At 54.1% G+C, this 114,968-nt stretch overlaps 4 protein-coding genes, 1 long non-coding RNA gene and 1 pseudogene across 10 annotated transcripts; 2 read left to right on the top strand and 4 right to left on the bottom strand.

The window, feature by feature from the left end:
* Window positions 1–31,113: 31,113 nt before the first annotated feature.
* Window positions 31,114–37,796, bottom strand: LOC134756420 (uncharacterized; annotated as a pseudogene).
* Window positions 37,797–41,922: 4,126 nt separating this feature from the next.
* LOC129534585 (spectrin beta chain, non-erythrocytic 5-like) lies at window positions 41,923–69,870 on the top strand. The gene is given in 51 exon segments (XM_063706816.1): window positions 41,923–42,272; window positions 43,253–43,493; window positions 43,661–43,800; window positions 43,961–44,060; window positions 44,324–44,494; window positions 44,986–45,150; window positions 45,552–45,766; window positions 46,130–46,316; window positions 46,562–46,762; window positions 46,999–47,115; window positions 48,149–48,306; window positions 48,691–48,826; window positions 49,088–49,233; window positions 50,048–50,162; window positions 50,255–50,365; window positions 50,588–50,797; window positions 52,038–52,241; window positions 52,421–52,570; window positions 52,999–53,103; window positions 53,515–53,682; window positions 54,146–54,295; window positions 54,410–54,601; window positions 54,736–54,831; window positions 56,635–56,750; window positions 56,841–56,955; window positions 57,757–57,870; window positions 58,010–58,131; window positions 58,378–58,540; window positions 58,747–58,935; window positions 59,179–59,256; window positions 59,917–60,089; window positions 61,702–61,792; window positions 61,934–62,080; window positions 62,957–63,094; window positions 63,173–63,429; window positions 63,628–63,814; window positions 64,069–64,281; window positions 64,929–65,125; window positions 65,246–65,450; window positions 65,698–65,892; window positions 66,471–66,626; window positions 66,889–67,094; window positions 67,229–67,400; window positions 67,663–67,839; window positions 67,925–68,026; window positions 68,334–68,468; window positions 68,806–68,877; window positions 69,286–69,346; window positions 69,349–69,371; window positions 69,504–69,595; window positions 69,717–69,870. Coding segments are annotated over 51 exon segments (7,878 nt in total).
* Window positions 69,871–70,670: 800 nt separating this feature from the next.
* LOC134758721 (uncharacterized) lies at window positions 70,671–72,494 on the top strand. Its single transcript, XR_010134213.1, has 2 exons — window positions 70,671–70,782; window positions 72,012–72,494. It is a non-coding gene; the product is annotated as an uncharacterized lncRNA (long non-coding RNA).
* A 2-nt stretch (window positions 72,495–72,496) lies between these two features.
* LOC129534588 (cytosolic phospholipase A2 beta-like) lies at window positions 72,497–83,406 on the bottom strand. 4 transcript variants are annotated; one of them, XM_063707329.1, is made up of 20 exons: window positions 81,705–83,406; window positions 80,397–80,469; window positions 79,957–80,093; window positions 79,712–79,867; window positions 79,522–79,562; window positions 79,344–79,386; window positions 79,046–79,100; window positions 78,668–78,798; window positions 78,341–78,424; window positions 78,026–78,063; window positions 76,808–76,943; window positions 76,012–76,148; window positions 75,555–75,777; window positions 75,305–75,422; window positions 74,851–74,988; window positions 74,579–74,683; window positions 74,258–74,437; window positions 73,804–73,970; window positions 73,117–73,303; window positions 72,497–72,991 (listed from the first exon to the last, which is right to left on the bottom strand). In XM_063707329.1, exons 1-20 carry the CDS (start codon window positions 81,711–81,713, stop codon window positions 72,780–72,782), a joined length of 2,370 nt encoding a protein of 789 aa, XP_063563399.1. In that variant the 5' UTR covers window positions 81,714–83,406; the 3' UTR covers window positions 72,497–72,779. The 4 variants fall into 4 exon arrangements, with proteins under 4 accessions (XP_063563399.1, XP_063563400.1, XP_063563403.1 ...); XM_063707330.1 differs by having other exon boundaries at window positions 79,712–79,843; XM_063707333.1 differs by lacking the exon at window positions 73,117–73,303.
* Window positions 83,407–83,412: 6 nt separating this feature from the next.
* On the bottom strand, window positions 83,413–91,293 carry LOC134758712 (bifunctional peptidase and (3S)-lysyl hydroxylase JMJD7-like). Of its 3 annotated transcripts, none has more exons than XM_063707358.1 (8): window positions 91,143–91,293; window positions 85,739–85,892; window positions 85,409–85,662; window positions 84,989–85,045; window positions 84,390–84,485; window positions 84,082–84,158; window positions 83,692–83,851; window positions 83,413–83,564 (listed from the first exon to the last, which is right to left on the bottom strand). In XM_063707358.1, the coding sequence occupies exons 1-8, from the start codon at window positions 91,204–91,206 to the stop codon at window positions 83,476–83,478; spliced, it is 951 nt and encodes a 316-aa protein (XP_063563428.1). In that variant the 5' UTR covers window positions 91,207–91,293; the 3' UTR covers window positions 83,413–83,475. The 3 variants fall into 3 exon arrangements, with proteins under 3 accessions (XP_063563428.1, XP_063563432.1, XP_063563430.1); XM_063707362.1 differs by having other exon boundaries at window positions 85,409–85,654; window positions 91,143–91,224; XM_063707360.1 differs by lacking the exon at window positions 91,143–91,293 and adding an exon at window positions 87,674–88,656.
* A 185-nt stretch (window positions 91,294–91,478) lies between these two features.
* Window positions 91,479–107,402, bottom strand: LOC134758715 (mitogen-activated protein kinase-binding protein 1-like). Its single transcript, XM_063707366.1, has 26 exons — window positions 107,214–107,402; window positions 106,688–106,825; window positions 106,240–106,422; window positions 105,559–105,719; window positions 104,601–104,790; window positions 103,935–104,081; window positions 103,540–103,715; window positions 102,689–102,780; window positions 102,304–102,429; window positions 101,881–101,951; window positions 101,604–101,725; window positions 101,255–101,330; window positions 101,034–101,145; window positions 100,757–100,820; window positions 100,389–100,523; window positions 99,967–100,100; window positions 99,699–99,754; window positions 98,282–98,518; window positions 97,600–97,766; window positions 97,236–97,381; window positions 96,924–97,121; window positions 96,669–96,753; window positions 96,125–96,408; window positions 95,286–95,900; window positions 94,778–94,863; window positions 91,479–94,138 (listed from the first exon to the last, which is right to left on the bottom strand). The coding sequence occupies exons 1-26, from the start codon at window positions 107,373–107,375 to the stop codon at window positions 93,911–93,913; spliced, it is 4,191 nt and encodes a 1,396-aa protein (XP_063563436.1). The 5' UTR covers window positions 107,376–107,402; the 3' UTR covers window positions 91,479–93,910.
* Between the last annotated feature and the right edge of the window lie 7,566 nt (window positions 107,403–114,968).

Here is a 114,968-nt window from a genome sequence, read left to right as displayed (position 1 = left end):
CCCAAAGTGCTGGGATTACAGGCATAAGCCACCGTGCCCAGCCTCCACTGCTTTCTCCTGGCAACCTGTTCTTGCTCCTTTTCCCCACCCAAGAGGAACTATCTCTGTAGCCCCATGAGGGTGAAAGGGTTCCCTGGAAGCCTGTCCTCCCAGCCAGGCCCCTAAATACCAGCTCTATCTCTGGCCATACCCACAAAGGGCAGCAGGGACACAGGCCATCCCGCAGCCCTTGTGCATACCCCAGGAAGGGGTGTAGGAGGGAAGAAGAAATGTGATTTGGGCAAAGCAGGCCTTGGGTGCACAGCCCGTTCACAGGCTTGGGGCCACACGTGTATCAAGCATGTGTGCCTTAAGATGTAAGGCCTCTCACGTGTGCACCCACGTGTGTACTTGGCAAGAGCTGGCCCCCCACACCCTCCATGTGTTGGATAAGGAAGGAAGTGGGAGGCGAGGCAGGGGCCACACAGCAGAGAGGCTCAGTAAGATGGGGTGGGAGATAGAGATAGCCTGAGAAGGCCTGAGAAAGCCTTACAGTGCCACAGAGGTGCCAAGCCCCACCCTGAGAATCTCTGGCCCCAAGAAACCTGAGAAGAGCCCCCCGACTGCCAGAAGCAGAATCAGGGACTCTGCCTGTCTCACGGAGAAGGTGGGGGCAACCTCTCCCGCCAGGCAGCAAGGCTGCTGGATGGAATCAGGTCCTGCCTTTCCAGAGGCAGCTCCGGAGACGGAAGCTGGGTAGTAGGAATCGGGGGCAAGAAGCCAAAGGCCAATAGCCAGGCAGCTTCTCTTTAGGCCTCCTGGCTGTCAGCAGGCCCTGGCCCGTTGCCCCCTTCTGCCTCAACTCTTCATTAGCACTGGAAATAGCAGACAAGAGCAAGCCTGGAGACTGCGAATAGGAAAGGCAGGGAGGAGAGAAAGAGGAGACAGCTACTTCCCCCAGACCTAATTTTCCCTAGTGCGACCCCACTGCAGCCCCCATATCTGAACGCCACTACTGGCTGGAAACTTGAAGGGAGATAGGTGCAAGTTGCTAGTGAGGGCTAAGCATCTTGGGCTCAATAAACCACTTCGATATGCAAATTTGGGGACACTGGGACCTCCGATGTGACTAGATATGCCCAGAACTGCCAGGCTGACCAACAGCTGTGGAATTCCTGAGTCACATCATTTTCTCCTCTAACCCCTCAACTCTTCCTGTTTTTTTTTTTTTCTCCTTCTTTCTCCATTTCCTACTCTTTCCTTGTTCCTGTTTCCTTTCTCTGTTTTTTTGAGACAAGGTCTCACTATGTTGCCCAAGCTGGTCTTGAACTCCTGGGCTCAAGTAATCCTCCTGCCTCATCCTCCCAAGTAGCTGGGATTACAGGCTCATGCCACCCTGGCTCAGCCCTTCCTTCATTTTTTTTTTTTTTTTTTTTTGAGGCAGGGTCTCGCTCTGTCACCCAGGCTGGACTGCAGTGGCACCATGGCACCATCACAGCTCCCTGCAGCCTCGACCTCCTGGGCTCAAGCAATCCTCCCACCTCAGCCTCCCAAGTAGCTGGGATTACAGGCACATGCCACCATACCCAGTTAATTTTTGTATTTTTTGTAGAGATGGGGTTTTGCCATGTTGCCCAGGCTGGTCTTCAACTCCTTTCTCTTTTTATACCACCTTCTAGTCTCCTGCTTCCCCTTCTAGAATGTCACAGTCAGGAGGGTTTTAAAAAGTATGACAGGCTGGGCACAGTGGCTCATGCCTATAATCCCAGCACTTCGGGAGGCTGAGACAGGCAGATCACCTGAGGTCAGGAGTTCGAGATCAGGCTGGCCAACATGGTAAAACCCCATCTCTACTAAAAATACAAAAATAAACCAGGTGTGGTTGTGGGTACCTGTAATCCCAGCTACTTGGGAGGCTGAGGCAGGAGAATTGCTTGAACCCAGGAGGTGAAGGTTGCAATGAGTTGAGATCATGCCATTGCACTCCAGCCTGGGCGACAAGAACTAGACTCTGTCTCAAAAAAAAAAAAGTATGACAAAAGCAAGATGGCTCTGGAAACTCTGCACCCCATCGCTCTTGAGCAGGCAAATGAAAATTATAACAGAGCCGGGAGCGGTGGCTCACGCCTGTAATCCCAGCACTTTGGGAGGCTGAGGCTGGCAGATCATGAGGTCAGGAGATCGAGACCATCCTGGCCAACATGGTGAAACCCCATCTCTACTAAAAATACAAAAATTAGCCAGGCGTGGTGGCGGGCACCTGGAGTCCCAGCTACTGGGGAGGCTGAGGCAGGAGAATGGCATGAACCCAGGAGGCGGAGCTTGCAGCGAGCCAAAATCACACCATGGCACTCCAGCCTGGGTGACAGAGTGAGACTAGGTCTACAAAAGAAAAAAAAAAGAAAGAAAGAAAGAAAGAAAATTATAAGAGTTCAAAGTGCACAGATTTAGATTTTTTTTTCTTTTTTTTTTGAGATGGAGTCTCACTCTGTCACCCAGGCTGGAGTGCAGTGGCGTGATCTCAGCTCACTGCAACCTCCACCTCCCGGGTTCAAGCAATTCTTCTGTCTCAGCCTCCCCAGTAGCTGGAATTACAGGCAACCATCACCAAGCCTGGCTAATTTTTTTATATTTTTAGTAGAGATGTGATTTCACTATATTGGTCAGGCTGGTCTCAAACTCCTGACCTCAGGTGATCCACCCACCTTGGCCTCCCAAAGTGTTGGGATTACAGGCGTGAGCCACTGTGCCCAGCCAGATTTAGATATTTAGGTTTTAATACTTCATGCAGTATATGAAAAGTAATAGCCCCAGGCCTGCCACTATCATGAATTCAGAGCCCAGAAAGTTCTCAGTGGTTAAACAACATTTTCTGAACCTTCCTGCAATCTGTGCTGACCTGAGACCCTCTACAGACTCCTCTCTCCAGCAAAGGCTCTAGTCTGAATGGGGACAGGTTCCCTAGCTTTCTGATTAGTTACACAGGAACCATGGTAAAGGGCTTCAGCTGAGAGTTGATCTAATTGAATTGACTCGATGCATAATCCAGCCAACCATATTCCAAATCCAGAAAAACTGGGATCTATTTGCAAGTTTACGAGTGTTCCCTTAATTCTCATCCCAAAGCAGCATTTCAGCCTTTAAAGGGTAGTGCATCAGACTGCTTAAAACACTTTCCAAGTCACTGCATACAAACTCAGTCTTCCTGGGACACAATATCCTCTGTTTCCTCCTTCTCCTATGTTCCGCTCCATGGTGGAAGAAGGGTGAATGATGCGTGTGTGTGTGTAGGAACACTACGTAGATAGAAGGATGACTGGCTAGAGGCAATGAGGCAATCTCTCCCTCCTCTAACATCCCCTTGCCCCCAGTATAGCCTAAGAAATTCTCAGGTGTGCCATGGAAGAGCTAAGCAAGAAAAGGAAACACACAGAGGTCGTCCCTTAAGCAACTATTTTTATTTCTAATTATTGATATTTGGAAGCCATCCAACAAGAGAAAGAGAACATGCAACCACGGTCGCAGCTACACATGCAGGGACGATAACGCAGATGCTGAAGTGAGAGCAGCATGGCCGGGGCTCCTTGTGTGCTTGACTTGAGGCCCTCCTGACCTGTTCTCAAAAGCACCAAGGAGCCCTCTCAGCCTTCTTGGTGAACTCTGAGCAAGCTCCTAGGTCAGCTGGGGAGCGGAGTGCGGGGCACAGTTTGTATCAATCTTTCTCTCCACATCCCCTGACCCTGCCCAGCAGGGTGAGCCCTTGCTCAGTGCTGGCTGGGATCCACCACATGCCAAGGGCTGGGTTGGCCCAATCAGTTGAGTCCTGCGACTCAGCACCTGAGGGTGCAGGGCGGCTGCTCACTCTCACGGAAGGACATAAGGCCTCAGCCTGGGGGAGTCACGCTGTGGAGTACTGGTGCCAGGTGCTGGGCCCACTGCCCAGGAAGGGCCAAGCCTTCAACATCCCCCTTCCCTACACAGGTCCAGGCCTGCTGCTACCACAAAGAGCCCAGGATTCCCATAGGATCCACCTCCTACCACTCTCCATCCCCCGGATGGGATGAGCTATGCATGGGGCAGCACAGACACAGGGAGCAGGACACACAAGGTCAACCAGGGACCCTGGGCTTTTGAAATGTTTTCTTTCAGACCAGGTGAAATCTGAGAATGACTCACAGAAGCATGCCAAAGGGGCTTCTGGCCTTGCTCAAATGTCGCCCTCCAGCCCTATTTATCATTACAACCCTACCTCCGTCACTGCTACTGCTTCTACTGTTTCCAAAGCACACATCAATTTGTAATCATGCTTATAACTTACACTGGGGGTGGGGATCCGTCTTCACACACCAGACTGCCAGTTCTGTGAGGATGGTATTTTTGCTATTTTACTTACTGTTAATTTCCCAGGGCCTAGATGATAGGCCCTCAGTAATTATTTGTAAACAAGTGAATATATCTTCAAGTCGCTAGGGGCAAGATCTCAAAGCCCTGGCTGCCAAGGAACCTCCTGGGTAGCAGAGTGTGAATGAGGGCCCTGGGGAGAGGTCCATGGTTCTCCTGTACCTCAGGCATTTAGGACTCCTTGATGCTCAAGGGCAGCGTAGAGGTGGAAAGAGCAGAACACTGAGGTCACAGGCCTGTCTGCTAACACACTGCATGATCCTGGGCACCAAGTCCCAACCTTTTCTTCTCTCAGGCCCACATGGTCTCTCTACTGTCCCTGGCGAATACCCTACAGCGAGTAAGAAGGTAGCTCTGTGTTCCTTCAGCTCAGGTGTCACGAGAACACAGTTCAGGAGGAGAATTCTGTCACACCCAGTGCAATGCTTCAAAGCTGAGGATCTCAGCATCAATTTTAACATGGGCTGAGTAAATGGAGGGCCTCCTCAGGAGAGCAGGGGTTCCCTCTTCTCCTCCCCACTTAAATCAACCAAGAGGTCTCTTCTTAGCTGCCAGATACACCCCGTCACCTCACTGGGACACTTCCCATCCCAGCGGGAGAGGAGCAGCTGTGCGCAGGGCACTCACCCAGGCCATTCTGGCATGGGAGGCAGGAGAAACCCATTCTCAGGACTGGGCACAGGGGCACAGGGGCTGTGCTGGGCTTGAAGGCCCATCAACCTTCCACCAGCCGGCTGAGGAAAAGGCCCAACTCAATTAAGGGTGTTCAACTCAATTAAGTCTCTCAAAGGGGCTGTCTGGCATCCTCTAGTAGGGGGGCTTCCCGTGGGGAAACAACGGCCAAGGGATGTAGGAGCCACTAGGACAGGCTCCATGCTCAGCCTGGAGCTCCTACCCACCTCTGCCTGACACACTGCCCACCCTCCTTTCCTGTGCTGTTCCATTTCCTTTCAGAAAACTTTGTTTTGGTTTGATATTCGCCTCTGGGCCTCAGAGAATTTTCTGAGTTTTGTTTCTCTCCTTGTTTCTAGGATACCTGAGCTGGCTCCCAAAGCAACAGACACAGGAGGAACAAGAGCATGGGGGCTGGGGGCAGTGTAAGGATGATCAGATAAGAAAAGCAGGGAGACAAGGAGGGAGGTGAAGAACCTGCTTGTGCTCACACAGAATCTGGTGGCCCCCAACATCACAGCAGCACATCAGGGAGTTCTAGAACACAGCAAAACTCAAACACCCAGAAAAGAAGCCATTTGCACAGACAACTTCAAGTTCTAAGAAACCAGAAGGTCAGGGAACAGATTAGGGGCACTGCCCAGGGATGGCCTAAGCCAAGCAGACACACTTAGGAAACCTACTAGAGGTTCCATCAGAAAAGCCTGTACACCATCTGGAAGGATCATGACTCCCAGGCACATGCACTGAGCTGAGACCTGCTCATAAACATGCATAAGCACATGCCCTTAAAGGCCAGGCCTGGAGTCCAGGGGTGTGTGAGGAAGAAAGCGGGCAGGACTCCACACTCCCCGGGGCAGGGACACAGGGCTCAGCATGCACCAAGCAGCACCCCAAGGCCTCTTCTGCCTGTGCTACCCCAGCCCCACCTCCAACAAGAGGGAACCTGGCTTTCCCAGGCAGAGGCAAGAACAAGTGGAATTCCCCTGAGGCAGGCTGCACAAACTTATCCAGTAGAGAGGTCTTTCCATCAACTTGCTTCTCTAGGGGAAAATGGAGCCTAGCCCAGCCTTCGCCAGGCAGAGCCCGTGTGGCTCCCACAGCACCCTTACTGCAGCCATTAAACACCAGAGGACCACCTGGGAGAGACACTGACCCCAAACCCAGGGGCAGAAGTCTCCCTTGCACAGACTGAGCTGCCCATAAACGGGGCTCTTCTCATTCAAAGGGCAGGTAGGCAGCTTAGAGGAAAAGCAATTTGTTAACAATAAGCAGAAAGTGGCCGGGCACAGTGGCTCACACCTGTAATCCCAGCACTTTGGCAGGCCAATGTGGGCAGATCACCTAAGGTCGGGAGTTTGAGACCAGCCTGACCAACATGGAGAAACCCCATCTCTACTAAAAATACAAAATTAGCTGGGCATGATGGCGCATGCCTGTGATCCCAGCTACTCTGGAGGCTGAGGCAGGAGAATTGCTTGAACCCAGGAGGCGGAGGTTGCGGTGAGCTGAGATCGTGCCATTGCACTCCAGCCTGGGCAAGAAGAATGAAAGTCTGTCTCAAAAAAAAACAGTGTGGTCTTCCCCCACTCTGTGCCATTTTAACAATCAGAGCTCTACAGTCATACTACTTGGGTTAGAACCCCATTACACACACTAGCTATGTTACCTCAAGCAAACTCTTTAACCCTTTTGGTTTTTTTAAGAGGCAGGGTTTCACTGTGTCACCCAAGCTGGAGTGCAATGGCACGATCATAGTTCACTGCAGCCTTCACCTCCTGGGCTCAAGCAATCCTCCTGCCTCGACCTCCCCAGTTGCTAGGACTACAGGCACATGCCACCATACCCAGCTAATTTTTTTTATTTTTACTTTTTGGTAGAGACAGGGTTCTCACTATGTCGCCCAGGCTGGTTTCAAATTCTTGGTCTCAAGCAATCCTCCCACCTTGGCTTCCCAAAGCCACTGCACCCTGCCTGCTTAACCTCTTTTTTTTTTTTTTTTTTTTTGAGATGGAGTCTTGCTCAGCCGCTCAGGCTGGAGTGCAGTGGCGCGATCTCGGCTCACTGCAAACACCGTCTCCCAGGTTCAAGCGATTCTCCCATCTCAGCCTCCCGAGTAACTGGGACTACCAGCACCCGCCATCACGCCAGGCTAATTTTTGTATTTTGGTAGAGACAAGATTTCACCATGTTGGCCAGGCTGGTCTTGAACTCCTGACCTCAGGTGATCCGCCCACCTTGCCCTCCCAAAGTGCTAGGATTATAGGCGTGAGCCACTGCACTCGGCCTGCTTGACCTCTTTGAATCTCAATTTCCTCCTCTAAAATATGAGGGTGATAATAGTTGCTCAGAGTATTAAATAATTCATATAAAGTGCTTGAAAAGTACCTGGCATAGAATAAGTACAGTCATACGTCACATCATAACATTTTGGTCAACAGTGAAGGGCATGTATGACAGTAGTCCCGTAAGATTATAATGGAGCTAAAATACTCCTGTCACTTAGTGACATCTTGATGATCCTGACCCTATGTAGTTCTATGCGCTAGGCTAATGTGTGTGTTTGTGTCTTTGTTTTTAACAAAAAAGTTTAAAAAGTTAAAAACAACATTTAAAGCTTATAGAAGATAAAAAGAAAATACTTTTGGGTCAGGCACGGTAGCTCACGCCTGTAATGCCAGCACTTTGGGAGGCCAAGGCGGGCGGATCACTTGAGGTCATTAGTTCAAGACCAGCCTGGCCAACATGGCGAAACCCCATCTCTACTAAAAATACAAAAATTAGCCAGGCGTGGTGGCAGGAGCCTGTAATCCCAGCTACTCAGGAGGCTGAGGCAGGAGAATCACTCGAACCTAGGAGGCAGAGGTTGCAGTGAGCTAAGATCGTGCCACTGCATTCCAGCCTGGGTGACAGAGGGAGACTCCATCTCGGAAAAAAGATAAAAGAAAAGTATTTTTGTATAGCTGTACTGTGTTTGTGTTTTAAGCTAAGTGTTACTACAAGAGTCAAGAAGTTAAAAAAAAAAGTTTATAAAATGTAAGAAAGTTACAGTAAGTTAGGTTAATCTATTATTGAATGTATGTTTTTAAAATAAATTTAGTATGGCCAAGTGTACAGTGTTTGTAAAGTGTACAGTAATGTTCTTGGCACTCACACTCACTCACCACTCACTCACTGACTCACCCAGAACAACTTCCAGTCCTGGAAACTCCATTCATGGTAAGTGCCTTATACAGGTGTGCCTTTTTAAAATATATTTTATATGATATTTTAACCGTACTTTTTCTATGTTTAAATATACAAATACCATTGTCTTAAGATTACGTAGAGTATTCAGTACAGTAACCTGCTGTACAGGTTTGTAGCCCAGGCGCAACCGGCTACACCATGTAGCCTAGGTATGTAGTAGGCTATACCATCTAGGGTTTGTGTAAGTATACTCTGTAATGTTCACTCAACAACGAAATTGCCAAATGACACATTTCTCAGAACATATCCCCATCATTAAGTGACACATGACTGTACTTGATTGATAAAGGTAGCTTTTTTTGGTGGTGCCTTGTTTTTTTTTAAGACAGAGTCTCTCTTTGTTGCCCAGGCTGGAGTGCAGTGGCGAAATCTGCGCTCACTGCAACCTCCACCTCCTGGGTTCAAGTGATTCTCATGCTTCAGCCTCCCAAGCAGCTGGGACTACCAGCACCCGCCATCACGCCCAGCAAATTTTTTTGTGTTTTTAGTAGAGACAGGGTTTCAACATGTTAGCCAGGCTGGTCTCCAACTCCTGACCTCAAGTGATCCGCCCACCTTGGCCTCCCAAGGTACTGGGATTATAGGCGTGAGCCACCGGGCCCAGCCTGATAAAGGAAGCTTTTTTGATGAGGTGATAAAACTAAGCAAATCACATATCTAGTATAAAAACTATAAAAGTTGCTATGAAAATTACATTGGGGAATGAACTAGGCATTAACAAGTTAATGGTAGAGTAAGAAAGGTACAGCAGTAGCGCTACTCATTTTCACATTCCTGTGCCTATCAGCATGGAACAGAGTGAGCCAGAAGCAGGAGGGGTTCCAAGCTTTCTCCAGAAGCCTGAAGAAACTATGGTTGGAGGTTTCCCACTTGTAGGAGCAGAGGAGTGAAAAGGCAGCAAGAGAAAGCATAGTAGCCCCACTCCCCTACTTCTCTTCTATGGCACTGATCTCTCTCAAAGTGACTAGAACAGATGAATATTCATAATAGCTAAGAAGTAGAAACAACCCAAATGTCCATCAACTGAAGAATAGATAAAATGTGCTACATCCATCCAGTGGAATATTATTCAGCCACAAAAAGGAATAAGGTAGCGATACATGCTGTGACATAGATTAACCCTGAAAACATTATGCTGGCCAGGCGTGGTGGCTCACGCCTGTAATCCCAGCACTTTGGGAAGCTGAAGCGGGAGGATTGCTTGAGCCCAGGAGTTCGAAACTAGCCTAGGCAATAGAGTTAGACCCTGTCTCTACAAAAAATGGAAAAATGAGCTGGGCATGGTGGCACACACCCATAGCTTCAGCTACTCAGGAGGCTAAGGCAAGAGGCTGAGGCTGCAGTCAGCCATGATCATACCACTGCACTCCAGGATGAGCAACAAAAAGAAGCCAGTTACAAAAGGCCAAATACAGTGTTATCTGATTCCGTTTTTATGAAATATCCAGAATAGGCAAATTAATGGAGACAGTGGTTGCCTAGGGATGAAGGTCTGGTAAGGTGGGGAATGAAAAGTGACTGATAGGAATGGGGCCAGGCACAGTGGCTCACACCTGTAATCCCAGCACTTTGGGTGGCTGAGGCAGGTGGATGGCTTGAGCTCAGGAGTTCAAGACCAGCCTGGGCAGTGTGGTGAAACCCCATCTCCACAAAAAATTCACCAGGCATGGGGCAGTGCGCCTGTAGTCCCAGCTACTCGGGAGACTGAGGTGGGAGGATTGCTTGAGTGTTGGAGGCGGAGGTGCAGTGAGCCGACATCGAGCCACTGCACTCCAGCCTAGGCGACAGAGCCAGAACCTGTCTCAAAAAAAAAAAAAAAAAAAAAAAAAAGGGAACAAGGTCATGAAAATGTCCTAAATTTGATTGTGGTGATGGGTGCACAACTCTGTGAATATACTAAAAAACGACTGAATTGGGTATTTTAAATAGTGAATTATATGGTATGTGAACTACATCTCAATAAAGCTGTTTTTTAAATGACTGGAAGGTAGTTACTGAAGATGGTGCTGGGAACTGTGTGTAACATAAAGTGTAAATCTGTGTGTGGGAGGTGGGGTAGATAACCGAAAAGCAGGACAGGATGGCAACAACGACAGCACCCGACAAAGAACCTTTACCTGGTCCTGCGTCTCTTTACAAAAATGGCAAGAAAACATTAACCTGTATCTATCTTCCAGAAGATACCAGAAAATCCCTGCCCATCCCAACTGCTCTAGCGTGGCTGTAAATTCCCATGCATCAAGATCTCTTCCAAGGTGCTTACTTACCCTGCTGGGTAAGCAACTAAACCTGATCAGGGGTCACAGGCAAGTCCTCTGCCTCCAGACACTGTAATTCCCAGCACCTTCTCCAAGGTCACCTGTTAGAGGAAGACAGAAGTGACATGTTACAGACAGAGTGTGTTTGGGAGGAAGGTGCTGAAGGTACCTGGGACCGTCCTGAGGCAGTGGCTACTTTCCAGACACCCATGTCTTCAGGAGAATGAAGCTATGACTTCTGCAGCTACCTCTATTCTGCCCACCGGGCTTCTTGATCACACGGGAAAAACCCAGCGTGCATCACCTATTTTCGGCAGGGCTCAGTCTGCTGGTACCACAGGAAAGAACACCAACTCGTTAAAGCATAACTCATGGCCACAGAGGAACAAGCATTCCCCAAAACCAGGAAGGTACCATGTATAAGCTAGAGCCTGGGATCCCCAGACTAGACTCTTGGGTCTGTGAGACTTGGGTGAGGCCACTGATCTTTGTGCTTTGGCAGGCATGAAGGAAAGGCTACTCTGACCTACCAAGAGCCAAAAGAATGTTAGGTATCAATTAGGTGACTCAGAATATCCCTGACCTTTGCATTCTATCATGTTCTTCCCCTCTGTCGGAGGGCTCCACCTCCCAAATGTCTGCCAGTTCATACAGACTACAATCCAAGGAGGCAGAAACAGGGCTTAATGCTGTGTTCTACAAAGCACCGATGCTCAGGGTACTCTAATTATTATTATTAAGCTGCAACTCCCACAGAGATGAAAGATAAAATGCTCAGCGATTCAGAGAGGACACGGCCACGGGAGACACTCATCACTCTCATCATTAGTAGTGTTACCCCACACTGTCTGCAGGCCTCAGGACCCACACGAACTAACCTCAAATTAATTCATTGGTCTTTCTGCTAGACAATGCCAAGTGAGATTGAGACTGCCCTCTAACCTCTTGCTGTCACTCCATGTCATCCTCTGCTCTGGGTCTTTCACTTGCTGCTCCAGGTCTTTACCTGCTCCAGGACTGTGCACTCCCTGCACTGGCTCTGCTCAAGAATGTCCCTCATCTCCCCTGGCTCAGAGAGTGGGGCTTCAGAATGCAGGGCGGACATGTGAACAGGCTAGACAGCACTCTGCTATGAAAACATCAACCTGAGGAGAGTCTCAGAGGCCCTAAGACGGCAATGTAAACCAGAAACACTTAGGGTGGATGCTTGTGGCAGGGCGGTCTATTCTTAGTCCAGGCCAGTTTCTAGAGAGGGGAGGCTCAGAATCAATTAGGACAGTTTTGGAGTTTCTCCTTCTCTCTTATTGCTCCAACCGCAGAATTAAAAGTATTCCTAGAGGGGCCGGGTGCAATGGCTCACGCCTGTAATCCCAGCACTTTGGGAGGCTGAGGTGGGCAGATCACTTGAGGTCAGAAGTTTGAGACCAGCCTGGCCAACATAGTGAAACCCCATCTCTACTAAAAATACAAAAATTAGCCAGGCATGGTGGTTGGTGCCTGTAATCCAGCTAATCAGGAGGCTGAGGCACGAGATTCATTTGAACCTGGGAGGTGGAGGTTGCAGTGAGCCGAGATCACGCCATTGCACTCCAGCCTGGGTGACACAGTGAGACGCCATCTCAAAAAGTACTCCTAGAGAACCTGTTTAGATTTTTTTTTTTTTTTTTGAGACAGAGTCTCACTCTGTCACCCAGCCTGGAGTGCAGTGGCACCATCTCGGCTCACTGCAAGCTCCACCTCCCGGGTTCACGCCATTCTCCTGCCTCAGCCTCCTGAGTAGCTGGGACTACAGGCACCCGCCACCACACCCGGCTAATTTTTTTGTATTTTTAGTAGAGACAGGGTTTCACCGTGTTAGCCAGGATGGTCTCGATCTCCTGACCTCGTGATCCGCCCGCCTTGGCCTCCCAAAGTGCTGGGATTACAGGCGTGAGCCACCTTGCCTGGCTCAGTAATTCTATGTTTAATCTTGCAGAAAACCTCCATACTATTTTCTATAGCAACTGTGTCATTTTACGTGCCCACCAACAGTGCATAAAGGTTCCAATTTCTCCACATCTTTGCCAACACTTGATGTTTTCTGTTTTTGTTTTCTTTATAGTGGCCATCCTAAGGAGTGTGAGATGGTATCTCATTGGTCTCGATGTGCATTTCCCTATGATTAGGATGTTGAGCATCTTTCCATGTGCCTATTGGCCATTTGTATGTCTTCTTTTGAGAATCATCTATTCAAGTCCTTTGCCCATTTTTTAGTCAAGTTATTTGGTTGTGCTTGTTGTTGAAGAGTTGTAAGAGTTTTTAGATATATTCTTGATATTAATCTTTATCAAAATGTATGTGTTACAAGTATTCTCTCCCATTCTTCATGTTGTAAGTTGTCTTCTCTGTTGATTGTCTCCTTTGCTGTGCAGAAGTTTTAAAGTCTGATCTAGTCCCATTTGTCTATTTTTGCCTTTGTTGCCTGTGTTTTTGGTGTCATATTCAAGAAACCATTGCAAAATCCAATGTCAAATTTTCTACATTTTCTTCTGAAATTTTATAGATTCAGGTCTTAAGTTTAGGTATCTAATCCATTTTGAGTTAATTTTTGTTTATGGTGTAAACTTAGAGTCCAACTTCATTCTTTTGCATGTGCATCTCCATTTTTCCCAACAGCATTTATTGAAGAGTGCATTCTTTCTCTAGTGTATGGATTTGACAGTCTTGTTGGAGATCATTTGGCCGTGTACATGAGAGTTTATTTATGGGCTCTCTATTCTGTTTCATTGTTCTATATGTTTGTCTTTATGCCTGTACCATACTGTTTTGATAACTGTAGCTTTTGGAATTGTTTTCTCTCTCTTTTTTTTTTTTTTTTTTTTTGAGTTGGAGTCTTGCTCTGTTGCCCATGGCGGAGTGCAGTGCTGTGATCTCGGCTCACTGCAACCTCTGCCTCCTGGGGACAAGCTATTCTCCTGCCTCAGCCTCCCAAGTAGCTGGGATTACAGGCATGAGCCACTACACCCAGCTAATTTTTGTATTTTTTTTTTTTTTTTTTTTTTAGTACAGATGGGGTTTTGTCATCTTGGCCAGGCTAGTCTCGAACTCCTGACCTCAAGTGATCTGCCCTTCTCAGTCTCCCAAAATGCTGGGATTACAAGCATGAGCCACCGTCCCCAGCCTGAGATTGTTTCCTTAAGTTTCTTTTGGGATTGTTCATTACTACTGTATAGAATGCAACTGATTTTTGCAAGTTGATTTTGTATCCTGCAACTTGGCTGAGTTTCTTTATTATCTCTAACAGTTTCTTTGTGGATCGTTTAGGATTTCTTCTGTATAAGATCATATCATCTGTGAACAGAGATAATTTTACTTCTTCCTTTCCATTGTGTCTTTAACTTCTTTTTTTTTTTTTTGAGATGGAGTTTCACTCTTGTTGCTCAGGCTGGAGTGCAGTGACGTAATTTCAGCTTACTGCACCCTCTGCCTCCTGGGTTCAAGGGATTCTTCTGCCTCAGCCTTCCAAGTAGCTAGGATTACAGGCACCTGCTACCACGCCCGGCTAATTTTTTGTATTTTTGGTAGGGATACGGTTTCACCATGTTGGCCAGGCTGGTCTTGAACTTCTGACCTCAGGTGATCCACCCGCCTCGGCCTCCCAAAGTGTTGGGATTACAGGTGTGAGCCACTATGCCTGGCCTTTTATTTTTTTGCCAAATTGCTTTGGCTAGAACTTCTACTACTGCATTGGATAGAAATAGCAAAAGTGGACATCCTTCTCTTGTTCCTGGTCTTCGGGGGAAAGCTATCTGTCTTTTACCATTGATTATATGATGCTAGCTGTGGGGTTTTTATATATGGCCTTTAACTAGAGAAAGTTTCCTTCTATTTCTGGGTTGTTGAGTGTTTTTTTTTTTTTTTTTTAAATCATGAAAGGGTGTTTGACTTTGTCAAATGATTTTTCTAATCATTTTTTAATCAATTGAAATAGTCATGTTTTTTCCCCCTTCATTCTGTTGATATGGTATATTCTATTGATTGTTTTTTGTATGTTGACCCATTATTGCATTCTAGGAATAAATCCTACTTGGTCAGATATATAATCTTTCTACTATGCTACTCAATTCATTGTGCTTCTATTTTTTGAGGGTTTTTGTGTCAATATTCATAAGGGATATTGGTCTATGGTTTTCTTGTACTTTGGTGTTGGTATCAGGGTAATGCTGGTCTCAATGAATGAGTTAGGAAGCGCTCCCTCCTCTTCAATTTTTTGGATGAGTTTGAAAGGGATTGGTATTAGTTTTTGTTTTTTTCTCACAGAGTCTTGCTTTGTTGCCCAGGCTGGAGTGCAATGACATGATCATAGCTCACTAAAGCCTTGACCTCCCGGGCTCAAGTGATCCTCCCACCTCAGCCTCCCAAGTAGTTGGAACTATATGTGTGCATCACCATGCCCAATTAATTATTTGTTCTTTGTTTGTTTGTCTGTAGAGACAGGGTCTCACTAGGTTTCCCAGACTAGTCTCAAACGCCTGGGCTCAGGTGATCTTCCTGCCTTGGTCCCCCAAAGTGCTGGGATTACAGGCATGAGCTGCCACACCCAGTTCTTTTTTGTAAATGTTTGGTAGAATTCTCCAGTGAGGTCACCAGGCCTTGATTTTATTACTAATTAGATCTCCTTACTGGTTATAGGTCTGTTCCAATTTTTCTGTTTCTTTATGGGTCAGTTTTAACACATTTTGTGTTTTAGAAATATCCATTTTAGTTAGGCTATTCAATTTGTTAGTATACAATTGTTCATGGCATTTAGTCATTTCTTTTATTTCTGTAAAATCAGTAGTAACGTCCCCACTTTCATTTCTGATGTTATTAACTTGAGTCTTGTGTCTCTCTTTCTTGGCTGTTCTAGTGAAAGATTTGTCATTTTTTGCTGGCCTTTTCAAAGAAATAACTTTTGGTTTTATTGATTTTTTTCTATTGTGTTTTTATTTTCTTTTTCATTTATCTTTGATCTGATTTTTATTATTTCCATTCTCTTGGATGGAAGCTTTGGGTTTAGTTTGCTCTTTTTTTCCCCGAATTTTTAAGGTGTACAAATATTGATTTGAAATATTTGTTCTATTTTAATGTAGGTGTTTACAGCTATGCATTTCTCTATTACCACTGTTTCCATGGTATCCCAGAAGTTTTGGTATGTTTCGTTTTTATTTTCATGTGTCTCAAGGTTATTTTCTAATTTCCTTTGTGGTTTCTTCTTTGACCCTTGGTTGTTTAAGGGTGTTTTGTTTAATTTACACATATTTCTAAAATGTTCAGTTTTCCTTCTGGTATTGATTTCTAGCTTCATTCCATTCTGATCAGAAAAATACTTCAGATTATTTCAATCTCTTAAAATTTATTAAGAATTGTTTTGTGGCTTAGCATGTGATTTATCCTGGAGAATGTTCTATGTGCCGTTGAAAATAATGTGCATTCTATAGTTGTTTGGTGGTATGCTCTATATGTTTCTTAGGTTTGATTGGTTTATAGTATTTTCTAAATCCTCTGTTTTCTGAATGTTCTTCTGTCTGTTTTTTCTATCCATTATTAAGGTGGGATATTGAAGTTTGCAACTACTGTTGTAGAACCGTTCGTCCCTTCAATTCCGTCAATGTTTACTTTATAAATTTTTGGTGTCTGTTAGGTGTTTATATGTTTATGGCCATATTGTCTTGCTGTATGAAGACTTTCCTCTCTATATATTGTTCTTCCTTGTCTCTTGTAAAGTATATTTTTCTGACAATAATATAGCCATCCCAGCTCTTTTTCATTACTATTTACATAGAAAGTCTTTTTCTATTATTTTATATTAAACCTCTTTGCATCCTTCTATGTAAAGTGAGCCACTTGTAGACAGCATATAGATGGACGTTGACTTTTAAAATTCAATATGCCAATCTGCTTTCTTAGACATTTTAGTTAATTTACCTTTAATGTGATTACTGATAAAAGGATTTACTTCTGCCATTTATTTGTTTTCTATATGTGTTACATAATTTTTTGCTCCCCAATTACTACCTTTTTTATATTTAGTTGATTTTTTGTAATGTACAATTTTGATTCCCTTCTTTCCTTTTCTGCGTATTTTAAAGTTATTTTCTTAGTGGTTACCCCAAGGTAACCACTTTCAACCTGGTTTGAATAATACCAACTTAGTTTCAATTCTGTCTTCTATACACTACTCTGCTTCTATACATCTCTGTGCCTCCCCATTTATATTATTATTTGTCACAGATTACATCTTTATACATTATATGCCAATTAAGTTAGATACATAGATATTATTTTATGTGTATGCCTATTATATCATATAGAAAAATAAAGATGTTACAAACCATACCAAAAGTACATTAGTGGTGGCCTACATATTTACCTATGTAATTACCTTTACCAGTGTTCTTTATTTTTTCTTATGGCTTTGATTTTGTCTAATGTCCTTTCCTTTCAGCCTGAAGAACTCCCTTTAGCATTTTTTGTAGGAACAATCTTCTGATAATAAACTCCCTCAGTTTCTGTTTTTCTAGAAATGTCTTAATTTATCTTTTATTCTCAAATGAGAATAAAGAGAAATTTTTGTTAGATATAGAATTCTTAGTTGACAGGGCTTTCTTTTTTCTTTCAAGATTTAAATATGTTATCCTATTGCCTTCTGGCATCATTTATTTTTCTGATGAGAAATCAGATGTTAATCTTACTGAGAATCCCTTGTGCATGAGATGTTTTCATATTGTTGCCTTCAAATTTTTCTTTTTGTCTTTTTCCTTCAACAATTTGGTTATAATTTGTCTTGGTGTGGGTGTCTTTAAGTTTATCCTGCTTGAAGTTCATTGAGCTTTTTGGACAAGTATATTCATGTCTTTCCTCAGATTTGGGAAGTTTTCAGCCGTTATTTCTTCAACTATTCTTTCTACCTCTTTCTGTCTTCTGTGAATCTCTGTGTATATTGGTCCACTTGATGGTGTCTCATACAGCTCTTAGACTCTGTTTACTTTTATTTGTTCTTTTTTCTTTCTATTCCTGAGACGTAATAATTTCAGTTGTCTTACCTTCAGGTTTGCAGACTCTCCTGCCTGCTGAAATTTGCTATTGAGCCCCTCTAGTGAAATTTTCATTTTATGAAAAATTTTATGCCACCTTTTATGCCAAAAATTTGGTTTGGTCTCATTTTATAATTCCTATCTCTTACGGAGAGTCTTATTTTGTCATACATGGTTTTCCTGATTTTCATTGTCTTTAGCTGTTTGGGCATATTTAAGATCATTGTTTTAGTCTTTATCCAATCGTCCAATGCCTGGGCTCCTTAGGGACAGTTTTGATCTATTTTGTTCCTTTGAATAGGCCATACTTTCATGTTTCTTTTTACGCTGTGTAATTATTTTGAAAACTAGACATTTAAATATTATAATGTGGTAACTTTGGAAATCAGATTATCCCTTTTCCCAGTGTTTGCTGGATTTTTGATTGTTGAAGGCTGTAGCAGATAATTTCTATAATGACTTTCCCAAACTATTTTTTGCAAAGACTGTATTCCTTGCCATATTCAATCGCTGACATTTTGTCCATAGCCTGTGTTCAGCTTGTGTTTTTTTATTTTATATTTTTATTTTTTGAGACAGGATCTCACTCTATCACCCAGGCTGGAGTGTAGTGGCATGATCATGGTTCACTGCAGCCTCCACCTCTTAGGCTCAAGCGATCCTCCCACCTCAGTCTCCTGAGTAGTTGGGACTACAGGTGTGCGCTGCCATGCTGGACTAATTTTTAAATTTTTTTTAGACTAGGTGTCACTATGTTGCCCAGACTGGTTTCAAACTCCTGGGCCCAAGCAATCCTCCCACCTTGGCCTCTTAAAGTGCTGAGATTACAAGGGTGAACCACTGCGCTCGATCTCAGCTTGTGTTTTGACAGAGATTCCCTTCAATATCAGGAACTAAAAACAAACAAACAAATAGCAGAAACCAAATAACCACTCCCAGACTTTGCAGATTGACTCTGTGGCAGGCACTCCTTCAACACTTACCCAAGCCTGCACTTAGCTTAGGGATCAGCCCAAAGTGGAAGCTTAGGATCTCCTCAGGTGTTTTCTGAGGATGCATGTTGCCCTGGACATGCATGTGGCCTTCTAAATCCCCTTGTACACATGGGTGCTTTTGAATGCCCTGATTTCCCAAATAAACCCTCACCAGCTTTTACTACTGGGTCTTAGGTGTTTTATTGTAGGTCTCAACTATAATCTTCTGCCCTAGGCATCTGCAGGATGTGAGTTCACCTTGCTACATATATATATATATATATATATATATATATATATATATATATATATATATAGCAAGCAATTGCTATATTGCTTATTTCTGAGTAGAAGAATATGAGGCATTTCCCTAATCATTATGTGTAATTACAATTATATATATATATGTTTATATATTACATACATATATATATATAATTGTAATTACACATAATGATTAGGGAAATGTCTCATATTCTATATATATAGACAGAAAGAGAGAAAATATATGAGGGAGAGAAGGAATCTTTCCATCTCCTTTGAGTTCCACGGTGTTGAGAGTAGGACAACCGCAATTGCTTCATCATGCCTGCTTGCAATTATAGGGCTTTTGAACCATTTGTTCCCTCCTTAGATATCCTCATTGTTTTCAGATTCTTGCTTAGAAGTCACTCCTCCGTGGACCTCCTCTGACATATTAAACATTGCAGTCCATTATAAGCTGCAAGAGGACAGGGATTTTTGCCTGTTTTATTCCCTACTGTATCACCAGGGGCTACAGCAATATCTGACAAACAGTGGGCATGTAATGAATATTTGTTAAGTGAAGTAATAAGTTCGATCAAATCACATCACCTGTTTAAAGCACTTCATTGGCTTCACATTGCACTTAGAATAAAGAGAAATTCTTTTTATACAATATAAGTTCCTGCAGAATGCAGACACTTTCTACTTCTCCAGCCTCTTCAACTCCTCTCCTACTAGCTTCTGTATTTAAGCCACATTAGACCTTTCTTCAGTTTTTTATATGGACTTTGTTGCATCACACCTCAGAGATTCTGTACATGTTCTTCCTCCTGCCTAGAAAGGATCGTCCCTCCACTTTCGCCAACTAATCCCTGCTCAACTTTTCGTCTCAGCAGGAGGCCCATTCTCTTTGGCAATCCTCTGGCCTCCAGCCCATTTATTATATGCTCACATGTCAACATGTACTTCATACAGCATGTAACACAATTGCACTTTTATATTTTAACAAATTATATTTCCCATATTGAACTGTAAGTCTCCTGAAAGGAGGAATTTTGTTCTTGCTCATCATCAACTTTTTCAACATCCAGTGCACCATTTAGAACTTAGATGTAGTCAATACAGGTTTGTGGAATGAAAGAGGAAAAGAAAGAATTAATATTCCTTTAAATTAGGATGGCAAGGATCGTATATAGAAAATTGGCTAAGTTGTGGTCCATTCATGTTTGCTCCCAATTAAGGAGCACAGCTATGAAAAGGAAGGCTTCAAATTAATAACCAATAGATTTTTTAAAAAAGAAAACTGGCCAGGTACTGTGGCTTATGTCTGTAATATCAGCATGTTGGGAGGCCAAGGCAGGATTACTTGAGCCCAGAAATTCCAGACCAGCCTGAGAATTTGGCAAAACTCTCTCTCTACAAAAAATACAAAAATTAGCCAAGTTTGGTGGCATGTGCCTGTAGTACCAGCTACTTGGGAGGCTGAGGTGGAAGAATAGCTTGAGTCTGGGAGGTCAAGGCTGCAATGAGCTGTGATCGCACCACTGCACTCAAGCCTGGGTGGTAGAGTAAGACCCTGTCTCAAAAAAAAAAAAAAAAAAAAAAAGAAAGAAAAATCACTAAGCAAAATAAGACATGTGAAGGATCATGTCAAAGGTAAGAAAAATTAGGGGAACATTAAAAGCTTTCTTCCCAAGCCACTAAATCAACTTGACTAACAAAATTACCACTTGATTTAGCATTAGAAAATTACATTACATATCAAACATAAACCCATTAATCAAATACTAAAGAAATTTCTGAGTTAAATGGTATAATGTTAGCTTATGCCAGAGCTGACCTTGAAAGATTGTTCAAATATGGCTCAGTGTGATTGAAAGTTCTGTGTGAATATGTTTTTGGAAAGATCCAACAGCAACACCTTAGTGTATGTTTTTGAAATAAAATGTATCTGAGTAGCAGCAAAGTTATTCTCAAATTTCCATTTTATAGCTGGAGATGTTATACCGTGACATATATGATAGGACCCAATATGGATTAATCCCTTTTAGAAGTCAATCAGGAAGAGGGGAGCAGTTAAAACAGTTGCTTGGTTTACAAACATTAGAACAATTTTCTTATTCACACCATCTGATTATTGTATTTTATTTTTTCCCCAATGTTTAGACTACACAATGAGTTAAGAATGATAAAAATAAGCTCACCAATATACTATGTACATATTTACCAAAATCTGTGCATGCTTATACATATAAACACAGCTGATAATTTATTAGTTAGGCTCATTTGTAATTTTTGTCACTATAGACCAGTTTTTTATTTAAATTGAAGATTAGTATACGTTTTAAATGATTAGTCAAAATAAAAAATCTAAAATGTGCTCTAAATACCTCTTAGGTCAGAAAAAAAAGTCAAAAGCTAGAATATAGAGAAATTAAGAAATGCCCTAAATTTCTAATCTGACAAAAATTCATACAAGATTTAAATATTTTAATGGAAAATAGAACAGAACTAATCATTGAAGAAATTATAGAAAGGAAAGAAAATAAACAGATTATATGGAGGATTTTTAGAAGATAAGTAAATAAATTAATATACTACAAAAAACAAGGGAAATATAATTGATAAATAAATACAGGTAAGAGTTCTTTTGAAATAATGATAAAATAGAAAATCTCTGTCAAAACTAAAAGGAAAGATGCATAAATATATAAATAAATGAGAAAAAGATGTTGCATACATATATGACTTTTTCAGAATCAAAAAATTTAAATTTCTGTAATAAAATTTAAATGTTTATAAATTTAAAAAACTAGAAGAAAGAATGTTGACTGTTCACAATACAAATAAATGACAAATATTTGAGGTGATGGATATGCTAATTATCCTTATTTGATCATTGGACATTGTATACATGTATCAAAATATCACTCTGTATCCCATGAATATGTACAATTATTTGTCTTAAAAACAAACAAAAAAAAGATAATGGGAGAATGTTGGAAACTCAGAGAGAAGAGCAACTCTCACAGATAGGGATCCAGATAGCATTAGCAGCTGATTTCTTGGCAGAAACCTTGAAGTCCTATTGTAATTTTGGTTTGTAACTCTGCTTTTTATTTTCTACATAATTTAAAAGGCAAATGCATAAAATGTAATTGTAAATCTGTTAGCTGGTATACAATGAATAAAGACATAATTTGTTACATCAATAACATAAAAAGAGTAGAGCTATATATATAGCAGTAGAATTTTGGTATGTGATTGAACTTAAGTTGAAATAAATTCAAATTAAAATGTTATAACTCTAGGATGTTATATGTAATTCTCATAGTAACCAAAAATGAAATATACATAGAATATAAACAAAAGGAAATGAGACTAGAAACAAAATGTGTCACTACAAAAAAATCAACTAAAGATAAAAAAGAAATAATTGAGAAAATGGCAAAAATCAGTAACTCTGACGTATTAAAACCTTCCATGCTACATAAATCTGAAAACTCTATTTCACATAAAACTGGAGCTGAAAGAGACAAATATTTACCTATAAAGTTAAAAGTTATACTGGGAACAAACACTAATTTTTTTAGAAAAAATTGTAAAAACAGTAAAAATATGCCTTATACTACCCTAATTTCATGTTTTACAGCTCTGGGAAAATAGAAAATAAAATGTTCTGTTAGCATGAATCCCTCTGTGCCCCCCAAAAACCCTATGGATTGCATCATTATTACCTAAAAAGTCTATTCTCAAATGCAGCAGAGTGATATTTTTTACAAGGTAGATATTAATTTTAGATATGGAATAATATTGGTGATTTCAATTTTATAACACTGGGTTAAGATGAAAGAATGAGAAGATAAAGGTCCCTCAGCAATATAACTCACAAACATGTTCAGAAGCAGTAAGAAGTTACATTAATTATCTTTTGAAAATCAATAATCTACATCTTTAATGTATGCATATAGCATAGCTAATGTACTATCGCTGGGTCCATTTATTCAATGAATAATTGCCGCTATGTGTCAGACATTTTTCTAGGCCTAGGAATGGATACATAAGTGAACAAAGCAAAGATTCTGGTTCTTGTAGCGTTTCCATTAAAAGACCATTTAGTAAAACTTTTCTTCCCCCAAATTATAAAATCTGTAAGATGATTTAACAACATGTGTAAAAGTCATTGTGGGCCAGGCACGGTGGCTCATACCAGGTGTGGTGACTCATAGCACTCTGTCACCCAGGCTGGAGTGCAGTGGTACAATCTCTGCTCACTGCAACCTCTGCCTCCTGGGTACAAGCGATTCTCATGCCTCAGCTTTCTGAGTAGCAAGGACTACAGGTGCACACCATCACGCCTGGCTAATTTTTGTACTGTTAGTACAGACGGAGTTTCACCATGTTGGCCAGGCTGGTCTCGAACTCCTGACCTCAAATGATCCACCCACCTCGGCCTCCCAAAGTGCTGGAATTACAGATGTGAGCCACAATGCCCGGCCTTATTTTCTACAACTTTGGTAACTTTAGCATATACCCCAAATCTGTAAGACATAATATTATAATTCAAATGCAACTCATGGCTTCTCATTGTACTCTTTCTCTAGCTTTTGAATTATTTGTTCTAATACCAGTTTTAATTCTGACACAAAAGCATGGGAGTTCTAATCAAAATCCAACCTTTTATCATAAAAACTATGAAGAAATTATGAGTAGAATTTAAAAAGGAAAATAGGCCTATTAATTAGATTTGTCTTTGTAGCATTTAACTCTATAATAAATAACATAATATTTTATGCCTATGAGTCCCCAACAAAGCGTCCAGCTTCTATTTAGATATAAAATGTAAAAGTCACTACTGGATCCACAAGCAAGACTATGGTAAAGAAATTTCTCCACCTAACCAGCTTCTTTTACATGATGTTACATGTTTCTTTTGTTTTTTCATTTTGGCAAATATTGATTGTCATCCTCGTGTTTGTCTATGTCCTAAGTGCTGGGATACAGAATCTGAAAAGATGGACACAGGACCTGCCTTCAAGTTCACCCTTTTTTTTTTTTTTTTTTTTTTTTGAGCTAGAGTTTTGCTCTTGTCCCCCAGGCTGGAGTGTAATGGTGAGATCTCGGCTCACTGCAACCTCTACCTCCAGGGTTCAAGTGATTCTCCTGCCTCAGCCTCCCAAGTAGCTGGGATTACAGGTCCCAGCCACCACACTTAGCTAATTTTTGTATTTTTAGTAGAGAGAGCGTTTCATCATGTTGGTCAGGCTGGTCTCAAACTCCTAACCTCAGGTAGTCGACCCACCTCAGCCTCCCACAGTGCTGAGATTACAGGCATGAGCCACCACGCCCTGCTAGGAGTTCACACTTTAGTTGGGGAAAATATACAATAAGCAAGCCAATTTTTAAAATGAGAACTGCAATTAGAGTTAAATGCTACAAAGACAATCTCACAGGAAGATGGGATGTAGAATGATAAGGCTCTCAGAATAGTAAGAGAAACTGTTGCTTCTTACAATGTTTGTCTTTCTTTGTATCAGTGCTCAGCTGAGTCTGCAGTGCTTCAGAGGCAGCTTTCATTTTATAAAAATCTATGATTTCTCCTTCTAGTTGTTTTTTCTCTTCCTCAAGCTTCCTTATCTCCTCCCGTTGAATCATTTTAAGATGCTCGAACTTGTCCTGCAGCTGTGAAACCAATGAGCCGTTGTGACACCAAAGCAGTGTGGCTGAACACCCAAAAGAATATGCTTTTTTCTGATTATCAAACAAACCCAAATCATCACAGTAGAGCACGATCTTAATAACAATCTCAAAAACTCAGGAGTAAACACTCAGATATGGAATTTTTCTTTTCTTTCTTTTTTCCTTTTATAAGATGGAGTCTCACTCTGTTGCCCAGGCTGGAGTGCACTGGTGCGATCTCAGCTCACTGCAACCTCCATCTCCCAGTTCAAGTGATTCTCCTGCCTCAGCCTCTTGAGTAGCTGGGACTACAGGCATGCACCACCACTACAGGCATATGCCACCACACCTGGCTAATTTTTGTATTTTTAGTAGAGATGGGGTTTCACCATGTTGGCCAGGCTGGTCTCGAACTCCTGACCTCAGGTGATCCTCCCGCTTTGGCCTCTCAAAGACTTTTTTTTTTTTTTAATATAGAGACAAGTTCTCAGTATGTTGCCCAGGCTGGTCTCAAACTCCTGAGCTCAGTGATCCTCCCACCTCAGCTTCCCAAAGTGCTGGGACTGACTGGATGCAGTGGCTCATGCTTGTAAACTCAGCACTTTGGGAGGCCAAGGTGGGAGGATCACTTGAGCCCAGGAGTTCAAGACCAGACTGGGTGATATAACACAACAGTAAACTTCAACAGGAGAGAGAATCTGTAAACTTGAATATAGATCTTCTGAAATTATCCAGTCAGAGGACAAAGAAAAAAAGAATAACAAAGAGAAAAGAAGGCTGGGCGTGGTGGCTCAAGCCTGTAATCCCAACACTTTGGGAGGCCGAGGCAGGCAGATTAAGAGGTCAGGAGTTCAAGACCAGCCTGGCCAACATGACAAAACCCCATCTCTACTAAAAATACAAAAATTAGCTGGGTGTGGTGGCACACACCTGTAGTCCCAGCTACTTGGGAGGCTGAGGCAGGAGAATCGCTTGAACCCAGGAGGCGGAGGTTGGAGTGCAATGTGAGCCGAGACCACAGATTGCACTCCAGCCTGGGTGACAGAGCACGACTCTGTGTCCAAAAAAAAAAAAAAAAGAAAAAGAAAAAGAAAAAAAAAGAGACAGAGAAAAGAAAGCCAACAAGACACCATTAGGCAAACCATTGTCAGGTTATGGGAGTTTGAGAAGGAAAGTAGAGAAAGGAAAAGAAAGCTTATTTAAAGAATGGCTGAAAACTGCCTAAATCATGGGAAAGATTTAGACATCTAAATCCATGAAGCTTAAAGATTCCTAAAGAGGTTGAAACCAAATAGATACTCACCAAGTCACAATATAATCAAATAGTCAAAAGTTAAAGAAACTTTGCAGGTCAGGACAGAATCGAATAATACATTCAAAATGCTGAAAGAAAAAAACTGCCAGCAACTAATACTATGTCTGACAAAGCTGTCCTTCAGAAAGAAAGAAGAAATAACGTGTTTCCTCGACAAACAAAGCTGAGGGCATTCAGGACCACTAGGTCTACCTTAAAAAAATGCTTAATGGAGTTTTTCAAGTAAAAATGAATGAAGTTGGGAGTGGTGGCTCATGCCTGTAATCCCATTTTGGGAGGCCGAGGTGGGTGGATCACCTGAGGACGGGAGGTCAAGACCAGCCTGGCCAACATGGCAAAACCCCACCTCCAGTAAAAATACAAAAAATTAGCCAGGTATGAAGGCCACTGAGATCGTGCCACTGCACTCCAGCCTGGGTGACAAGAGTCAAACTACATTTCAAAAACAAAAAACAAAGCAAACAAAAAAAACAAAACTTGAGGCCTGGCCTTCTGCTCCTCTCCAACCCCCCCTTCTCTGGGCCCAAGCCACCTTGGCTGAGGAGGGGGTGAGGAGGTGTGAGCCCCTGCCAGGAACCCCCTGCCCGGAGCAAGTACTCGGCCCCCAGGCCTGCGTTCAGTGAGGCCTCCCGTGGCATCAGCATGTTCGTGTGGAGGAATGTGGAAGGTCACTCTGTGGCCGTGTTCCCCTGGTACTCCATCCCCTTCCTGACCCCTCCCTGCAGCCACACGAGGCCCAGCAACCTGCCAGTCACTCAGTGGCCTCCAACCAGAGAAAACAACCTGCCAAGTTGGCAGCTGTTGCTCATGAGCGTCCCTCAGGTGGGACGGGGAGTGTTGACCCTGGGCGGCCCCCTGGAGCCACCTGCCCTGAAAGCCCAGGGCCCGCAACCCCACACACTTTGGGGGTGGTGGAACCTGGTAAAAGCTCACCTCCCACCATGGAGGAGGAGCCCTGGGCCCCGCAGGGGAGTCCCTGCTGGACAGTGAGACAGAGAATGACCATGATGATGCTTTCCTCTCCATCATGTCTCCTGACACCCAGTTGCCTCTACCACTCAGATGATGTCAGGCCCAGTCCCTCAGTGCCCTGCGCAAGGAACAGGACTCATCTTCTGAGAAGGATGGATGCAGCCCCAACAAATGGGACAAGGACCACATCTGGTGGCCCATGAGTGGCGGTCATGATCTTCAGCAAGCGGCACCAGGCCCTGGCAGGGCGCACCAGGGTCACCCCAACCAGGATAACCAGACCATCAGCCAGATGCTGAGCGAGCGGTGGTACACCCTGGGACCCAATGAGACAGAAATACCATGACCTGGCCTTCCAGGTGAAGGTGGCCCACTTGCAACAAGGACCGAAAGAAGTCCAGCTCAGAGGCCAAGCCCACAAGCCAGGGGCTAGCAGCAGTGTAACAAGGGCTCGTGGGAGCGGAGCATATCAGAGACTGGCACTGCCATTGCCCCTGGGGCGTCCTCTGAACTCCTGTCAGTTGTAGCCCAAACACTCCAGAGCTCGGATACCAAGGAGCAGCTTCTGTGGGGCAGAACGGCTGCACACAGTCAGGGAACCTGGCTCAGCCTGGCCCAAGCCTTCTCCCACAGGGGGGTACACAGCCTGGATGGCAGGGAAATAGACTGTCAGGCACTACAGGAACTGACACAGGTGGTGTCTGGCACTGCATCATACTCTGGCCCAAAGCCTTCTACTCAGTATGGAGCTCCAGGCCACTTTGCAGCCCCTGGTGAGGGAGGTGACCAGTGGGCAGCCCTGCTGCTGCCCACCTGAGCTGCTCATTCCCAGCACATTGCCAGTGAGGACATAGCTAGTGATGAGGAGCACACGGTCATCCATGAGGAGGAGGGGGTGATGATGTCATTGCTGATGATGGCTTTAGCACCACTGACACTGATCTCAAGTTCAAGGAGTGGGTGACCGACTGAGAGTGGGGACAACTCTGGGGAGGAGCCAGAGGGCAACAAGGGCTTGGGTGGGAAGGTATTTGCACCTGTCATTCCTTCCTCCTTTACTCCTGCCGCCCCTTGCTGGATCCTGAGCCCCCAGGGTCCCCCGATCCACCTGCAGCTTTTGGCAAAGTCTATGGTCCCACCCTGTCCTCCTCCTACACATACTCGGATGCTTCCTCCTCAACCTTGGCACCCACCTCCTTCTTACTGGGCCCAGGAGCCTTCAAAGCCCAGGAGTCTGGTCAAGGCAGCAGAGCGGGCCTCCTACGGCCCCTACCCCTGGGGATGGGGGCCGAGGGACGCCTTCCAAGGCAATCTGTTTCCTCCCAATGGATACTGCCACCTTCTGGTGCAAGAGACCTGAAAGTGTGGGTGACCTGGAGCTACCAGGCTCCTCAGTCATCAGGGTCCCTCCCAACACTAAGGCTTTCCTAGGCAGGAGCTGGGCTGAGCCACCCGGGGGGCAGAGCCTGAAGAGAAACTGACTGGGCTTTCGGGGTCGGGGCAGAGGGAACCCCAAGGACATGGGTCCCACACTGGAGGACCCCACCACGCCCAGATGCAAGATGAGAAGACGCTCCAGCTGCAGCCCAAAGCCCAACACCCCCAAGTGTGCCATGTGTGATGGGGACAGCTTCCCCTTTGCCTGTACAGGTGGAGAAGCCGAGGACAGGCTCAGGGAACCGGAGACCTAGGAGGCACTGTCCTCTTCACTGCACGCGCCCTGGACCAGTGCCGGCCCTGATCATGCAGCTCTTCCAGGCCCACTGCTTCTTCCTGTCCACTAGGCCACAGCCGCCCTCCAGGCCCACTATGCACACATCTTCCCCTCCAAGGTTTGTTCTGCACCTGCCCTGACTCCCAGCCCTGTGGGGGTCCTGACCGGACCTCACCTGGCTCAGACTCTTGACGCTGCCCTGGCTGCCCCACCACTGCCTCTGCCCGAGAGTCATGTGAGGCTGAGAGTAGGGGCAGGGGCAGCAGTGGTGCCAGTTGGGGGGCGGTCCAGTGGGAGGAGCCTCAGCCTCACGGGCTGCTCCGGGGGAATGCTGACTGCATGATCTTCTGGGCACCTCACGGATCTTCAACTGCAGGTGAAACGGATGCTGGTGGTGGGTGCAGGGCCGCTGGGAGCCGCTGCATGGTTCCCAGAGGCTGGACTGGGGCAGGTGCCAACTGAAGCTGCTGGGGCAGCATGGGCAGGATGTTCTGCACACAAACCTTGGAGAAGAAGATGTGTGCATAGCGGGTCCACTGCTGCTGCCCCTGCCCTGACTCCCAGCCCTGCCTGACCCCACCTCACCCTGCTCAGGCTCTGGCGCAACCCTGGCTGCCCTGCCACTGCCTCTGCCCCAGAGTTGGGGCCTTGACAGCCTGGTTGGAAGGGGACACCCCAGCCCTGCCTCAACACCTGGGGGTCTCCATAACTACCACAGGCAGGTGGGCGACCCCAAAGATCATCCCAGGACTCACAGTACCCCCTGAGAACATGGACAGTATGTGGGGGTAGCAATGGAGGGCAGGATGGTTATCTTCTCCCAGGTAAAGCCATTTAATCCTTTCAGTTTGGGACAGAATAAGGCCTGCCTCTTTTTTTTTTTTTTGAGACCGAGTCTTGCTCTGTCGCCCAGGCTGGAGTGCAGTGGCGCGATCTTGGCTCACTGCAACCTCTTCCCGCCGGGTTCACGCCATTCTCCTGCCTCAGCCTTCCGGGTAGCTAAGATTACAGGTGCACGCTACCACGTCCGGCTAATTTTTGTGTTTTTAGTACAGGCAGGGCTTCATCATCTTGGCCAGGCTGATTTCGATCTCCTGACATCGTGATCCGCCTGCCTCCCCCTCCCAAAGTGCTGGGATTACAGGCGTGAGCCACCACGCCTGGCCAAGGCCTGCTCCTCTTATCTATACCCCCTACCCCTGCAGCTGTGCCGGGGGAAAGCTGGGCAGTTTCCCTCCTCCGAACCCCTGTACGTACCATGAATTGTGGGACCTTCAGTGCTTTTCACTTTTGGGAAAATAGCTCCTGCTGGGGCTACAAGATGGAGTGTGAAGAGGGCCTTGGGCCACAGGGAGGCGCCTGTGGACTAGGGGGAGTTCATGCACCCCTTCTTTCCCCAGAGGGGCTGGACTCAGGTGAGTATGGGGGTGGCGGCTCCTGCACTTCGACACAGGCAGCGGGAGGGTTTTCTCCCCATTCCCTCTGCACTCCCAACTTGAGCTATACTTTTTAAGAAAGTGATTCACCCTGCCTTTGCCCCCTTCCCCAGAACAGAACACGTTGATCACGGGCGATATTTTTCATTGTGCCAAAAAGTTGCCATGACCGTCATTAAACCTGTTTAACACCAAATAATAAGGAAAATAAAATAAAAAATTCGGGCATGGTGCAGAAACTCACTCCAAATAAATTACCTACCAAAATACTTATATAATGGTGGAAATATTCCAAAATTCCATATTTTGGGATTTATACACGAAAGATAAACAAATTAGAGGCCAAGAGGCTGCCGGAAGGGAAAAACGGGGCCTGGGAAGGCCGTTGCGAGGAATGAGCTGGGCCTAAAGAGGCCACTGGCAGGCAGGAGCTGGACCTGCCAAAGTGGCCGAAAGGCAGGAGCTTTGGACTGGGGAGGCCGCAGTGAGGCGAGAGCTAGCTGGGCGTGGAGAGTCCGCTGTGAGGCCGAGGCCGAGGCCGGGCTCGTGCAGGCCTTCGAGAGGCAGGAGGCTGGGCCTGCAAAGGCCCACTGGAGGTCAAGTTCTGGGCCTGAAGACGCCGCCAAAAGTCAAAAGCGGGGCCTGGGAAGGCCGCCGAGAGCCATGAGCTGGGCTGGGCTGAAAGAGGCCACTGGGAGGCAGGAGGAGGTGGGCCTGGAGAGGCTGACTCGAGGAAGTTTTGCACCTGGAGAGGCCGCCGAGAGGATGGAGCTGGGCCCGGGGAGGCCGACTTGCTGCTCTTCCAGGCCCAATTCCAGGCCGACTTCAGGACGATTTGGGCCTGCAGAGGCCGCCGGGAGGCCCAAGCTGGGCCTAGAGGAGCCCACCGACCGGAGGCCGTTTAGGGCCTGCAGATGCCATCGGAGGGCAGGACCTGAGCCTGGAGAGGCCACCGTGAGGCCTGAGCTAGGCCTGGGGAGCTTGGCTTCGGGAAGTTGTGGGCCTACCAGGGCCGCTGGGAGCTGGGCAGGAGCTGAGTCCAAAGACGTTGTTGGGAGGCCAGAGTTGGGCCTGGAGACGCAGCCGGGAGGAAGAGCTGGGCCCGGAGAGGACGCCGGGAGGCTGCAAGTGGGTCTGGAGAGGCCGACTTGAGGAGGCCCGGCCTCTGCCTCCCGCATGGCGGCCTCTGCAGGCACAGGTGTTCCTCCTGGCTGCATCTCCCAGCCCAGATCCAGCCTCCCAGCAAACAAGCTCTTTTGGCTCAGCTCCCGCCGGCGTTTGTAGACCCCGAAGTTTCTGCAACCAAGGGCTCAGGCCCACATCCCGCCTCCAGTAGCCTGAACAGTCCCAGCTCCGGCTGGAGAAGAACGTCTGCAGGCCCCACTGTTGCCTCCCAGGGGTGTCTCCAGGCCCAGCTCTCGCCCCACCGCGACCGCCCAGGCCCAAGTCCCTGCCTGCCTCCCAACAGGCCGCGTGCGACCCTGCTCCTCCCTCATGGTGGCCTGTTGAGGCAGGGGCTCACACTGACCTCTCTCAGCGTGGGAGGGGCCGGTGTGAGGCAAGGGCTCACACTGACCTCTCTCAGCGTGGGAGGGGCCGGTGTGAGGCAAGGGGCTCACGCTGACCTCTCTCAGCGTGGGAGGGGCCGGTGTGAGGCAAGGGCTCACACTGACCTCTCTCAGCGTGGGAGGGGCCGGTGTGAGGCAAGGGGCTCACGCTGACCTCTCTCAGCGTGGGAGGGGCCGGTGTGAGGCAAGGGCTCACACTGACCTCTCTCAGCGTGGGAGGGGCTGGTGTGAGGCAAGGGGCTCCCGCTGACCTCTCTCAGCATGGGAGGGGCCGGTGTGAGGCAAGGGGCTCAGGTTGACCTCTGTCAGCGTGGGAGGGGCCGGTGTGAGGCAAGGGGCTCACGCTGACCTCTCTCAGCGTGGGAGGGGCCGGTGTGAGGCAAGGGCTCACAATGACCTCTCTCAGCGTGGGAGGGGCCGGTGTGAGGCAAGGGGCTCACGCTGACCTCTCTCAGTGTGGGAGGGGCCGGTGTGAGGCAAGGGCTCACACTGACCTCTCTCAGCGTGGGAGGGGCTGGTGTGAGGCAAGGGGCTCCCGCTGACCTCTCTCAGCGTGGGAGGGGACGGTGTGAGGCAAGGGGCTCAGGTTGACCTCTGTCAGCGTGGGAGGGGCCGGTGTGAGGCAAGGGCTCACACTGACGTCTCTCAGCGTGGGAGGGGCTGGTGTGAGGCAAGGGCTCACACTGACCTCTCTCAGCGTGGGAGGGGCCGGTGTGAGGCAAGGGGCTCCCGCTGACCTCTGTCAGCCTGGGAGGGGCCGGTGTGAGGCAAGGGGCTCCCACTGACCTCTGTCAGCCTGGGAGGGGCCGGTGTGAGGCTAGGGGCTCAGGCTGACCTCTGTCAGCCTGGGAGGGGCCGGTGTGAGGCTAGGGGCTCAGGCTGACCTCTGTCAGCCTGGGAGGGGCCGGTGTGAGGCTAGGGGCTCAGGCTGACCTCTGTCAGCCTGGGAGGGGCCGGAGTGGGGCAAGGGGCTCAGGCTGACCTCTGTCAGTGTGGGAGGGGCCGGTGTGGGGCAAGGGGCTCAGGCTGACCTCTGTCAGCCTGGGAGGGGCCGGTGTGAGGCAAGGGGCTCAGGCTGACCTCTGTCAGCGTGGGAGGGGCCGGTGTGGGGCAAGGGGCTCAGGCTGACCTCTGTCAGCCTGGGAGGGGCCGGTGTGAGGCAAGGGGCTCAGGCTGACCTCTCTCAGCGTGGGAGGGGCCGGTGTGAGGCAAGGGCTCACGCTGACCTCTCTCAGCGTGGGAGGGGCCGGTGTGAGGCAAGGGCTCACGCTGACCTCTCTCAGCGTGGGAGGGGCCGGTGTGAGGCAAGGGCTCACGCTGACCTCTCTCAGCGTGGGAGGGGCCGGTGTGAGGCAAGGGCTCACGCTGACCTCTCTCAGCGTGGGAGGGGCCGGTGTGAGGCAAGGGACTCACACTGACCTCTCTCAGCGTGGGAGGGGCCGGTGTGAGGCAAGGGCTCACGCTGACCTCTCTCAGCGTGGGAGGGGCCGGTGTGAGGCAAGGGCTCACGCTGACCTCTCTCAGCGTGGGAGGGGCCGGTGTGAGGCAGGGGCTCATGCCTCTGGGCAGGGTGCCAGAGGCATGAGTTGGGCATCAACAGGCCACCGTGAGGGAGGAGCTGGGCCGCACGCGGGCTGCTGGGAGGAAGGCAGGGACTTGGCCCCGGGAGGCCACCGTGGGGGCAAGAGGTGGGCCTGGAGAGGCCCCTGGGAGGCAAGAGCGGGGCCTGCAGAGGCTGTTCTCCAACCAGTGCCGGGCCCGTACAGGCCACCAGGCGGCTGGAATGAGGCCCAAAGAACTTGGCTGGAGAAAGTTCGGGGCCTACAAAGGCGGTTGGGAGCTGGGCAGGAGTTGAGCCAAAAGAGCTTGCTTACTTGCTGGGAGGCAGGGCCGGGAGATGCCGACTTCAGGACAACTTGGGCCTGCAGAGGTCGCCGGGAGGCCCAAGCTTGGCGTGGAGGAGCCCACCGACCGGAGACCATTTGGGGCCTGCAGATGCCATCGGAGGGCACGAGTTCATCCTGGAGAGGCCACCGTGAGGCCTGACCTGGGCCTGGGGAGCTTGGCTTGAGGAAGCTGTTGGCCGACCAAGGCCGCCAGGAGATGGGTAGCCAATGAGTCCAAAGAGGTCGTTGAGAGGCAGGAGTCGGGCCTGGAGATGCAGCCAGGAAGAGGAGCTCGGCCTGGAGAGGACGCCCGGAGGGTGCAAGTGGGTCTGGAGAGGCCGACTTGAGGATGTTCTCTGCCCGGAGAGGCCGCCGCAAGGGAAAAACTGGGCCTGGAAAGGCTGTTGTGAGGAATGAGCCCCACGGGCCTGAAGAGGCCACTGGCAGGCAGGAGCTGGGCCTGCCGAAGTGGCCGAGAGGCAGGAGCTTTGGACTCGGGAGGCCGCAGTGAGGCGAGAGCTAGCTGGGCGTGGAGAGTCCGTTGTGAGGCAGAGGCTGGGCCTGTGCAGGTCTTCGGGAGGCAGGAGGCCGGGCCTTGTCGAGGCCTGCAGAGGCCACCGAAAGTCAAAAGCGGGGCCTGGGAAGGCCGCCGGGAGGCATGAGCTGGGCTGGGCCGAAAGAGGCCACTGGGAGGCAGGAGGAGCTGTGCCTGTGGAGGCTGTTGTGAGGCAGTAGGCTCATCTGCGGAGACTGCCGTGAGGTAGGGTATGGGCCTAAATAGGCCATTGGGAGTCATGAGCTTGGTCTGTAGAGGCTGACTGGAGAGAGTTCTGGGCCTGGAGAGGCTGCCGGGAGGTAGGAGCTGGGCCAAAAGATTTAAGCACATTTCCATTTATTAGGCACTTCACTTCCATTATTACACTGTAATATATAATAAAATAATTATAGAACTCACCATAATGTAGAATCAGTGGGCGTGTTAAGCTTGTTTTCCTGCAACTGGATGGTCCCACCTGAGCGTGATGGGAGAAAGTGACAGATCAATAGGTATTAGATTCTCATAAGGACAGCGCAACCTAGATCCCTCACATGCATGGTTCACAACCGGGTGCGTTCTCCTATGAGAATCTAATGCTGCTGCTGATCTGAGAAGGTGGAGCTCAGGCGGGAATGTGAGCAAAGGGGAGTGGCTGTAAATACAGACGAAGCTTCCCTCGCTCCCTCACTCAACACCACTCACCTCCTGCTGTGTGGCTCCTTATGGCTCCATGGCTCAGGGGTTGGGGACCCCTGCTCAAGTGCATCCAAAGCGACCCTTCCCACACCAGTCTTCATAGTGGTCAAGGGCAGCAACCACTTAGCTCCCAAGGCATGTGCCTCAGCTGGCATTTCGTCACAATCAACAGTAAGTGGTAGCTTGAGTCATTGTGAGGTCACTTCCTGGAAATCACCAGCATCCCATTTCCCACTGGCAAAGAGCTCAGCACTGCCCCCTGGGAAACCAAACCTATGCCCAAATCCCATCTGTGTGGGTTTATCTCCTGGGAACCTTCCTAACATATTAGTCAGAGTCCAATCAGGAAGCATAAACCACTCAAAAGTTTAAAGTGGTAAAATTTAATACAGAGAATTATTCATTATAACAGGTGAACAGCATAATGAGAGATTGGCTAGCACAAAGTAAAGAGAACTCTAGAGAATACAGGACTAGCCCAGGCCAGGCATGGTGGCTCATGCCTGAAATTCCAGCAATTTGAGAAGCTAATGCAGGAGGATTGCTTAAGGCCAGGAGCTAGAGACCGGTCTGGACAACACAGTGAGACCCTGTCTCTATCCAAAAAAAGAAAAAGGTTAGCTGGGAGTGGTGGTGCACACTTGTAGGCCCAGCTACTCGGAATGCTGAAGTTTGAGCCTGGGAGGTCAAGGCTGCAGCGAGGCATGATTATGCCACTACAGTCCAGCCTGGTGACAGAGCAAGACCCTGTCTCAAAGAACAAAACAACAACAACCATTTACAGACAGAAAAGAGATAGAGCTAATAAGCTAAGGAAAGATGTTGAAATGTGACAAGTAAAGTAATATGAGGTCTTTTATCTATTTAAAATAATCAAACAAAAAATGACTTACTAAATTATAATACCCTGTGCTGGCAAAGGTGCAGTGAAATGGGCACTTTCTTATACTATGAGGGGTGTTTAAATTGTGTATAAGCCTTCCCGGGTAAAGCTTGTCAATTTTTTAAAATAATGGAGATAGGGTCTCACCATACTGCCATACTGCCTCCTCCAACTCTTGGCCTCAAGCAATCCTCCTCTCTTAGCCTCCCAAAGTGCTAAGATTATAGCTGGGAGGCACCCAAAACCCTGTCAATTTACATCAAGGGTAATGAGAATGTCCATTCACCATGACTCACAGTAATCTTACTTCTGGGGAGACAATTCAATCTAAACAAAAGGTCATCTGTACACACACAGTAAAAATCTGGGAGTAACTGAAGACAGAGTTGGTAAGTGAAATAAGAAACAGTTCTAAGAAATTAAACTATGATATCAATAGGCACCTGGTATAAAAGGTCAGTTGATGTTAGCTGCTACTTTTTTGTTGTTTTGAGACAGGGTCTCACTCTGTCACCCAGGCTGGAGTGCAGAGACCTGATCATGACTCACTGCAGTCTCAGCCTCCCTGGGCTCAAGTGATCCTCCCACCTCAGCCTCCCAAGTAGCTGGGACTACAGGAACATGCCACCACACTAGGCTAATTCATGTATTTTTCTGTAGGGATGGTGACTCCCCCTTTGTTTCCAAGGCCTATCGCAAACTCTTGGCCTCAAGCCATCCTCCTGCCTCAGCCTCCCAAAGTGTTGCGATTACCAGTGTGAGCCACCACACCTGGCCAGCTGCTACTTTTAGCAATATTATTATTATTATTCCACTCAATTAAAAATTATTATTTTCAAGGCTATGCAACAGTATGTATCCTACAGTGTAATTGTAAAAACATATGCAGTCGCCGTCCCTCAGTATACAGAATTAGTTCCAGCCCCCCATCTCTGCACATACCAAAATCCATGCTTACTCACGTTTCGCTGTCACCCCTCTGGAATCCACGTATACGAAAATTCCAAATATTAGTTGGGCATAGTGGCAAGCACCTGTAGTCTCAGCCACGTGGGAGGTTGAGATGGGAGGATCGCTTCAGCCTGGAAGGTTGAGGCTGCAGTCAGCTGTGATAGCACTACTACCCTCCAGCCTTGGACAACAGAGGGAGACCCTGTCTCAGAAAAAAAAAAACAAAATAAAACAGGTTAGAAATTGTAATGAGGTCTGTTGGGCAAAATTCCATATAAGCAAAGTATAAATTAATAAAGCAAATCGTGATAAATTAGTACGACTGACTTTCTGGAGTTTCTGACAATAAAAGTAAGGAAAATGCAAAACACAAAGACAGAGAGTAAAAAGAGAAATTAGGAAAGCATTCTACATGTTTAATAGGAAGACGCTGGCCATGTTCGTGCAGCGGCAGTATGTCGTGACATGACATACCTTGGAGAGAAGTTAACAGATGAGGAAGTTGATAAAAATCATCAGAGAAGCAAAATACTGGTAGCGACACTCAAGTAAACCACGAAATTTCCATAACTTATGTCAGCAAAGTGGGAATATTGTACAGTGTGTGTTGAAGTTCCTATACAACATTGTTTATCTGCCTTTGGTTTGTTTGTAAGGAATGTATATACTAAAAGTTCTTCTTGCTGTCAAAAGAATATGTGTGAATAAGTCATTTTAACTTATTCTTCTGTTTTTCTTTTATCTTCCTGCCATCATCCCACAGCCTTACTTTAGAAATTTTTTCTTTAGAAAATTGAACAAGTGCTCCTTGTGGTGACACATACCTCTAGGATGGGAGGCAGGGGTGGAAGGGTCACTTGAGGCCATTAGTTTGACACCAGCCTGGCCAACAAAGTGAGACCCCCATGTCTACAAAACAATTCAAAAATTAGCCAAGTATCATCATGTATACCTACAGTCCCAGCTACCTGAACTTACGGAGAAAGTTCAGGGCCTGGAGAGAAGGCTGGGAGGCAGGAGCTGGGTCTAAAGACGCCATTGTAACGATGGAGCTGTGCCTGTGGAGGCTGTTGTGAGGCAGTAGGCTCATCTGCGGAGACTGCCGTGAGGTAGGGTATGGGCCTAAATAGGCCATTGTGAGTCATGAGCTTGGTCTGTAGAGGCTGACTGGAGAGAGTTCTGGGCCTGGAGAGGCTGCCGGGAGGTAGGAGCTGGGCCAAAAGATTTAAGCACATTTACATTTATTAGGCACTTCACTTCCATTATTACACTGTAATATATAATAAAATAATTATAGAACTCACCATAATGTAGAATCAGTGGGTGTGTTAAGCTTGTTTTCCTGCAACTGGATGGTCCCACCTGAGCGTGATGGGAGAAAGCGACAGATCAATAGGTATTAGATTCTCATAAGGACAGCGCAACCTAGATCCCTCACATGCACGGTTCACAACAGGGTGCGTTCTCCTATGACAATCTAATGCTGCTGCTGATCTGAGAAGGTGGAGCTCAGGCGGGAATGTGAGCAAAGGGGAGTGGCTGTAAATACAGACGAAGCTTCCCTCACTCCCTCACTCAACACCACTCACCTCCTGCTGTGTGGCTCCTTATGGCTCCATGGCTCAGGGGTTGGGGACCCCTGCTCAAGTGCATCCAAAGCGACCCTTCCCACACCAGTCTTCATAGTGGTCAAGGGCAGCAACCACTTAGCTCCCAAGGCATGTGCCTCAGCTGGCATTTCGTCACAATCAACAGTAAGTGGTAGCTTGAGTCATTGTGAGGTCACTTCCTGGAAATCACCAGCATCCCATTTCCCACTGGCAAAGAGCTCAGCACTGCCCCCTGGGAAACCAAACCTATGCCCAAATCCCATCTGTGTGGGTTTATCTCCTGGGACCCTTCCTAACATATTAGTCAGAGTCCAATCAGGAAGCATAAACCACTCAAAAGTTTAAAGTGGTAAAATTTAATACAGAGAATTATTCATTATAACAGGTGAACAGCATAATGAGAGATTGGCTAGCACAAAGTAAAGAGAACTCTAGAGAATACAGGACTAGCCCAGGCCAGGCATGGTGGCTCATGCCTGAAATTCCAGCAATTTGAGAAGCTAATGCAGGAGGATTGCTTAAGGCCAGGAGCTAGAGACCGGTCTGGACAACACAGTGAGACCCTGTCTCTATCCAAAAAAAGAAAAAGGTTAGCTGGGAGTGGTGGTGCACACTTGTAGGCCCAGCTACTCGGAATGCTGAAGTTTGAGCCTGGGAGGTCAAGGCTGCAGCGAGGCATGATTATGCCACTACAGTCCAGCCTGGTGACAGAGCAAGACCCTGTCTCAAAGAACAAAACAACAACAACCATTTACAGACAGAAAAGAGATAGAGCTAATAAGCTAAGGAAAGATGTTGAAATGTGACAAGTAAAGTAATATGAGGTCTTTTATCTATTTAAAATAATCAAACAAAAAATGACTTACTAAATTATAATACCCTGTGCTGGCAAAGGTGCAGTGAAATGGGCACTTTCTTATACTATGAGGGGTGTTTAAATTGTGTATAAGCCTTCCCGGGTAAAGCTTGTCAATTTTTTAAAATAATGGAGATAGGGTCTCACCATACTGCCATACTGCCTCCTCCAACTCTTGGCCTCAAGCAATCCTCCTCTCTTAGCCTCCCAAAGTGCTAAGATTATAGCTGGGAGGCACCCAAAACCCTGTCAATTTACATCAAGGGTAATGAGAATGTCCATTCACCATGACTCACAGTAATCTTACTTCTGGGGAGACAATTCAATCTAAACAAAAGGTCATCTGTACACACACAGTAAAAATCTGGGAGTAACTGAAGACAGAGTTGGTAAGTGAAATAAGAAACAGTTCTAAGAAATTAAACTATGATATCAATAGGCACCTGGTATAAAAGGTCAGTTGATGTTAGCTGCTACTTTTTTGTTGTTTTGAGACAGGGTCTCACTCTGTCACCCAGGCTGGAGTGCAGAGACCTGATCATGACTCACTGCAGTCTCAGCCTCCCTGGGCTCAAGTGATCCTCCCACCTCAGCCTCCCAAGTAGCTGGGACTACAGGAACATGCCACCACACTAGGCTAATTCATGTATTTTTCTGTAGGGATGGCACAGGTCCTTACCCTGTGCCAGCAGCTCGTGTGCAGTGATCCCAGGGGACAAGGCAGTGACTGACATGTTCCCTGTCATCAAGGAGCTTTTATCATGGCTGAGAAGATGTCAGACAACTCATTAGATGCAGGTGTGATGGGATCACATGAGAAGGTAGCCCAGGTCAGGCTGGAGGTCAGGGAAGGCACCTTGGAGGGAAGGACTTTTAAGCTGAGGCTTGAATGAGAAACAGAAAGCAGGTAAACCCAGGGGTGCTGGCCAGGACCTGTGCAAAGGTAGGAAGGGGACCCAGCGGAGGAAGCGACGGCCCGGGTGGCTGCAGCACAGACGCTGGGGAGGCCATGGCCAGAGGAGAGACTAGAGAGGCAGGTGGGGGTGGAGCAGGCAGAGGGAGCGGCGTGGATTTCACCTTAGAGCAGGGCTGGCACTGAGAGGTTTCAGCAGGGCAAGGCCAGACAGGAGCACACTGCCAGTGCCCTTTACCCTACCCTAAGCCCTTGCCATCTCCCTCCAGGTGATGCCAAGAGGGCTCTGAGAGAGGATGTGGGGCCCAGCAGTGAGGCAGGGACCCCCTCTGGCCCTGACCCTGGGCTCTGCTGGTGGGCTGGGATGGGGAGGAGCACCCCTTTGACCCGCTCTGAGAGCCCTGTCGGGGGTCCTGACCCTCACCCCAGCCTTGGGCCACCTCTCCCCAGCTCCGCAGGGCCCGGTTAGAGGAGGCCATGGCCCTGTTCGGTTTCTGCAGTTCCTGTGGGGAGCTCCAGTTGTGGCTGGAGAAGCAGACAGCGCTGTTCCAAAGGGTGCAGCCCCAGGCTGACACCCTGGAGGTCATGCAGCTCAAATATGAGGTACAGCCCTGGGAGCTTGGCACTTCCTCCTTGCCTTGCCCCTGCCTCCCTGTGGTCCGCTGCTGTGACTCAGTTTTCCAATTTAACTACTGTCCTGTCTGGGGGAGGGGAGCAGAGAGCTGGCCTGAATTTCGAGGGCCTCCTGGCCCTTAAGGACTCGGATGGCTGTCTTTCCAGGGGCAGGCAGCGTGGGCATCCCTGTAGCAGAGAGCACCACTCAGGTCCGTCATAGGCTAGAGGGGAGTGTGGGAAGAGAAAAAGTCCCCCAAGAGGGCTGGGTCCTCCTTTTCCCTAGAACTTCCTCACTGCCCTGGCTGTGGGAAAGGGCCTCTGGGCTGAGGTCAGCAGCTCTGCTGAGCAACTGAGGCAGAGATATCCTGGGAACTCCACACAAATCCAACGACAGCATGAGGAACTGAGCCAGAGGTGAGAATGAGGCAGGAGTGCAGGTGGTGAGGCAGGCAGACACAGTGCCCAGCCCGGGCCTGACTCACTGGCCTCCCGCCATGCCAGGTGGAGAGGCTGGACATGTCCGAGGCACAGGGAAAGGGCAACGGACAGCCAGTCTGGCAGCTTCTGTCATGTGAGGCTCTGGCCAAGGCTCCAGGATGGATGGGGAGGTGTCCCTGTTGTGGAGACAACCTTGTACCCTCTGCCCAGGTGGGGGCAGCTGAAGGCCCTGAAGAGGGAGAAGGCCGTGCAGCTGGCACACAGTGTGGAAGTGTGCAGTTTTCTGCAGGAGTGTGGACCCACACAGGTCCAGCTGCGAGACATGCTCCTCCAGCTGGAGGCCCCGCAGCCAGGGAGCTCAGAGGACACCCGCCACGCCCTGCAGCTGGCCCAGAAGAAGACCCTGGTGCTGGAGAGGAGGGTCCACTTCCTCCAAAGTGTGGTCGTAAAGTACGGCCAGTGCAGTGGCGGCATTGGGAGACAGTGAGGACCATGGGAAGGCGTGGGCAGGGCAATGGAATGAGGAAGGGACAGAAATTGGGATGGGGAGAGGACAGGTAGGAGGGCTGTGGCAAAGATGGGGGGATGATCAGGAGAAAATGCTCCTGGGGACAGGAAGAGCCCTATGTTTTTTTATTTCTTTTTGAGACGGAGTCTTGCTCTGTCGCCCAGGCTGAGTGCAGTGGCGTGATCTCTGCTCACTGGAAGCCCAGCCTCCCGGGTTCACGCCATTCTCCTGCCTCAGCCTCCCGAGTAGCTGGGACTACAGGCGCCCGCCACCACGCCTGGCTAATTTTTGTAGTTTTAGTAGAGACGGGGTTTCACCATGTTAGCCAGGATGGTCTTGATCTCCTGACCTCGTGATCTGCCTGCCTCGGCCTCCCAAAGTGCTGGGATTACAGGCTTGAGCCACTGCACCTGGCGAGCCCTATGTTCTTGCTGCCCCCAGGTCAAGGGTGGGGTGGGCATTGAGAGTCACCACCACTCTCCCTGGGGGATGCAGGTTTGGAGAGAGGACATGTGCCTGGGGCACCAGGCCCAGGACAGGGCACTGACTGTGCAGCGCGCCCTGTCTCCCAGGGTCGAGGAGTCAGGCTACGCAGAGAGCCAGCCTCTGCAAGGACAGGTGGAGACGCTGCAGGGGCTGCTGAAGCAAGTACAGGAACAAGTGGCCCAACAGGCCCGGCGCCAGGCTGAGACTCAGGCCCGGCAGAGCTTCCTGCAAGAGAGCCGGCAACTGCTACTGTGGACAGAGAGTGTCCAGGCTCAGCTGGGCAGCAAGGAGGTGTCGGTGGATGTGGCCTCGGCTCAGCGGCTGCTGAGGGAGCACCAAGACCTGCTGGAGGAGATCCACCTGTGGCAGGAGAGGTCAGGACAGGAGGGCAGAAGGGGTGCACTTTGGGCTGGGCCCAGGGCTCTGGGCTCTGGGTTCAGGCCCAGAAAGAGCATGCGGGAAGTAGTGTGAATTCCCCAGGGAGGGGCCCAGACTGGTTGGTGTCTGGCATGCTGCTTGAGGCAAGTTTACACAGAGGAGGATAGAATCTAGGACTGGGTCAGGCAGCCTGTACACTTCGAGGAGAGACCCAGGACACTGAGCTGCCTGGGAGGCTCTCTCCAGCCCAGGCCCGGCTGGCCCCCTCCAGGTGGGCCCGATGCATTGCTTTCAGGGCATCTAGCCTCCCCTGCCATCCTGGTAACATGGACCCCAGTGGCCCCTAAGTGAATCGCTCAGGACCCACCCACGGGTCTGAGATCCCCACCTCCTTAGTAAGGTGGTGCCTCTCCTCCTGCAGGGATGATGTTATGGGCTGGCAGGCAGGCAAGGCCACCAGGGACAGTCCACAGGCTGTGCCCCTCCTGAGGGCACTTGACAGGTGGTCAAGTGGGCACTGAAATGCATCTGGTCCTCAGCTTGCCAGACTCCAGTACCTGGTTCTGCAGCGGCTCAGAGGAAGTGGAGCCTTGCTCTAATTCACACAAGGGTGTTACCTGTTCCCAAGCCACCTGCTGAAAGGGGCACCTTTTCTAATTGTTCAAAGCCTCCATGGGGGCTTGCAGTGGCCCTGCGGCCAGGTGCTTTTGTGGCTTGCGTGATTTTTCTCTCTCACGCTGTGCTGCCTCCGCATGTCCTCTAGGCTGGGCATCGGCCGTTGGCAGTCCACACTTAAGGACAGCCGGCTGGAGCCGATGGGGGCTTGGGAACCCCTGCATCCTAAGCACTCTACTGGGCCTATCACATTCAGTGTCTCATTCATGATCCAAGATGCGTGAACCCTGGAGGTGAGAGGAGAAGGAGGCTGACGAGGGAGCCTGCTGGGGTTTGACTCTCTGCCTGTCATCCTGGTCAGGCTGCAGCAGCTGGACGCTCAGAGCCAGCCCATGGCAGCCTTGGACTGCCCAGACTCCCAAGAGGTGGCCAACACTCTGAGGCTCCTGGGGCAGCAGGGCCAGGAGCTGAAGGTTGTGTGGGAGCAGAGGCAGCAGTGGCTGCAAGAGGGGCTGGAGCTGCAGAAGTTTGGCCGAGAAGTGGATGGTTTCACTGCCACCCGTGCCAACCACCAGGCCTGACTGCACCTGGACAACCTTGGGGTATGGAGCAGGAATGTGGAGCTAGGCTGTCACTCCCCATCACTGGAGGGAGCTCATCCCCTTGAGTCCAGAAGCCAGGCTGGGCAGGAGGCCCCTGGGGCAGTGGCGGGTGAGATGGTCCTGACCCCCATTCTCCCAGGCATGACCTCAGGTCTCTGCACTCCCAGGAGCATGTGAGGGAGGCCCTGAGCCTGCTGCAGCAGCACTGGGAGTTTGGGCGGCTCCTGAGCACCCTGGGGCCTCGGGCAGAGGCTGTGCGGGCACACGGCGAGAAGCTGGTTCAGAGCCAGCACCCAGCTGCACACACGTGAGCCTGGCCTCAGTCTGCAGCACCTGCAGATGACCCTTTCTCAGCCTGCACAGACGGCCGCCCTGGGGCTGGGAGAGTAGGGGGTGGCGGAGAGTGCACCTCGTGCTGGGGTGGGAGTCCTCTCCCATACCCTCCTCCAACTCCCCCGGCCCTCCAGGGTCAGAGAGCAGCTGCAGAGTGTCCAGGCACAGTGGACCAGGCTCCAGGGGAGGAGTGAGCAGAGGAGGAGGCAGCTGCTGGCTTCCCTCCAGCTCCAGGTGAGGGGCTGGGCCCAGGTTGCATGAGGCCTCCCTGAAAAGAAAGCCTGAGACCGTACAGAGCTCTGTGCAGCCTACAGAGCACTTTCCTCACGCGCTATGTCATTCATCCTCTCAACACCTTCTGTGAGGCAGGCAACACAGCTCAGGTTTTTCCTGAGGAGGAAAACGGGGGCTGTGGCCACACCACCCTCAGATGCGGGGCTAGGCACCAGCCCCCACCCGCCGTGCTCTGAGACCCACTCTCGCCTGGTTCTTGGCAGGAGTGGAAGCAGGATGTGGCAGAGCTGATGCAGTGGACGGAAGAGAAGGGGCTGATGGCTGCGCATGAGCCCTCCGGAGCGCGCAGAAACATCCTGCAGACACTCAAGCGGCACGAAGCAGCTGAGAGTGAGCTACTCGCCACCCGCAGACACGTGGAGGCTCTGCAGCAGGTGGGGGACACGGGACAGAGGGTGCAGAGCCTCCTTGTCTTCAAATTCCCAACCCTACTGCACCACCTGTTTTCATGGAAGAGTCTTTGAAGGAAAAATCAGCCTCAGCGTGAACCTAGAACCTCCCCCCGCAAGCCTCCTTGATGCTGCTGGCATCCCCTTGGCACCCAAACCAGCCCCAAAGCTGCCGCCATCCATCCCTTCCCCCACAACTCTCCGTGGCAAGTCCCAGAGCCGGCCACCTCTACCAGAACACGGCTCTCCCCAGCCACCAACCTAATGCCGGCTCACCCCACTCTATTTGCAGGGGTCAGAGGAAAGCCCCCCTACCTGCAGTTTTGGGGCCACGTGAACTGCTTTCTTCCAGGCAGCCCGTGGAGTGCAGCTGTGGTCACCCCCTCACCTCCACTGCCACCCAGGTCCAGCCTGCTGCGGCCACTGGTGGTACCAGCAGCTCAGCCAAACTCCCTGGGCCTTTGTCTCCACTCCAGGTTGGGAGAGAGCTGTTGAGTAGGAGGCCCTGCGGCCGGGAGGACATACAGACCAGGCTTCAAGGCCTTAGAAGCAAGTGGGAAGCTTTGAACCGCAAGATGACTGAGCGTGGGGACGAGCTCCAGCAGGCTGGACAGCAGGAGCAACTCCTGAGGCAGCTGCAGGTCCACTGGGAAGAGGGACAGGGCACAAGAGGGAGACGGAGGCCGGGCTGGGCTGGACAGAACGGGGAGGGAGAAGTCTAGGTGTTCTGCTGACCCTGGCTCTGCAGCCTTTGGAGGCTTCTGGCCTAGGACAAGCTGAGCGTGGCTTTCTGCTCAGTCGGCCAATGCAGGATTCTCTCCTGTGTGCCCAGCGGGTGGTCAGCACCACTTGAGTCCCCCAGGGAAGAAGAAGCGTGAGGGAACAGGGGAAGATTGGGCACTTCTGGCCGAGGGTTGGCAGTGGTGGGGACAGAGCTCCCTGGTGAATCTGGTCCTAAAAGTCCAACAGTCCCAGAGCCCGGGAAGGCCACTTGCTGTGCTGTACACAGAGAACCTAATGCAGCTCCATGCGTCCCTCCCAGGATGCAAAGGAGCAGCTGGAGCAGCTCGAAGGGGCCCTACAGAGCTCGGAGACAGGGCAGGACCTGCGCTCCAGCCACAGGCTGCAGAAACGGCACCAACAGCTGGAGAGTGAGAGCCGGACCCTGGCTGCCAAGATGGCTGCCCTCGCCTCCAAGGCCCATGGCGTGGCCGCCTCCCCGGCCATCCTGGAAGAGACCCAGAAGCACCTCCGGAGGTGGGGCCTGTCCTCCCACCCACCTGTGTGTCACTCCTCCATGTGAATTTAAGGTCCCACAAGATGGCACCCACAGGACCGGGGTGTCCAGATCTCCTCCCTTATGAGTAGAGTCATTCTGGGTTGGGAGGGTCGGAGACCCCATTATGCATCCTTAGCAGGACCCCCACAGTGCGGTCAGGCGAGTCATCTAGGCCATGAGGTGGGGCCCTGGCGCCCTTCCACTGCCTCCCTTTGTCAGATGGGGCTTTGCTCTATTCCCTGGTCTTGTTCTTCACGGGCCCTGGCTTGGCCAAGGAAAGAACCAGGAGCCTTGTGCTCACTCTGTTCCCAACCTCTCCCATCTCTTCCTCCTCCTCCTAGGCTGGAGCTTCTGCAGGGGCATCTGGCCATCCGGGACCTGCAGCTGCAGGCCTCAGTGGAGCTGCACCAGTTCTGCCACCTGAGCAACATGGAGCTCTCTTGGGTAGCCGAGTACATGCCCCATGGCAGCCCCACCAGCTATACCGAGTGCTTGAATGGTGCCCAGAGCCTTCACCGCAAGCACAAGGTAATAGCCCTCTCTTCCTACAGGATTACCGACATCCGCTTCCCAGACCATAGAAACCCTCTGCCCCTACTCAGGTGTCCTGGCCTCTAAGCCCTCACCCGTGGGTATCCCAATTTCCAAATCTCTGCTCCAGCTATTTTGACCCTGGGGGTCTTGCCATGATTGGGGCCTGGAGCCACATCCATGGCTCTGCTCCGGATGCCCCTGGGTTAAGGGCAGCAGCCTCTCAAGCCACTCTGTGGCAGGAGCTCCAGGTGGAGGTAAAAGCTCACCAGGGGCAGGTGCAACGGGTGCTGAGTTCTGGGTGGAGCCTGGCAGCCTCAGGGCACCCCCAAGCCCAACACATCGTGGAGCAGTGCCAGGAGCTGGAAGGCCACTGGGCAGAGCTGGAGAGGGCATGTGAGGCGCGGGCACAGTGTCTGCAGCAGGCTGTCGCTTTCCAGCAGGTAGGATGCAGAGAGGTGGGGTTGGGGGAAGAGGCAGAAGTCAGGGCTCCTTGAGGGGCCACCTGTGGGACTCTCAGGGAGGCGGATCAGTGGTGGGGGCTCTGGGCTGGGAGCTGATGGGTGCCCCTATGGGCACAGAAGCCCCTTTGATGCTGGAGAGCAGGGGCAGATGTCTCCAGGGCTGACGGAGGGTCCTGTCTGAGATCCTCCAGGTGAGTTGGCCCCACTCTTGGCAGTACTTTCTGGATGTGTCAGAGCTGGAGGGCTGGGTGGAGGAGAAGTGGCCGCTGGTGAGCAGTCGGGACTATGGCAGAGACGAGGCAGCCACCCTCAGGCTCATTAACAAGCACCAGGTACCACGTCCTGAGCCTCCCCTGCAGTGTGGTCTGGGTGATGATGGACCACGGGGAGAGGGCTGTCACCCTCCCTCTCTCAGAGGCACGGAGCCCTGCTCTTGCTTCCTGGAGACACAGACGGCCCCATCCCCACTGCCCACCCAGATCCCACAGTGCCCCTTCTTCCAAGGCAACCTGGGCACTGTGATGTACACGCTTTCTCCCTTCATCTTCTTACGAGTCTTGCCTCTCCCTGTGGCCTTGGGGTTTCTCTGCCTCCTCTTGCTTCCTCTCTACCCCACCCCTGGCACTTTTCTCCTCTGTCAAGGTCACCTGCCCAGCCCGCTCCACATCTCCCACAGGTGTCTTCCTCCCAGGCTTTACCTGTCATCCTTTGAGTTAACCAAATGCCCTTCATGAAGCCGACCTCCTCCCACAAACATCCCCTGGCTGAAGGGAGGGAGGTCTCGAAGTCCCCTTCCTCACTCCTGAATTCGGACTCCCAGAACCACACAAGCTTCAAAGCCTGGAGCCCACGGCAGTCCCGGTTCCGGCTGTCACTGAATTGTCCTCCTGTCTGGGCATGTTTCCTGCACAGCCCCAGTTGCAGTGTGTTCTGCGACAGGACCTTCAGAGAGGGTCTTTCTAAAGGCCTGTAGCCTTGGCCTCACGGAGCACCCATCTCCCGGCTACACCGGACAGCTTGTTTAACTCTGCCTCTCTCTTACACATGGATGTTGGGGTCCAGTCTAATGCCTCCTGTGCCCTCCCTTCCTTGGCCCAGATTAGCCAGCATTCACCTTTCCCTGCTAAATAATGAGCCCTCAGTGGGCACAGACCAGGTGTTCACTTTATGGAACAATAAGTACTTACTCCATCAGTAATGGGTAGATGGATGCTGGGTGGGTGGATGGATGAGTTGAGGTAGATGGGATGGGCGTGTGAGTGGTGGGTGAATGGATGAGGATTGGTGACTGGATGGGTGGGGGACGGACAGGTGGGTGGATGAGTCACCCAGGCTGAGCCTGGCATGGGTCCTCATGCATCATAGGCTCTACGGGAGGAACTAGCCATTTACTGGAGCTCCATGGAGGAGCTTGACCAGACGGCCCAAACCCTCACTGGCCCCGAAGTCCCTGAGCAGCCGCGTGTGGTGCGAGAGAGGCTCCGGGAGCAGCTGCGAGCACTGCAGGAGTTGGCGGCCACACGGTGAGGACACCATAACCCCTCTCATCAGTGGGTACAGGAGGCCTAGCCACAGCTGACTGTTCCCATGCCATGGCCCAAAGTCAATCAGAACCCATGACCCCAGGCTGTAGAGATGCACTGGGAGAACGGTGTGTGTTGCTCACCTCTTTCCATAAATTCTTCAGTGAGGCCCCACAACTCCCTGCAGTCCATCTCCCCACGTCCACACCCTCCTCTGCCCCTACACCTGCACTGCTGTGTCTACTACTCCCTGAATCGTGAGCCGCAGGCTTGGACAGAGACCATGAGTAACCCCAGTTTTCAGATTGGCCCCTCTGGCTGGCCCGACTGGCCCCCAGGGGGGTGGGCAACTCACTTCTGGGGAACCACGGGCTGTCACCACAGGCACCGGGAACTGGAGGGGACCCTGAGGCTGCACGAGTTCCTGAGGGAGGCCAAGGACCTGCAGGGCTGGCTGGCAAGCCAGAAGCAGGCAGCCAAAGGAGGGGAGAGCCTGGGGGAGGACCCCGAGCACGCCCTGGTGAGAAGAGGGCCAGGGTCAAGGAGGGTGCCCTGGGGCAGAGCCTATGGGGTGGGGAAGCTGGCTCTGGCGGGGCGGAGGAAGAAGGTGGCAGCAGAGCGGTCAGCCCTGGCTGAGGTGGGGCCTCCTGAGTGGAGTGGGCAGACGCCGTGGCTGTCCAAGCCCACATCACCCAGTTGGGCACTGAGGTGCCTCGATTCCCAGGCTGCTTGACGCCTAACCGGCCGGGGGCTACCCTGTCACCCACTCCCCTCTTCTCAGCACCTCTGCACCAAGTTTGCAAAGTTTCAGCACCAAGTGGAGATGGGCAGCCAGTGGATGGCTGCCTGCCGGCCGCTGGCGGAGAGCCTGCTAGAGCGTGGGCACAGTGCTGGCCCCATGGTCCGTCAGAGGCAGCAGGATCTGCAGTGAGTGCCCAGAGGGCCAGGCCAGCATGGGGTTTGGGGGAAGGAGCTGGGCAGGCAGGGCCCAGAGTGGTAAGAGAGGATGGCATGCTGTGAGGGCCACGCTGGCCCTGGCTGCCCACAGGGCTCTGCAGGGGGCCTAGCTCCAGAGAAGCTGAGCCCGCCACAGGCTCTGGTCTGTGAAGGGAGGTGAGGCTGGGTGTGCAGGTCAGAGTCCTGCTCCCAGGATTGAGAGCAGGAGCTGTGGGAAGATGGTGGGGCCAGACATCAGGGCCTTCCCCTGAGCTACCCCAGCTCCTGTGCTCACTCGGGACAGCCCATGCCTCGTGTGGTTCCTAGCTGTCCACTTGGCTGATTTGGATCCACTCCCAGCCTGTGAGCTTTGAGGCAAGGTCATGACTTGCTCATAACCCCTAGCCCAGAGCCTGGCCTGGCAGAAGCCTTAGGAGCTCAGCCAGTTGCAGAGTTAGCGAGGAACGGAGAGATGTGGCCTCTGCCCACAAAGCGTCTGTGATCATAACCTGGGTGACGCACTATGAGTCAAAGCACAGGATGTAAGGAGTATCACAGCACAGATACCATGCAGTGCCGAGCATTACAGCAGCAAAGCACTGAATTCATGGTAAAGCTAGAAGACAGGCTCCCAGGAAGAAGGTGCGTAGGCAGGGCCACAGGCGGGAGAGGTTTTAAGGAGGAGGAGCTTTGGGCAAGTCCCGATACAACTCAGAGAGGAGCGGGCTGACCAGACCTAGCGGGAGGGAGGAATGAGACGGCCCGGCAGCTGATCCCCGGCTGGTCTTCCACACGCCGTGGGCAGGGCCGCCTGGTCGGAGCTGTGGGAGCGGACCCAGGCCCGAGGCCACGTGCTCCGAGACGCCGAGACCTCCCTCAGAGTTCACAGAGATCTCTTGGAAGTCCTCACCCAGGTCCAGGTGTGAGCCGGAGGGGTGGCTAGAAGTGGATACACTCCAGGCTCAGTGCCCACCCTCCATCCCTCATCTCCTCGGCATTCTCCCTTCCTCAGGAGAAAGCCACGAGCCTCCCCAACAATGTGGCACGGGACCTGCGTGGGCTGGAGGCCCAGCTGAGAAGCCACCAGGGGCTGGAGCGAGAACTCGTGGGCACCGAGCGGCAGGTGAGCCCAGCTGGCTGCCTCTCCGACCCAGGCCCCTGCAGCCCCCTCAGGCTGGCCCGCCTGTTCCTCTAGATTTTCCAGTCTCCCTCAGAGCCTCCCATGGGCCTACTGTGCATGGCAGGACGTGGCCCAAGGGGGCCAGAGTTCCCAGGCAAGGGATACATCTGCGAGATAATCAGGAGGACATGACCCTTGCCTCCCTGTTCCCTGCCCCTCCCGCAGCTGCAGGAACTGCTGGAGACTGCAGGCAGGGTGCAGAAGCTGTGTCCGGGGCCTCAGGCCCATGCGGTGCAGCAGAGGCAGCAAGCTGTGACGCAGGCATGGGCAGTGCTGCAGCGCCGCATGGAGCAGCGCCGCATGGAGCAGCGCCGCATGGAGCAGCGCAGGGCCCAGCTGGAGCGGGCATGCCTCCTGGCCCGCTTCCACACAGCGGTGAGGGCTCCTGCCCCTTGGGTGGCGTGTGTGTGCATGTGTGTGTGCTGCACCATGCATGGGCATGCACGCATGAGGCCCTCCAGCTCCGGAGGGAGAACAAGCATGGACTCGGGTGGGAGAGCACGAGCACACGGGATGTCAGTCTGGCTGGTCAGGGGCTGAGCACATGGGTGTAGCAGTGACACCTTAGGGTCTGGGTCAGTGCCAGCAAGGTGAGTGGCAGGGCAGTCATGCAGGGTCCCAGCCAGGGCTGGGAGTAAGAACTGCCCAGGAAAGCTCATAACTGGAGACCCAGATGTTAGACAGTGACCTCTGGATCAGTCAGTATCTATTTAATGTCTGTCTTCAGCTCCCTGCTGAAGCCACGGGTGGAGAGAGGAGGGCAATATAGAAGCTATGGAAAGTGGAACTGCTGCCCTCGTGGAGCCCTGCTTCCTGGGGAGATGAGCCCGAAACCCAGAGAATCAGACTGGGACAGTAGGTCCTGGCCACGGGGTGTCCCCGGCATCCCACTGTCCTGGGACCTGGCAGACCAGGAGGCCCAAACTGACACTGCAAAAAGGCTTGAGTTTAGGGACCTAACTCTGCTGATTTGCTAGCAGTGTGAGCTTGAGCAAGGCACTTAACCCTGGGTTTGTCATGCACTTAGAGTTTACAAGACTCTTTGTGCCATTTACCCTTCCTTCCTCCATGCAATGAGATATTTGGACAAGGGCCTGAAGTCCCTCCAGCACCAATCTTGTATAGTTGTACACAAATCAGCAGAAGACTGTAAGGGTTAAATTAGTAATTCAGAGAACAAGGAGAGCAGCGCAATGTCAAATACCAGGGAAGGCTTTGCCCAGGCAAAGGCGGCCAAGGGGCCTTTGAAGAGCAGGTGAACTTTCTTTCCCCATCAAGCAGTCTTGATGGGGCTGATCTTGCTAGCCGCCAGTCCTCTCATGGCCTCATCCAGGTGAGCTCTGTAGAGATGGGAAGGCAGGAGGAACAAAGGGCAGAGATGTGTCGTGGTGAGGGTCTGGCTCATGTAGGGGGTTCGTGGTTCTGGGAGGATCGGGTTGGATGAGAACGGAGAAACCAAGTGACAAAGGGCCACACGTGCCTCACCCGAGGCCCTGACCCAGGTCGGCTCGGGCTGTGTGAGTGGACTCAGGTGGGCTGCAGTTGCCTCAGCACCTGATTTCCTGCTGCCCAGCCCAGCCCTCACCCGGCTCTCCCTCCGTGTCCCCGGGATCAGGTGCGTGACTATGCCTCCTGGGCAGCCCGCATGCGCCAGGACCTGCAGGTGGAGGAGAGTTCGCAAGAGCCTAGCAGTGGCACGCTGAAGCTCAGTGCCCACCAGTGGCTCCGGGCAGAGCTGGAGGCCCGGGAGAAGCTGTGGCAGCAGGCCACCCAGCTGGGCCAGCAGGCACTTCTTGCTGCAGGGACACCCACCAAGGAGGTGGGCCCCCTTCCCGGGTGCCCCCACATACCCCAGCTGACCTAGCCTGTGCCTGGCCACCTGGTGCCCTGTCCTACTGTGCCATGCTGGCCTCTCCTCAGGAGCTTCCCTCAGGATCCAGTCCTCACCTCACCCACACCACCCTCCCCAGCTGAGGCTCCTCATGTGTCCATCCCCAGGTCCAGGAAGAGCTTCGAGCCCTGCAGGGCCAGCGGGACCAGGTGTATCAGGCCTGGGCACGGAAGCAAGAGAGGCTGCAGGCCGAGCAGCAGGAGCAGCTCTTCCTCAGAGAGTGCAGCCGCCTGGAGGAGATCCTTGCGGCCCGGGAGGCAGGTCCCCTCCCGCCCTCACACTCCGCTCAGCCTCCTGCTCCTCCTTTCCATTCCCCTCTCTGCTCAGTCCCTTTCCTCCTGCCTCTCTGGCTTTTTCTCTAATATGAGGCAGCTGTGCACAAGTCCTTCCAGGTGGCCATGGTGAAGTGCTGAGGCCCCTGAGCGTCCACTGACATCCCCAGCCCCTATCCCAGACTGAGCCCCGAGGAAGTTGGCCAGAGGCTGGTCATGCTCCCCACATGGTGCAGAGGTTGAGGTGTCGCAGCCTCCCAACCTGGACTCCCACTCCTCACAGCTCCATGCCAAGCTCAGTGGGCACTCCTAAGGCCCTGCCATACCCAGAGTGCCCATGGGCACAGACTGCAGCTGGAGGGGCTGGCTGGCTGGAAGGCTTGGTGGCCTCTTTGACTTTTCTGTGGATCCAGGTCTCCCTGAAAACCAGTGCCTTGGGGAGCTCGGTGGAAGAGGTAGAGCAGTTGATTCGCAAGCACGAGGTCTTCCTGAAGGTTCTGACTGCCCAGGACAAGAAGGTAATGGAGTCAGGAGGCCTGGGCGTGGTCAGAGTGTGGTGGTCGGGAGAGAGTCCTGAAGGGGGTCACGGGGCGCTTGGTGCGTTCCTGGAGGCAGTGCTGATGAGCCTGCGAGGCTGGGGGCCTGGTTGGGGTTGACTGCGCAAGTTGTATGTGTGGCTCAAGAAGAGGGCCCAGGGGGAGATGGGCCACACTGCAGAGACCCACACGGGGCATTCGGCTCTGTCCACACCATGTGGTCCTTGGGGAGCAGACTGGTCTGGCTTGTGGCTGGGAGGATCAGACACCCCTCAGCCATGTGGGGCTGAGGAAAGGGCTCCGGGGCCCTCAAAGAAAGGACTGTGAGCCCTGCAGGCCAGGCCCTACCCCAGCCCAGGGTGGGAGAGCAGCAGCTGTGCCCCTGCCCCACAGGAGGCAGCCCTGCGTGAGCGGCTGAAGACGCTCCGGCGCCCCCGGGTGCGGGACCGGCTTCCCATCCTGCTGCAGCGCCGGGTGAGAGTGAAGGAGCTGGCGGAGAGCCGGGGACACGCCCTGCATGCCTCCCTGCTGATGGCCAGCTTCACCCAGGCCGCAACCCAGGTCAGAGGGCACCCCCAGCCCAGGGCCTTCCACTGGAACCACACTCGACAGTTTTCAGCCGCCTTCACACCGCAACACTGTGAGGCGGAAACAGGTTCAGGGGGTGGATGGCTTTCCCAGAGGCTGCGCTGGAGCCCAGAACATGGGATCTAAGCCCCTTTGTGTGGAGACCCCACCAGCGTCCCGAGCTGGTGGGCCAGGGCAAGAGAGGTGGGGAAGGGAGCAGAGCAGCCCAGGGCCCTAGGAGTAGGGGCCACACCTCCAAAATGAGAGCCCACCCAAGGCCCTGCCCGGCTGCCTCCTGCAGCAACCTTCCGGAGCTGGAACCTTCAGGGCTCATTTACCAGGTGCTGCCCGCCCCACCCCTGAGGCCAGCCTCCTGGGAATGGCTGGGGGCTAGGCCTGTGGCGTCTGGGACCTGAGGCTGCAGAACATTGCAGCATTCATGTCCCACCCCCACCAGGCTGAGGACTGGATCCAGGCGTGGGCCCAGCAGCTGAAGGAGCCGATCCCTCCTGGGGACCTGAGAGATAAGCTGAAGCCCCTGCTGAAACACCAGGCGTTTGAGGCTGAAGTCCCGGCCCATGAGGAGGTCATGACCTCTGTTGCCAAGGTAACAACCGGGCCCTCAGCCCCATGCCTGCCCCAAAGTGTGGCCCAGGGGCGATGTCAGTCTTAGGAGGAAGTGCAGCAGGCAAGATATCCTGTGTCCCCTCTCTCTCTCCAGAAGGGAGAGGCTCTTCTGGCACAGAGTCACCCTCGAGCCAGAGAGGTCTCCCAGCGGCTGCAGGGCCTGCGGAAGCACTGGGAGGACCTGAGGCAGGCAATGGCCCTCAGGGGCCAGGAGCTGGAGGACAGGCGGAACTTCCTGGAGTTCCTGCAGAGAGTGGACCTTGCAGAGGCCTGGATCCAGGAGAAGGTGTAGCCCCAGCTGGGTGGGGGCTGAGAGATGGGGGGAGGAGCCCTCCCTTGACAGGAGGGATCCCCAGCAGCGGGTGCCAGGAGCCTGGGCTGGTGCTCAGAGCGTTCCCTCCCCACCCTCGGCCTTCACAGGAGGTGAAGATGAATGTTGGTGACCTGGGCCAGGACCTGGAGCACTGCCTGCAGCTCCGACGGCGGCTCCGCGAGTTCCGAGGAAACTCGGCCGGGGTAAGGGGGTCTTGCTGGGTAGAGGATGGCCATGCATCCCGCACTGAAAATCCAACTGAGAGCAGGGAAAGAGTGTGGTCTGTAGAGCAGGGCGTGGGCGCCATGCCTGCTCCTCCCATGCCCTCGGGCAGGCTCCCTCCTCTCACCCGCCTTCACTCCTTCCTTTTTAGAATGGGGGTAGCACCCACCTCAGAGGTAAGACAGCACGTGTGTGGTGGCAGGTACGTGAATCTCTAGCTGTGATAAAACTGCATCGACCTATCCCCCACTGCCCCGCACAGATGCATACTTGCAAAAACTGATAAAATCTGAATGAGGTCTGGTCTAGTTGGTAGTATTACACCAACGTCAGCTTTGTGGTTTTAATGTTATCATTATATAGGATGCTGCTGTAAGGGAAGCTGGGGAAGGGCACAGGGACCTCTCTGCAGGACTTTGGCAATTTCCTGGGCATCTATAATTATTTCAAAAAATCTTAAAAAGAATAGGACGTATGCCTGGATGTGGCGGATAATCAGCGCCCACCTTCAGTGTGACTATTTCAGCATCTCAGCGTCTTCTCCTCACCCCACACCCGCCCCCTCACACATACACACACCAAACATCTATTTCTCTTATGTGGTATACAGGGGAAAAAAATGGCAAATGTATTGACAATCAGGTGTTAAAGACCAAATGTGCTAACCTTGTCCCCCGGTACATGTATGTATTACTTTTTAAGAGGCGGCAGTGCTTAAACCTAAGACATCCCTTGTTAATGGTGGAATTTCACAGACGCTGTGCCAGATGCTGTAGTAGGAAGAGAGCTAGACTCTAAAGGAGCTGGGCTTGAATCCCGGCTCTGCCGCAAAGGAGCCAGGTTAGCCTCTGAGCTCTGCTCCGGCATCTATAAAAGGAGGGGAATGTCCTTCCCTGCCTACCTTGCATGAGGCACTTCATAGGAAAGTGCTTTGGAAATTTAAACAAGCTCTACAGATGCCAGAGGCAGGAGATCTGCAATCATACCCTGCGGTGGACCCGTTCCCTGTGTACCTTTAAACCCCATCCAGCGTCCAAGCAGCACCAGCCTCAGCTCAGATGAGTCCTGGGGTGGGGACACCGAAACCCCAGGAAGCCAGAGCTCACTGTTCCATTCCACAACCTCCCTTTGCTTCTCTTCATCCAAGAAACTGGATTTTCATTTTAAAAGTTTCTGTGGCTGGGCACAGTGGCTCATGCTTGTCATGCCAGCAGTTTGGGAGGCCAAGACGGGCAGATCACTTGAGGTCAGGAGTTTGAGACAAGCCTGGCCAACATGGTGAAACCCCGTCTCTACGAAAAATACAAAACTTAGCCAGGCTTGGTGGCAGGCACCTGTAGTGCCAGCTACTCGGGAGGCTGAGGTAGGAGAATCGCTTGAACCGGGGAGGTGGAGGTTGCAGTGAGCTGAGATTGTGCCACTGCAACAACAGTGCAACAGAGGGAGACTAGGCAACAGAGGGAGACTCCGTCTCAAGAGTCTCTGTTAGTGAGCATGTGCCCACTCTCCCCCTCCTACATGGTACCCAGCGCAGGGATCCCATTTTCTGGCCTTTGAGATGACTCTGGGGCTGCAGGCTCCAAGCTGATCTTGCTCACTTCACCTGGACGGGTTGACCTCAGGGACCTGCCGCAGTAGAGGAGGCAGGAGGCAGTTCTTCCCACTGCCCAAATATGCAGTTCCTTGGGCTCCGGGGCCCAGGCATGCTTCCAGTGCCTGCTGAGGTGGGAAGAAGGGGCTCTGCGTGGGGGGTGCCAATGCCCTCACCCATACCTCCCCTGCAGGACACAGTGGGTGATGCCCGCATCAAGAGCATCAGTGACTTGTCACTGCAGCTCAAGAACCGGGACCCTGAGGAAGTCAAGATCATCTGCCAGCGGCGAAGCCAGCTCAACAACAGGCCAGTCCCAGGCTGGGGAGAACCAAAGGGCCGGGAAGAGGGGTGGAAGGCCACCTCAGGCTCCACATGACACCACCACCCCTTGGCCAGGTGGGCGAGTTTCCATGGCAACCTGCTCCGGTACCAGCAGCAGCTCGAAGGGGCCTTGGAGATACACGTGTTGTCCCGAGAGCTGGACAATGTCACCAAGAGGATTCAGGAGAAGGTACGTGGTGGAAAGAGGTCCTGGTGGGGGCTGTGAGCAAATGCAGTCAGGGGAGGGGGCGCTGCCTAGAGTCTCCCATGCATCTCCCCCCTCACTGGCCTCTCCTGTTCAGCTGGGTACTTGGAGGTGGGTCCCAGCAGGTCTGCACCAGGGACATCTGATGGGCTGGCCCTCAGGATCAACTCAGGACCATAGAAGCACCCATTGCAAGCTCAGTGGGGGCTTCCCTGTCTCCTTTCTCCCCCAGATCTGGTCCCCAGATACATGGCAGGTCCAGAGGCCAGAAAACACACTCTCTGTTTCCTCCCATCCCTGAGGAAGCCCAAACCCTCGGGAGGTTTGCCCTGGGACTGTGTACACAACCACAGAGCCCCGGGCTGGAATCTGGCAGAGTTAGAACCCGGTCCAGGAAGCCCTCGTGTGAAACAGGTGCTGCTGCCTGTGCTGGGCATGCCTGGCTGTTTCCTCCGCTGGCTTCTGCCCTCAAATGACGGCACAGGCCTGTCTGTCCATCCTTGCTCTATTTTCTTTCTCGCTCCTCAAGGGATGAGAGTTGAGTGAGACTGTACAGGGAAGCAGCACACACGTGAGGTTCTTCCCTCAGAGGAGACTCCAAATCCAGAGTTGCTCCTCAGAATCGTCCCCCTCACATAAGGAAGAGATCTCTGGCCCTCAAAGCCGGGGCCAGGAAATCACGCTAGGGACTTGCTGTGCACACAGAAGCCACTGGTTGGGCCCTTTCCCAGGAAGGAGGAGCCGAAGCAAAGGCCCAGCAGGTAACCGGCCGTGCCCCTCCTCCAGGAAGCCCTGATCCAGGCCCTGGACTGTGGGAAAGATCTGGAGAGCGTGCAGAGGCTGCTGCAGAAACACGAGGAGCTGGAGCGGGAAGTGCACCCCATCCAGGCCCAGGTGGAGGTGCGTAGCTGGCTGTAGAGCTGGGCCCAGGGCATCTCCTCAGTAGGACCCTGGGCACAAGTGGGGAGGAGGGGCTTTGGGATGCCAGGGTGGCCCAGAGCTCCCCTGCCCCAGCCTCTGACACCGGCTTCCCCCACAGTCCCTAGAGCGTGAAGTGGGCCGCCTCTGCCAAAGAAGCCCTGAGGCAGCCCACGGCCTCAGGCACAGGCAGCAGGAGGTGGCTGAGAGCTGGTGGCAGCTCCGGAGCAGGGCCCAGAAGCGGTATGAACCCGCAGGCCTTGCCCTCGCCGACCCATCCTCCAGCATCTCAGTCCCCACACCTCCCCTCAGCCCCTGTGTTCCCCTAGGATTCCTTCTCCACCCTTCAAATAACTGTACTGTCCTCCCAGTACCTCCCAGCCCGTGGGCCCTCCTGTGGTTGAGGGGATTAAGGGACAGAAGACACCAGTGGGCATGGGGGAGAGGGGTTCGAAGGCCTGACGACTAGCTGACGAGCGCCGTGGGCAGGAGGGAGGCGCTGGATGCCTTGCACCAAGCTCAGAAACTCCAGGCAACGCTGCAGGAATTGCTGGTCAGCGCCCAGAGGCTGCGGGCTCAGATGGACACGAGCCCCGCTCCTCGCAGCCCTGTGGAAGCCCGGCGTATGTTAGAAGAGCATCAGGAGTGCAAGGTGAACGGGCAGCTGGCCCAAGCCTTTCCCAGGCTCTCAGCTCTGCCCTGCCCTCCCCTTCCTCTCATCTCCTTGCTCTTGGGCCTCCTGAGTGTCCCGCCCTGCCTATCTCCTCCAGCCTCCCACTCCTCAGCTGCTTCCCCACCTCTCTCCTGCCTGCTGGGCTGCTTCCAGCCCCCAGTGATCTGAGCCCAGTCCTGTTCCAGGCCGAGCTGGACTCCTGGACAGACAGCATCAGCCTGGCCCGAAGCACTGGGCAGCGACTGCTCACAGCGGGGCACCCCTTCAGCTCCGACATTCGCCAGGTGCTGGCTGGCTTAGAACAGGAGCTGAGCAGCCTGGAAGGGGCCTGGCAGGAGCATCAGCTACAGCTGCAGCAGGCCCTGGAGCTACAGGCAGGCACGGTCCCATCCCCAGCCTGCATCTTGCTCCCCGCCCCGCAACAGGGCCTGCGCTGACCCCACAGCCTCTGGTCAAGGCTAAGACTGGAGGGGCTGCTGTGCCAGGGACTTCCCCACCACTCAGCACTCTTGCCTTCCAGGACCCTGGTTCCCTAACCTGTGCCACTGGAACAGTCACTCCGACTGCAGTGGCTGGACCCTCCGCCGACTGTCTCTTGCCTTTTCCTTTGTTCTCAGCTGTTTCTGAGCTCAGTGGAGAAGATGGAACGTTGGCTTTGCAGCAGGGAAGACTCCCTAGCCAGTGAGGGTCTGTGGGTAGGTGCCCAGCAGGAATGGGCAGGAGGGGGGAATTACAAGAGCAGCATTAGGGGTCAAACCAGCCAGTGCTGCCTGAGCTCCGTAGGCCAGGGATCCTCCCCTTCTGGGCCATCTCCCCACCCTGGGCCACATCCGTCACTGGGCAGTTACTTACCTGTCATCTAGAGCAGTTCCCATGCAGCTGTGGGCAGGCCCCACCGCGAACACCAGGGAGCTTCTAGAGTGCCTGTGTGGGCCTGACCCATTCCTGCCACCTCACCCCTGCCCTCCTCGCTTCCCAAATGCCTAGAGGTTGGCTTTTCCCGCCACTGCCCCAACCCTGAAGCAGACCAGTGTAACTTACAGGAGACCTCAGAGGATAACTGGGGACTAACGTGGTCCTCCAGGGAGTGCAGAGGAGGGAGCTTTCACCTTACATGAAAAAGCTCTGCTTGCCTCAGAGATTCTGGCTCTTGATCCCTGTCCCAAATGCCTCCCCTGGCTGGGAATCACTGTCCTAAAGCTGGAAACAGCCTTGAGGGATGTGAGGGATGTGTTTGGGCGGAGCAGCCGCTCTGTGGATGAGCATTTGGTAGGGTGGTTCTAGGTGGGAAGGCAGGTAGCCTGGGATGGGAGGGGGAGGCTCATGGACAGTATTGGGTTCCCCACTCCCACCAGGACCCCTTGGCCCCCATGGAGCCCCTTCTGTGGAAGCACAAGATGCTGGAGCGGGACCTGGAGGTGCAGGCGGGAAAGATCAGTGCTCTGGAGGCCACGGCCCGCGGCCTGCACCAGGGTGGGCACCCCGAGGCCCAGAGTGCCCTGGGCAGGTGCCAGGCCATGCTTCTGAGGTAGTGGTGGCTCTGGGGTGAGGGGTGCTGTGGGCGGGCTGGCACAGGCATCTGGCATCCCGGTTCTTCCCTTCCCACCCTTCCACTACTTGGCCCAGGCTCACCAGCCTTGTCCAAGGACTGAGGTAAGATGCCGGGGGTCCCCACCACCCCTGGCCCTGCAATGTGTCTGCCTGTTACGGACATCAAACACCACGTGGCAAATCCCACTTCCTTCTTCATTCAGTTGAGACCAAAGGGAGTTTCAAGAGAGGCTTATGCTAGGAGACCAAGAGGAAACCAACTCACGAAACGGAAGGTGGCAGGGCACAGAGGTCAAGCATCAGCCTTCCACAGAGGTCAAGCACAGTCCTGAGTCCCTGTGCTGCCCACTAATGGCAGGACCCAGACAAGTTCCTCCTCACGGCAGCTGAGCCTCACATCCCGGGCTTTAACGGCTGTGATGAGGACGAAAGCACGGTGCTGGCCCCACAGGCAGGCTAGCAGAAGTCTTAGCTCATCTAACTGAAGTTCAGACACAGATGCATGTGACCTGCATGGCCCATGAGACCCCAGCTCTGCAGTTTTTTTTCCCTGTAAAAGCTCAGTGGGTTTGGCTGCTTCATGCAGCTCCTCAGACTTTTAGATCAAGGCAGATACGGTCAAAAGCCAGATCCCAGACTGGTGGGGGCTTTTGTCCTTCTCAGAGAGCCGATCAGAGAGCCAACCAGCACCCACAAATGCCATGGCTCCTTGTGCTGGTGTCCTGGCAGTGGTCGGGGCCACCCCCTCTCCATTCTTGCAGGTGGACCACACCTGGGTACCTGTGGAGGTCTTTGAATTAACAGAATGCAAACTTTGCTCTGCTGGTCTCTGTCACCACCCCCTCCCCCAGTCACCTTAGGTGGTTCCTGGCAGGCTCAGCTTCCCCCAGCACAGTGCCACCCTGACTTCCAGCCCCTGGCTTCTGCCCTCCTGCGGGAGGCAGATCGTCCCCCTGTGCTTGTGTCTGCCCCAGTTTCCTCCTCTCATGAGGTCACACTGGATTAGGACCCACCCATGTCACCTCATTTTCACTTAATTACCTCTTTTAAAGACGCTGTCTCCAAAAACACTTCTGGAGTTAGGCCTTCAACATAAGAGCTCAGGGGTACAGGCTGGGTGCAGTAGTTCACGCCTGTAAACCCAGCACTTTGGGAGGCCGAGGTAGGTGGATCATTTGAGGTCAGGAGTTCAAGACCAGCCTGGCCAACATGGGGAAACCCTGCCTCTACTAAAAATACAAAATTTAGCTGGGCGTGGAGGTGTGAGACTATAGTCCTAGCTACTCGGGAGGCTGAGGCAGAAGAATTGCTTGAACCCGGGAGGTGGAGGTTGCAGTGAGCCGAGATTGTGCCACTGCACTCCAGTCTGGGTGACAGAGTGAGACTCTGTCTCAAAAACAAAAAGAAACTTGGGGGTACAAAATCCGGCGCATAACAGACACAAATACAGAGGGGGAGTGCAATGTACCTTTATTCCAAAGGAAACTCCAGACTCGGAGTATATTCATACCCGAGAAAGCCTAGGCTGGACGGGCACCCCACCTGGCCCCGGGGGTGGCTCCAGGCCCATGAGCCTCTCCTCCTGGCAGGAAGGAGGCGCTCTTCAGGCAAGCCGGGACCCGCCGCCATCGCCTGGAGGAGCTCCGGCAGCTGCAGGCCTTCCTGCAGGACTCCCAGGAGGTTCGCCTCGCTTGGAGAGGGAGGCGGTCATGGTGGGGAAGGAGTCGACCCAGGGAAAGGCCACCCTTCCTCTGGGGTATCCCAGAGGTCAGGGGAAGGGGAAAGCCCTGGACAGCAGGCCTGTCCTCCCCACGTGCCCAGGTGGCTGCGTGGCTGAGGGAGAAGAACCTGGTGGCCTTGGAGGAGGGTTTGCTGGACACAGCCATGCTGCCAGCACAGTTACAGAAGCAGCAGAATTTCCAGGTGGAGCTGGACGCGAGCATGCACCAACAGCAGGAGCTGCAGCGGGTGAGGCCCTGCAGGCAGGAGGGTGGTGGGACAGCTCTCCAGGCAGAACACAGGACGGTGCCCCAGAGCTGGTGCTGAACGGTGGCCAACGTTATCCAGTACTTTCTGTGTGAAGGCACCTGGCTAAGCGGTTGTTTAGGCAGAAGTGTAGTGAGAAGAAGTTGCTTTCCGGGTGGGGGCACCCTCTCCAAAAATGGCACCTTTTCAGTAATTTTAAAGATAACATTTTGATGTGAACAGGACATAGCCACCAGTCCTGTGAGTGAAGGAGTCAAAACATAGCCACTTTGAGACAGGGTCTTGCTCTGTCACCCAGGCTGGAGTGCAGTGGCAAGATCTCAGCTCACTGCAACCTCCGCCTCCCAGGCTCAAGTGATCTTCCCAGCTCAGCCTCCCAAGTAGCTGGGATCACAGGCCCACACCACCACATCCAGCTACTTTTTTGTATTTTTGGTAGAGATGGGGTTTTGCCATGTTGTCCAGGCTGGTGTCAAACTCCTGAGCTCAGGCAGTCCACCTGCCTCAGCCTCCCAAAGTGCCGGGATTACAGGAATGAGCCACTGTGCCCAGCATAGCACTTTTTAAAACATTCTCTTTTCTACCTGCAAAGGCAGGTCCTGACCCCAGGCTGGCTCCCTCTGATATAAGTCACCCTGCTAAGCATTTTATATGACTTATCTCATTTAAACAAAATAACCATTATTTTCTCTATGATACGGATGAGGAAACTGAGGCTTAGGTAAAGAAAGTCGCTCAAGATCACGCAGCTGGACCGCAGGGACTCTGCAGCTCTAGTGCTGGTGCTCAGAGTCAACACCAGGGCCCTGGTACCGGCAGTCCTGAGTCCACAAGGTGTGTTTCATGTTGTGGCTGCAGGAGGGACAGAGGCTGCTGCAGGGGGGCCACCCAGCCTCGGAGGCCATCCAGGAGCGACTGGAGGAGCTGGGAGCACTCTGGGGTGAGCTGCAAGACAACTCCCAGAAGAAGGTGGCCAAGCCCCAGAAGGCCTGCGAGGTGAGGTTGTGCAGGCCGAGGGGTGGCTGGCCGGGCTCCAGGCCACTCCCCTCCTGCCTACCTCACTTTCTACCCTAGGCCCTGCGTCTGCGGCGGAGCATGGAGGAACTGGAGAACTGGCTGGAGCCCATCGAGGTTGAGCTGAGAGCCCCCACTGTGGGCCAGGCCCTGCCTGGGGTGGGCGAGCTCCTGGGCACACAGAGGGAGCTGGAGGCAGCAGTGGACAAGAAGGCCAGGCAGGCTGAGGCACTGCTGGGCCAGGCCCAGGCCTTTGTGAGGGAAGGCCACTGCCTTGCCCAAGATGTGGAAGAGCAGGCCCGGCGGCTGCTTCAGAGGTAGATCCACCTGTGCCCTCAGCTTCTCTTCCCTGCCTTCCTGGAGGGACCCCCACCCCTGCCCTCTTAACTGATGTCTTCTCACTTTCTCCCCTTGCCCATGGTGAGGGCCACAGCTGGGTGATCTGTGTCACCAGGTATCCCTAATACTGACACCCTGGTCCCTGCCTCCCTTGGTCCCACCCTCCACCACTGCAGGTTCAAGAGCCTGAGGGAGCCCCTGCAGGAGCGCAGGACGGCCCTGGAGGCCCGGAGCCTCCTCTTGAAGTTCTTCAGGGACGCCGACGAGGAAATGGCCTGGGTGCAGGAGAAGCTGCCTCTGGCCGCTGCCCAGGACTATGGCCAGAGCCTGAGTGCAGTGCAGCACCTGCAGGAGCAGCACCAGGTGTGGGCCCACCCGGGGAGGGCCGGCCTCGCACGTGAGCAGGGCTTCTCAGCCAAGGAAATGGCACTCTCTGTGGCCCAGCCAGGAACTCTCTGCCTGTGGGGGCTTTTGGGATGCCCTGGATTCTTTGGGAGTCATGGGGACAGGGAACTCCTTGGGGACAAGTTAGTGGGGTCCCGTGAAACTTCAAGCACAACTGTGGGAGTCCCCCAAGGGTCAGCAACATCCGCATCCTCCTGCCTCCTCCCCCACAGAACCTGGAGAGTGAGATGAGCAGCCACGAGGCTCTGACCCGGGTGGTGCTGGGCACTGGGCACAAGCTGGTGCAGGCTGGGCACTTTGCCGCCCACGAGGTGGCCGCCCGGGTGCAGCAGCTGGAGAAGGCCATGGCCCACCTGCGGGCAGAGGCGGCGTGGAGGTGGCTTCTGCTGCAGCAGGCTCAGGAGGCCCAGCGGTTTCTGACTGAGGTGAGGGGAGTGATGGGCAGGGCACAGCAGGCAGGCCTGGAACACAGGGCGAGTGCGGCCGGGAGGTAACTCCGGGGCTCCTGGCCTGGGCACCTTTCGTCTCCTCCACTCAGTGGTCTCCTGCCCCCAAGGGCTTCCTTCCACATGTTTCCCAGAACACAGCTGCTGGCTGGGTTGGCTTTTGTCTTTTTTCCCTCTAGATCAGTGGTTCTCAACCAGGGCTTTACATGAGAATCACCTGGAACCTTCACTTGGACGATTATAGCTCTTACTTCAGAATGGTGAATACAATTGTAAAGGAAGAAAAACTGAAGTAAATGAAGTAAATAGGCTAATAAATGAAAGGGAGAAACACTGCAAGGAATATTTGCTAAAACTTGGTTTTAAGTGACAAAATCTATGCCTGTGAACCAAGAATAAAATGTCTATTTTGCATGGAAAAAAACAATCACCTGGACCCTTTACAAAACACTGCCGCTCTGGCTGTGTTCCGGACCAGATGAGGCTGCTTAGGAGTGGGGCCAGGCCGAGGGAGCATGACAGCTCCCAGGTGATTCCCCTGTGCAGCCAGGCTGAGAATCGTGGCTGTAAATCCTGAGCCCTGGAGGGTGCCCCGGGAAAACGGATCTCCACTCTGTCACCCCCAGCTCCCGGAGGCGGGATCCTGGCTGGCTGAGCGGGGCCGTGTCCTGGACAGCGAGGACATGGGCCACAGTGCTGAAGCCACACAGGCCCTTCTGCGGCGGCTGGAGGCCACCAAGAGAGACCTGGAAGCGTTCAGCCCACGCATCGAGCGGTTGCAGCAGACGGCAGCACTCCTGGAGAGCAGGAAGAACCCAGAAAGGTGGGCGGGAGCCACACCATCTGGGAAGGAGCAGAGAGAAGCCCTCTACAGAGATGGCAGGAGACTGCTCCAGCCTGGAAAGGAAGGGCTACAGTCCAGACTGTCGCTCTCTTCCCACAGCCCCAAGGTGCTAGCCCAGCTGCAGGCAGTTCGGGAGGCCCACGCAGAGCTGCTGCGGAGGGCAGAGGCCAGGGAGCACGGCCTGCAGGAGCAGCTGCAGCTACACCAGCTGGAGCGAGAGACCCTGCTCCTCAACGCCTGGCTGACCACCAAGGCGGCCACCGCCGAGTCCCAGGACTACGGGCAGGACCTGGAGGGTGTCAAGGTGAGTCACTCCTGAGCAAACCTCACGGGGAGTGGGCAGAGGCTGAGGAAGGCCTGCCTTGGGATGAAAAGGTTGCTGGGGAGTCAGCAGAAAGGAGCCTGGAGAGGGTGTCCTAGGGAGGATCCCGATGGTTCCAGAACCTGGGCTGAGGGATTTCAGAGCCATCAGAGTCTGCTGAGCTCTTCATGAGCTTTGAGAGCTCATGATACCATCTCGAGTGACCCTGCTGGGCCTCACACCTTTGCAGGTGCTGGAAGAGAAGTTTGATGCCTTCAGAAAGGAAGTGCAGAGCCTGGGCCAGGCCAAGGTGTATGCCCTGAGGAAGTTGGCAGGCACCCTGGAGCGGGGTGCACCCAGGCGCTATCCCCACATCCAAGCCCAGAGGAGCCGCATTGAGGCCGCTTGGGAGAGGTTGGACCAAGCAATAAAAGCCCGCACAGAGGTATGTGACCACAGGCCGGGCCGAGCTAAGGGGTGTCAGAGTCTTCAAAAAATCCCTCTAAGCCCTCCCTACCACAGGCTTTGGTTCCAACAAGACACACACCCTGCTGGCCTCAAGTGAATGTGCCTTCTCCCTCACCTGCTCAGCTTTCTTCCAGGAATTGGCTGCAGCCCAGGATATTCCATCTCTGTAGGTCCTGGGCTGGGGCTGCCTCCTGAGCTGACCCTGTCCCCCAGCCCCATGAGAGGCACTGCAGGTGGTACTGCCAGAGTCAGCCAGATCCCCGAGAACCGGCCTGCTCCCTCACGTGGACCCAACACCTCGCGTCTGCCTTTCCCTGAGATGCACACGAGGCCCTCTCCTGTCCCCGCCCTCCCCACCCCCTGGCCTGCCGCAGACCCATATCACCACGTTCACTGAGGGCTGCAGCATGGAGGATGGTTTCTGTACCTGGGGACACATCAAGCCCCGTGGTCCTCCTTGTTCAAAAGGAGGTGGCCCAGAAGGCCATGTCTCCAGGGAGAAAGGAATCCTGGGAGCAGAGAACAGCCCTGAGGAGGTCCTTTCTCCTCTCCCAGAACTTGGCTGCAGCCCATGAGGTCCACAGCTTTCAGCAGGCAGCGGCTGAGCTCCAAGGAAGAATGCAGGAGAAGACGGCCCTGATGAAGGGAGAGGACGGAGGCCACAGCCTGTCATCTGTGCGGACCCTGCAGCAACAGCACAGGCGCCTGGAGGTGAGGCCCACGCCCTGCAGCCTGCCTGTCTGAGCCCCTGCCCGAAGGCGGTGGCTGAGGGGACCTATCTCAGCCCTCCCACCCCAGCCTGCTTCAGCCTCCTCTCCAGAAACCCAGATCCTTCCCCGAGGGGCCCTAGGACTTGGCCCAGCTTGTGCAGCAGAGTGGAGGTGGTTCCTCAGAGAGGCCTGGTGCTCCTGAATGCAGAGCACGCATCGGCTCAGTGGGGGGACTGAGGCCTGATCTCATGCTCTGGTTGCAGAGAGAGCTGGAAGCTATGGAGAAGGAGGTGGCACGGGTACAGACGGAGGCCTGCCGACTGGGCCAGCTACATCCTGCAGCTCCGGGGGGCCTGGCCAAGGTGCAGGAGGCCTGGGCCACCCTGCAGGCGAAGGCCCAGGAGCGAGGCCAGCGGCTGGTGCAGGCTGCACAGGGCCATGCCTTCCTCGGGCGCTGCCAGGAACTGCTGTAGGTGTCCTACCTCAGCTGCCGGCTCAGCTCTACCCTGTGGGGTGGGGGTATCCTGGCTCTTGGGGGAGCTGGACCCTCCCTCCCCTGCTCCCCAGCCAGCCCTGACAACAGCTCCCTTCCCTGCCCCACAGAGCATGGGCACAGGAGAGGCAGGAGCTGGCTGAGGACGTGGCGGGGGCTGAGCAGCTCCTTGGGCAGCATGAAGAGCTGGGGCAAGAAATCAGGGAGTGCCGCCTTCAAGCCCAGGACCTGCGGCAGGAAGGACAGCAGCAGGTGGACAACAGCCACTTCATGTCCGCGGAGGTGTGAACTCAAAGGGTGGGCCTGGGGTTGGGCTGGGGATGCAGCCTGATTGCCCAGGGCCTCAGGGCCCCTCACAGGCATGGAAACCAGCGGGAAAGGAAGGCTGGGCGCAGGCAGGGAGAGAGGCTGGGAAGGGGCAGGTGCAGGTCTCACAGCCTTCCCTCTGCACTTCCATTAACACTTGGCTCTCCAGCCCTGCCCTGCCCTGCCCATGGTGGGAGCCCTACCCAAGCTGTCACCCATAGCAGCCCCTCCCCACCAGGTGACAGAGTGCCTGCAGGAGCTGGAAGGGCGGCTGCAGGAGCTGGAGGAGGCTTGGGCCCTGCGCTGGCAACGCTGTGCCGAGAGCTGGGGCCTGCACAAGTTTCGGCAGAGGCTGGAGCAGGCTGAGGCCTGGCTGGCCTGCCGGGAGGGCCTCCTGCTGAAGCCCGACTATGGGGTGAGTGGGGGTCCTGCCCCTTAGCTGGCTACCAGGCTCTGGGCACCCCTCAAGCTGGGCCTCACCTGAACATGCTTCTCCCCAGCACTCAGCCTCAGATGTGGAGTTGCTGCTGCAGAGACACCAGGACTTAGAAAAGCTGCTGGCAGCCCAGGAAGAGAAGTTTGCCCAAATGCAGAAGACAGAGGTGCCGACTGCCTCGGCTAGGGGCTGAGGGCTGGTGGGGGAACAGTCCCTCTCAGCCTGCAAGTCAGTGTCTCCCAGGGCACTGAGCCCTCACCCGGCCCTGCCTTACCTGCTCCTTTCCCTGGCCAGCTGCAGTGGTGGGAGAGGCACCATTGTGGACTGGGTGTGAGCCTCCAGAGCCAAAGCTGAAAGAGCTAGTGACGGGGAGGCAGGCCCCTCTGACCGGGAGGGCTGGGGGAGGGGAGATAGACGGGAACCCGAGGTGTGGCTGGTCTCCCTGACCTGGCTCACCTTGCTCACTCCCCAAGATGGAACAGGAGCTCCTGCTGCAGCCACAGGAACTGAAGCCCGGGAGAGCTGGCAGCTCGCTGACATCCTGTCAGTGGAGGCCCTCTGGACACCAGGGGCTAGGAGCACAGCTGGCTGAGACGAGGGACCCCCAGGCAGGTGTCCCCATGGGGCTGCAGGCACCCCCGCCGTGGTCTCCCTGGAGCATGCAGTGGGGCTGGGGCTGGGGCTGTGGGGGTGAGGGCCCACACCCTGGAGCCAGTGCTGGGAGCCCGGGCACAGGAGCTGAAGGTCATTAGGAATAAAGATGGCTGTCTACAGCCATACCACCCTGAACATGCCCGATCTCATCTGATCTTAGAAGCTAAGCAGGGTCAGGCCTGGTTAGTACTTGGATGGGAGGAATAAAGAGAGCAGGGGGCAGTGGGTGCCTTGCCCACCTTCCTGAGGGTGCTGGTCCTGACATTTCTGGGCCGCATCTTGCATTTTCAGGATGCAAAGGGTACCCCCACCATGGAGGGGTCTTTGGAGTTCAAGCAGCACCTGCTGCCTGGCGGGAGGCAGGTAAGTGCCTGGAGATTCCTTCTCCAGGCAGCTTCCCACTTGCAGCAGCACTTGAGTGGCTCGAAGAGCCATCTGGGCCTGGCACCCTTGCACTGTGAACTTGGGCAGATGCCACCCCCCACCATGCTGTCCAGGCAGTTTGGCTCCTTGGGACCCTTCCCAGCTTCTGCCACCGCCCCCACCTACCCACCCCCCCAGGAGGTGCTGGGATTCCTCCTCCCCATCTGCTCTTCCCCTTCCGCTTGGTTTCCCGTCAGAGCCCCTCTGTGGCTTCCCTTTCCCCATGGGGACTTTGGTCCAATCCACTGCTTTTCCTGGGAAGCTCCACACACACGGTGAGGCGTGGACAGGCCCTAGCTCTGGCTTCCTGTGTGTGGCTCATGCGACCTTCCCACCTCCTCTCCACAGCCTAGCTCGAGCTCCTGGGACAGCTGCCGCGGGACCTTGCAGGGCAGCTCTCTGAGCCTGTTCTGGATGAGAGGATGGCAGCGGAGGTACCAGGTGGGGTAGGGGAGATACAGACATCAGGGTGCTGGGAAACAAGGCAGAGGGGCCCCAGGACAGAGGGACCCCACAGGGAAAAGCTGAGATGGCCGCAGTGACCCCTGCCTCTCATCTCTCCTCAGAAAGTAGCTTCCACAGCCCTCCTTGACCTCACGGGAGCCCGGTGTGAGAGGCTGCGGGGCCGCCATGGCAGGAAACACACATTCTCCTTAAGGTGAGCGGAGAGACATGGACTGTGGCATCGCCCCCAGCAGCCACCTGGCTCAGCGGGGGCTGGAGGCATGGGGGTCCCCAAAGGGACAGTGGAGTTTGACCTGTGACTGTGTGGGTGCCAGGCTGACCAGTGGGGCAGAGATCCTGTTTGCGGCACCGTCTGAAGAGCAGGCTGAGAGCTGGTGGCGAGCCCTGGGCAGCACTGCAGGCGGGCTTCAGGGGAAGGATGTGGGGAGGGCGGCCGACTCCCTGGGCCCCAAGCTCCTGGGCCCCTAGTGTTTTATGCATCCTAGGGAGGTTTCACAGTTAGCATCTCTCACCTCCAAGAAGTGGGACTTACTGTTTTTTCTCAAAGAATTTAGGTCCTAGAGAGGTTACGCAACTTGCCCAAGATCACACAGCTAATTAGCAGAGACGGGGCCAGTTTTGAACCCCCAGCTGTGTCCTGGTCCTGTTCTGCCCCTTTTGGAGTCTGCCACTCAGACTGCCCCAAGCCCTTCCTGCCAGAATCCTCATGGACTGTGTTCCTCCAAGGGCTTTCCAGGCTCTGGTCTGTCTGATCTGGGTGCTTCTCTAACCTTCTAGTCCTCAGACAACTTTGAATGTCACCACCCTTGAGTTGTTTTGCAGACAGTAAGCAAGCCAGGTTCTACTTGGAGGAATATATAGAGACAACCCTTTGGACTTTCTTCCGTGGTCAGCGTGCTCTGCTGAGGCTCCGTGTGGACAGTGTGTTCAGGGAATGTGTCTGGGATCCTAGCTCTGTCGCTGGTTCCCCTGGACTCTCCTCCCACGTCTGTCTTCCCAGAAACCCAAAGGGATCTTGAGTTGTTCGACATTCCAGAATCCCCCACCTCCTAAGAAAGCTCAGCCTTTCTTAACTCGCCTGTGAGGAGTTTCCTAAGAGGCAGGACGCATGGGGGAAAAACCTGCCCACAAGTGCTCAGCCCGCCCCGCACCCCCACGTGGGAAGGGCCTGGCATGGCCAGGCCGCCTAAGGCTGTGCTGAGCCTCCAGAAGCTGGAGGAAGGAGCAGCCAGACCTGGCGCCTGCAGATGGTCTGGGCCGGGCTAACAGTGGTCATTCCCTTGCTCTGCAGCCGAGTCTGAGCCCAGAACTCAAAGCCAAACCTGTCAGCTCTCCGAATGGGTGCACGACCAAGGATGCCCGGCCTGGATGTCTACTCAGGTGGGACACCTGGGTGGGGGAAGCAGGGCGGGGAGCCCTGGGCTTCAGTGGCTGGCAGGCGCTGTCCTCTGAAGCCTGAGGTTCTGGGCCTCAGACTTACTCTGTTGGGCTGTAGGGAAATGCTATTGGAACCCTCAGCTGCCCCTGCCCACTCTCAGCTGAGAGAGGAATCCAGGCCACAAAGCCCAGATTTCCACAGACTCGACAGTGGTCCCCTCCCAGGGCTCACTCCATGCTCCGGTGTGGGGACCCTGTAGACGAAGCTGCCCAGGCTCCCTGTGCCCTTCCTACTCGGCTGCTTGTGGGAGGGACAGTCAGGTTTCCCTCTGCCCAGTGCTGAGAGCCTGCCTGGGTTTGTTTCCCATGCACTCCACTTTCCTCCCTCCTCTCCCCTCTCCAAGGCACAGCACATTGGCAGGACGGCCAGACCCTGCCCCACCCTTGTTCTAACCCGTTCTCTACCTGGTCCTCCCCTGCTTTCCCCAATCCCCACTCCATGGCAATGGAGAGGGCCAGCATGTCCCGGCCTGCAGGCCAGGGAGGAGATGCGAAGGTGGATGTGCGGGGGCAGGTGGCTCTTACCTGGCTCCTCAGTCCCTCCTTGTAGATCCCAGCATCATTTCAATGCTCAACCCCCCTCACCCACATCTCCCCTTCCAAACCAGAGGGCTTCAGGCTCTCCAGGGGGAGGGGACACCTGGGGTTAGGTGAAAGTGGAGGAGGGACCGGAGACAGGCAAATCCTCCGTGCATGGGCCCCATGCCAGGATGTGCCTAGATGTGCACACGCATATACAGCCGTGTGCCTGGAGGGCTCATACCATGAGGGGTGGCAGCCACGGCTGTGGTCTCCAGTGTAACCATCTGCTCCCAGTCCTGCAGAGCCCAACATATGATTTAGATGATGTGTTGCTGACGGGACAGGCCTTGTCCTGGACACAGTGGCTCCTGAGGCTACCAGGACAGCCATTTTTTCTGCTGTCTCTAACCCAGGGCTGGGGTCGCTAGGCCAGCTGACAGACGTAGAGTTGGGTTATGAGAGTCGAGGCAATTCCCACCCACTCACCCGTCACTGTGGTCGCGGCTGCAGTGCCTGTCAGCTCTGGAATCCACTCCCACGCTTATTCTAGGAGGCTGGCTGGTCCAGGGGAGGGCAGGGGCACCAGTGTTTGTTTGGAGAAGATTCTGGGGTGGCCATACCCTACTAAATTCATTCCGTTTTCCCAACAGGTCTGATCCCTGAGGTGAACCCCAATGCAACACCAAACTTCAGGGGCACAAGCGAGGATACATCTAAGGGACCAGAATGAGACTTGGCTACAGGCAAAAGGGCTCCTTCCCGTGGCTGCTTCAACCCAGTTCCCCAGGCCCAGCTTCTGGAATAGACAGTTCCTTCTGGTTAGATGGGTCCTACCATGTGGCAGGAAACAGCCATTGCCTGGCCTCCCCCTGCATTCCTGTCTGGGTGAAGAGAAGACGTGTTACGGCAGAGCAGGTGGGCAAGGCCAGGGCTACCCCAGGCCCATGTGGCCTCCTCCTTGCTTGGAAGCGGTGACTCTGAGCACAGGTAGACGCAGATGTGTGCAGAGAATGTGCTCTTCGAAGGAAGAACACTGATGAGCGAGCTCTGTACCAGCCCTTGCCATGTACAGCCAAGAGCCTAGAATGACATGGCCCTTCTCAGCAGTAATAACAGATGGTCTCAGCGCCTCACATTTGTATGAGTCCGTAATGTATCAAGTGCTCCAACTACTCAAGGTAGCGCAGAAGGGAAAACAGGCACAGGCCGGGGGGTTTTGGGTGATTACACAAATGGGCTTGGCCTCCTTACCCCACTGCAAACTGCTGAGGTGCAAGGGAGCTCCCAGCCCTCAGCCTGGACCCTGGGACAGTGCCACCTGAGCCCGAGGCTCTGAAGCACTGCGTGATGACAGTTCCCACCTGCAACTCAGCAGCCAGGGAATGAATGAGAGTCAGGGGTGGCAGGGGCCCCAGCCATCAGTGGGGCCTGCGCTGCCGCCTCCGCTGCACTGCCTGGCGCAGCGCCTCCAGCAGCTGCTCCTGGTTGTTGCAGACATTGTAATGTGTCAGATGCAGCAGCTTGTCCACGTCCTCCTGGCTGTAGGTCACCTTCGTGTAGTGGTAGGGAGAGTCCGATGAAGACAGGTTCACCTCCCCAGCCGCTGCCTCCTCGGGTGTCCGCCGGACCCCTGTGGAGAGAGTGCAGCCTGGCATGGGGAACACGTTGTGGGGAAGACGGGTTTGGAGAGGCACAGGGGACGGAGGAGGTGTGGGGGACTGGGGCAGCAGGATGGGGAGGTGAACAGCAGCTCACCAGGGGCCGAGTATTCCCGGAAGGAGTCGCTGACCAGAGGAAAGTGCAGCACCGCAGGGGCTACGGGGCAGGTGGGGTCGGAGAAGGTGTGGCACTCCCGAGGCTGGAGCTGCTCTTCGGGGCTGGGCGAGATGGGTGGGAACGGGATCCCCTGCTCCTGGCAGAACCGGCCCAGGAGCTGCAACTGCTGCAGGGCAGGCAGAAGGGGCTTCAGAGGGACAGGGCCCCTGGCATCCTCAACACTGGGGCTGACGTAAGATGCACAGGACCTGGGGCTCGAATGCCAAAACGGTCTCCAGTGGGGCCTATGAAGCCAGTCGTTGGAAAAAACTCTCCACACCTGACAGGCCTCAGTGGCAGCTCCTCTGGGGCTAGACAGAGCCGGGTTACTCCCAGCATTCCAGTTCTGACACTGGGAGCCAAAGCAGATTCAGCAGGTGGGCCCAGAGGCCCAGGACCACACCTCGCAGGTCAGTAAAGGGGACCCAGCTACAAGATACCAGGAGAACCTCGCCAGCTTCCCAACTTCCGGAAAAGAATGAGCTCCTCTGGTGGCAAATTAAGATTCCAGTGTCCCAGTCACAGCTCCTAAAGGAAGCTGAACCAGACACTGGACTCCAAAGCCCCTCTCTTCAGGGGGCAGGGGCCACCCACCGCCTCCCTGGTGGGCTGCCCACCCTTCCCAACCTGGAAGGCTCCGTGGAGGTTGTAGTCCAATGACAGGATGAGGTCCACGTCCCGAGTGGGCTGCAGGAGGGGCAGGCAGCTGGTATTGATGAGGTAGCCAACATCCAGCAGGCACAGGTGGGGCTCCGAGGGTGTCAGCTGGTTGGGGAGCCCATCCAGAGTGGTAGCTGGAAGGTTGGGGAGAGCAGAAATTGTCAACAGATACCAAGGGTACCAGATTCCTGCTGGAAGGAGAGACTCTGGCCTCTGGTCCCTGCTCTCCTGCTGAACCAACACCTCCACAGCCCTGCAGGTGGGCCCTGGGTCCCCAAGACAAGGAGAAAAAGACCCCTGTTCCAAGTAGTCCAGGGAATCAAGCTCAAAGCAGGAGAATGGGAGTGGACCGTGAGGGGTATCTGGACTGGGGACTCAAGGCTCAGGTGGCCACAGGAGGACTTTGGAGAGAAGCAGGTACCTTTCCATGTGGAGAAGTGAGGATGCTGAAAGTAGTCTTTGTGGAAATGGAGGCCACGCAGGAAATTATGTGTGGCCTGGGCCAGTGGACGCCACGTCAGAAGATCGGTGAAAAACTCAGCTATCCTGCCGGCTGTTGAGGGTGGTTCTTCTATCTTCAGAAGGGGGACCTGCTCCTTGTCTACACAGGCAAGGTGGGGAAATGGGGACTCCTGCACCTTTAGCCCCACCTTGGTGGTGACCCTGGAGTGGGAAGAGGTGAGAACCCCCCGCCCCCTGGTGCTGCCCCTTGGCACCCTTATGAAGGGGCCGGAGCACTTACCCAGGTTGGCCTGGTTCCTGACCCAGCGGTCCCAGAACTGGCTGGGCTCTGAGGCCCAGTATAAGCTGTCCTGGAGGTTGGCTGCATACAGGTTACTCCAGATACCTGAAAGAGCGGCCGTGAGGGAAGAGGGCCCCCGACTCTTGTCCCAACCCTACCCTTCCCCATGGCCAGTCCTGGCCCAGGAAACTCTTCTGACCGAGGCTGCCCTCTCACCCAGGACCCATTTTCCCTGCTCGGCCCAGCTTCCTCAGCCTGCCAGTGCCCCTCACCTTCTAAGAAGCAGATGCGGGACTCAGGAAGCCTCTTCATCAGCTGCCCCATAAAGAACTCGGAGCCAAAGAGCTCAGAGGGGATGAAGGCCCCGTACTTGGGGAAGCCGACCTCGTAGGGAGAGAACTCGCACCACTCTGTGAGGAGGCCACCCCTCAGCCTCATGGTGCAGAGCCCTTAGGCACCCCCACCCCCACCCCGACCCAGGGTTTTGCTTTAGGGCAGCTGAGGACCAGGAGGCCCAGGCCTTGTGGCGTGGGCTTTGTGTATGGGACCTAAGGCCCCTGCCTCCTTCCCAAAGGGCTGAGGGACCCTGGTAGGGTGCCGGTCTCCAGAAAGCACGGGACCTGGCTCAGGAGAGGTGGGTATGACATCTGCAATCTGCACACAGGCCCCGTCTCTCCTTATTCCACCAACTGCAAGGGCACAGGTGTCAGCTCTTGGGCCACTCACCCCCAAATTCAAAAGTGGTCAGGCTCTGCCCCTTGGTGTTGAGGGCACAGTAGATGGGCAGAGGGTTCTGGCCATGACTCAGGGCCTCCCGTTGATCTGAGAGCTTGTGATCATGGGGCTGGGGAAAGATGCGTAGAACCTAAACCCACAGCTGCCTGGGTGCCCAGGGCCTTTCCCACCCTGCTGTCCAGCACCGAGCCCCAGCTCCAGCCCTTGCCCTGGCTCTGCCCCCAGGCCGCAGCCCCCGCACCTCATCATGCAGCAGCGCCTCGCTGATGAGGGCCCACAGGTTGGTGAAGCAGCTTGGGTAGCCCAAGCGGGCACGCTCGGCCAGCTCCTGCCGGTACCGCTGCAGCTGGCTGGGGGCCAGCACACCCAGCTTGTTCTTGGTCACCTGCGTCTTCAGCAACTCAGTGGGCCCCGCCAGGTCCTTCTGAGACCACTCTGGGTCCTCATAAAGGTTGGCCAAGGCCCTGGGAAAAGCCAGAGCCAGAGGGCTGTCACTGAAGGACCCCGTCTAGACCCCACGTGCCCCGGGCTTTCTAGGACAATGGCCCGGCAGGGACCTTCCCAGGGTCCCCTTGAGCACGTTTCTCCCTGGCACGTTCATTCTCCCAGCCCTTCTAGTTTTCTCAGAGGCCTAGGAGAACCCTGGCACCAGCACCCCCTGCCACACAGGGGCCAGCATCCGCCTGCCCCCAGCTCACCAGGTGGAGCCCAAGGCCCCGGTGATGTAGGAGACGCAATCCAAGAGGCCCAGCTCCTTCAGGCCAGCCAGCTGCCCATACAGGGAAGTCATTGCCCGGATCCCACCACCAGTGGCCATAATAGCTACCACTGGGATCTGGAAAAGAAGAGAGCCAGGCCTGTAGAGGCCCTAGGGATGGGGAAGGCCAAGTCACAGGAAGAAGAGGTAGCAGGTCAAGTGGCCACCCAGCCCACAGCTAAGGCCTGATCACAGGTCTTGGGACCAGTTCTGAGTCAGCCCTGGGGGCCAGAAACAGCCTTTTGAGTGCCCAGCTCCTCCAGTCCTAAGGGCTCCAGGAAAAAATGGCCCAGGCAAGTTCTGAGCCTCATCTCCTTGCCCTCAGCCCCCGAGCCTGATGCTCACTTTCTGGAAGCCCCAGGGCCCGCCTCAAAATTTTCCCAAATTGCCATCACTCCCCCAGGAGATGGCCCAGGCTAATATGAACCTCCTGAAGCACCCTGGGCCAACAGGCCTCATACCAGATATCTGTCTCCCTCCTCAGACAGGCTAGGCTGAGAACCAAGAAACAGAGTAGGAAAGCCAGCCCTATGAGGTAGCTCCCATGCGGGCTCCAGGTGCCTCAAGCAACACTCTGCCTGTATCAAGTCCCTTCTAACACCAGGTGAGAGGAAGCAGGGTGGGGACAGGCAGCTACGAGCTCTGGTCTAGATCGGGGACAAGCAGCTCCAGTGTTCAGCACCAGGAGCTAGGCCCAAGCAAGCCCGGGGACACCCCATCCAGCCCAGCCCCCAAACCTCATCCTCCTGCAGGTCTCCGTCCAGCTGCAGGGCCTGCCTCAAGGCCGCGGCCACCACCTGCTTCCTCCTGCTCAGGAAGGCCTGCTCCTCTGCACAGGGCCCGAAGCCCAGTCGCACGGCCAGCTCCCTCAGTCTGGCCGGGGAAGGAAGAGACTGTGAGACAGCTCTCAACCCTCCCCAGAGAATGGAAAGCTGGGTCTGCCTCACCTGTAATACCTACTGCCCTCCCTCTTCTCCCCAACCCTCAATGCCACTCCCGTGTCACAAGACTGAAGTTTGACACCTGGGGAGAGAGTGTCCATGTGGACATGCTTGGGAATGCAGCAAAGCAGACTGGCAGGACCCAGAATGCCGTGGCCGAAAGAGGCTGCTTGGGGTCCCAGGTGCAGACAGGCCCCCAGGCAGGCCCCATACCATAGATCCCCCCTCCAAGTCTCGTGCTCTGTCCCTTACCCACGGAGTTCAAAGCACTTTGGGAGGCTGAGGCAGGCATATAACTTGAGGCCAGGACCAGCCTGGCCAATGTGGGGAAACCCCGTCTCCACTAAAAATACAAAAATTAGCTGGGTGTGGTGGTGGGCACCTGTAATCCCAGCTACTCGGGAGGCTGAGGCAGGAGAATCCCTTGAACCCCAGAGGCGGAGGTTGCAGTGAGCCAAGATCGCGCCATTGCACTCCAGCCTGGGCGACAGAGAGAGACTCCATCTCAAAAAAAAAAAAAAAAAGGGCAGGGGGCAGAGCAGAAAAGGACCAATAATCCTGTGTCTGTGAGGTGAGAAGCCACTCTCTCAAGACAGAGGGCCAGGGTGGGCGACAACTCTACGAAGATCATTTAAGGTCCAGCCATAACAGCTTCCACCCAAAAGGGCGCAATTTCCCCTCTTCTCTCCCTTGGTTTTCCTGCCCTCTCTGTGCCCCAAACCATGTTACCATTTTCCATCCTCGCCTCCCTGCGTTTTCCAGCCAAACATTTATCAAGTGCTCCCCGGGTGCCTGGCACTGGGCCAGTCACTCGCCCCTCTGACCATAGGTGCTAAGACTCCTCCCAGTACTCCTCCCAGTACTTCGTGCCCCCCCGAGCGCAAGCCTGAGTCCCTTCAGAGAGCATGAGGATGAGGGGCGGCTGTTTCTCCCCCTCACTCCTCCAGGCCTCCTCCAGCCCCCCGCCCTGGTTGTTTTCCAGGGCCTTGCCCAGTCCCCAGCCAGGCCTCTCACCCTGCTTCTTTATTCAGCTCCACTCTCATCAGGGGCTCCTGAAAACCGTGAAGGCCCCAGTCACAAAAGGTCGGCCACCTCCACCCAGCTCTGGTCCTCTTACCCTGATCCCCAGCGTACCACCCCCTCCCCGCCACTGTCTCCACAGGCACCAGGCCTGAAGCAGGGATGCTCAGAGGACACTCCCCAAAGAGCCTGGCCCCAGCACCTGCTCAAGGTGTGACCCATGGAGAAGCGGGAAGCAGGCCCCTCCCTTTGTGGCCTGGGTCCCAGCCCCATCCAGGCGCCTTGCTTCCTTCCCTGGGAGGCCAGTACCTGGGACGTGGGGAAGACAAGCCTCACCACTTGACCAGAGGGCAGGGCACTCAGTGGCACCTTTAGTTGCTCCTCGGGGGCATCCTGCAGGGGACAAAGAATGGAGACCTAAGAATCTTTACGCTCCCACTCCTAGCAAAGACCTCACCAAACTCCCGCCGGCAGCCATAGAGGTATGGGAGGGACGGGAAGGGGAGGCCAGCATGGGCCCACACATGCTGCCAGGGTGCCCACTCTGCCAGGTGGAGCAGAGGTCAGACTGGGAGGAGGTGCAGAGGGAGGGAGGAAGTTCTGGGGGCCCCACCTCGAGGGAGCGAGGCACACTACCTGCAGGTGAATACTCAGCTCCTGCTCCCAGCAGGCTGGGCAGTGGAAGCGGAAGGTGCCAGTGCCCACAGAGGCCTCCTGCGGACCCTCACAGGACCCAGGAACCACAAGCTGAACTCTGCGCTCTGAGGCTGGAAACAGGAACCAGAGCAGAGAGGCTGGGGACGGTATCTCTGCCCACAGAACCCATCTTGCTGCGTGGCCTGGAGGGCACCTCCCTCTCCCCGCTGAAATAGTCTGGTGGAGATGGATCCCCCACCACGGTCCCCCGAGAAGGCCTAAGGGGAAAGCTCAGGCCCCAGGGAGAATTGTCCAATGCTTAAAGGGGGAAGACAAGAGCTGAGAGCCAGGGGCTGTCCCAGTGGGTTGGGGACTCACACTTCTGGTCTCCTGTCTCCTCCAGTTGAACGTGCAAGCAGGAGAGCTCCCGGGCCTGAGTCATGAAGACAGCCCCTCAGACACTAACCCCACCCCCCATTCAGGGACCCCACCCTCGCAGCACCCTGGCTGCTGCTGGTCTGCACTTCATTACCTGGGCCCTTGAGATTGTATTCCCTTAACAAACTGAAATCCCAGGGTCCCCAGGCTGAGGCAGCGGTGGGCCTGTACCTCAAGTCGCTGGCATGAGGGAGTCCCGGGGACCCCAGACCGCCTCCCAAAGCACTGGCACACTCACCACCAGAACGCCATTGCTGACGAGCCACTCGCCACGGTCAGCCCTGGAAAGAGCCCCCAGAGCCCCCTTAGCAGGAGTCCAGGTTCCCACCCCACAGAGACCTGGGCATCCCCCAGGCACTAGTGCTGTCCTTCCCACAAGGCACTCCCACCCAAACTGCCCCAGGCCCCTGACTCACAGACTCTGCAGGCGAAATTCAACTTCCAGGCACCCCTCACCCTGGGAAGAGAGCCAGAAGTAACTTAGAAAGGGTCAGAAGGAGTGCACATATGTCAGCGAGTATGAGAGACATGCGTGTGTGTGCATGTGTGCGCGTGGAGATTTCAACCCAAACACCAGCTAGGGCTGCCGTGGAAACACCGCCTTGCCTGAGGGCTCAGCGAGAAGCTCTCGCGCCGGAACTCCCCAGCCCGCAGAGTCCCCGCATCAAACAGTACTGACAACACAGGGTCATCTCCGGTCACCAGGTCCTGGTCAAAGACTTTCAGTTCCACGACATTCTGGAGGGGAAAAGAGTGACAGGGCTGCAGGAGGGAGGGGACAGGAAGGTGAGCAGGGCAGCGGCAGCGGCTGGCGAGGATGTGGGTAGAGTCAGCGCTGATGCCTGGCCCACCTTGAGCTGCCTGTGGATCCTGAAGTGAAAGCCCTGGTTCCAGACAGGGCTACTGCTGTTCTTGACCGTGCGTGTCTGGAGCCTGTGGCTGCAGGCCGTGGGCAGCCAGAGAGTCACGTAGCAGTCAGAGGGGGTCACTGCGGGAAGGAACAAGTGCCCAGCGGTGGACAAGAGCCCTTCCCAGCCGCCCAGACCCACTTCCTTCCATCACCTAGAGCCCCATGTGGGTTAAGACTGAGGGGGAGGGGAAGTGGGGGGAAGTGGGGGCCAGAGGCAGAGCCCCAGCTGCCACCTTCCACCCAGAAGCTCCTCTCAGCTCCCTCCTGTAGGCCCTGCCCACCGGCCCACCCGCCTCCACCAAATCCAGCTACAGCACCCTCCTCCTCAGCACCCTCCTCCTCCCTCAGCCCAGCACAGGGGCCAGGGCGGTGCGCACTCACCTAGGTCCTTAGAGGGTAGGCGATGGGCCTGCAGGACACGAACCGTGAGCAGGCAGGTCCTGGACACCTCTGCCTGCAGAGGTGGGAGAGGGGAGACCTGCTACGGGCTGATGAAGCCAAGGGTGACAGGGGCCACAAAGGAGGCTGGAGCAGTGCCTCAAGGCCTAATCCTGAACCCCAGGCCCATCCTCCATCTCATCAGAATCCTGAATCAACAAGAGGAGACATGGTATCTCCATCATGACGCCTGCCAGCACTTACACAATGCTCTGCGCCGGCTCTGGGCCAAGGGCTTTGCATACATTAACTCATTTATCGCACAACCACCTTATGCACAGATACTATTTACGATGGCCCACTCCACAAGGAAACTGAGGCACAGAGAAGCAGTCACTTGCCTGAGGTCCACAATTGGGGTTGGAGCCCGGGCAGGCTGGCTCCAGATTTATGCCTCACACAGACCTGCTTCCACCTTCTCGGGCTAGTATCCTTTAGGCTCTCCACCCCACATCCCCAGCCCACACCCCAGCTAAGCAGCTTTCCGGCTGGTCTTGGGTGGCAGGAGACATAAGCTATCGAGGGAGGGGAAGTAGCACATCAGGGCCTTGGGCCCCCGGCTGCGCTGCTCTCGCACCCTCCCTCCACCCTGGTCAGAAGAACATCCTGGAAATGGGTTCTCTCCTGGGCAGGGGAGGCGGCTCCTAGCTCAGACCCCTCACAGGCTGTCATGTCCTCCAGGTCCTGCCAGGTCAGGCTGAAGATGGTCCCCCGGTAGCTCCCTCCAAACCCATGCCCCTGGTTCTGGGAATGCAGCCTGACAGGCGCACCGGGACCAGGGAAGCCTGTGCCAACTGCTTCCTTTCAGCCTTCCACCTGCCTCTGCAAGGACCCTAACAGGTCAAGTCCAGGGAGCAACCAGGTCCAGGGCAGTGCTGGAGGGCCTCATCCACCAGGGTCAGCCCAGGGCCCTCACACTCCAGGCAACTGAGTCAGAGGAGCATGGAGGAGCCACTTGCTTCCAGGGCCTCAGGGCGGCAGCTGGGAGCCTCTGAGTCTCCAGGGCCCAAATCTATGTTGCCAGGGAGCTCTGCCAGGAGCCCGTTCCCAGGACAGAAAACACTCAGGACGGATCCCTCATCCCCAAGCCTCCTTCTCCCCTGGCTTCTGCCCACTAGCCTGGTCTTGTGGTCAATAAACTCCCCTCCCTACCCCTGGAGAAGACCACAGCTCCCATAAGAAACATATTAACTAGGCCCCAGGTAGAGACCAGGGGTCCCAGTAGGGACCCAGGGCCCTGCCAGGCCTTACCACAGCCATGAGACTGAGTCCTCAGGAGCAGGAATGATGGGGCAGTGGCCACAGGATCAAGGACTGTCAGCTTTCTAACCCAGAGCCAGGGATGTGATGTCCCAATTGGTCCCAAGTCCCTCCTACCCGCCGCCTCTGCTCCACCTAAGCTCCACACCCACTCCTGAACCAGCCACCTGTCCAGGAAATGAGGCACCCTAAGCCTATACTAGAGCTCCTGATACCTCTGTGGCATTCGCCAGCCTTTACCAGCTGGGCCTGCCCCACCCAGCCCTGCAATCCCAGCCTGGAGAGCTTGCTGCCAGGGGCTGAGCAGAAGGAAAGCAGGGGTGAGTCCCAGAACAGCAGCCAAGAGAAGAGTGGAGTTCCCTGTCACAGGCCTTTCGCAACTCTGGCACCTGTTGGACAGGAATGCCCAGTCTTGATGGCAGGGCTCCATCAATCTGAGATGAACACCCGGGCCCCCTCACGACAGGCAGGGGAGTGGCTGTCACATAAAACAGCCCTTCAAAGCTAGGTGCTGAGTGGCCGGGGATGAGGCCTGTGGGTTGGCACTCAGGGGCAGGGGGTTCTTCTGCCTCCAGGGCATGGTTTGTGGGGGGGTCAGCGTGTGGAGACCAACTCTTTCCTCAGAGGGACAGCCCCACGAGAGGCGGGGGCTTCCGTCCCTTCCTGCCTGTGCCTGTTATGGGAGAAACAGGGGTTATCCCCACGGCACCAGGTCCCACCTGCTGCCCCTGAACTGGGGGAGGACAGTAACCATAGGAGAGCTAGGAATAGCTCTCAAGGTCCTGGGCCAAAGCGGTCCGGACCAGAGAGCTACAAGACTCAGGTCTGCTTGCTTGTCCCAGGGAGGGGCTGCGGTGGCTCTCATGGACAGTGGGACTTGGGCAGCTGACGGCTCTTTGGGCCCAGGCTGGGATCCAGCCCTCACCCCCAGTGAAGGTCACCCTGAAGTTTTTACCTGAACCTTCAGGCCCTCCTTAGACCACAGAAGGCAACTTCAAGAGGGAGGATCAGAACATACGACTCATAAGCCAGGCGCAGTGGCTCACACCTGTAATCCCAGCACTTTTGGGAGGCCGAGGCAGGTGGATCACGAGGTCAGGAGATCAAGACCATACTGGCTAACACGGTGAAACCCCGTCTCTACTAAAAATACAAAAAAATTAGCCGGGCATGGTGGCACGCACCTGTAGTCCCAGCTACTTGGAAGGCTGAGGCAGAATAGTGTGAACCTGGGAGGCGGAGCTTGCAGTGAGCTGACATCACACCACTGCACTCCAGCCTGGGTGACAGAGCGAGACCCCATCTTAAAAAAAAAAAAAAAAAAAAGGACATACGACTCACAGCTACCTTTTATTCAACATGTCCTGTGTGCCAGCTCCATGCTGGTCCTCATAGACATCATCTCCAAGCCCACAACAGCCCCGCGAGGTACAGCCATTATTATCTCTTTACTGACAGGACACCAATGCCCGAGATGCAGTGACTCGCCCAACATCACAGCGCTGGGGAGAGGTGCCGCTGCACCTGATCCCCACTCTGCTCACCTGTGTGGCAACTTCCTGAGAACCCTCACCCAGACCTGCCTGGCACCTTGAGTCCTTATGACCACATTCCAAGATCCTCCAAAGCTGATCTCAAGCCATGCTGGACCCGGGGCCAGCAGCCAGCATGCACACTCCAGGCTCTCTCGAGAACTGACCGGGCCAGGGAGGGGCTGGCCCCGTCCCCCAAGGCGTGCTTGGTCGTGTTCACCAGCGCTCCATCAGTCAAGGCCTGAAGCCTTGGTGAGGGAGTCGAGCAGCTGGAAGTAACTATACTTGAGGTCGTATTCCATGTCATACCAGAAATTCACTGTGGGAAGAACGGGGATCTGAGCATGAAGATCCCTCTTCTGACCTAGAGCCTCCCAAGCCTCCCCCCAGAGGCCCTGCTGGACCTTGGCAGGGCCTGTCCCCAGGCGGCCTGGGCAACTCCTCACCTGCGATGCAGCCCTGGGACTGCTGGACGTGGTGGAACCACAGAGCCGGCAGATAGAGCATCTCACCGGCCCGCACCGTGCAGCGAAGGGCCTGGGCCTGACTGTAACTAGGGTACCGTGCTAGGTCTGGCGCCAAGGGGTCCAGTGGGATCCAGGGCACCTGGGAACACATCAGATGCCAGGGAGCAGCCCCCCAGACCCCCCCAGGACTTCAGGCTCTGTCCCTTCCAAAGGTCAACACCACAGACCCTGCTTGGCTCAGCACTGAAAGGCCTCAGACTTAGGGACTTTTCAGAGCAAGGTGCCACCTCCCCAGATCTTTTGTGCCTGCTCTTCAGAGCCAGGCTTCTGCCCTTCTCCCTCCCTAGAGCCCAAGAACAGGACAGACACCTTCTCCATGGCCTCTTCATCCACCACCTTAAAGGTGCCCTCTTCAGTTAGCTGGTAGGTTGCCGGCCTGTACAGCTCTGGAGCCCAAGGGAGAAGGGTGTGGGGGAATTGCAAACAGCCTGGAACTTGCCAGACCCTCCTCCACCCCAGCCAGCCCTGGGCAGGGGCAAGGGGATCAGGGGCCCTGGTGCACTGGGGATGCCACAGCCACACCTCAGGCCTGGGAACTGGCCTCCCAGGCTCTTGCTGCCTCCCTCCCCCTTGGGCCAGCTGTTCCCCAGCCCCTCCCTGCAGGCCACATCCCCTACCATAGGGGATGAAGGGCCGGTCACTGGGCGGATGGAACAGGAAATGCTTCTCTCCTGAGACCACGCAGTAGAGGTTCTCATAGTGGTCCTTGTGCACTGCCAACAGAAAGAAGGCCCGGGGGCAGGGTATGGAGGGCAGGGGCACGGGAGGAGGCAAACCATCATGCTGAGAGCCCTGCACCCCAAGACGGCCTATGACAAAAGAGAAGCACGCATAGAGCCAGTGGGCTGGAGATGCCAGGGGCTCTGATGGGCATTCTGGAACTCTGCCTACCAGGGACCTGATGCTCACCAGGCCCTGGTCTCCTCTTCAACAAGAGGAAAAGTTCTCCTACACTTACCCCCTGGCCCAGCGGGCCTTCAGGGAGGTTTCTTTGGGTCTAGAAGAAACAATGCACCCGCCCCCAATGCCATGGGTCCATTCCCCGACCTCAGCTGTCAGGGGAAACCCTCTGTGGTGCCCGAGTCCTAGAAGCCAAAAGAAATCTTAGAGAACAGCCCAACCTCCACCCAGGGCCATCCCTCCACTCCTGGCCTCGTCTTCCCTCCCTCTGCCCCAACCTGCTCCTTCCCCACCTTTGTATTCCCCTTACACCTACAAGAAGTCACCGCAGCCGCCTCCCCCAGCCAGAAGTTCACAGCATCGGGCATCTTTCCTGCAGGGCAGAAGGCAGAGAGCAAGTTAGGAAGGCCAGGCTGGGGAAAGCTGCCATCCAGTGATGCCAGAGCCAAAACCTGGGTGAGCACAGAAGAATCCCAAGAAAGGGGTCAGGGAGAAGAGGCAGAGGTTGGGAAATCTTGAGGAAGGGGTCCTCCCTCCCTGGGGCAGAAGGAAGGACAACAATCTTTGGCAGTTCATCTATGATTAAGTCAAGGCCTGGGAATGTATTCAGTGAGCTGCACCAGATGCTGACGGGACCAAGCCCATAGGCCAGGTCATCACCTAAGGGCAAACAGGCTGACCCCCTCCTTCCCATATCTTCCCTGTCCAGGGCCAGGACCACCCCACCTCCACTCACCCAGGGCTTCAGAGGCCCAGGGCACATGGGATTCCAGATCAGGCAGCAGCTGGGGCAGCTCGGTGGGCAGGTTGGAGCACTGCTTCTGCACATAGAGGACTCCAGGGTGCTGGGCCCGGCCCTCCAGCACATCCAGCACGAAGCTCAGGGGCAGGCGGCGCTCAGCTGGCATCATGAAGCGGTCCCCTCTCACGGCATCCGCATAACCATCGGGGGTCACGGCCACACTCACCTCTGTGGAGCCCACTGTGGCTCTAGAGGAATGGACACTCAGCCCATGCCCAGATGCCAGTAATCACTGCTCACACCTGAACCCAGGGCAGCTCCCACCTGAAATAGGGGAGGGACCACTTCTGGAGGGCCGGCCAGTGCTGCAGAGCGTTGCGGATGATGCACGGCCTGTTGGGGCAGACCCAGTCCCGGTAGAAGTGGAGCGGAGTTGGGGGTTTGTCCAGGTAGGGCACAACAAGAGGCATGCAGAGCTCTGAGAGAAAGAAGAAGACAGGGGATGGAAGCGCTGAAGTCTGCAGCACCCAGTCCCTGCCCAAGAGATGCCCTCCCCGGAAAGGCCGCGCTGTGTCACTGGGAAATGCTCGTTGGTGACCAAAGGACCCTGGACAACCAGTAATAGAAAGATGAGGAGGGAATAATGAAAGCAGAAAGCATCACGCACACACACCAGCATGGGCCCTGACCGTCCACAGGGCCAGAGGCTGCTACCCAGCCCATAAGCCAAATCCCCTGTGGGGCTGTGTCTGCACAGTGGACCCTATGCCTTCCCACCCTGGAGAGGCCAGCCTCCTAGCATCTACCAGGAAAGGCCACCATGGAAGTGGCATTGGGAGCTCCAGAATGAGTAAGGCTGAGGCCCCACGGCCACGGGCTATTCTGGGTGTTGTGTGGCTCTGGGAAGCCCCCTTTAACAGTGACATTTACTGAGCACCTGGAATGTGCTCAGCACTTGGCTTGGCTAATCTGGGGCTATCAGGGATGACACAATCATCATCTTAAGAAATTTACAACCTTCTTACCCGGGAAGACAAACTACCAGATGACACCAATGGAGGAAAAGGAAGGGCTCGGCTATGGTTTGGGTCCTGCTGAACAGCATCACCGTCTCCAGACACCCAGGGCCACCACGTACACTTTGGCAGGCTGCATGGTGTGCCGCCTGCGCAGGGGTCTACAGTGGCCCTGTGTCACCTCTAATCAAAATCTTTTTGACTCAGCTTTCTCCTTCACTCCCGTCATCCTACTGGTTGGCTCTAAGTCCTGTTGATTCTGTCTCCTATGTCTCTCAAACCCACCGTCTCCTCTCCTCCGCTGGCATCCACATTCCAGCTACCTCCTTTGGGTCCTCACTCAAATAGCACATTGATAAGACTTCCTTCTCCGACTATACTTTCTAAATTTATAATCTGTCCCCCTGCCGCAAATCTTTATATCCCTTTCTGTATTTTTTCTCGTTAGCATTCTTCACCATCTAACATGCTATATATTTTAGGGCTAGACGTGGTAGCTCATGTCTGTAATCCCAGCACTTTGGGAGGCAGAGGCAGAAGGATTGCTGAGGCCGGGAGGTCAAGACCAGCCTTGGCAACGTAGCGAGACCCCATCTCTACAAAAAAATTAAAAATTAACTGGACATGGTGGCATGCACCTATACTCCCAGCTACGCTAGAGGCTGAAGCCAGAGGATCACTTGAGTCCAAGAGGTAGAGGCTGCAATGAGCTATCATCGTGCCACTGCACTCCAGCCTGGGTGACAGAGCAAGACTTTATCTCAAAAAAAAAAAAAAAAAATATATATATATATATATATATTTCACCTACATAAACTGTTTATCATTCTTTCACCCTTGCTAGAATGTGAACTCCACAAGGGCAGAGACACTTGTCTGTTCACTGATGCACCCCTGGGACCCAGAACAGTACCTAGCACACAGCATGTGCTCAGCAAGTATTTGCCTAATGTTGAATGAAAGTCTCCAGTATCCTGGCTGGATGGTTGCAGTAGTGAACTAGCTGGTTTCTCTGGCTTAATTCCACTCCCTCCCAAAGCATTCATCATCATAGCCCCAGTCATCTTCTGAAAATACAATCTCATATCGTCATACCCCTAGCAACAAATGCCTCGACGGCTTACCACTGCTCCTTAGAGAATGCCGCCTGCCTTGGCAAGCACGACCAGGCCCAACCTACTCTTCCAGTCTGATTTCCTGTCTCGTGCCTGCCCTTGCCACACACCCTCTATTCAGGTGGTACCTTTGTTCCAGCTGCTCACTCAGACTGGAGTGTCTTTCTGCTGGTTTTTATAAAGTGTACAGGGCTTCGCTTTGCTACATTCATGCTCTAGGTCGAACCAAAAGGCCATGGTTTCCACTTGGTGGTTACCACATCCTGCTCCAAATGGTCCCGGCACTGATGTTCACCTCTGAGGTCACACTGCATCTCTCACGGCCACACCATGCCAGTCACCTTTACTTTCTGATCAGCTGGAAAGTGAATGTTCTTAGATCAAATATTGTAACTGAGTGAGAAGACCCCACTGGGCCCAGGAATACTGGAAAAGAAAGAGCTGGCATGCCTGCTTGCTTCCCTGGCTAGAGTAGCTGCTCTCTGTGGGCAGGTTGTCCTGTCATCTCTCCAGCTCTCAGCAGAGAGGGTAGCTCCTCCCCGCAGCTGGTCGTCCCATCGTCTCTTCTGGTCTGGCTGAGTCAGGGGCTTTTTATGGGTCTCACAGGGGAGGACGTACATGCCTATTGGTCCATGGGCAGCCATGGGTGGGCCGGAAAAAGCACCAAAAGTTCCCATTCCGGTCCATGGAACTGGCAGCCCAGCCCCCAGGCTTCAGGCCTTCCCTGGCTTGAAGGTCGGGCTTCACCGGGACCCGCCACCTTCCACCCAGGAACCTGTCTGCCTCTTGCCACCATTCACGGCACCCAAGCTGTTTGTGCCAAGGGGTGCCTGCAGGCCAGCACTGAGCTGCCCTCAGCCCCTCTTGGCCTCCCTCCCATGCTCGTTGGCACCCAAAGGCCAGAGGGGGCCAAAGTGGCAGGGGGCTGGTGTGTCAGCACTGCCCAGAGCATTCACACACCCAGCCAGGCTGCAATAGCACCCAGGCTCGGCCTCAACTTTGCTCCATGATCTGATCAGGTGCTGACAGTGGGGAGAAGCCAGACAGCAGGATCAGGCACTTCCAAGCCTGCGGCAGCAGGAAGGGGCCTTCCGGGGTCCCCAAAAGTGCAGACATGCCTGGGTCCACAGCTGCAGCTTGGGAGGCTGCAGCTGCACCTTGGGAGGCTGCAGCTGCACCTAGGAGGGTGGGGCTCCTGCCTGCTCCTGGCTCCCAAGAGCACAGGGGTGCCTGAGTTGCAGCCCTGGCTTGGGTGGCTGTAATTGCACCTAGGGAGCTCCCACTCCACCAACTTGGAAGGGGTGGGGCTCCCACTTGTCCCCAGTTCCCACCAGCTCTGTGGAACATGTGGCCCCAGCTGCCTCTCCTCTTCGCATTTTCCCCACAGCGGCGGCGGGCAAGGCGCATATGGCATGGCAGCTCTGACCACCCCAAACAAATGAGCCTAGTAGTCCTGTGTTCCGGAAACAGTGAAGAAGCCAGTTTGCAGGAGCAGGATCTTTGTGCACATGTGTGAGTATTTTTGTACTCACAAGTACAAGTCCCTACAAGTCCCAGCTGCACCTTTGGCAGGGTGCTCGCGGGCTTCTGGGATGTGGGAGGGAGCGAGGTTCAGGCTGCAGCAGAGGGTCTGGGCTTAGGAGCAGGTCCTGCCCAGCCATGTGAGGGTGGGGATGGTGCAGTCGGCTGCCTCGGGGATGCAGGGAACAGGGGACTCACTACCACCACTGCTGCTCCCAGAGCCGCGTCTGCTGCCCAACTCGTGCCTCCCCACTGCAGCCAGCATGATGACAGCATCTGCTTCAAACTCCCCGCCACTGTCATCAAAACTACTGGACTCAAACAATCCTCTTGCCTCAGGAGGTGGGACTACAGGCACATGCCACCACACGATGGTGTCTCACTATGTTGCCCACGCTGGTCTTGAACTCCTGGCCTCAAGAGATGCCTCCCACCTTGGTCTCCTGAAGTGCTAGGATTACAGGCGTGAGTACTGCACACAGCCTGGGATTCTGAAAATACATGGAAACTGCCATTTTTTCACCCTTTGGACTTCTGCAATTAGGGATTTGTTTTACTTGCTCACCATTTCCTTTAGAGAATGGCTGCTTTCCTCTCCTGGGGCTTCCAAGTGAGAAAATTTCAAAAGGGATCCAAACAATTGCTTTGGCCCCATAACTCTGCTAAGAATTTAACAAGGCTGGGAGCAGTGGCTTATGTGTTCCATGGCGTTCCAAAACTTTGGAATGCTGAGGTGGAAGGATTGTTTGAGGAATCTGAGACCAGCCTTGTCTCTACTAAAATTCAAAAAAATTAGCCAGGCGTGGTGGCGCATGCCTGTAGTCTCAGCTACTCCCAGGTGCTGAAGCAGGAGGATCTCTTGAACCTGGGAGGTCGAGGTGCAGCGAGCTATGATCGTGCCACTGCACTCCAGCCTGTGTGACAGAGTAAGACCCTGTCTCAAAAAATATAAAGAATTTAACCAACAAACATACTCACACATGTGCAGAAGACACTGCTCCTGCAGACTGGCTTCTTCACTGTTTCCTAAACACATCAGGCACACTCCCACAGAAGGCTTTGCCTGCACTTACCTTCTAACCTACTTCTACTCTACAATGTACTCATTCAGTACACCTGTGGTTAATTGTCCACCTTCTCACTTAGAATGTAACAGGACATAGACTGTAAAAGACAGATTTGTTTTGTTCAGTGATGTATCTCAAACACACTGAACAGAGCCTGGCACACAGAGAGGCTGAATAAGTATTTGTCAAATCAATACTCAAAGTATTCGTTGCAGCATTATTGAAAACAACGGATTGGACATGACCTAAATGACTAAGTGAATACAGCACTAGCACACAGAGGTGAAAAAGACTGAGGCAGAGGAATGTGAAATGATCTCCAACATACACGGTGCAGAAGAGTGTGTTTAGCAGGCTACTATTTGTACAAAAAAGTAAAAAGTCGTGTGTGCACGGATATAAACAATCTTTCTGTAAGAATGCAAACTGGGGCTGGGAGGGAACCTTGCTTCATTTACATTGCGTACCATTGTATATTACACACCCATCACATACACATGAGCCTGTGTTGCTGTTCAGTGGTAAGACATCATTTAAAAATAGAAAAAAGAAGGAAGGAGGGAAGAGAGAAAGAAAGAAAAGGAATAAAAACCAAGCAGGGGAAGAGCCAGGGACCATTTGGTCAGCCTGCAATCCTCCCAAAGTGCGACAAGGGAGTTGAGGTCGGAGGTGGGGCACGTGGGGGAGGAATCCGACCACCACCTGTGTGCCTTCCATGAGCTTTCAACAAGGGTAACAGCAAGCTGCTCAAGACTGTAGGAAACACAGGGCTTCGCCGCGACCACGGTCAAGACGGCACCGGGCCTTGGGAATCACGTGAACAGAATCACCCAGGAAGCCGCGGGAGCGCGCGAACACGGGAGAAGGGAAGCAGGTTGCCACAGAAGAGCAACCCGAGCGGGGCCTCAGGGCAGTCGCACACACGAGGTTCCGAGCCCCCGGTGTCAGCGGCATCCCAGGGCCCCTCCCGTGTTCGGAAATCGCCGCAGCCTGTGGGAGAGCCACTCACCCCTTGCAGCGGCCGGGAATTCTCGTAACTCGCTCCGCACGGCTTCCAAAGCCGCCTCCGCCATGACTGCGTCAGCGCCGGCCGAGACCCCGCCTCTCTCCCCGGCGTCCCCGCCGCAGGCCACACCCCAAGCACTCGCCCCGCCCTCCCCGGAGTCCCCGCCGCAGGCCACACCCCCAGACTCTCGCCCCGCCCTTCCAGAGGCCCCCGCCGCAGGCCACACCCCCAGCACCCCGCCCCGTCCTGCCCCTGGACGCACACCCGGTTCTGCCACCGAAGCGGTGGAGCAACCGGCAGCGCCCGCTTCGGCCTGCCCCACTGGCCGGCATCCCAGGGTTAACAAACAATTGTGTTTATTGACAAGTTCATGCATCAGTACAAACGGGCACGTTAAAAACAGCCCCCCCGCCCCATGCAGCCGAGGATGAGGCGGGAAGCGCCGCGACCTGCACAAAGTAGAAAAGTTATAAATAAGGGGTTTTCAAAACAGGGCGGGGGCAAATCTGGAGTGGGGCGGTGGTCGCCGGTGGCCTCAGACATGCAGAAGGGGACGGGGCGCCGGCCGGGCCACGAGGCCCCCACCCACATAGGCCAGAGGGCAGGAAAAGGGCGGCCACATTCTCACAAACTTCTGGCGAAGGGTAGCTCCCTCCTCGTGAAGGACCTGGCCCAGAGGTCGAACCTGAGTCCCACCTGCGGTGGGCGCGGCTGGTGTGGGAAGTCGGGGCACAGCAGGCACGGGCCCGCCCCCGCCGCCGCGGGAGTTCCAGGGCCATGCGGGTGGCGATGCTAGAGGAGTGGGGAAGGGCCAGGTTTGGAGCAGCTCAAGCGCACTCAGGCTGATGCCCCGGAGCTGGGAACCTTCTGTAACCCCCTTTTTTTTTTTTTTTTTTTTTTTTGAGATGGCATGTAGCTTTGTCACCTAGGTTGGAGTGCAATGGCGCGATCTCGGCTCACTGCAACCTCCACCTCCACCTCCAGGGTTCAAGCGATTCTCCTGCCTAAACCTCCCAAGTAGCTGGGGTTACAGGCGCCCACCACCACGCCCAGCTAATTTTTTTATTTTTAGTAGAGACAGGGTTTCACCATGTTGGCCAGGCTGATCTGGATCACCTGACCTCGTGATCCACCCGCCTCGGCCTCCCAAAGTGCTGGGATTACAGGCTTGAGCCACCACACCTGGCCCGGAACCCATTTCTTTATAAGCGTCTGCCTATGGCGCAGCAGGGCGGGTGAAGGGGCTCTCGTGGCCTGAAGCTGTGGTAAAGCTGCTCTGACTTACCTGCAGCAGAGGGGAGCAGTAGGGCCCAGAAAAACCTTTCCTCAACTCTTCAACTGCCTCACGACATGGTCCCACTCTACCTCCTAGGGTCCCCTATCTCCTTTCCCTCACCCCTAATTACTGCCCTTTTACATTCTAACCTATCCCCTCACCTCTGCCACTTACATGTCCCATCTACCACTTTTCTAGTGTCTCCTTTGGTCCCAGCACCTCCCTCCTCCCTCCTCTCAAACTCCGGTATCCAGCACACCCGTGGGTGCCCAGCACTGCCTTTGAGGAGGCTCCTTCTACCTAAACCAGGTGTCCTATGGGCCATCTTGTATCAGCTAGGCTGTGGACACCAAGAATCCAGAATCTGGGTTCACTTAGTGTGCTGCACCCCTCTTCTGCTCCCTGATAGGTGTTCCACATAAGCCAGGGTGGTGAAGCTGAGGCAGGATGTGAGGAGACCAGGCACACAGCAGCCAGCCGGATACTCTAGCAACCAACACTCAACGGCGTGCTGTGCAGGTAGGTGTGTGTGTGTACATGTGTGCACGTGCATGTATGTGATCTCATCTGTGGCCGAGGTCCTCAGGAGGTAGGCCAGCGCCCTGTAAACGAGGGATGTTCCAACACAGGCTTCTGACTAAGCATCATTCAGGATGCAGGGAGAAGGTGGCCTCTGGGCTCCAGCAGCCGGCTGGGGTCCAGGGTGGAGGACAGGGAAGAACAAGGGGCTGAGGAAAGGAGGCCAGAGCTTCATGTTTGCCCAGGTGAGGGCTTACTGTCCTGCAGCAACGTCCCACAGCTGGCTCAAGTTCTGGCCAGGAGAGTAAGGGGTCACAGGGAAATACAACGCTGGGCCCCTCTTGGAGGGAGAATGGGAGTGGAATGTGCGGGCTCAGGTCCAAATACCAACTCAAGTCTCCTGATGGCTGGGGACACCCTGGAGGGCCAGATGGCTCTGCCTTTCTGAGCTGCCAGGTATTGGGGAAAACCACCCTGCTCTGGCAGCCAGGGGAGTGCAGCTGGTGTGAGAGGGGAAGTGGAGGTAGAGGTGAAGGCCCACAGTTGGCTGACGGGCACTGAATACCACATCACCTCACCTGGACCCCAGAGTACCCTGTGTATGCTCCACCACAGGGAGCTAATCCCTGCAGTAATTTCAAATGGCTTCTAAGAGAGGGCCAGCCCTTCCCAGATTCCTAGATGGGGCAGGCTGCCCTCCTACCTCTCACAGCACCAAGATGACAAAGACCCAAGACCTGTCCCTGCCACCGGAGGGGCTGTGGAGGCAGGAGTTCCAAGGAAGTGAGGCAACAGTCAGGGAAATAAATTAATAAATACACGCCCCCCATGAGGAGCGGCTGGGAAGGCTGCTTTGCCTCGGAACACTGCTCCCCACTTTCCACTCCAAGCAGCCCCGCAGGTTTTGGTGAGTGGCAGAGGGGCTGCAGTTTGGAATCGCTGGGGCATTCATTCACTTGGGACAGGCTTCCAGAACTCAGAGTTTGCGTTCCATACGCCGTTCCACGGCTCCAAGCAACAGTTCTGAGTATTGCTCCAGCAGGGCCTGTGTCTGCTCGGCTCCCACAGCCCCAGGGCTGCTGCCTGGGCTGGACAGCACTGCCCCAGCCACAGCTTCCAGCTCCTGTCGCACTGAAGAGAAGGTGTCTCTGAGGAGCTGGGCAATCCGACTTTGCTCTGCTGAGGGCATCTTGCAGCCAGCCACCTGAAACAGCACCCCCAGAAGTGAGGTGGAGGAGCCTGTCAACAGACATATAAAAGGGAGGGGCCCCACCTGGGTCCAGCCTGCCTCAGAAGGGACTAGCTGGGAACTCTACCCGCCAAGATCAGCATGTATGGCCAGGGAACATGGGATGCAGGCAGACTCTGGAGGTGACGCCCAAGGAGGAACCCATTGGATTGCAGAACCGTCTACATCTTATAAGCAACTCCTTATGACAACTCCGGCAGAATCTGCTTTCTCTTTCAAAGTTTGGGCCTTCTTGGACTGTCCCCTATGTCTAAGGGGGCCAAATAATTCATGGATATGAAAAAGGATGCCATTAATAATTACACTGGGACAACGACATAAACTGGGATTGTCCTGAGCCAACTAGGAGGTGTGGTCTCTTCAGGCCTCACCTCCTGAGGGAAGTCTCCAGCTCTTAACCAGAAATGACCGCAGGTGCCCGGTACAAGAGGCTAGCCTGGCCTCTAACCCCCTCACCTATGCTGCCCAAGATGTTCTTGAGTGTGCCATCCTGTCAGCACAAGAGCCTTAGCATACCGTTCTGGACATGGTTATCCGAAACACCCAGCACTACTGACGTGCTCGCCCTCCTGCCGGGGGGCACCTAACACCCACCGAGTGGTAGAGCCGCACGGCCTGGCGCACGCTGCCGCGGAGCTCTGCCACCAGCTGCTCACACTGCTCCAGGCTCACCGCTGGCTCTGAAAGAGACGGATACAGCTCAGTGAGGCCCAACATGTAGCCCTTTCAGGCCTCCGCACCCAAGACACTCAGAGCGGGAGAGACCTAGCCCTCAGCATTGCACCCCCCACTTGCCCTCAGTCCCTTCCTCTTGGCTTCTCTTCCAACGGCCTCCCCAACACCACACAAACAAGGTCCAGAGGAGACGGCCAGCCCCAAGTTCAGAAGCCACTGAATGGGCAAGTGAGTCACAAGGAAGTCATGAAGGTTAGCAGGAGGGTCTCACCATCAGGGGTGTGACTTACGGACCTGCGACAGGAGCAGACAGGACAAGAAACACCAGAAGCTGTACCCACAGAAATGGGATGGAGCCAGACAGCGGCCAACAGAGAGGGGAGAGTAAGGATGGGGCAGGAGATGAGAGCTGGGGAGCTGTGCACACCTGAGTCCTGGCTCAGGGCTGCCCCTGGCTTGGTGCATTCCATGGGGTTGGGAGTCTTCTCAGGGGGTGGGGGCTGCAAGTTTTCAGGGCCTTGGAAGAGGCTGCTGACTGGCAGTTGCTGGGCACAGGGGCTGCTGGGCCCAGGATGAGCCTGGCACTCTGTCCTAGGCTTGGGAGTGGGGCCCTCCCCCAAACAGGCCCATCTCTCAGTTGTACTGTGAGCTTTTCCTAGGCCCACCGGGAAGCCAGGCTTTTCTGCCTCACCAGGGGCCCGGCCTTTGGTGACAGGAGAGAATGCAGCCAGGGTAGGACGTTCAGGCAGTGGTTTGGGGATGTCCAGGACCAGGTGAGCCCGGCTGGGCAGGGCCAGCTTGCTGAGTGGTGAGACTCGGATGGGGGCATGAGCTTGAGGTTCAGCCACCAGGCCCAGGTTCTCCCCAACAGAGATACTGCGGGATATCTTGGCCATGGAACTGGTGGTGGGGTTCTGATAGGAGTGAGGCCGAGACGGACGGCCATCAGCTGGGGGCAGGGAGCCCAGACCATCCTGAGCTTCCATCTCCTGAGAGAGCAGTGCACCTGGTGAAGGGGCCTGCAGACTGGCCTCATCTCTTTCTGCAAAGGAGACAGAGGTATAAACAGGTCAGGTGTTGAGGAAGGCATCCCAGGTGCCAACACCCAATCCCGAAGAGCTGCTGTTCCCCTCCACATGCCCATTAAGGGACACCTAGTGGCCAGCACAGTGGCACATCAGGGCCACACCAGGCCCTCCCTCCTCCAGCATGTACATGTGTTCCATACACCCTGCACCCTGGCACTGAACCCATCAGGCTCCTCACCCTGTGGCACCAGACTGTGCACAGACTGGGCCTTCTGGAGTCCAGAAAAGGGGCTGGCTGTGGCCACTCTCTTGGGAGCCCAGCTACTGTCAGGGCTGAGATGGCATCGTGGCAACAGCACAGAGGCTGCCTGCTGGGGGCTGGGGTTGCCAGAGGACGGTTCCACCTCCGGGGGTGCTCCAGGGGGATTGGCACCATTGCCTCTCGGCTGCTCACCAGATGCCTGTGGCACCTGGGCTGGTCTCGACATCAGTGCCAGGCTTGAGGAGGACGGGGATGGTTCCCTACAGGGAGGAAATGTGGGAGAAGGCCCAGAGAAGGCTCAATGCTCCTCCCTGCCAAAATGGCGAGAAACTCATAGCACCAGGGCACTAGGAGAGGACAAGCACAAAGCCAGATAGGGCTGGGGAAAGGCCAGTTAGCCCAAAACCGGGAGTGCAAAACACCCCGCACATGGAGAGACAGAACACTGGAGAGGAGAGGGCAGCAGCCCTGGGAGGCCAGGAGAGCCGGAGCTGCTGCTGGGGGTAGGGGGCCTCTGTACCTGAGTGGGCGGGTCTGTACTTGCAACAGGAATCGTGAAGAGATACTCCGAGACTCTGACCTCTCTGGCACCTGCACTGGGGCCCCTACCAAGGTCAGAGAAATGATGAATTGGGGCAAAAACCAAGCCCTTGCCCCAGATTTTGCCTCCTTGAGACCCCCAGCCACAGCCTATACCCTGGGACCCTCCTCTCAGGTAGGCAAGGAGGGGAGAAGGGCAAATTGCAGGCACTAAATGCTGGCCCTCTGACCACACCTGGAGCAGCTCCACTGGCCAGAGTCTCAAAGTGCTGTTTTAGAAACTGCTCCTGGTCTGGAGTCTGGGGGCTGCCCTCCTGTAGCCCATAGGGGCCCACGTCTCCCTCCTCTTCTTCCTCTTCTTCATCGCCCTCAGCTGGCTCTTCAAGGTCTGAGGAGATGCCATCCACACTGAGGGGCTCCGTGCTCTCAGAGTCTGGGTGTGGGGAGGGGAGAGAGGCATCGCACTGCACCCATCTGTTGCCAGAGCCTCCCCACCCACCTCCAGGCCCCACCCCCCATGGCCCCTCCCTCCAGGCTACAGCCTCACCTTCAGTGGGGTGCTCGGGGCTGGAAAGGCAGCTGCTGCTGTAATCCACAGAGCAGGCACTGTCAGGGCTGTGCTTTTCTGAGCTCCTGCTGCCTGGGTACACTCTTCCCAGAGTTCCCCGGGCTGGAGCCTGCACCTGGAACTCACTGCCAGGATTCCAGCAGGGAGAAGAAAAGGCAGTGAGCAGGGGTAGGCAGCAGCCCCGCTGGACTCCTGCCTGTGTGTGATCAGGGTGAGGGATGAGGCAGTGGTGAGCTGGAAGGAAAGCCCTGAGCATCCTGGGGGCCAACCCTCCCTCGACTAAAGAACACTCATAGGGAGGGGAAGACGGGGGCACGAGGTCTGGCTAGGGCAGGATCCTTGCCTGGTATCCATGGTGGGGCTGTCACTCGGCTCCGGGTAGACAATACCGTCTTCAATGGGTGCAGGTTCCAGATCTTGGGCAAAGACCCCTTCCTCTTGTGACAATAATCGGATAATATGGGGATAGGAACAAGGTTGGGAAGCCTGAGGCCGAGGGGGCTTTTCATTCTGGGAACACACAAAGGGATGTTAACAGAGCAGAGGTGACAGATGAGGCAGTGGTAGCTGGGGGGTAAGCCCTGAGTATCCTGGGGGCCAACCCTCCCCTTGGAGAAGAGGTGGAGGTGAGTAAGGATGCGGTGTGCACTCATTCAAGGGGAAGCTGAAAGACAGACATCGAGAAGCCAGGCTGGCCTCCAGTTGCTGATGTGAGCTTCTCGATGAACTATATTAGCACTCTGAGCTGCCAACCTCCAGCTACCACTTAATACCAAGAGTCCTCCAAGAAACCCAGCCCAGGGCAAAGGCCACTTTTGCCTCTCTACCCCAACCCCTCCCCTGCCTATCCTGATGACCAAACCATACAGCCCAGCCACCCCCATCCTGGCTTTGCAGTTCAGGTTACCCATGTGCCACAGGGGCAGAGCAAGCATAGCTGGACCAGTGCTCAGGTCCCAGCTGGTGGCAAAGGCTGCCTAAGGCCCCTTGGAACTCTCTAGAGAGCTGGGAGAAAGCAGGCTTACCTGGCTAGTGAGTGAAGTCTCAAGGGCCTGCTGCCCATGCTTCCTGGGACCAGATGGGATGATGGCCAGCGAGTCCTGGCTAGGGTCCTGCAGGCTTGGGGCCAGTGTTTCCAGCTGCCGCAGATCCAGCATGGATCTAACGCTCAGTTCCACACCTGGCTGAACCCAGCGCCCTCTTCTTCTGGGTCCTGGGTTGGCTGCAGGAGCTGGGTCCAGGAACCCCACGGACTCCTGTGCCTGGTGGGAGGTAGGGGGTGGGGGAGGAGTAACAACAACCACACAGTAAGATCAACAAATATCCACATATCCCTTACTATGTGCCTGGCACACTACACATACTAGCTCACTTCATCCTCACAGCAACCTTTTGAAATGGGCACTAGTATAATCCTTGTTTTACAGATGAGGAGACTGAAGCACAGGGGGCTTAAGTGACCAGTCTGCGTCCCACAGACAGTAAGTGGCCTGCAGGTCAGTCTGGCTCCAGAGTTCATGCTCTTAGCTGCATTCCGCATCCTCTGGCACAGGAACCCCTAGTCTCAGCCTTCACCTGGTATCATGGATGCCTCAGAGCTGGGGGTCTCTCAAAGTCTCCTACTCTGAGGACAGCCCCAGCAGCAACCACTTACTACCAAGAGTCCCCCAAGAAACCCAGCCCAGGGCAAAGGCCACTTCTGCCTGTCTACCCCAACCACTCCTTTTGCCTCTCTACCCCAATCACTCCAATAGCTGGGGGCCCCAAAGTCCCTTCACAGCACCAAGGACAAACCTATAGCCCAGGCCTGAGACCCCTGGCCCGGTCAGGGTGCTCCAGAGACACCACAGCATCATCACTCTGTGAAACTGTTGCTGACAACGGAAGGTACTGGTGCTTGGGAACTTGCTCTGAACACCTTGATCCCCCTTTGGCCACCCCAGGGCAGTCGCTGAGTTATGGGTCCCCTCATGGCCTTTTCCCTCTAACTATTCTGGAAGTTCTCCGCTTACCTCCTAACCGGGGTCTTTAGAACTGTTTGTCCAGATCTCCGCTCTTTGGATCCTTGATTTCCTGCATTTTAGTTCTAACTATCTGGCTTAGGGGTCCTTTGTCCTCTCCACCTTGAGCTCTTCTCTGATGATATTTACTTCCAGGCACCAGGCAGCTGAACAAGTGCCCCACCTCCCCAGTGCTGACTGACCCTGTGCTCCATCCACCCCATCTGGTCCACAGGAAGGAAATACCTGGGCTTTCTTCACCCCGCACCCAGGACCGGCCCAGCTGCTTCAACTTCCCTGACAAGGCCTTCCTTGGACACAGGAGTGCAGCATGTGGGCAGACCCCATGCCCCAGTACCCTACCAGGCCCAGGGAGCCCTGTTCTCACAGCTCCCTTTGCCTCCTCTAACCTTGGAAGGACATTTTAACAATGGCGACTCACCCGACTCATCTCCCAGTGGGACAGGCTTCGGGGCAAGGCTGGGCTGGGGACCGAGGCTAGACAGAAACAGGCAGTCAGAGGAAGTGTCTCCTGCCCCCCACCAACCCAACCCTGGAGCCCTGGCCCCATCAGCCCATACCCTGTGTGGCCACAATGATGCCTCAGTTTCCTCAGCTCACACTGCTCTCACCCCACAGTCTCAGAAAAACCATATCTAGCCATTATACCAACTAGGGCCTGTCTGCCCCCACACCCAACTGCCACAGACCCAGTGCCTTCTTGGTACTCTTGGCAAGAACGGGCAGTGCTGGAAGTTCTTCTTCAGTCCCCTCATCTTCTCCCTCCTTGTCACTGTCTGATGAGAGAGCTGGTCCAGGAGACAGCATCGATGGGGCCTGGTGCCTGAGTCCGAGACAAGGAAGGGCATGGGGAGAGGAGACTCAATAGGGGGAGAGGAGGCTCAATGGGGGAAGAAGGAAGAGGAGACTCAATGAGGGGAAGAGGAGACTCAATGGGGGGAGAGGAGACTCAACAGGGGGAAGAGGCTGACATCATGGATCCTTGTGTGAGAGGTAAGGTTTTGGGAGACAGAGTTGCTGAATGGCAGGCCCAAAGCATGGAGGAAGTGCAGTGAGGTCCCAGCAAGCCATCTGCACACCCACCTATCACTTGCCCACATTCTGTTCTCACCGGTTGGGTCCAGAAGCCTTTTGGGGAGAGGATGGTCCTTGCTGCTTGCCGTCCCGCCGACGCTGGCACAACTCGGCCAGACGCTGCCTCATGCTGATGGTCATCTCAGAGCTCAGGCGCCACACAAATATGCAGCTGGGGTAAAGCCACACAGTTGGCTGAAGGAGGAGCAGGTAGAATGGCTAGCGCCATTCGTTCCCCTTATCCATGGATGGCAAGGAGACCAGAGTCACCCTCCACTTCAGGTCAAGCACAGCCAAGAGCTATCCCTGTTAACCCCACTTCCCAGAGACATCACTGAAATGGAGAGAGGGGAGGGCAGGGTGCTGTGGCAGAGTAAGAATCTGCCTCTCAGGGAAGCTGCTCACCTGTCCCCAGACACAGAGATGAGATGTTTACAATCATTACTAAATTTCATGCCAGTGACAATCTCTGTGAAGAACAAAGAATACGGTCTATAAGCCACCTTAAATTCCCAACCAAGTCCTCTCCATCCCAACAGTGGACACGGGGGTTGGCTGCAGGGTAGGGATAGGTAGCTCTGCGGGTCCCAAGAAACTAATAGAAGAGTGAAGCTCCAGGGGTGGAACTCACTCAGGTTTACGCAGGTATCAGCTTCTACTCGGGGATTCAGGCTACACTCACCTGAGTGGCCAAACATGGTGGCCACGCACTCGCCTGAGGAGAAGTCAAGAATGGAGAGATTCTTGTCAGAACAGCTGGTGGCAATGTAGATCCCTGAGGGGTCTGTCTGCACCTGAGGAGTAGCAGGGTGTGCAGCTGGAGGACATGGGAAGTACCAGTCCCTCCCACCCAGCACCACTCTGTCCCCCAGCACCTGTCCAGTACCCCCTCTGGGTCCTTACCTTAATGAGTGTGCCGTCCTCACCCTGTGATCCTTTAAACAGCTTCTTCTGCTTTCCACTGCTGATGTTAAATATCCTGTAAGAAACATAGTCTCTTTCTCATGAGGAGGTGGTGAAGGTGGAACACGCCTGGGGGATGGAAATGCCAGCTTTCACTCCCAGTCTACGCTCTCTGGGAGCTACCCCCAGCAGCAAACAGGCTACCACCTCTCGGGTGAAGCAAAGTACTGTAGGCTCAAGGGGGTACAAAGTCCTGTACAGAACGACAGATGTGGGAACTTAGCTGCACAGAGCTGACCCCGTAGGGCGATGAAGGAATGTGGGCAGAGTCTGAGGAGGGGACGCCCACCGAATATTTCGGTCCTGGCAGCTGATAGCCATGTACTTCCAGCTGGGCTCCACATCCATGTCATAGAGGGTCGTCTTCCGCACCACGTGGTGTGTCCGTGTGAACTGCACTCCATCTCCAGACTGCAGGGGTGGAGCATGTGGGCAGGCCCACACCCAAATGCCTCACCAGGCCCCAAGAGCCCTACTTGCGCCTCCCTTCACCTCTTGTAACCTTAGGCAGGGAATGGCAGACCCCGCCCTGCCCCGCCCCTCTCAGGAAAGCCCAGTGCCCTCACCTTCTGCGCAGTGCGGAAGTAGATGCTCTTGTCTGCTCCACAGCTGATCATGCGGACTTGCCCATCACTGGCTATGAAGGAGGGAAGCCCAGCTGTTCCCACTGTTCTCACCACACGGGAGCAGCCTGCCTCCCACCTTCGCTCCATGAGATCCCCCATCAAGCTACTCTACATGCCAGGGAAAACCAACTAAATTAAACCTGGAAACCCAGGTTTTCCTGTCTCCTTATCCTCAGTCCAACCTGGTTGGCTCAAGTCCCAGCACTGAGAGTCTCTGTTCCACCTATCTTCCCAACCAGCTCCAGGCCTCCCAGCTGCTGTCCAACACTCCCCGACGACTGGCAGACCCTTCTCATGGAGGTGGGAGGCAGATGGCAGCAGGGGTGAGAGTGGCAGGATGTGTCTCATTCACCCTGCCCGCACCTGCAAACTTGACAGCAGTGATGGAGGATGAGTGTTCGTCCAGCATCTGCTGTAGGCTGTACTCCCGCCCGGCATCCAGCACGTGGATCAGCCGGTCCCGGCTCGCCGATGCTAGCAGTTTCAGACCTGGGGATGAAAGAACTCCATCAGCCCATGAGTGCCCTGAACAGTCCTTATCTGGGCCTGGCAAAGAGCCCCGAGGGAACTGAGCCCCATATCCCCAAGCCATGTGAACCACGGAGCAAGGACAGAGCTGTCTTCCTCTAAACCAGCAAAGACACCAATGATCCAAAGATTACCGACCCCACGTCCAAGAGCCGGGACAGATATAAGTGGCGCCGGCAGGACTGGAGGAGCCCTGTGCCATTCCGGGCATTCTCCTGACCTGTGTCTGGCTTAGAATACTCCAGGCACAGAATCTCAGAGTCATGGGCCTCCACCTTCAGCATCTCACTCAGGGACTGAAGTTCGTGCACCCTGCAAAGATGAGGAGAGGTAGGAAGAGGCCATGGCCAGGCCGCAGGAAGGACTCACGCCCCCTCCTCTGCTACATTTTCTCCTCCTTTTTCCTTTTTTTGAACTTTTAGGCTTAGAGAAAAGTTGCTGAAAGAACAGACAGCGTCTATATTTCCCTTACCCAGCTTTCCCTAATGTGAACATCTTACATAACAATACTGCAATTATCAAAACTAGGAAATTTATGTTGGCACAATACTATTAATTAGAGACCTTACTCAAATTTCACCAGTTTTCCTACTATGTCCTTTTTCTTGACTCTAGATCCTATCCAGAATCCAAATTGCATTTAGTTACTTCTCCTTAGACTTCTGTGGTCTGTAACAGTTCTCTAGTCTTTCCTTACTTTTCATGATCTTGATGCTTTTGAAGAGTATTGATCAGTTACTCTGTGGTATGTACCTCAATGTGAGTTTGTCGGATGTTTTCTCACACCTATATTGAGTTTATGCATTCTTGGTAAGAATAGCACAGAAACAATGTCACATCCTTCTTAGTACATCCTATTATGGGCTTAATGATGTTGATATGAGGATGTTAACCTTGATCACTTGGTGAAGATGATTTCTGCTAGGTTTACTCATTGTGAAGTTATTATCTTTGCCTTGTAAATAAGTATCTTGTTGCCCAATCTTTTCGAGCCAAACCCTCCCTAAAGTTCTAAATACCCAACTCTGCACCACGAGAGGCAGTCAGTACCCACCCAGGACCTGGCATTACCTAAGTGTGCCCATACAGTCCCCTGATGCTAGATGCTGTCCATTGGGGCTGACACACACCGAGCGGATGCCCATGCGGGGATCCAACAGGGATGCATCAGCTTTGTCTCCTCCAGGCAGCTCTGTGTCCAGCAGGGCCTGGGTGTTCCCATCCACATAGATGATTTTAATGAGGTCCTAGTGGAACAGGTTAGAAAAGGTGGATGAGGCAGGCCTGACCAGTACAGCTGCAAGGGGCAAGAAAGCTGAGCAAAACAAACCCTTGGACCACAGAGCACAGCCAAATGAAGGCTGGAAGGCCAAGGCCTAGGGACCCAGTTCCCAGTAACAAGGTGCAATAGCTGTGGGGATGGGGGCACTGAGGGTGAAGCGGGGCCCCACAGCCTCAGGGCTCACACTGCTGAGGATGTTTCGGTGGAGGGTGGAGCCATGCACCCCGGAGCTCTCTGTGTTCCACAGGCGGATGGTGTTGTCTGAGGAGCAGGTAATAAAGGAACTGGGGGGCAGGCAGGCCTGGTTACTATCCTTCACCTCGGGGTAGACCTGAAGGGGCCGAGGGAACACAATCAGACCTCCATTCGGGAGCAGTCCTCTGCCTACCCAAGGAGATGGAAGGGAATGGGACGAAAGAGGGAATGGTGGCCAGGACTTAGCCCAGTGCCTGTCACAGGCCATACATAACTGGTATATACCCTTCAACATGACCAAGGGGAAGCACCCACTATATATCAGGCACTCTTCTATGTCTCCCACTTACATTATTTCATTTTATTCTTAGAACAATTAGGTGAATCAAGTACACCATTTTACAGGTGAGGAAACTGAGGCTTGGTCAAATTCAATAACTTGTCCAAGATGACTGAGGCAAAACTAAGGATGGAGCACACTGGGGAAGCCTGTAACATTCAAACTCAGTCCCCAGGATCTATCCCAGGGAGGTCACTGGAGAAACAGGGAGGCAGCAGGAATCTAAGATTATACTTGGGGATCCCTACTTTCTGTCCTCAAAATGGTATCCCAGCCAACCTGGCCAGTCTCCAGCCAGCCAGCCAGCCCACATACCTCCACACTCCAGACGCAGGAAGAATGATACAGAGCCGAGTACACCTTGCCCACTTTCTTGGGGTCCCTCACATCCCAAACATAAATGCTATGATCGTTGTACACACAAGACAGCCACTCATTAGTAGGATCAAAGGTCAAGGCAATGGTGTCTGGATACCTGCCATTCGCCACTCCAGAGAAGAGGCGACTGTAGGGAGAGGACAGGGCACACTGGTCAGACTGAAGGGAATGAAAAGAGAAGCCAATCCACAATGCAAGGAGCAGTGTGTGAGGAGCCCTCCCTGGACCTGCAGGTTTGGAAGTAGTTGCTTGAGAGAAGAAAGGAGCCCCTATTAGCCATCAGCAGGAACCTGACCCAGCACTAGCTGCTGGGCCATGGTGTTCGGATGAACACAGCTTCACAGAACACCAACGTTAGACAAGGTACTTCTATGGCTGTGATGGGGCAAAACAAAAACAAGACTACTCTGTGCACAGATAAAAACAAGATCACCATACAAACCACAACGAACCATGACAATGATCAAACACCGCCTTTCCCATCTACATGACTGCTGGCGGCTTCTTGACCAAACACAGCTTTAGCCCCCTACCTTTCCTTCACCTCTTAGATAAATTAACAAGATGTTCCACTGCAGAATCGCCCCTAGTTCCTGACAGCATCCAACCAGAATACTTCAATCCCTTGAACGATTCCTAAAATCACCCAACGCAAACCCAAATCCCATATGTCCCTCCTAACACCCACTTACTGAGACTCTCCACAGTTCTCCATGGGGTGGGGTCTCCTTGGTTGCAACAAGTACCGATAAACCCAAATTCTTCTGTCTAAAGAGGTGTTCCCAATAATCTTTGGGGCATCAATACACTCTTCACCTGCTCCCTGAGGCACTGACAAGAAAGACTGGGCAGGGATAAGGCTACAAATGGAGGAAGGGGGGCCCACGTAGCTCACCTGGCCTCGGTGATGCTAGCAATGTCTGTCCCCAGAGCATGGGGTCGGGGCAAGGTGCTAAGGAAGTGCAGGTTAGAGGGGTTGAAAAGGCGCACGGTGCCATCGGCACAGCCACAGAAGATGTAGTCTTGGCTCACAGAGATGCAGTGGGCCACTGTGGTCTGTGGGCAGAGCAGCTCAGCTCAGCAAGGCCACCTGCCCACTCAGTCTTCTCTCCTCCCCACCCATCAACAGCCACCTGCCAAGAGGAGGGACCGGCCAAGGCAGGGGCAAGGGAAAAGCCGCCCAGCTGCCCTGTTCTGAGCCCCTCAGCCCTGTCCAGCCAGGGATTAGGAATCGAGGATTCTTCTAGGCACCAGAGGATCCAGTAGGAAAAGCCCAGTGAAGAGAAAGAAACAGCATGAGAAAGAGAGGAAGGTGCAGGCACCACTTACTGTGAAGCTGTCTATGTTCTGAGCGGAAGAGGAAAGCAGGAGAAAGAGACAGAAAGAGCAGAGAGGAGGCAGTTATACAGATCACCAAGGGCTGGAAATGGGCCAAGCTCTAGCTCCCCCAAGCTTCGTTCTCCTGGGAATCTCCCGTATGCACAAGGGACCAGCCCCTAGTCTGAAGCCCTGGGCACTAGTTCTCCCCTGAGCTGAGACATGAGCAGACCCTACCCCTGGGGACGGAGGTACTTACCCTCAGCTCCACCCACTTGTCCAAAAGCCTTCGATCACTGAACTCGCACAGCAGCCCTGAGGACGTGACGCAGAAGGTACTGTCCGCCTTCTTTCCTCTGCCACGGGCCACATCAGTGAATAGGTTGTTCCGTAGCTCTCCCAGCAGCCCTGAGCGGCCCAGCAAGGGCACAGTGGCATTCACCTGTGGAGGCACACCACTGTTACACCCCCATCCACCCCGGAGCCTGCCCCTGGAAACTAGGCCCTAGGAGAGTACAGGGGACGCCTCCAGCACCTCCTTGCTCTTTGGGCCTACTCCTCAGCCCAGACAGCATCTGGCTCATCCAAAACTTCTGCATGACTGCTGGGAATGCAGAGAGAGGCCCAAGTGGGGCAGAGTCTCCTGGGGTGGGCTGGGCAGGCCCTGCCAGGGGCCTTGGTGGCTACTCCCAGCTTCAGCAGCTCACCTTTGAGGTCTTGCTGTCATCGAGATACCAGAATTTGATGTGCCGGTTGCCTGCAGTGACAAAGTAGCTGCAATCCTCAGAGAAGGACGCTGCTGTCACCCGACTGGACACCTTGTTGGAGGCCGCCACAGTGTTTTTCTGGAGGGGATGCCAAAGGAAGAATCAAGGCTCTGTCTCTTGGAGCTAAGAAGACAGTGACTCAGACAATGGAGGAGAATTAGAATTTGTACTTGAAAAAGTGTTTCTTTCCAGAATTTACTGGCCAGAAAAAGAGGGGTGGGGAAATAATCCCTTTCTAGAGGAGCTGAAAAGATTCGTTTCCTGCAGAAGTCCTTGAAGGCATAAAGCTAGCCCCTTCAACCAACATGCTTGGCCACACAATTGCTCTTTTCTGCTTCAAATAACTTTCTAGAATGAGAATGGTTCAGTGGGGTGGAATGGAGCAGTGCAGGTCAGCAGTCTCTTGCCTCCCCAGCTGACACTTGACCCCTGTGAGGCTGCCAGGCCACCCCACCCAGCCACTCACCTTCCAGGCCCACACCTTGACGATCATGTCATACTGGTAGCCCACAGAGACAATGTATTTGGCGCTAGGAGAGAAGGCCACACAAGCCACACCGTACTTGTGCTCCTGCAGCTCGGCCACCTGGCTGTGCTCTGCCACATCCCAAACCCGCACGGCAGGCATGTGCCCACTCTGCAGGGAGGCAAGAACTGGAAGTGAGTTCTTGACTTCTCCACAGGCATACAGCCCCACTTCGTCTTCCAGAGCGGGGCCCTCGCCTCCTTAGCTACTAGATACCATCACTTCCCCAGCCAAAAGTCAGGGCAGGGTACAGAGGAACTATGATAAAGATCTGAGGGCAACAGTGATTACCAGGAAGAAAGTGGCCCCGGATTTTAGTCAGCATCTCTGGGTGGCCGTCTGTACTTCAGGTTGTTCAAAGCTCCCTGAATGGTTCTGACGGGCAGCCGGCATTGAGAGCCACTACCACTCAGGTCTATTTCTGCCCCTAGTAAGACTACGCGGCCGGGACAGAAGCGTTCCTCCTGAGCCCAGCAGGGGGCCCCCGGGGGTAAGGAATAGTTAAGGCAGTGGTTTCCAAAGCACGCTTCCTTCACCAGCAGGATCAGCACTCTCTGGGAACTTGTTACAAATGCACATTTCAGACTCCCATCCCAGACCTACAGAATCAGAATCTCTGAGGACCAGCCTAGTGATGTGTGCTTTCACAAGCCCTCCAAGTGATTCTGATGTACACTAAAGCTTGAGAACCACTATTTTAAGGTATAGCGAAAACCAGGATTTGGTGTCTGTTTCAGAAGCCAAAGTGACAGCAGGCCTAGGACGGCAGCTCTCTGCAGAGGCCAGGACACCTGCCCTCTTTACAGTACTGCCAGCCCTCTTCCTCACTCACCTCTCCAGTGACCAAGTACTTGCCATTAGGGGAGAAGGCAAGGGCAGTGATGGTTTTCCTGCAAGAGATGGGGCAGGCTCAGAGGGGCACTGGCAGCCTGGCCTAAGCCTAGCCCCCTCCCAGCCTCTCAAAAGGTGAGACCAGCAGACACCAATGGCACATGTGGCACTTCCCCATCTGGCTTTAGGGCCCAACCAGGCCCCAGCCCCCAGAGCCATAGAGACTCTAGACAGTGCCCTTCTCATAGCTCCCAGAAGGAAGAGGTATCCTGAGGACCCCAGCCCATTTACCTGGAACTGTTGAGGATGTGGTGCTGTTTGTCTTTCCGGGGATTGAACAACACAACCACACACCTGAAGAGATGAGCAGACAACAGGCTCAGCAGCAAACCACAGCTCCCCCAGGAGCCCTCCAGGCCACCCAGGACTTCCAGTCACCTGGCAGAGGGAGCTGGGTAGAAAGAGCTCAGAAGGGCACCACTGTTTTTTTCCTTTTCTTTCTTTTTTTTTTTTTTTTGAGACAGGATCTTACTCTGTCATCCCAGCCAGAGTGCAGTGGTGCAAACATGGCTCAGTGCAGCCTCAACTTGCAGGCTCAGGCAATCCTCCCACCTTAGCCTCCCTAGTAGCTGGAACCACAGGCATGTGCCACCATGCAAGCTAATCTTTGTATTTTTTTTTTTTTTTTTGTAGACACAGGATCTTGCCACATTGCCCAGGCTGGTCCCAAACTCTTGAACTCAAGTGATCTGCCTCCCAAAGTGCTGGGATTACAGGCATAAGCCACCATGCCCAGCCTCCACTGCTTTCTCCTGGCAACCTGTTCTTGCTCCTTTTCCCCACCCAAGAGGAACTATCTCTGTAGCCCCATGAGAGTGAAAGGGTTCCCTGGAAGCCTGTCCTCCCAGCCAGGCCCCTAAATACCAGCTCTATCTCTGGCCATACCCACAAAGGGCAGCAGGGACACAGGCCATCCCGCAGCCCTTGTGCATACCCCAGGAAGGGGTGTAGGGGGAAGAAGAAATGTGATTTGGGCAAAGCAGGCCTCGGGTGCACAGCCCGTTCACAGGCTTGGGGCCACACGTGTATCAAGCATGTGTGCCTTAAGATGTAAGGCCTCTCACGTGTGCACCCACGTGTGTACTTGGCAAGAGCTGGCCCCCCACACCCTCCATGTGTTGGATAAGGAAGGAAGTGGGAGGCGAGGCAGGGGCCACACAGCAGAGAGGCTCAGTAAGATGGGGTGGGGGATAGAGATAGCCTGAGAAGGCCTGGGAAAGCCTTACAGTGCCACAGAGGTCCCAAGCCCTACCCTGAGAATCTCTGGCCCCAGGAAACCTGAGAAGAGCCCCCCTGACTGCCAGAAGCAGAATCAGGGACTCTGCCTGCCTCGCAGAGAAGGTGGGGGCAACCTCTCCCGCCAGGCAGCAAGGCTGCTGGATGGAATCAGGTCCTGCCTTTCCAGAGGCAGCTCCGGAGACGGAAGCTGGGTAGTAGGAATCGGGGGCAAGAAGCCAAAGGCCAATAGCCAGGCAGCTTCTCTTTAGGCTTCCTGGCTGTCAGCAGGCCCTGGCCCGTTGCCCCCTTCTGCCTCAACTCTTCATTAGCACTGGAAATAGTAGACAAGAGCAAGCCTGGAGACTGCGAATAGGAAAGGCAGGGAGGAGAGAAAGAGGAGACAGCTACTTCCCCCAGACCTAATTTTCCCTAGTGCGACCCCACTGCAGCCCCCATATCTGAACGCCACTACTGGCTGGAAACTTGAAGGGAGGTAGGTGCAAGTTGCTAGTGAGGGCTAAGCATCTTGGGCTCAATAAACCACTTCGATATGCAAATTTGGGGACACTGGGACCTCCGATGTGACTAGATATGCCCAGAACTGCCAGGCTGACCAACAGCTGTGGAATTCCTGAGTCACATCATTTTCTCCTCTAACCCCTCAACTCTTCCTGTTTTTTTTTTTTTTCTCCTTCTTTCTCCATTTCCTACTCTTTCCTTGTTCCTGTTTCCTTTCTCTGTTTTTCTGAGACAAGGTCTCACTATGTTGCCCAAGCTGGTCTTGAACTCCTGGGCTCAAGTAATCCTCCTGCCTCATCCTCCCAAGTAGCTGGGATTACAGGCTCATGCCACCCTGGCTCAGCCCTTCCTTCATTTTTTTTTTTTTTTTTGAGGCAGGGTCTCGCTCTGTCACCCAGGCTGGACTGCAGTGGCACCATGGCACCATCACAGCTCCCTGCAGCCTCGACCTCCTGGGCTCAAGCAATCCTCCCACCTCAGCCTCCCAAGTAGCTGGGATTACAGGCACATGCCACCATACCCAGTTAATTTTTGTATTTTTTGTAGAGATGGGGTTTTGCCATGTTGCCCAGGCTGGTCTTCAACTCCTTTCTCTTTTTATACCACCTTCTAGTCTCCTGCTTCCCCTTCTAGAATGTCACAGTCAGGAGGGTTTTAAAAAGTATGACAGGCTGGGCACAGTGGCTCATGCCTATAATCCCAGCACTTCGGGAGGCTGAGACAGGCAGATCACCTGAGGTCAGGAGTTCGAGATCAGGCTGGCCAACATGGTAAAACCCCATCTCTACTACAAATACAAAAATAAACCAGGTGTGGTGGTGGGTACCTGTAATCCCAGCTACTTGGGAGGCTGAGGCAGGAGAATTGCTTGAACCCAGGAGGTGAAGGTTGCAATGAGTTGAGATCATGCCATTGCACTCCAGCCTGGGCGACAAGAACTAGACTCTGTCTCAAAAAAAAAAAAGTATGACAAAAGCAAGATGGCTCTGGAAACTCTGCACCCCATCGCTCTTGAGCAGGCAAATGAAAATTATAACAGAGCCGGGAGCGGTGGCTCACGCCTGTAATCCCAGCACTTTGGGAGGCTGAGGCTGGCAGATCATGAGGTCAGGAGATCGAGACCATCCTGGCCAACATGGTGAAACCCCATCTCTACTAAAAATACAAAAATTAGCCAGGCGTGGTGGCGGGCACCTGGAGTCCCAGCTACTGGGGAGGCTGAGGCAGGAGAATGGCATGAACCCAGGAGGCGGAGCTTGCAGCGAGCCAAAATCACACCATGACACTCCAGCCTGGGTGACAGAGTGAGACTAGGTCTACAAAAGAAAAAAAAAAGAAAGAAAGAAAGAAAGAAAGAAAATTATAAGAGTTCAAAGTGCACAGATTTAGATTTTTTTTTCTTTTTTTTTTGAGATGGAGTCTCACTCTGTCACCCAGGCTGGAGTGCAGTGGCGTGATCTCAGCTCACTGCAACCTCCACCTCCCGGGTTCAAGCAATTCTTCTGTCTCAGCCTCCCCAGTAGCTGGAATTACAGGCAACCATCACCAAGCCTGGCTAATTTTTTTATATTTTTAGTAGAGATGTGATTTCACTATATTGGTCAGGCTGGTCTCAAACTCCTGACCTCAGGTGATCCACCCACCTTGGCCTCCCAAAGTGTTGGGATTACAGGCGTGAGCCACTGTGCCCAGCCAGATTTAGATATTTAGGTTTTAATACTTTATGCAGTACATGAAAAATAATAGCCCCAGGCCTGCCACTATCATGAATTCAGAGCCCAGAAAGTTCTCAGTGGTTAAACAACATTTTCTGAAACTTCCTGCAATCTGTGCTGACCTGAGGCCCTCTACAGACTCTTCTCTCCAGCAAAGGCTCTAGTCTGAATGGGGACAGGTTCCCTAGCTTTCTGATTAGTTACACAGGAACCATGGTAAAGGGCTTCAGCTGAGAGTTGATCTAACTGAATTGACTCGATGCATAATCCAGCCAACCATATTCCAAATCCAGAAAAACTGGGATCTATTTGCAAGTTTACGAGTTTTCCCTTAATTCTCATCCCAAAGCAGCATTTCAGCCTTTAAAGGGTAGTGCATCAGACTGCTTAAAACACTTTCCAAGTCACTGCATACAAACTCAGTCTTCCTGGGACACAATATCCTCTGTTTCCTCCTTCTCCTATGTTCCGCTCCATGGTGGAAGAAGGGTGAATGATGCATGTGAGTGTGTGTAGGAACACTACGTAGATAGAAGGATGACTGGCTAGAGGCAATGAGGCAATCTCTCCCTCCTCTAACATCCCCTTGCCCCCAGTATAGCCTAAGAAATTCTCAGGTGTGCCATGGAAGAGCTAAGCAAGAAAAGGAAACACACAGAGGTCGTCCCTTAAGCAACTATTTTTATTTCTAATTATTGATATTTGGAAGCCATCCAACAAGAGAAAGAGAACATGCAACCACGGTCGCAGCTACACATGCAGGGACGATAACGCAGATGCTGAAGTGAGAGCAGCATGGCCAGGGCTCCTTGTGTGCTTGACTTGAGGCCCTCCTGACCTGTTCTCAAAAGCACCAAGGAGCCCTCTCAGCCTTCTTGGTGAACTCTGAGCAAGCTCCTAGGTCAGCTGGGGAGCGGAGTGCGGGGCACAGTTTGTATCAATCTTTCTCTCCACATCCCCTGACCCTGCCCAGCAGGGTGAGCCCTTGCTCAGTGCTGGCTGGGATCCACCACATGCCAAGGGCTGGGTTGGCCCAATCAGCTGAGTCCTGCAACTCAGCACCTGAGGGTGCAGGGCGGCTGCTCACTCTCATGGAAGGACATAAGGCCTCAGCCTGGGGGAGTCACGCTGTGGAGTACTGGTGCCAGGTGCTGGACCCACTGCCCAGGAAGGGCCAAGCCTTCAACATCCCCCTTCCCTACACAGGTCCAGGCCTGCTGCTACCACAAAGAGCCCAGGATTCCCATAGGATCCACCTCCTACCACTCTCCATCCCCCGGATGGGATGAACTATGCATGGGGCAGCACAGACACAGGGAGCAGGACACACAAGGTCAACCAGGGACCCTGGGCCTTTGAATTGTTTTCTTTCAGACCAGGTGAAATCTGAGAATGACTCACAGAAGCATGCCAAAGGGGCTTCTGGCCTTGCTCAAATGTCGCCCTCCAGCCCTATTTATCATTACAACCCTACCTCCGTCACTGCTACTGCTTCTACTGTTTCCAAAGCACACATCAATTTGTAATCATGCTTATAACTTACACTGGGGGTGGGGATCCGTCTTCACACACCAGACTGCCAGTTCTGTGAGGATGGTATTTTTGGTCTATTTTACTTACTGTTAATTTCCCAGGGCCTAGATGATAGGCCCTCAGTAATTATTTGTAAACAAGTGAATATATCTTCAAGTCGCTAGGGGCAAGATCTCAAAGCCCTGGCTGCCAAGGAACCTCCTGGGTAGCAGAGTGTGAATGAGGGCCCTGGGGAGAGGTCCATGGTTCTCCTGTACCTCAGGCATTTAGGACTCCTTGATGCTCAAGGGCAGCGTAGAGGTGGAAAGAGCAGAACACTGAGGTCACAGGCCTGTCTGCTAACACACTGCATGATCCTGGGCACCAAGTCCCAACCTTTTCTTCTCTCAGGCCCACATGGTCTCTCTACTGTCCCTGGCGAATACCCTACAGCGAGTAAGAAGGTAGCTCTGTGTTCCTTCAGCTCAGGTGTCACGAGAACACAGTTCAGGAGGAGAATTCTGTCACACCCAGTGCAATGCTTCAAAGCTGAGGATCTCAGCATCAATTTTAACATGGGCTGAGTAAATGGAGGGCCTCCTCAGGAGAGCAGGGGTTCCCTCTTCTCCTCCCCACTTAAATCAACCAAGAGGTCTCTTCTTAGCTGCCAGATACACCCCGTCACCTCGCTGGGACACTTCCCATCCCAGCGGGAGAGGAGCAGCTGTGCGCAGGGCACTCACCCAGGCCATTCTGGCATGGGAGCCAGGAGAAACCCATTCTCAGGACTGGGCACAGGGGCACAGGGGCTGTGCTGGGCTTGAAGGCCCATCAACCTTCCACCAGCCGGCTGAGGAAAAGGCCCAACTCAATTAAGGGTGTTCAACTCAATTAAGTCTCTCAAAGGGGCTGTCTGGCATCCTCTAGTAGGGGGGCTTCCCGTGGGGAAACAACGGCCAAGGGATGTAGGAGCCACTAGGACAGGCTCCATGCTCAGCCTGGAGCTCCTACCCACCTCTGCCTGACACACCGCCCACCCTCCTTTCCTGTGCTGTTCCATTTCCTTTCAGAAAACTTTGTTTTGGTTTGATATTCGCCTCTGGGCCTCAGAGAATTTTCTGAGTTTTGTTTCTCTCCTTGTTTCTAGGATACCTGAGCTGGCTCCCAAAGCAACAGGCACAGGAGGAACAAGAGCGTGGGGGCTGGGGGCAGTGTAAGGATGATCAGATAAGAAAAGCAGGGAGACAAGGAGGGAGGTGAAGAACCTGCTTGTGCTCAGACAGAATCTGGTGGCCCCCAACATCGCAGCAGCACATCAGGGAGTTCTAGAACACAGCAAAACTCAAACACCCAGAAAAGAAGCCATTTGCACAGACAACTTCAAGTTCTAAGAAATCAGAAGGTCAGGGAACAGATTAGGGGCACTGCCCAGGGATGGCCTAAGCCAAGCAGACACACTTAGGAAACCTACTAGAGGTTCCATCAGAAAAGCCTGTACACCATCTGGAAGGATCATGACTCCCAGGCACATGCACTGAGCTGAGACCTGCTCATAAACATGCATAAGCACATGCCCTTAAAGGCCAGGCCTGGAGTCCAGGGGTGTGTGAGGAAGAAAGCGGGCAGGACTCCACACTCCCCGGGGCAGGGACACAGGGCTCAGCATGCACCAAGCAGCACCCCAAGGCCTCTTCTGCCTGTGCTACCCCAGCCCCACCTCCAACAAGAGGGAACCTGGCTTTCCCAGGCAGAGGCAAGAACAAGTGGAATTCCCCTGAGGCAGGCTGCACAAACTTATCCAGTAGAGAGGTCTTTCCATCAACTTGCTTCTCTAGGGGAA

This window comes from Gorilla gorilla, chromosome 1 (genome assembly GCF_029281585.2).
Source record: "Gorilla gorilla gorilla isolate KB3781 chromosome 1, NHGRI_mGorGor1-v2.1_pri, whole genome shotgun sequence".
Lineage (NCBI taxonomy): Eukaryota > Metazoa > Chordata > Mammalia > Primates > Hominidae > Gorilla > Gorilla gorilla.
This window is presented reverse-complemented; position numbering and strand designations above follow the sequence as displayed.

Excerpts from the sequence above, each read along its gene's own strand:
- LOC134758712 (XM_063707358.1), bottom strand. The coding sequence starts at position 91,206 with ATGGCGGAGGCGGCTTTGGAAGCCGTGCGGAGCGAGTTACGAGAATTC. Across the intron at positions 85,663-85,738 it reads TGGTCCCTCCCCTATTTCAG|AGCCACAGTGGGCTCCACAG; the intron begins GTGGGAGCTGCC and ends CCATTCCTCTAG. Across the intron at positions 83,852-84,081 it reads ATGAAGAGGCCATGGAGAAG|GTGCCCTGGATCCCACTGGA; the intron begins GTGTCTGTCCTG and ends ATGTGTTCCCAG.
- LOC134758715 (XM_063707366.1), bottom strand. The coding sequence starts at position 107,375 with ATGCCTGCCGTGCGGGTTTGGGATGTGGCAGAGCACAGCCAGGTGGCC. Across the intron at positions 101,331-101,603 it reads TGCCAGGACCGAAATATTCG|GATATTTAACATCAGCAGTG; the intron begins GTGGGCGTCCCC and ends TGTTTCTTACAG. Across the intron at positions 100,821-101,033 it reads CACCATGTTTGGCCACTCAG|AGATTGTCACTGGCATGAAA; the intron begins GTGAGTGTAGCC and ends TGTTCTTCACAG.
- LOC129534588 (XM_063707329.1), bottom strand. Across the intron at positions 74,989-75,304 it reads GACCACTTTTGAATTTGGGG|AGTGGTGCGAGTTCTCTCCC; the intron begins GTGAGTGGCCCA and ends GCCTCCTCACAG. Across the intron at positions 74,438-74,578 it reads CAGGAACCAGGCCAACCTGG|ACAAGGAGCAGGTCCCCCTT; the intron begins GTAAGTGCTCCG and ends TTGCCTGTGTAG.